At 44.2% G+C, this 144,179-nt stretch overlaps 2 protein-coding genes across 2 annotated transcripts; both read left to right on the plus strand.

Moving 5' to 3' along the window:
- The first annotated feature begins 1,188 nt into the window (after window positions 1-1,188).
- kif11 (kinesin family member 11) lies at window positions 1,189-49,611 on the plus strand. The gene is made up of 24 exons (XM_078412883.1): window positions 1,189-1,275; window positions 7,897-7,985; window positions 10,794-10,926; window positions 11,020-11,117; window positions 13,050-13,128; window positions 14,532-14,717; window positions 16,416-16,540; window positions 16,965-17,055; window positions 18,774-18,919; window positions 20,053-20,149; window positions 20,316-20,411; window positions 20,790-20,878; window positions 22,093-22,180; window positions 23,044-23,232; window positions 29,391-29,598; window positions 31,451-31,623; window positions 35,382-35,507; window positions 36,647-36,805; window positions 36,898-37,037; window positions 39,281-39,560; window positions 40,108-40,330; window positions 45,339-45,496; window positions 47,087-47,194; window positions 49,355-49,611. The coding sequence occupies exons 2-24, from the start codon at window positions 7,915-7,917 to the stop codon at window positions 49,481-49,483; spliced, it is 3,192 nt and encodes a 1,063-aa protein (XP_078269009.1). The 5' UTR covers window positions 1,189-1,275; window positions 7,897-7,914; the 3' UTR covers window positions 49,484-49,611.
- A 12,557-nt stretch (window positions 49,612-62,168) lies between these two features.
- Window positions 62,169-67,300, plus strand: hhex (hematopoietically expressed homeobox). The gene is made up of 4 exons (XM_078412884.1): window positions 62,169-62,595; window positions 64,631-64,809; window positions 65,334-65,384; window positions 66,549-67,300. Exons 1-4 carry the CDS (start codon window positions 62,244-62,246, stop codon window positions 66,789-66,791), a joined length of 825 nt encoding a protein of 274 aa, XP_078269010.1. The 5' UTR covers window positions 62,169-62,243; the 3' UTR covers window positions 66,792-67,300.
- Window positions 67,301-144,179: the final 76,879 nt, after the last annotated feature.

A 144,179-nucleotide genomic window follows, 5' to 3' on the forward strand; every position in this document is an offset into this window, starting at 1 on the left:
TGTGAATTTGCTGCGTCTACTTTCTAAGGAATGAGCATGGATGGATCAATGTGAAAGACATTGTGGCCTTCCATCACAGTGAGGAGAGGACTGGAGGAGACTCACTGTGATGGATGTTTTCTTGATGGATGTTTCTTTTGTGTGTTTTGGGGGTTGTGTAATTTTAATGCCTATTTTGATGCTTTTGTTGTTGGACTGTGGGTGACTGAATTTCGTCCAATTTGGATGACAATAAAGCTATCTTGAATCTTGAATCTGTAAATCGTACACACAGAGTTAATCTCCTGATTAATCTCACCTCAGGTTTACCATTTCTTTCTTCCCTTATCTGTGGGCGGTCACGGTGGCGCAGCAGTAGAGTTGTTGCCTTACAACGTCGGAGACCCGTGTTTTCGATCCCGACTACGGGGTGCGAAGTTTGTGACCTGCATGGGTTTTCTCCGAGAAGTGCAGGTTAATTGGCGTGGTATAATTGTCTCTCGTGGGTAATGTTAATGTGCGGCGAAGGGACTATTTTTGCGCTGTGTCTCTAAACAAAACTAAAATTAAGGCCTTCCTTTGCTACTACTTGTAACTGACCTTCATTGCCTCCTTTTATGTTGAATTTCTTAATGGAACATGACAGACAGCTTAATTTTGCAATTGTCATTTACTTTCTCTATTTAAAAAAATAATACACAAGATATTTGCTCTTTGCTAATACCACTCACGTGAGTTTATAAAACTTTAAATGTATTCCATCACATACCACTTGCCACTGAATTAAGTCAACTTAATTCCGATATAAATTTAATACTTTGGAAAGTGAATATAAGTAATACTTTACAAAATATTTCCGCAAAAGGAAATAAAGATTACATGAGTTAAATCATCATGGCAATTAAAGGGAATTCTCGCACCTTATGATCTACCATGAGGCACATTGGACTGGATGGGTTTTAAGTCCAAAAGGCTGTATAAATTGTGGAGGACGATTACAAGGTACTTCCGGGTAGAATACTCCTTTACCAAGATGGCGAACAGAAAGCTCCATTTTGGTTGGCACAGCTGGACGCGGCTTCCCGGCATGCTTCACGAGCACTGACCAATCGGAAAGGAGGGAGGCAGTGGCGACTGTGATTGGCCGCCTGCTCACGTAAGCGCGATTTTTGAATGTGCCGCTGAGGTTGGCCGCGTCATTGTCCGTGGGTCGGGATTACTTGGTGCTAACGTTGGTGGCGAGGAAAACATTTTCTTGCACAATTTCTTCAAGGGGATCTGACAATTTTTGTTTTGGTAAGTTTAATTTTGTTACATGTAGCCGACAGCGAGCCTCTCGGTGTGGTTGGAGATATGGAGTTTTTGACCGCCTTTTATCTGTATCGCTGGTAAATTTATACAAAGAGGTCTCGGGGCAATGGAGTGATTTTCACAAATTTTCAGGCTGTCTCCGACCAGGCTTCTTCGCCCTTTCAAGATAGCGTGATAGTATTTTAGCCACATTTCTTCAACCTTTTAAACGTGCCGTTTTCTTTTTCAAAACAAAAAGTCCCACCTTGTAGCGAGAGTGTAAAAGTTGATAACCAATTGTCAGGCCGCCCACCGTCCCTCCATCGTACATATTACTGAGCTATAATGCATCCATGGGTAACATTTGGGATAGTGCAAAAATCCGATCACAATAATTAAACTATCTGGAACTGGAATCTGAGGATTTTTAATTTGACAATGATAACTTTTTAATTTCCCAATGGCGGTAAACTTCCATTTTAGAAACGGGTTCCCTGTTTGGCGAGATGTTAAATGCCATTTTTTGGCAGTTTAAGATTTCTGTTCCTGTTCTGCTCTCTTCCGCCTGTAGAACTATCAGTGTCTACATTTAAATCACAATTTAAACAAAGATTTTTGTTTAAATCACCTAAAAAGAACCAGGTTCCCTTTTTTGAGGAAGACGTTATTCTTTTAAATTGAACATTTAGTTTTAACTTAGTGAAAGTATCAACTCAACTGCCAACAGCGTATTTTTTAATCCGACTGAATGTTGTCATTGTTCAAATTGTTTCTAGCAATCTCTTTGGGCATCTTTAAAAAAAATCTGTTGTGCAATGTACCTACGTAGTGTTCTGCAATCGGGTCCACTTTTAGCCTGCATGTTTAGGCGAGATGAAAGGACAGGTACTGTTGTGTAGAGAAAGCAGGGACTCTGTATAAGGACTTGGACAGGTTGGGAGAGTGGGCAGAGAAGTGGCAGATGGAATGTAGTGTAAGCAAAGTGTGGATTCATGCATTTTGGTAGTCGGAATGAAGGCGTAGACTATTTTCCAAATGGGGAGAGAATCCAGGAGAGGTGCAAAGGGACTTGGGAGTGCTGGTGCAGGATTTCGTCTAGAACTATCACACAAAAAAAGTTGGACAGGCAGCATCTCTCAAGAGAGAAGGAATGGGTGACATTTCTTCTGTCTTCAAGGGACCCACATTTGTCTTAACTATTTTTTTCCTCTTCACATACCTAAACTTTTACTATCCTCCTTTATATTCTTGGCTAGCTTACCTTCGTACCTCATCATTTCTCCCCTTATTGCCTTTTTAGTTATCTTCTGTTGCTCTTTAAAAGAGTCCCAATCCCCTGGCTTCCTGCTCATCTTTGCTACGTTGTACTTCTTTTATTTTATTTTTATACTGTCCTTGACTTCCCTTGTCAGCCACGATCGCCTCTTACTCCCCGTAGAACCTTTCTTCCTCTTTGGAATGAACTGATCCTGCACCTTCTGTATTATTCCCAGAAATACCTGCCATTGTTGTTCCACCGGCTTCCCTGCTAGGGTATCTTTCCCGTCAACTCTGACCAGCTCCTCTCATGCCTCCATAGTCCCCCTTGCTCAGCTGCAATAGACAATAGGTGCAGGAGTAGGCCATTCGGTCCTTCGAGCCAGCACCGCCATTCAATGTGATCATGGCTGATCATTCTCAATCAGCTTCATCCCCAGGGCCATAGCTGCTATGAACCGGTCTTGCTGAGCCGGATGGTCACAACGCATAGATCAACTTGCACTTTACCCTGTCTAAAACTGTTACAATTGTTTCGTTGGGTTGCTGTTATCTAAACTACTTAAATTATTGCATCGTATGGGAGGCGCATTCCCAATCTCGTTGTACCCCTGGGTACAATGACAATAAAGATATATTGTATTGTACCTCGTTCCTGCCTTCTCCCCATACCCCCTGACTCCGCTATCCTTAAGAGCTCTATCTAGCTCTCTCTTGAATGCATTCAGAGAATTGGCCTCCACTGCCTTCTGAGGCAGAGAATTCCACAGATTCACAACTCTCTGACTGAAAAAGTTTTTCCTCATCTCCGTTCTAAATGGCCTACCCCTTATTCTTAAACTGTGGCCCCTTGTTCTGGACTCCCCCAACATTGGGAACATTTTTCCTGCCTCTAACGTGTCCAACCCCTTAAGAATCTTATACGTTTCGATAAGATCGCCTCTCATCCTTCTAAATTCCAGTGTATACAAGCCTAGTCGCTCCAGTCTTTCAACATATGACAGTCCCGCCATTCCGGGAATTAACCTAGTAAGAATAGCAAGAATATCCTTCCTCAAATTTGGAGACCAAAACTGCACACAGTACTCCAGGTGCGGTCTCACTAGGGCCCTGTACAACTGCTCCTATACTCTTTGCTCTTTGAAGGACCTCTTTTCTCCTATACTCAACTCCTCTTGTTATGAAGCCCAACATTCCATTGGCTTTCTTCATTGCCTGCTGTACCTGCATGCTTCCTTTCAGTGACTGATGCACTAGGTCACCCAGATCTCATTGTATGTTCCCTTTCTTGACACCATTCAGATAATACTCTGCCTTCCTATTCTTACCACCAAAGTGGATAACCTCACACTTATCCACATTAAACTGCATCTGCCATGCATCCGCCCACTCACACAACCTGTCCAAGTCACCCTGCAACCTCATAGCATCTTCCACACAGTTCACACTACCACCCAGCTTTGTATCATCTGCAAATTTGCTAATGGTACTTTTAATCCCTTCATCCAAGTCATTAATGTATATTGTAAATAGCTGCGGTCCCAGCACCGAGCCTTGCGGTACCCCACTAGTTACTGCCTGCCATTCTGAAAGGGACCCATTTATCCCCACTCTTTGCTTTCTGTCTGTCAACCAATTTTCTATCCATGTCAGTACCCTACCTCCAATACCATGTGCTCTAATTTTGCCCACTAATCTCCTATGTGTTACCTTGTCAAAGGCTTTCTGAAAGTCAAGGTACACCACATCCACCGGCTCTCCCCTGTCAATTTTCCTGGTTACATCCTCAAAGAATTCCAGAGGATTAGTCAAGTAATTTCCCGTTTCCTCTCTCCCTCCTTTCTTAAAAAGTGGACCCAAAATTATATTATATTAGGATTATCAGAACATACTACAAATTTTTACAGTAAGTCAGGTACATTTTCTTGATTACAGTCTAATAACTGCGAAAAAATTAATACTTAAATTTTGGAAAAAACCAATAACCCCCACAATTAAAATGTGGACTATGGAAATGACAGAGACCCTGCATTTGGAAAAAATAATGTTTGCCTTAATCGACAAACCTGAGTTATTTTTAAAAATATGGTCTCCATTTATTGAATTTTTAGAAAAGTAAATGGGTTTGGCACAGGACTAAAATAAAAAAAATTAAATTAAAAGTTGAAACTTGAGTTAGGGGTTGGATGTACAACTGTGGTTATTGTCTCCCGGATCTACTCCCTTTAATTTTTATTGTTAGATCCTTTTTTTAATTTTTTTTTTATTAACCCTCTTATTCTCTCTCCCCAAGTTTATAGTTTTTTATTTTTATTTTTACTTTCTCTCTTCAAAAATTTAAAAATTGAAGCTATGTAAGAACTTTGTAACAAATGTGTTTTTTCTTATTTCTATTTGTACATATGCTTTTCAAAAATAAAAAAAATAAAAAAAAGTGGGACAACATTAGCTACCCTCCAATCCACAGGAACTGATCCTGAATCTATAGAACATTGGAAAATGATCACCAATGCGTTCACAATTTCTAGCGCCACCTCCTTAAGTACCCTGGGATGCAGACCATCAGGCCCTGGGGATTTATCAGCCTTCAGTCCCATCCGTCTACCCAACACCATTTCCTGCCTAATGTGGATTTCCTTCAGTTCCTCCGTCACCCTAGGATCTCTTGCCACTAGAACATCTGGGAGATTGCTTGTATCTGCATTGGTGATCATTTTCCAATGTTCTATAGATTCAGGATCAGTTCCTGTGGATTGGAGGGTAGCTAATGTTGTCCCACTTTTTAAGAAAGGAGGGAGAGAGAAAACGGGAAATTATAGAGCAGTTAGTCTGACATCAGGGGTGGGGAAGATGCTGGAGTCAATCATAAAAGACGAAATTGCGGAGCATTTGGATAGTAGTAACAGGATTGTTCCGAGTCAGCATGGATTTACGAAGGGGAAATCATGCTTGAGTAATCTTCTGGAATTCTTTGAGGATGTAACCAGGAAAATTGACAGGGGAGAGCCGGTGGATACCTTGACTTTCAGAAAGCCTTTGACAAGGTTCCACATAGGAGATTAGTGGGCAAAATTAGAGCACATGGTATTGGAGGTAGGGTACTGACATGGATAGAAAATTGGTTGACAGACAGAAAGCAAAGAGTGGGGATAAATGGGTCCCTTTCAGAATGGCAGGCAGTAACTAGTGGGGTACCGCAAGGCTCGGTGCTGGGACCGCAGCTATTTACAATATACATTAATGACTTGGATGAAGGGATTAAAAGTACGATTAGCAAATTTGCAGATGATACAAAGCTGGGTGGTAGTGTGAACTGTGAGGAAGATGCTATGGGGTTGCAGAGCGACTTGGACAGGTTGTGTGAGTGGGCGGATGCATGGCAGATGCAGTTTAATGTGGATAAGTGTGAGGTTATCCACTTTGGTGGTAAGAATAGGAAGGCAGAGTATTATCTGAATAGTGTCAAGTTAGGAACAGGGGACGTACAACGAGATCTGGGTGTCCTAGTGCATCAGTCACTGAAAGGAAGCATGCAGGTACAACAGGCAGTGAAGAAAGCCAATGGAATGTTGGCCTTCATAACAAGAGGAGTTGAGTATAGGAGCAAAGAGGTCCTTCTGCAGTTGTACAGGGCCCTAGTGAGACCGCACCTGTGTGCAGTTTTGGTCTCCAAATTTGAGGAAGGATATTCTTGCTATTGAAGGCGTGCAGCGTAGGTTTACTAGGTTAATTCCCGGAATGGCGTGACTATCATATGTTGAAAGACTGGAGCGACTAGGCTTGTATACACTGGAATTTAGAAGGATGAGAGGAGATCTTATCGAAACGTATAAGATTATTAAGGGGTTGGACACGTTAGAGGCAGGAAACATGTTCCCAATGTTGGGGGAGTCCAGAACAAGGGGCCACAGTTTAAGAATAAGGGGTAGGCCATTTAGAACTGAGATGAGGAAAAACTTCAGTCAGAGAGTTGTGAATCTGTGGAATTCTCTGCCTCAGAAGGCAGTGGAGGCCAATTCTCTGAATACATTCAAGAGAGAGCTGGATAGAGCTCTTGAGGATAGCGGAGTCAGGGGGTATGCGGAGAAGGCAGGAACGGGGTACTGATTGAGAATGATCAGCCATGATCACATTGAATGGCGGTGCTGGCTCGAAGGGCCGAATGGCCTCCTCCTGCACCTATTGTCTATCTTCCTTAGTGAAGACAGATCCAAAGTTCAACTCGTCTGCCATTTCTTTGTTCCCCATAATAAGTTCCCCTGCTTCTGTCTTCAAGGGACCCACATTTGCCTTGACTATTTTTTTCCTCTTTACATACCTAAAAAAGCTTTTACTGTCCTCCTTTATGTTATTGGCTAGTTTACCCTCGTACCTCATCTTTTCTCCCCGTATTGCCTTCTTAGTCATCTTCTGTTTCTCTTTAAAAGAGTCCCAATCCTCTGGCTTCCCACTCTTCTTTGTTTTGTTGTGCTTCTCATTTATTTTTATGCTGTCCTTGACTTCCCTTGTCATCCACGGGTGCCTCATACTCCCCTTAGAATCTTTCCTCCTCTTTGGGATAAATTGATCCTGCAACTTCTGCATTATTCCTAGGAATACCTGCCATTGGTGTTCCACCGTCTTCCCTACTGACATTTCCGATTTTCCCTTCTCCCTCGCAAATTGTAGATTAAAACGTATCATATTGTGATCACTACCCCCTAATGGCTCTTTTACATTGAGTTCCCTTTGTCAAATCCAGTTCATTACACAACACTAAATCCAGAATTGCCTTCTCCCTGGTAAGCTCCAGTACAAGCTGCTCTAAGAATCCATCTCGGAGGCACTCTGATGATTAGACTCTCTTCATATCTGTTATTACTAACTAACCTCCAACAAACATCAATGGTTACATTTGTATTGTGCTTTGTTCGCGCTGTGGTCCAGTATTGGGACGTTTTTCCTGTTTGAGAGCTCCATCAGATTTGATGCCTTGCCTTTTGCTCAAAATCTCACAATGACTTTGTCTAAAATAATCTCTCAATCTTGACGGGCCTGATATTTCTGGAATCAACTGTCCTCTGTGGAAATTATTTCTGTTGTCATTTATATGGAAAGGTCTAGCCCAAGCTTTTGCAACCTTTCATTATTTTAATTGCTCCCTATTAGCTGAAAAAATAATCTCCATTGAATTCTATCATTTTAAATACAAAGGGGATTGTATAAACAACATTTTCTTTAACCTGCTAAGAGATTTAAAAGATGACAAGCTTGCAGTAGTAAAAAATGTCTACATAGTTGGCCAACATTTGTAACGTCAACAAATTGTGTATATTTATGAAATATGAGAACTTTCAAATATATTCTTTAATGAGGATTTCTTTCTCCCAGGTTGTGTTGTAAACTAAAATGTCGTTCCAAAACTATACAAATAAAAAAGAGGAAAAGGCCAAGAATATACAGGTGGTTGTACGATGCCGGTAAGTCTGGTTATCTTCAGCAGATCACGAGATAAACAAATGCGTTCAGCCTTTGCTGCTGTTAATGCGCAATCTTAGGATGATGTCCAAATTGCCTGGTGTCATTGAGTTGTGTTCCAACGTGGCAGGCCCATTTTACAGAGTTCGGTTTGGAGGACAGAAATTGATGGCAGGTATCAGATCAACCATGAGTTTAGTGCTAGAGCAGTTTCTGAGTCATTTGAAAGACAAAATGCCCTAGTAACTCAGCGGATCAGGTAGCAACTCTGCAGATCATGGATGGGTGACGTTTTGGGTCGGTTGAGAACAATTCTGCCATGTGGAAAAGGGTGTTAGTGGAGGGACATTTTGTGTCTCTGTTTGAGGAAGAAATGGAGGACCTTGAGACCTTCCTGGTGGGGGGTGGAGTTGTATAAGGACTGGACTTCAATGGTAAAGATGAGTGAATTGGGGCCGAGAAATTGTGTCGTCAAAGGGTGCGTGAGATGTCTTGGATGTAGGTGGGACTGGATTGGGCATGAGGGATAGGAAGGAATCAAGGTAAGTGGAGACGAGTTCAGTGGGACAGGAGGCAGGTCAGTCCTGTTTGTGGATTTTGGGTAGGAGGTAGAAGAAGGCAGTGTGTGCGGGGTGGGGGGGGGGTGATAAGGTTGGAGGCTGTGGAGGAGAGATCACGTGAGGTGATGAGTTCAGAAACAGTTGGGGAGATGATGGCTTGGTGTCTGTGGGCCATGGTCAAGGGGTAGTTCGGAGGAGGTGTCCGAGAGCTGGCGCCGGGCCTCAGCATGGGAAGGGTGAACTAACCAGTCTACAACAGCACCTCCCTTGTCGGTGGGTTTAATAACCATGTTGGGATTGTTGCAAAGAGTCCAGAGATTGGGGGGAAAAGGGGAGTGGAGCAGGCAAGGCATTTGATGTTGCGCCGTCATTGGAAGTTTAAAAAATCCATAGAGGGTGGAAGGCCAAAGGGTGCGCAGCACGATGTGGTGGTGGAGCCTCTGGACTTTGGGCGGTTGGGAAAATAAATTGGCCTGTTCCTGTTGCTATTATTTTTAATCTGGGGAGAGTGGACAGGCCTGGGAAGCGGCAGGGGGAAGGGACACCATTTCTTTCACTTAGACCTTCCTAGAAACAAGGCATAAAGTGAATTTGAGTTATTTGGGGAAGCTATCAAGTTTGAAAAACGGTTTGTTCTGAATTTGTTATTCCTCGTGGGTCGAAGCTAATGTGATCAATGTGATCTACTTTGCACACCTTTCTGATGATGTAGTGCCCTTACTGTTAATAATCTGTAGTCTGTTTCTAACGAAGCCACTGCTGCAGACTAAAGTTGATGGAGTCACTTTGTAATACAAGTCTCTTGCACACATCACCTTGATCTGAAGCTGGTGGTAACATGTTTAAAATAAAGACCATTTGAAAATCGCAGGTCAGTGCCTTTTGGAAAAGGGGGAAGGGAAAGTTCCACTGGTACGGGAAAAGCAAAAGTTAATCGAGTTTTGTTTATACAGGCTGTGAGATGATTAATCCTTCCCATCTGTCGCAAACAATGTATTCTTTTGACTATGGCATTATGTAGAAATTGGTACAACGATGGGATATTGTCCTTTCTGGGCTGTCTGGGCATATTACCACATAGTTTCAAGAGGGTACATTTTTGTATTGTATCCACACATGTCGAATCATGCAGTTAGATGCATGACAAGATTTTATTTAACTTTACATGTACATGGGTAAAATGTATTTTTAATTTTGCTTTCCCATTTCTTCTGCTTTCCAAAGCTAAGTTTTAAAATCCTAACATTGGCAGGGGTATAAAATTAGAGTACATTTGCTTTCAAAAGTAGATAACTGGAGACGGACTGGATGTTCTATTATGTTTTGCTTCAACAGTCTTTGTGTGCTCTCTTTTATTGCAGTGTTGTGTGGTGATATAGCAGGGCTCCTGTCTTCCAGAGTCTGGACAGCAATTGACTTGAGCACAGCTAATCTTTTTAAAAAATAAGGTCACAATCATGATCATGCTTTATCAGCGAAGTATGTTTTGAAACATACGAGGAATTTGATTTGCCATACAGTCATACCAATGAAAAGCACTAGAACACACAAAATACATTTTAACATAAACATCCACCACAATGACTCCTCCACATTCCTCACTCTGATGGAAGGCGAAAAAAAATAAATTCAATCTTCCCTACTTTGTTCTCCCGCGGTCGGGGGCCTCGAGCCTTCCATTTCTGGGACAATCTTGGCTCCAGTAGCCGGCAGTCGGGCCCTCCTCGTCAGGGCGACCAAGCTCCCGCATCGGGGGGATCTCAGCTCCCCTGGGTCGGGGCTAGTCTTCCTCCTGCGACTTTGGAGCTTCCCGACATCAGCCTCTACCCGAGGCTGCGAGCTCCTCAATGGTGAAATCCACAGGCCGCAGTTGGAGCGTCGATCCCAGGCAAGGGATCGCAGGCTCTGATGGTAAGTGGCGGGGCTCAAAGTCAGTCTCGAGCAAGACCTCCAGCTCCATGATGTTAGATCGCAGAGTGACCGGAGATATGATCGGAAAACAATCGCATCTCTGGCAAGGTAAGAGATTGAAAAACGTTTCCCCTGACCCCCCCCCCACATAAAACAACCCAGAGAACATTAATACAAACTTTAAAACACTAAAAATAACAAAAAAGATATACAGACAGACCGTTGGCGAGACTGCCATCACTGACGGCGCCACCCGGTGGAACCGGGTGTGTATCTATTCTAATGAACTTGACCGGTGCAAATACTGAAATGTCATTGAACGTGTGATTTTCTCCCTAGGCCTCTCAGTTTATTGGAACGCAAGTCAAATGGCTCCATTGCGGTTGATTGTGATCCAATCAAAAAAGAAGTTGCAGTACGTAGCTCTGTGCTGGGGTGTGAAAAAGCTGCCAAAAAGTACACGTTTGACATGGTATGAACCTTGATGCTTGCTTCATACAGAAATGGAGGGAAAATGGAGATGTAAAAGTGAATACTGAATATGTTTTGTTTTTTATTAATTCAGGTCTTTGGACCAAACGCAAAGCAAATTGATGTCTACAAAAGTGTGGTGTATCCCATCCTAGATGAAGTGATCAATGGGTATAACTGTACTATTTTTGCGTAAGTTCAAACATTTTAAAGTGGGAATAGTTCAATTAATTTTTTCTACTTCAAATGTTGGTTTCTATGTCACATAAATTACAGGATTCTCTAGTATTAAATCCAACTTCCCATGATCGGTGTTCTGAATTTTTACATTGAAAAAAAATTACCCAGGTAATTCAAACTTTATATCGACCATTTCTACACATTCCAAAACCTTTATTGTGTTGCACCTGAAAAATGCACCATCTAGCAGGAGAATGTGATTAAAAAGAAGGGGTTTTGTCTGCTGCTTTGAGCCACTGAAAAGACCTCCATTGACGAAGCAGTTTCATTCAGTTTGTATCTTGTCAGTGGAAGGACGTGAGAAAATTGGGTAAGGGTGGTGCAGTTGGTACAAAGGTTGCCAGGCAGCTGGGATTGATCCTGTCCTCTGGTGCTGTCTGTGGAGTTTGTATATTCTCCCTGTGCCTGTATAGGTCGTCCGGTTTATTTCCACATCCCAAATACATGCGGATTTGTAGGTTGACTCAAAAAGCTGGAGTAACTCGGCAGGACAGGCAGCATCTCTGGAGAGAAGGAATGGGTGACGTTTTGGGTTGACCTTTAATTGGCCTGTGTAAATTGCTCTGGTGTATAGGAAATGGATGCAATAACTTTCAATCATTCAAAGTTCTCTTCTTTTTTTCCTTTCAAAAGCCATTCTCCAAAACAACTGAACTGACTTGCCTAATATCTGTTTTCATCTGTCAGTTTAAAAATTTTTGTCGAGATTATAACTGCTCGGCTTGACCCTGTTCTTGCCAAGCAACTGCTCCTCTTGAAGTAGTGTAGGAAAGAAAAACTGCAGACGCTGGTTTAAATCGAAGGTAGACACAAAATGCTGGAGTACCTCAGCGGGCCAGGCAGCATCTCTGGAGAGAAGGAATGGGTGACGTTTCGGGTCGAGACCCTTCTTCAGACTGATGTCAGGGGAGGGGGCGGGACAAAGATAGGATGTAGTCGGAGACGGGATGACTCGTGGGAGAATTGGGGAGGGGAAAGGGAGAGACTGAGGAACTATCTGAAGTTGGAGAAGTCAATGTCCATACCGCATAAACTGCCCAAGTGAAATATGAGGTGCTGTTCCTCCAATTTGCGTGTGAGATGCTGCTCCCCCAGCACAAATTAGAGGACCAGCACCCCATATTTCGCTTGGGCAGTTTACACCCCAGCAGTATGAACATTGACTTCTCTAACTTCAGATAGTTCCTTTGTCCCTCTCTTTCCCCTCCCCCTTCCCAGTTCTCCCACTAGTCTTCCTGTCTCCTATTACATCCTATCTTTGTCCCACCCCCTCCCCTGACATCAGTCTGAAGAAGGGTTTCGACCCGAAACGTCACCCATTCCTTCCCTCCGGAGATGCTGCCTGACCCACTGAGTTACACCAGCGTTTTGTGCCTGCCTTTTGAAGTAGTGATCACTCTGTTCAGAATGAGGGAGCTCCCCTAACCATTTTCTTGTTTTGACAGGAAGGTAATGGTTGAGCGGAGGAAGGGAATAGGGAGAATGGGGTTTGGCATTTGTTCTTTGAGTGCTGCTCCAACGGTGGTTAGCCAGCTTGACACAGACAGAAGATCTTGCGTAGGATCGCTTCAGGTTGTGTGGTCCAGCTGTTTATATTTGTGTCAAAGCTGTGAAGCTTAGAAATTAGAATTACAGATGTTGGTTTATTTTTTTTAAAAGAGTGCAGGAGTAATTCAGCAGGTCAGGCAGCATTTCTTGAGGACATGGATAGGTGACGTTTCGACTCGGGAAATGTCACATAAATTCTAGGATTCTCCGGTATTAAAGGGTTCCAACCCGAAACATCATCTATCCATGTTCTTCTGACCTGTTGAGTTACTCCTGCATTTTGTTTCTTTTTTGGCATGAAGGTTTCTAAATGTCTCCATTTTTTATTTGACTTAGCTATGGACAAACTGGTACTGGGAAGACCTTTACAATGGAAGGTGAAAGATCACAAAATGAACAATTCACTTGGGAAGAGGTAAGTGACAGACTTGCATTTATTTTTCTTCTCTTTCCCGTTGTAGAACACCTTAGAATAAAATTGTCAGACTTGCTGTGATTTTTGTAAACTTTCTTTTCTCCCGTGTCATGTTAATGTTGGCATTGTATCTACAAACTTAGAACTGACTCAATTTCAATGTGGTTAGTAGAATTCGGGGAGAAAAAAATAATGTATTTATTGGTGAATTCATCGACGTGAGAAACTCTTAAATGAAATAGCTGGACGCGACTATGCACAAAGGATGTAAGAAGTTGAGCATTTGTATTTTTCATGTATTTAGAGCCATTGAAATACTGTATTTGTTGTTTGGATGTAGATAGCCTGATGGACCGTTGCAGGAGTCAAAAGGACAAAGTGGGTCAAGTAGCATTTAAGCAATTTGAGTGCAGGGTAGAAATCGAGAGTTAAATGTGAAAACTGCATTTGTAGAAACGTTTGGACCAATTTCAAGTCAATGGAACAGGAGAACATCTTGTAACCTTTTCAAGCCGTTCACGATGTCTTGTAAAGTGGATTTGGACAGCCTTGGATACATTATAACTGACATGTCTTGTTATTAAGGATTTACTAATACTGTGTCAATTTATTATTGCCATGAGCAAAGTGACAAAATTTGTTCACTGGTTAATCTAAGCGTTCCATAAATTGAAATAATTTTTATTGCAACCTCCGAGAAAGTGAAGTCAATCAAAATGTTAAACTGAATGGGCAGAATAATAAGTGTTACTGGACCAAGTGGACCTGTTGGGCCCAAACCTCTCCTGCATTGGTGCAGCACCCTCTCCCCCCCCCCCCCCTCCCTCCACTCCCCCTTCCTCCCTCCACTCCCCCCTTCCTCCCTCCACTCCCCCTTCCTCCCTCCACTCCCCCCTTCCTCCCTCCACTCCCCCCTTCCTCCCTCCACTCCCCCCTTCCTCCCTCCCCTCCCCCATCCCCCTCAACCTCCCTCCCAAGGAGATAGATTTAAACTTTAAAATGTGAATAACTTAAAAAATATAACACCGATTTCAACGAAACTTCTTCCATTAGCACCAAAGGGACGACGGTGAGTAAGGTGGGCCTAAAATTGTTGCACTATCGTGTGCCGTTTTGGCTGTAGTTCAGGAACAAACAAACAAAGGAGAGTTTTAATATATAGATTCACTCTACTGGGTCTCAGACACTGGCTTCCTGTTTCCTAAATTCACTTGAGTGAAGAAAGCCTTGACTTGTTATGGTATGATTCCATGGGAATATTTTGGCTCTTTGGATGACTTCACTTCAATAATACTTAAATGTTCATCAGAGCACGCTGGTGCTTCTGAAGTTATGAAAAGTGCTATGTAAATGTAAGTCTTAAATAACCTTTTATCCCTCCTTGATTTTCTTACTCTCCGCAGGATCCTTTAGCGGGTGTTATTCCACGTACACTGCATCAGATTTTCGAGAGACTGGCTGCTCAAGGTGCTGAGTTCTCTGTGAAAGTTTCTTTGTTGGAAATCTATAACGAGGAGCTCTTTGACCTTCTGAATCCTTCGTGTGATGTTGGTGAGAGGCTGCAAATGTTTGACGATCCTCGTAATAAGGTAATGTTACTGTTTAAAAAAAATAAAATAAAGTACTGTAATCTTAAAAGGACACAAAGTGCTGGAGTGACTCAGCAGGCCAGGCAGAATCTTTGAGGAACTTGGATTGATGACATTTCCAGTTGGGACTCTTCTTCAGAAATGGGCGTTGAGTCTATGCTTGGTCTCGCCTATGTAAAGTCAAGTCAAGTCAATTTTATTTGTATAGCACATTTAAAAATAACCCACGTTGACCAAAGTGCTGTACATCTGATTAGGTACTAAGGAAAAAATGAAACATACAGTAGCACACAAACATAACAGCACATACAAAACAGTTCACAGCGCCTCCTCAATGGGCCTCAAACGCTAGGGAGTAGAAATAGGTTTTGAGCTTGGACTTAAAGGAGTCGATGGAGGGGGCAGTTCCGATGGGGAGAGGGATGCTGTTCCACAGTCTAGGAGCTGCAACCGCAAAAGCGTGGTCACCCCTGAGCTTAAGCCTAGACCGCGGGATAGTGAGTAGCCCCAAGTCGGCCGACCTGAGGGACCTGGAGTTAGAGAGGTGGGTTAGAAGATTTTTGATGGGGGGGGGGGGGGGAATGTCCATTTAGGGCTTTATATGTGAATAGGAGGAGCTTGAAGTTGATTCTGTACCGTACAGGGAGCCAGTGGAGAGAGGCCAGAATCGGCGTGATGTGGTCCCTTTTACGGGTACCCGTCAGGAGTCTCGCTGCGGCGTTTTGGACCAGTTGCAGGCGGGACAGGGATGATTGGCTGATCCCAGTGTATAGGGAGTTGCAGTAGTCTAGGCGGGAGGAAATGAAAGCGTGAAAGGAGGCTACATAGGGAACAAAGAACGCAGTAGATCTTGGGAGCAGATGCAGCACAGACAAAAATTGAGACCTAGAGATAGTGTCTTTGTGAGCAGCAGTGTGGGAAGAGGTATAGTCCAGATAACTCTGGGTTTGTGTAGACGCCAGCCGATGGTCTGTCCCATGCGCTGGAGACAAAGAGATCAAGAAAGGGAGGAGGCATCTCTCATACCTCCCTCCCCTTTCTTGATCTGGCTGTCTCCATCACAGGGGAGAGACTATCTTTATACAATATGTTTAAACTAGCTTTATCTGCCCCACCCCAAGGTACGCTCCTCAACCATAAAAGTTGCCACTCCTGTCCCTATAACCTCCACCCAGGGACCTCGGCAGTCCTTCCAGGGAGATAGGTTCATGTGTACCTCATCTTCTGCATCCGGTGTTTACGATTTGGCCTCCGGTGCATCGGCAAGACCAAGCGTAGACTCAACGACCATTTTGCCAAATAATTATGTTCGGTCTGTCTTGGCCTTTGGATCTCCCAATATTGGGAGATCCTGAATATTTTAGCTCTTCGCCCCATTCCCATACTTGCCATTCTGTCCCGGGCCGCCTCCATTGCCAGAGTGCCTATCAAAAAAAAACCCTGCCTGTATCCATCTATTACCTGCCAGGCATTGTCCTTCCCTGTCTTCCAGCTTTCTTCTCCCCCCCCCCCCCCCCACACACACTCCACCACCAGCACCATCTGTCTGAATAAGGGTCCCAACCCGAAAACTCGCCTATCCATGTTCCCCGGAGATGTCGCCTGACCAGATGAGTTACTCCAGGACTTTTCTTTTGTGTAAACCAATATCTGCAGTAATCTTATGCTGATTGAGAATGCTACATTTTTGCATTGTAGAGAGGAGTTTTAATTAAAGGACTTGAAGAAATTTCTGTCCATAATAAAGATGAAGTTTACCAGATTTTGGAGAGGGGAGCAGCAAAAAGAACGACCGCAGCAACTCTGATGAATGCATACTCGAGGTACGGCTTGCTGTGTCTTGTCTACAACTTATAAAACCTACTTCCAAAGTAACTGTACACAAGGGGTTGAGTTAATTATTCCTCAGCCTGAAAAGCTTGTCTTCTGGATATTCTTTAACAAAATGGAACCAAATGGTGTAACAGTTTTTGTTTTGGATGGCTTTACAGAATTTTGACTTTAGGGCATTCAGACAGTCATTTCAGCACTATTTTTACAACATGAATCTCCTGCACCTTGTTTGAAAATTGCCACTCCAAACAGATTCTTAGTTTCATTAACGACTGGATTGAATTAATAGAGATTGTCTTTAACTTTGCTGCCAAATTTCACAGCAACAGAAATTCTAAATATATTTGCTCTAAACTGAACAACTCTTAATAGAGATTTTTATTTACAATTAGTGTTTTGTGCTTATTTTCGTAGTCGTTCACATTCGGTCTTTTCCATCACAATACATATGAAGGAGATGACCCTTGATGGGGAAGAGCTAGTAAAAATTGGCAAACTGAATTTAGTAAGTATCATTTTATGCAACCTGTCTTTTAACATTTGAATTTTGTTAAAACCTCGATCTGGTGTTGGAGCTGGAAACCCTATCCCCATACATCAAATTCACATAAACTGCAATACGATCTGATAAAGAACTGATCGAACTGAGGAAAAACTTTTTCAGTCAGAGATTTGTAAATCTGTGGAATTCTCTGCCTCCGAAGGCAGTGGAGGCCAAGTCTCTGAATGCATTCAAGAGAGAGCTAGATAGAGCTCTTAAGGATAGCGGAGTCAGGGGGTATGGGGAGAAGGCAGGAACGGGGTACTGATTGAGAATGATCAGCCATGATCACATTGAATGGCGGTGCTGGCTCGAAGGGCCGAATGGCCTCCTCCTGCACCTATTGTCTATTGTCTAAACCCTAATGAGAGCGAAACCCCGGAAGGCAACCTGCTAGAGGAAGGCCGTTTACTTTTATTTCCATCTATAGAAGTAGTAACCTCTAATAATGTTGGGGAACTAAATGTTTAATTTGAGTTTAGTTTATTGTCACGTGTACCAAGGCACAGTGAAAAGCCGTTGTTGTGTGCCGCCCAGTCAGCAGAAAGACAACACATGATTACAATCAAGCCACTTATAGCGTACAGGTACATGATAAGGGAATAACGTTTAGTGCAAGGTAAAGCCAGGATAGTCTGAGGGTCACCAAAGAGGTAGATAGTAGTTCAGCATTGCTATGTCCTACAAGTCCCTTGTGTGTTTGTTTCCTTTAAAAGCATGTTTAATATCCTGAATGGAGAAACATGATTGTGGTTGATTATTCCTATAACATTGTGTTTCACTTGTTCACATTTGGCAGTATCGTGTCATAAATTGGAAACAGAGAACAATATCATGTTACAAAAAGCATGATTTATGCGATGCGTTCTTTTATAGTCTTGGCTCTCATTTTGATTGTTGTATTTAATAAAATGCAAGCTGTTTTCTTGCAGTCTGTCCACTTAATCTAATTGCTGCTTCTTTTTTCCAACTTGCACTCCAGCCGCCAATTATCATTGGTTTACTTGCAATTTAAACTGACTCTTTAGTAACTTGTGTTTACCTTGTAAACATCTATCCATTGTAAGTTTCATACTTGATTCTTGCTGTTTTTGATCTCCAATGGGCTAAAGTAGGGTGTGCAGTATCAGGCTCATAAAGTAGGGAGTAGGGGCTCTAATCAAAATTCAATTAAATCAGCATCTGGTGACTCCGAGGTTAGAATGTAGCAGTCATTGAGAATTGAATCAAGCATGGTCTTGATGACTTCTTAAATCAAATAACCAACAATACCTGTTGCGGCTTTCATTTCATTAAAAACTACTTGGATATATTGCTTAGGTTACTCGTGGAATTATTTTTAAAAAGCTATGAAAGTTGTGCATCAAAACACTTCTTGTGAAGTTGGATTATAGAATATTTAAACTATTGTAAAATCTTGACACATGTTTTGTTTTTAAGCCCTTTCACACAATGTAACTCTCAATCCAAAACCCATTCATTTGTAGTACTGGCACAATGGGTTACTTCATTTGATAGTATTTGGGAGGGATTGAGGCAGCTGAATACATTGTTCCTTCAAATACTGCCCATTATGCTCAACTTCATTTACAAGTAGTTAGCTGGTGTCTAGGAGCTTTCTACCCATGGGGTGAGAGTGGACATTGTTCCTGGTGCATCCAATTATGTTCTATCTCTGCAAGGTGGATCTCGCTGGGAGTGAAAATATCGGCCGTTCTGGAGCTGTGGATAAAAGAGCCCGTGAAGCGGGCAATATCAATCAGTCGCTACTTACTCTGGGAAGAGTAATCACAGCATTGGTGGAGAGAACCCCTCACATCCCCTACAGGTAAATCTGACGCTTCAATGTTTCAAGCTGAAGTAAGATGGCAAATTTGGCAAGCTGGACCAGTTGCACAGATTCCAGTAAGTCACTGCTTATTCGGAATGAGGGCATCTTTTTTTGTTTACTTTACAATAATTGGCCATGAAAAAAGGGGCGTGGCTGTGTTCTGCAGCTGCGGCTCACAGGCAGTCTCTCTGTCTTTTTTTTGTTTTTTGTCTATTGTCATCGTTTAATGTACGTTTTGTTCTATTTTTAACTCTGTGTATGTGGGGGGGTTGGGGGAAACCTTTTTTCTAATCTCTTCCTCAACGGAGATGCGACCTTTACCGTGTCGTATCTCCGTTCGCGCTACGGCCTAACATCGTGGAGTCGGCGGCCTCCAGCTGGGATCGACCTTGAAGACTCCGGTCGCAGGGCCTGGACTTACCATCTCGGAGGCTTCGGCCGTGGGCCCTGCAGACCGCAACATCGGGAGTTCGCAGGTCCCTGGCTGGCGACCGGTTTTTGGGAGCTCCAGCCGTAGCAGCTTCGACCGCCCCGAAGCGCGAGGTACGATCGACCCGCTCGCAGGCCCTTCATCACCCTGCGTGGCTCGGCCGCAGCACTTTCCATCGCCCGGTGGGGGCTCAGGACTTTCATCGGCCTGCTCGGCTCGGCCCTGGGACTTTTCATCGCCCAGTGGGGGCTCAGGACTTTCATCGGCCTGCTCGGCTCGGCCCTGGGACTTTCCATCGCCCGGTGGGGGCTTCAAAAAGTTGGGAGCCTCGATCACCTCGTGGCACCACGGGAGAAGAATGAGGAGGAGATAAGACTTTGCCTTCCATCACAGTGAGGGTGTGCCTAGAGCAATCACTGTGATGGCTGTTTGTGTAAAAATTGTATCTGTGTGTCTTGTGCTTTTTGTTGTCTACTGCCGGACCCTGACGTGAGAGGACGCTGGCGTTGTTTATTCGCCGCTTTTCCGTTAGGATAGTTTGTCTGTTTGGTTTTATGTTGATTGTTTTTGTAAAGCGCTTTGAGCACCCGATAAGGCGCTATATAAAATAAATGCTTATTATTATTATTATTATGAACAACTGAGCCTAAAGAACGATATCAAGTCAATGTCTGGCTTTCTTTGCTATTCATTTTTTTAGAGAATCGAAGCTTACCAGGATTCTTCAGGACTCTCTTGGAGGACGAACTAAAACTTCCATCATTGCCACCATTTCCCCAGCTTCCTTGAATCTTGAAGTTAGTATATTTTAACTTGTGGCTTTTCTATTGTTCCTTGGTATTGTTTACTGCTAAATTTGGTTCCAAAGCCTGTTTATGAAATAGTTGCTTAATTGCTCATTTAAGTACAACCACTTTGATTACTTGGAGCTGTTTAATAGCGCCCGTTATCTCCAAACAACAGGAAACCACGAGCACTCTGGAATATGCCTATCGTGCAAAGAACATTTTGAATAAACCAGAAGTTAATCAGAAACTTACCAAGAGGGCCTTGATTAAGGTATTTAATACGATGCTTCACAGTTTAAACTAATTTGTGAAACCAGTCAAAATGTTTTGAGCCATTATTTTGAAGTGAGTTTTTTGGAAGTCTGTTGCAAACTTTTCTGTGGTGCAACATAGAAAAGATGCTTGAGACAAAATATGTATAGTAATGAAACTTTTCTCCTGAGGTTTTTATTTTCGAATGCACCATGTGTAAAACTATAGCCATGATGTTCTGAAGGTTTATAATATCACAGTACAGCATGGCAGCTAGATGTCTTCAGGATGTGAACGGAATGTAACAAATCATTTTCTTTAATGTGTTCATTAGCTGTTCATAGTTTAAGTCCAAATTAGCTTGTTTGGTTCAAATGGATAACTAAATTGATTGCAGGAGTATACTGAAGAGATTGAGAGGCTGAAGCGGGATCTTGCTGCAGCACGTGATAAAAATGGAGTTTACATGTCCGTGGAAAACTACGAGTAAGTTCACATTTTATATACAAGTATTGTCAGTGTAAAGTGTTGAAACCATGCAGTGATATCCGCTTTAACTTTGAATTTATTACACACGTGGTGCATTGATGTTTTAGAGATTGTGGACAGTGAGGCTCCCAGTGCAGAGCTTTGTTTGGACTCCCTATTTAATGTGACCTGCACTTTTCTAGTTCCTCCTGCCAACGGTTTTGAATGTGGAACGAACTACTTAAATGCAAGCAATAATGGTTTAAAGATACAGCGCGGAAACAGGCCCTTTCGGCCCACTGACCAGCGATCCCCGTACATTAACACTATCCTACACCCACTAGGGACAATTTTTGCAATTACCAAGCCAATTAACATACCTGTACGTCTACATACCTGTACATACTACATACCTGTACGTCTTTGGAGTGTGGGAAGAAACCGAAGAACTCTGAGAAAACCCACACAGGTCACGGGGAGAACGTACAAATTCCGTACAGACAGCGCCCGCAATCAGGATCGAGCTCTGGTCTCCAGCGCTGCACTCGCTGTAGGGCAGCAGCTCGGCTGCTGCGCCACCATGACTGCCCATGGTTCTTGACCTGATATAGTATCCCTTTGAATAACACTTGCATTCCCTCTGTCTCCATCCCTCCCCTACCCGTCATACCAGCTTCAAAGTCATCCTGTTGAGTCTCATTGTTTGTACTCGTTGTTGCCTAGCACAAGCTAACAGTGGCTTGTTTCCTTTATCATTGCTTTTTTTGCATATCTTTCATTCATTGTTCTATATCTCTCTACATCACCATCTCTCGTTTCCCCTTTCCCCTGACTCTCAGTCTGAAGAAGGGTCTCGAACTGAAATGTCACCTACTCCTTTTCTCCAGGGATGTCGTCTGACCTGCTGAGTTACTCCAGCTTTTAGTGTCCATCTATGCTTTCTGACTAATTTGGTACGAATGGTGCCTACAGAATGGGCATTAATTTCATATCTGAGGTGCAGCAGATATAAATGTAGACATGTGGAACACCAGAAGCTGGACCCTTGAGCTAAACACAAAGTGCTGAAGTAACTCAGCGAGTCAGGCAGCATCAGTGGAGAGACAATTTGGGTTGGGACCCTTCTGCACACCGTAACAATGGAAATGCTGCATTGGTGCAAAATGGAGGTATGAGGAATTAGACTCTCCGGCAATCCAACTTTTTTTTTCTCTCTTTCCCCCCCCCTTTAGATTTCTACAGAGTAAAGGGACTGTTCAGGAAGATCAGATTGACGATTATGTTGAAAAGATTGCTGCTCTGGAAGAGGAGCTGAAACGGGTAGGAAGTTACCGTATGATATTCCCATAATGACACTGTGCATTTAATGTGTAACTCTAATATGGCAAAATGACACTTCGCAAGTATCATACATCAAAATGTAAAGTTCAATCACTAGGTGTTATCAGGCCAAGTGTTAATGTAAATAGGTTTTGAGGAGCACCTTTGGTTTTCGGGGTGGGGGGACAGAGATTTTAAAACCCAGAGCCAATGAGGCTGGAGATGTAGCTATCTGACATGGATTTGTAGAAGATGTCAGAATGGTGGAGAATGCCAAAGGTTTCTGGGAATGGAAAAGATGGCAGAAGCAGTGTGACGCGAGGTCATAGCAGGATTTACTGGTGTAAATGGTGCGACTGTTCAACATGGACCGAAGAGCCAGTTACTGCGCTCTGTGACTCTGTCTTCTACAATCTGCATTTTTTATGTTTAAAAGAGTAATGGTGGTATGCAAATAAATAAAACTATTGACAATCTGAATGCTCTGCACCACTAGTTAAATTAGAGGAGGAGCTGGCATTGTAAGTAGTCAAGGGGTCTGGGTCTGTCCAAAACGAGTGTCGCTAATGACGACAAGAGTAAAAATGAATCGCAGGTGTCCTGAACGGGGTTCTTTCCTAGGATTTTGAAGGAAATTTTAAATGCCCTAAGAAAATTATAGATGCCCTGACATTAATTTTCCTTGGAAAAGTAAAACCAAAATGCCAAGTGCCGACAGCAATCTGCAGATTACCTGTGGGCATAACATTAGCAACATAATCGTGAGCCCTTTACCTAAAATAATGTATGTTTGACCCTTTTACCTGATCCAAGTGGAATTCATCTGACAATTTCCTTATTATTGCTCCCCTGCACCTCTTCAGGTTAACAAGCTATTTGTGGATGGCACGAAGGAGCTTGAACATTGTGTGTCTGAACTGCAGCAACGAGAGCAGGTACTTCAGGAAACCTGCCAAGATTTGGAGTTGACCAAAGGAAAGCTGTCTGAAGAGGAATTTGTTTGTGATGCCCACGCTAGCACTGAGAAAAAGCTCTACGGCACAGCCAGTGAGGTAGGCACTTGCTTGGTTTCTGACTGTCTAGGTGCACTCTTCCCTCCGGATCATGTCCACACCTGCTACACTATTGCTGCCAACTTGCGTGACAGAAGAATTAAACGTCTTTCCAGTGGGTGGTAATGGAGTTTCTTGCTTCCAGTCTTCATTGGGCTTTCCACAAATTATCCTAATGCTATTTCGATTTTCAGTGCAGAGCTTGTTGAAATAACTGCGTTTGACGTGATTGTTTGTTTTTGTCTCTGAAGCTATCTGACACTTCCTTCCTTCACTGTTTATCTGTGCGTCTTTGAACCAACCCAGTGCACTGTAATTGCATTTTGAAAGCTGCAGAAGCCTCTCCTAGTTTTTTTTAGTTTGGAGATACAGCGCGGAAACAGGCCCTTCAGCCCACTGAGTCCACGCCGACCAGCGATCCCCACACTATCCTACACACAATTTACAATTAAACCAAGCCAATTAACGTACAAACCTGTACATCTTTGGAGTGCGGGAGAATCTGGAGCTCCCGGAGAAACCCTACGCAGGTCACGGGGAGTACAGATGGCACCTATAGTCGGGATCGAACCTGGGTCTCTGGCGCTGTAAGACAGCAACTCTACCGCTATGCCCTGGTTTAAAGTTTATTGGTTCCATATCAAGAGCATATGGTTTAATTAATTACCGTGTCTCTTGTGCATGATTGTTTTATTCAAATATAGGCAGAATGATTTAAAAAGTTTGCACATTACGTAAATGGTTTCTAAATGGCTGAAAATTACAAAAGCTATCGACTATAGGGAGATAACAATCAATTCCTCAGGTGTGTAGAAAGATGACCCGGAAGAAAAAGACCCAGTGCTGCAGTAAATCAGGGGTCGGGCAGCATCTCTGGAGAACAAGAATATGTGACGTTTCGTGTCAGGACTCTTCAAACATTCTTCTATCCATGTTCTCCAGTGATGCTGCTTGATCCGCTGAGTTACTCTGGCACTGTGCGTCTTTTTTGTAAACCAGCTCCTTGTGTCTCCAAAAATATAGTGGGGTTTGGTTTGAGATTAATATAGGTGGTTCTGCTGTATCACAAAATGCTGGAATAACTCAGCGGCTCAGGCAGCATCTCAGGAGGGAAGGAATGGGTGATGTTTCGGGTCGAGACCCTTCTTCAGACTGATGTCAGGGGAGGGGGCGGGCTCAAAGTTCTGCTGTAATGCTTGGTTCCATAATCTGCATTGGATATTGTAATAGCGCCACCTTTGGTTGGAGGATTGTAAATGATTGAATAAACCACAGTACAGCTGTGCTTTCATGTTTCGGTCAGCAGTGAGTTAACTTGTTATTCTGTGTCTGAGCTCAAGAGATCACAAATTGGCGACGAGGATGGGATTGTCGATTCCCCAGCTTTACTTGTTTGTGTAGATAAGGAATTCTACAGAGGCACGGAGAAGGTTGTATAACTTTTGGTGTCAAGGAAAGCTGGAAATCGGGTCACAAAGCTGAATTCTGTGAGACTGTTTAAAAAAAATCTAAAATGGCGGTGCCCAGTGGATATATCGGAAGATTGTGAGATTTCCAGCAAAGCCGGGATACGTTCGGTGTGTATATTGAACGTTTAGAGATGTTTTTTGCTGCAAATAACATCACTGAAGTAGAAGCTTCTGATGCAGAATCAAGACGGTTGAATGAAGCAACTCAAACTAGGAAAAGAGCAGTTTTTCTCACTGAAATGGGTCCCGATGTTTATGATACAGTAAATAATTTATTAGCTTCAGCCAAACCAAAGGACATGCCTTTGAAGGATATTCTGAAGAAGTTAACAACATTATGACCCTAAGCCCTTAGAAATAGCTGAAAGCTATCGTTTTAGAAAGAGATGCCAACTTCCAGAGGAGGATATTAGTAATTTTATCGTGACGCTCAAGAGGTTATCAATTCATTGTAATTTTGGACATTTCCAAGACCGGGCGTTAAGAGACCGTTTCGTGTGTGGACTGAGAAGTGAGCGGATCCAAAGTAAGCTGATGACGGTGTATGACCTGATCTTTGAAACAGCTTGTAAAACTGCTTTGTCAATGGGTATGGCAGAAAGGGGTTCTAGAGAAGTCAGGACAACTTCTAGACAGCCAGCGGAAGAGTTGAACAAGCTGCAGTCCAGCAAACGGATAAGTCGACAAAGACGTCAGAGAATCGTTATCCATGGAAAGGTAGCAAGACAACTGCAAAGTCATGCTATCGCTGTTTGGGCTCACATCTAGCACAGTCTTGTCTGTTCTTCAAGGCAGAGTGTTACTCGTGTCACAAGATGGGACACATAGAGAAGGCTTGTCGAAAGGCTAAGCAGAAAAAAGGTTCAACAACAAGTAAGCTGCATTCTGTGGATCAACTGCAGGCAGAGGAAGAGCTTCTCGATATATACACCATCTGCAGCAATGAGCTAGTAAACCGGAAGACAAAGAATGTGTCTGTGCAAGTCCAGTTGAATGGAGCTCATGTCAGCATGGAAGTCGACACAGGAGCATCTGTGAGCGTGATTCTAGAATTTGTGTATCGGGAGAAGCTGAATCAAATTCCTTTGGAAACGAAGCGAATCGAGCTACGTGGTTACTCTGGAGAGAAGATTCCAGTGTTAGGAGGCGTACATGTACCAGTTAGGTATAAGGAGCAACAGGCGGAGTTGCCCCTCGTAGTTGTAAAGGGAGATAAACCTGCGTTGTGAGGTCGGAATTGGCTGCAGATCTTGAAGCTCAACTGGAACGAGATATTCCTCGTTCGTGAAGAATTCAAGTGTCCGGAGGACGTAATCAAGCAACATCCGAAGGTGTTTAGCGACCAGGGAGAGCCAATCAAGGGGTACAAGGCAAAAGTACGCGTGAAGCAGGATGCGACACCAGTGCATTGCAAACCACGGGTTGTGCCGTATGCTCTTAAGGACAAGGTTGAGAAAGAACTGAAAAGACTTGAAGCTGAGAACATTATCAGTAAGGTAGAAAATAGTGAATGGGCAACACCCATTGTAGTTGTACCTAAACCTGATGGTTGTGTTAGACTTTGTCGGGATTATAAGGTGACCGTAAACCAGGTACTTGAAGATAGCAGACCAGATACCCTACCAACAGCAGAGGATTTGTTAAGCACCCTCACAGGCGGCCAAGTCTTCACAAAAATGGACTTTTTATGTCCCTTGAATGAGCTTTTGAGAAAAGGTGTACCATGGAAGTGGACACGTAAATGTGATCAAGCTTTCAAGTCATGTAAAGCTCAGTTGGCAGAGAGTGCAATGCTTGTTCACTACGATGTCAATAAGCCGATGAAGTTAGCATGTGATGCTTCACCATACGGTGTTGGTGCTGTGATCTCTCATGTGTTAGAAAATGGAGAGGAAAGGCCAATAGCATTTGCGTCTAGAACACTCAATGCCAGTGAGCGAAATTATGCGTAAATAGAGCGAGAGGCTCTTGCATTGATTTTTGTCGTTAGGTTTCACAAATACTTGTATGGTAGAAGGTTTGTAATCGAGACTGATCGCCAGGCATTGACGGTGATCCTAAATCCAAAAGCACACATACCAACTCTGGCAGCAGCCAGAATGTAAAGATGGGCATTGATATTGTCTGCGTACCAGTATGATATTCAGTATCGTAAGGCAGCAGAGCACAGCAATGCTGATGCCATGTCTAGATTACCTTTGGAATCTGAGGTTACCCCAAACAGAGAGGACTTGTTTTACTTCTCTCATGTAGATGAGTTACCCATCACATCAGGGGTCATTCGGAAGGCTCCTCGCACTGACAGATTTTTGTCAAGAGTGCAGGAATATATTACAAATGGATGCCCAAACAAATTGCCAAATTCAGAGGCAGAACTGAAACCATTCTTTGTACGTAGGAACAAACTCTCTGTAGACCAAGGTTATGTCATGTGGGGAGCAAGAGTTGTAATACCTGAAAAATATGGAGTAAAATTGCTAGAAGGTCTTCATGATCAGCATTTGGGAATGTGTCTAACAAAGCGTCTAGCTAGAAGCTATCTGCTTCATAGCAGGAGTGAAATGAGAGTGTGGCCAGGGTGATGTTGAGTCTTTGGGGTTGACTGCCTTTTTGTGGCAGTGTTTCCTAAACATCCCTAAACAAGTGTTGAAGTGCAGAGAGATCTGGGAGTGCAGGTACATGGTGCCACATGTAGATAGGGTGGTCTATAAGGCCTTCGGCACATTGGCCTTCATCAGTCAGGGTACTGAGTATAAAAGTTGGGTCCACAAGACAATGGCAAGGCCATTGGGAGTTTTCTTCAGTTTTGGTCACCCCGTGATGCACTTTTATTTCTGCAAGTAGCGTGAATAATTTAGAAAGCAATAATGCCAAGTTTTCTCTTTGATTACACTGAACCAGGAGACTGTGCAGAGTAATTGCAATGCAGTGCTCATTAAAGCTGCAATGGAAAGACCATTGATTCTTGATTAGTACGGGTGTCAGAGGTAATGGGGAGAAGGCAGGAGAATGGGGTGAAGAGGGGAAGATAGATCAGCCATGATTGAATGGCGGAGTAGACTTGATGGGCCAAATGGCCTAATTCTACAATCACTTATGACCTTATGACCAACCATGCAATAACTCTGCAATAAGGGAGTTTTGCAAGATCTACATGGTCAGAAAAGATCTTTAGCCCATCAATCAACATCTTTTCAATGGGGACACAGACCCCCGTCACCCCTTGCACAAATCACCAACGTGCCAAGAAACGCTTGAAGAGTCGGAACAGCTTCCTGGAACTAGAGCCAACCGTGCCAGGTACCAAAACCAAACCACAGACGGCACCAGGACACCACCTGCCTTATACTACCTGGAAAGCCCTAAACTGCCTCCGCACTGGAGTGGGACGTTGCGGACTCAGCCTGAAGAAGTGGGGCTTCTCGGACTCTGACAAATGCAACTGTGGAGAGGTACAGACAATGGCCCACCTACTGACTTGTAGCAAAGAGGCATGCACTGCGGAAGATCTCTGCAGAGGCACAGATGTGGCACTGGCTGTGGCAAAGCGATGGCAGAATGTCGTCTGACACACGAGCGAGAGAATCAACATCTTTTACATCGGTGAGGTTTCATTGGAATCTTTCTCCACTTTGCAAAAATAGAAATCATTTAACATTGACAAATCCATGTGGTGATTCCCAGACCGTGACGCTCTTGAATGGTGATGGGGAGAGTCAAACCACTTTTACTTACTGCGAAGAAATCCTAAATGAACATTTTCACGTTGAGCTGTCAGTTAATGACTAGTTTCCAGCTTTGCTTCCAGTGGGGTTTTATTTTTGGATCGTGCTGATGAGCAGAGATGCCTGCCCTGCCTGAAGCTGGAGTATTCTGCAGTGTCAGACAGTGTATGTCTGTTTCAAATTCCATGCAGGAAAAAAGTGAAACTTGTTCGTTCTCCTGTACGCTTTCGATGTACTATTGATTCACATTCAGAGCCTCGATCTGTTTGTGTGCGTTTAATCTGAATTTCAATGACAAGAGGAACAACTTGCTGGAGCGCTAAGGGTGCCGATGTTCAGGGTAGATGTTTTAGCTTCTGAAATCCCAGCAAGTAGGTCAATTAAAATAATTAATTTCAGATCCGAGGCGGGACTGTATCCCGAACTGAGCATGTCCAGAATGTTTTCTAATAAACAGTCGAAGTATGAGTCTGAAGAAGGGTCTCGACCCGAAACGTCACCCATTCCTTCTCTCCAGAGATTCTGCCTGTCCCGCTGAGTTACTCCAGCATTTTGTCTACCCAAGTATAGCAATAATGTCAGTGGTCATTTTTATTATAAATTTTAAAATGCACAGGTAGCTACTGTCTCATGATGTGCATACTATTGTTTGCTATGTTGAGGGGATTGAAATTTGACATGAAAATCTTCTTGATTCGTTAAAGCTTTATCCACTGGCCCCAGGTGCTAGATTTTGGTATTTAAACTTCATCTTTCTCTGAAGACTCGCTTTAAGCTATTGACCATCTTTTGATCATCACTGGCTTGTCAATTATTATTTTTGTCTGATTTGCTGGTCTGGATAACACTATGAAATAATTTAATGCAAAATCCTTCATTCTATCCAAATCATATTTTTTCCACCTGGTACATTTGCCTGGGGTTTCATTATTTTTATAATGTGTTCTTGAAATTTATATTTCAGTTGCTGCAGGTGGTTGAAGTGAGTACAGGAGACGTGGCCGGTCTTCACGCTAAGCTTGACCGTAAAGCAACTGTTGAATTTCACAACCACAAAGCTCAGGAGGATTTCTTAACGCAAATGAATAACTTGTTCGCTGAAATACAGACGAAAACTGATGAAACGCGTGTTCAGCAATGGGGAATGCTAGATTTCTATGCCAAGTCAATAGGTAAGTTCAGATCAAATTTATTGTACAGTAAATTTACAAATTCATTTTGCAACTAACAAGGTTTATTAAAAAATATGTTTGAATTTAAACTTTCTTTGCTTGGTTCTAAGATTTTGGTTTCAAACGATGAATCTGAATAGTTTGCTCAACTCCGTTATTTGATTTTCTAAATTAAAAAGTGTGTATCAAACTCCTAAAATCAGTGGAGTTATAAAAGATACTTTGTGCATCTGCAGTGGTAAATTTGGGTTTGAAGCCTATTTTAGCTGAGTTACTTTGGATGTGTGGGGGGGCTTATCTCGGTAACAATTAGTGGATAATCGGTTGTTTACAGGCATGAGTGATGCTGAGAAAAGATATATTGCAAATGGCAATGCAATCAATTTCAAGTCCCAGACTTGAAAATTGTACAGCTAAAATAACTTGCCAGGGTGTGATCAGATTGTTGTTTGTGCGATCTTTGTGTACAATGAATTGATAGCTCCATTTACTGTATTGCAACAATGATGAGACTTCACTGGCTGTGAGGTGCTTTGAGATGCTCAATGTTAGCCTGATGAATGTTAGCCTGTGTGGCTTTAATGCTAAAAGGTGCCATTGTGTTGCTTCTTTGACAATTACACGCTGGTTTGATTAGTATTTCCACTGTCCCGAATCGTGCCCAGAGAGGTTTAAAATGGCTGTTTGATGACAAGGATTGCTCCACAAGTCAAATGAGAGCGAGTTAATGAAATCTATAATATCTATTTTTTTTTAATTGGATGTTTGAGACAGGAATCTCGTAAAGTTTGTAGGAAAAAAAACTGCAGATGCTGGTTAAAATCGAAGGTAGAAACAAAATGCTGGAGTAGCTCAACGGGTCAGTCAGCATCTTGGGAGAGAAGGAATGGGTGACGTTTTGGGTCAAGACCCTTCTTCAGACTGATGTCAGGGGAGGGGGCGGGACAAAGATAGGATGTAGTCGGAGACAGGAAGACTAGTGGGAGAACTGGGAAGGGGAGGGGATAGAGAGGGAAAGCAGGGACTATCTGAAGTTAGAGAATTCAATGTACATACTGCTGAGGTGTAAACTGCCCAAGCGAAATATGAGGTGCTGTTCCTCCAATTTGCACTGGGCCTCACTCTGACAATGGAGGAGGCCCAAGACAGAAAGGTCAGATTGGGAATGGGAGGGGGAGTTGAAGTGCTGAGCCACCGGGGTAAAGTTTGCAGTCTAGTTTCAGAGTTTAAGAGCCCTGTGAGGGGGCTTGGATCCGTAAGTGTGGTGGCGTGTGGGTGGTGGGGAAAGAATGGTTTGTGATCAGGGTGGCAGCTATCTCAGGAGCGAGGTACTCCCACATGAGTGAGTCTGGGACAGCCATGCGTAATACAACAGCAGTTTCACAGCATCACTCGGGCCTGTGAACGACCGAGTGCTTATGTAATCCACTGTGGCTGCAGAATTGAGGAGAATGACAGTATTAAAAGGGAGGGAGTTTTGAGGTGGACTGAGAAAGGAACAGACTGAAAAGCCATAGGGCATTCTCGTTATCAGATTAGTCTTTTGTCAAGACCACCCAGTCGCTGGTGTGCAACAGCCTCCTTGTATCAAAGGAATCTTGTCGTGGAATGTCCATTCTTTGGAACTTTAATAGATGTAGGTTATTCTCAATCCCAAGTGATTGCCAAAGATGTAGCTGGAAAGGATGGAAAACCATTGATCACGGACATTCCAGTGGAAAATATTGTCCCCTCATGGTACTGAGGTAGTCATGGAAGTGTCTGCAGTTGAAGATTAATTTCTCCAATTCTAATAAAGGAGAAAATGTTCCTTCTGGTCTTTTGGCTTCTTAAATGATCCCGTGTTTTTCAGGTGACCTTGTGGGTACAAATGCCTCTGCATTAAGTTCTGCCATGTCATCAGTAGCTGCTGCATATTCATCAATGAAGGATGTGATTTCATCAGACGTATCACAAACTCTTCAGGAATTGCTAAAGCAAGAGAGTATGACAGAGCAGTCGCTAAATTGCGTGCAGAAAGCCCTGGTAAGTTCTTAAGAATTCGGAGGGAAGGAGGACGAAGTACTTAGTCACAATGTGGGTGGACACGACTTTGCATATTTCACAATCCTGATTTTTTTCCTGCCTGTTTAAAATCTCCACTCCACTTTTCCCCTTAGCAGTTTTATTGTCCCAGATCTGTCTGACATTCTTTGTTGCCTCACTTGAATGCTCACTGTACATGAGTCTGGACCATGTGTTGGCAGGCTGTTGAATTGACATCACATCTTGGTTGTATCAGGCTCCTGAATGAGGTTTTACGGTGACTGTCATTAGACAGTGATCACGGTTCTGAGCCACCGCTAACCAGATGCGAAAGAGGCCAGTTCACAACGGAATAATGTAAACATCACTTACAGGTGCTTCTCAACTTACGATGGGGTTATATTCCGAGAAACCCATCGGAAACCGAAAATATCGTAAGTCGAAAAGCATTTAATACACGCGATCACGTGGCCGGAAACGAGCTGCGGCTCGCTATGGGTCACTGCCGTTTGCACCATGGCAATGTCGAAATATTGTACGTCAAAACATCGTATGGCGCGGAGCATCTGTATTTTAATCTAATAAAAGTTGCGCCATGTTGCACATTACACTGGCACCCCTCCAAACCTTTCCGAATTTGGGGAAAAGTTTCCGCTTTCTTATTTTGATTTCCGCCATTCCAATTTCGCCTCACATTTTTCCGCAAAACAGTTGCAAGTTGACAATTGCAATTTGTCCATTCAGCCGCTAGAGGTCACTAGGGATTCCCCGAAAAATCCCCCCTCACCCTGGAAGTCTCCCCGAAAATGTGGCATCTAGGCTGGGCAAGGCAGACAATCTCGACCTCATCCGGACTTCCATGGCTGAGCAGTGGGTTGAATTTGCAACCTGCGGCCGGGGCTCTGGAACTCCAGCCCAGCTGGAGCCATCACATCTATCCCCATAGCCGACTTCCTTGGCCTGCTGGATAAACCAGCAAAGCTCTGGAGCCAAGAGTGCCAGAAAATCAGTGGTGGAACTGTAATGAGTGAATATTAAATTTGAGTGCAAGATTATATAACTATATTAATTAATTAAGACGGGGTTAAAATATAAAACACAGCAGAAAAGCCAATTACCAACTTTTTGGGCTGATTATCAATTAATGTGCGAATTTACTTCAACAAGTACTTCCGTATGCTTAATCGAGTCACATATATCAACTCTTTCTTTATAACTTAGTCATACATTTTATGACCACTGTTCTTTTATTCAATACCAAGAGAATTGGGATGTGAAAGGAAAAAGCAAAATAGAAAAAACAAAGCAATTTTTTCGTTGTTGCAAAAAGTATCTCTGTTCAATAACCTTTATATAAATAGCAGAATATACTCATGATAGGCCTGACATTGTACATGTAGTCCAAGAACTACAGACTGTTGCAAATAATAGTCATTTTTCTCACAGAATGTAGCGCATTTGGCATGCATACCTTTTTGCTGAAAAGTTGCATTACGTGCCATTTTACGAATTTTGATGTAAAATTCTGAATTTTGGACATCAAAATTATGAAGTTGTAAACTCAAATGTTGGGAGGTCTGCACCTATTTTAGTGTCATCTGCAAGCTTTCTGATTATCCTTGTACATTCTCATCCAAATAGTTGATCCAAATGGCCCAGCACTGATCTGTGAGGTACGACACTAGCCACAGTCCTTCAGTCCAAGAAACATCCTTCCAGTGGCATTCTCTGCTTCCTATAACAAAGCCGATTCTATATCTAGTTCGCTAGCTCTCCTTGCATCCCATGTGATCCCTTGTAACCTTCCATAGGTAGCCTACCATGCGGAAACGTACCAAAGGCCTTACTCCAGTCCGCATAGACTACATCTAAGCGCACCACTGTTCTTGTCAATTTTCTTGGGTATTTCAAGAAAACTAAAAAGTGACTGAGACACAATCTCCCACACACAAAACCATACTGATCATTCCGAATCATCCCCTGTTTTTTTTTTAAATGCACGTGCATTTTATCATTCAGTATCCTCTACAGAAATTTTACTACCACGGATATTAGGTTTACTGGTATCTGCCAGAGTTATCTTCTGTCCACTTTTTGCCCTCCTGATTCCCTTTTTAAATATGCTCCTCAATCCCTTTCACTCCTCCAGGGTAACACTTGCTGCCAGCTGTCTATACCTGATCCACTTTCTTTATCCTGACCAGCGCTTTGATTTTACTCTTCGTTCTGGATTACTTGCTTCTACCTGCCTTGCCGTCCACTCTAACAAGAACATGCATTTCTTGAACACTCGTTTTCGGCCTTGTTAAAGCATTCCACTTTCCGAAAAAAGACACAAAATGCTGGAGTAACTCAGTGGGTCAGGCAGCATCTCTGGAGAGAAGGAATGGGTGATGTTTCGGGTCGAGACCCTTCTTCAGACTGATGTCAGGGGAGGGGGCGGGACAAAGATAGGATGTAGTCAGAGACGGGAAGACTAGTGGGAGAACTGGGAAGGGGGAGAGGATAGAGAGGGAAAGCAGGGACTACCTGAAGTTAGAGAAGTCAATGTTCATACCGCTGGAGTGTAAACTACCCAAGCGAAATATATGGGGCTGTTCCTCCAATTTGTGCTGGGCCTCATTCTGACAATTGAGGAGGCCCAGGACAGAAAGGTCAGATTGGGAATGGGAGGGGGAGTTGAAGTGCTGAGCCACCGGGAGATCAGGTTGGTTAAGACAGACTGAGCGGAAGTGTTGAGCAAAACGATCGCCGAACCTGCGCTTGGTCTCACCGATGTAGAGAGGGTGACATCTGGGACAGTGGATACAATAGATGAGGTTGGAGGAGGTGCAGGTGAACCTCTGCCTCACCTGGAAAGACTGTTTGGGTCCTTCGATGGAGTCGTGGAGTAAAGGGACAGGTGTTGCATCTCCTGCGGTTGCAGGGGAAAGTACCTGGGGAGGGGTGGGAAGGGACAAATGGACCAGGGAGTTTTGGAGGGAACGGTCTCTGCGGATAGCAGAAAGAGGTGACGATGGGAAGATGTGGCCAGTAGTGGGATGTCACTTTGCCCACAAACAACCTCCTCCAATCAACTTTTGCCAGCTCTGGTCCAATACCATCAACATTGGCCTTGCTTCTACTAAGAGCTTGTGGACCAGCCCTGTCCTTATCCATAACTATTTTAAAGCTTATCGCTGATCTCAAAAGGCTGCCCACTGACACAACCATTTACTAAATAAGATAGTTTTAGGCACCATTAGCTTGAGCTCTCCATTTATTGAGTGTTAGATTGCCAAGGCTGTGGCTTGACTTATCCATTGAACGCACTGCTCTTGTTCCACGCCTCCTTTAGTTTGAGTTGCAGATTAATCGTGGACATGCATTAGTGGGAGAGGAAAATAGCCTATTCAACCATTTTCTTCCTCAGACTTATTTTCATCAGGTATATTCTGCATCTGAATTATTTTATATTTCAAAATTTTGTGAAGCTATCTCTGAACTGCAAACAGAGTCCACCTTTCGTGTTTGCTATAGTGGGTGAATTTGTGTTATTGTAGGGCAACTCGAGTAAAATGATATTTGAATATAGCTTGGTTGCCATGCTGATTTGTCTGAATTGTTTTACTTGGCTCAGTGCTGGAAGCAGTTTGTCTGAATAAGCATGTTTTGGGTCATTATTGATATTACTGCTGCTGCGTGTGGGATGGGTAGTTAATGGAGCGGTGAGTACTAGTCTTATTGTTCATGGAATTTCTCGCTTCTCTTAATTTCAGGCTGACCACAAGGGAGAAATGGAGAAGATGTTAAAGAAGAATTTACAGCCCATAGTTGTCAGCATAATGGAACTGAACCACTGCCTCAAACTGAACTTTGAAACCTATTCTGGCATGGCGGAGAAGGTGATCAATACTTTGTTCTGCCTCTGTTCAATGATATAATATTTCCCCAAAAGTTAGTCTGTAAATCGAATCGGTATCAAAGAAAGCAAACTCAATACTCGCATTTATTTAGAGAGGGCTTGAATACAAAAACAGGGATGTAATGCTGAGGCTCTATAAGGCACTGGTCAGGCCGCATTTGGAATATTGTGAGCAATTTTGGGCACCATATCTGAGGAAGGATGTGCTGGCTCTGGAGAGGGTCCAGAGGAGGTTTACAAGAATGATCCCAGGAATGAGTGGGTTGACATAAGATGAGCATTTGACGGCACTGGGCCTATATTCGCTGGAGTTTAGAAGAAAGAAAGGGGGGGGCCTCATTGAAACATACAGAACAGTGAAAGGCTTGGATAGAGTGGATGTGGAGAGGATGTTTCCACTAGTGGGAGAGTCTAGGACTAGAGGTCATAGCCTCAGAATTAAAGGATGTTTTTTTAGGAAGGACATGAGGAGGAATTTCTTTAGTCAGAGGGTGGTGAATCTGTGGAATTCTTTGCCATTTGAAGGCTGTGGAGGCAGTCAGTGGATATATTTAAGGCAGAGATAGATAGATTCTTGATTAGTACGTGTGTTAAGAGGCTTTGGGGAAAAAGGCAAGAGAATGGGGTTAGGAGGGAGAGATGGATCAGCCATGATTGAATGGCAGAGTAGACGTGATGGGCCAAATGGCCTAATTCTACTCCTATCACTTATGATCTTATGAAATTTCTCCACTTCTCCCTAAAAATATTTACAGATACTGTGAAACCATCATTTTGGAAGAATTTTGTCTGCTAATGCGCGTGGATATTAATGATTTGTTATAACTAGCCTTGTATGGGATGACATAATTTGAAAGATGGAAAAAGTTGCATAGCAATTATTATCTGAATAATAAGATTAATGCTCTGTTGCTTTGTATTTTTAATTTGGTGGAGTTGCAGGTTAATGCAAGCTAAAATAGTATTAAAGCCAGGCCTTGCTATAGTTTTTACACTGATGATGAGTGTCACTGTAGTATTACTTTTTCTATATTGACCGTTTTGATTTTAAATTGTCTCCTTTTTTGTACACTAGCATCTGCAGTTTCTTGCGCCTCTAATTGTTTTCATTTGATTCAGATGGAAGTTATGAAAAAGGATACAAATGCATTCTTTGGACAACACAGCAAAAGATTGAATAAATTACAAGAAAGCACTTGCAATGCTCTGGGTGTGATTCAAAATGAGAATGAGGCATTGAGGCAAGATCTACAGAAATCACAGCAAGAACAGATGGAGGTGCTGCCAACATTTAATGGTTCGGAACATTACATTGTGGTGTTTTATTGAATGATTTCAGTAACAATTCAACTCTGGCTTTTTGTAAATAGGGTATGTCAAACGTCATCTCAAATCTACAGAGTCAGCTTGGTCTGTTGGTTCATCAAACTCAGAAGAGTTACGATAGTCTTCTAACTCAGAATGGAAATGTACAGCACTCATTGAATATGCTTCAGGAAAATGTGCATTTGTAAGTATCTGGATTGTACTAAATGTTGTTAAAAGATCATTCTACTATAATATGTGTCTCCACCAAGCAAATTGGATATAATGGCATTCATGAAGTAGGGAACAATATTTGTACTACGCAGATATCATTGGTTATAAAGCCAATTTAAACCTTATCAAAGGCCTCATCAAGGTCTCTATAGACAACGTCCTTGGCCTTATCCAGATCAACATTCTTGGTCACTACTTTGGTTTCTGAGGGGAATATTTTCTCTCTAGTTACCCTCTTTCCCTTCATGTACATAAAATACCTTTGGATTCTCTTTATTCTTATCTTCCAGAACGATTTCTTGTCCCCTTTTTGCCCTCCTGTTTTTCCTTAAGTATGCTCCTCGGTTCCCTAATCTCCTTTGGGGATATGCTTGATTCTCATTGCCTATAAGCTTTTAGCTTAGAGATAGTGTCGAAGCAGGCCCTTCCCTGGCCAAAGTTCACTTGCACTTTGTTCCTATTGTGTAGGATAGAACTAAGAACAGAAGCTAATTAACTTACAATCCTGTGTGTCTTTGGCATGTGGGAGGAAACGGGCGGAACCCGGAAAAAAATCCATGTGGTCATAGGGAGAATGTGCAAACTGTACAGACAGCACCCGTAGTCAGGACGTACAAGCCACTGGAGATAAATGGGTCTACTGTGGATAGGGTGAGCAGTTTTAAATACTTGGGAGTCCGCATCACAGAGGATCTGACATGGGCAACGCACATTGCCGCACTGGTGGGTAAGGCAAAGCAGCGCCTTTACCACCTTAGACAACTGAGAAAATTCAGAGTGTCTCTGAGGATCCTTCATTGCTTCTACTCTGGGGCTGTAGAGAGCATCCTGTCCGGCAACATTACAGTCTGGTTTGGGAACAGCTCTGCCCAGGACAGGATGGCCCTGCAGAGAGTAGTGCGTTTGGCAGAACGCACCATGGGAACTACACTCGCCCCCCTGCAGGACCTATACATCAGGAGGTGCAGATCCAGAGCAAGCAAGATCATGAGGGACCCCTGCCACCCCCGTAACGGGCTGTTCCAGATGCTACGATCAGGCAAACGCCTCCGCTGTCACGCTGTGAAAACGGAGAGGATGAGACGGAGTTTCTTCCCATAGGCCATCAGGACTGTCAACTTTTATAACCCCAGAGACTAAATTTTTGTCTACACTATAGTAACTTATTAACTTTATTTATATGCTGTAACTGTAATTCTTTTTTGTGCACAATCCGCAGGCATTGCCACTTTCATTTCACTGCACATCGTATATGTGTATGTGACAAATAAACTTGACTTGACGATCAAACCTGGTCTCGGGAGCTGTAAGACATCAACCCTACTGCTGCATCACTGTGCATCCTAAACCGGACCGTGCCTACTTTTTCCTGACCAGAAACTCAATTTCTCTCGTCATCTAGACTTCCTTACTCCAATCTGCCTTGCCCTTCATTTTAGCAGAAAGATGTATGCTTTGAACTCTCACTATCACACCCCGAAAAATGTTCCCTTTACCCGCAAACAACCTACTCCAATCAACACTTGCAAGTTCCTGTCTTAATACCATCAAAATTGGCCTTGCCCCAGTTCAAAACTTTAACATGTGGACCAGCCCTGTCCTTCTCCATAACTATTTTATAGCTAATAAGTTGTGGTCGCTGGTCTGAAAAGGCTTGTCCACTGCCACTTCAGTCACTTGCGCTTCCCAGTTTCCTAAGAGTAAGTTCAGCTTTGCTCTCTCCCTCTAGGACCCTCTACATACTGGCTAAGGAAGCTTTCCAGAACACACTGCAATATGTGATGTGCAATATTACTCTCTTAAACAATGTAACATATAACCTTTAGTATTTTTAGCACAGTTACAAAAATAAACAATAGTTATTAAAAGCACCTTTATATTTGAAAATTGTGCGGGGGGAAATAACTTTGTGTATGATACTGTCTTGCCTCTAGCCCCCTTTTCCCCATTGACAATTATTTTTATAACTTGATTTTTTACTGCACAAGGTTTCTTAAGAATGTCTTAGCAGAACTAACTTATTTTATTACACGTAAACTTGTGAAAGTGTATGAATTCAATATATTTGGATATTGGCCATAGCTTTTATGCCCATTTTGGAAAATGTTTGAACTCCTTAGAATTTTGCTGTTTGACAATTTGAAGCACAACTATAATCACCATTTCGCTTAAAGCAAAGCTCTCGCATCATAAAATCATCTGTTTATATTCTAGTCAATCTGCAGAAGCTATGAAGGGCGCTACATCTCACCAAGGGAACCTTGCCACCTCTTTAGACAGTTTTTCAAATGAAATCAGGAATTCATCCAGTGAGGGGATCAAAACTGCAGACAAGTTAATTGATGAAGGCCAACAGCTCGGCTCCAGCATGCGGGTCCTTTGCCAGGAGAGCAGTCAGTGGTGTGAATCAACAGAGGGCACTGTTGAGGTGCTCAGTCGAGATCAATTATCATTTTATGACCTCAACAAGAGGCAGCTGAGGAACTTTGAGCAGGTATGTATTTATGCTGTTGCTGTGCGGGAAGGAACCAAAAGCTGGAGTAACTCAGTGGGTCAGACAGCATCACCGGAGAAAAGGAATCAGTGATGTTTCGGGTCGAGCCCCTTCTCGACCCGAAACATTTCTCCAGAGATGCTGTTTTACCCGCTGAGTTACTCCAGTCTTTTGGGCCTATTGTGTTACAGGGTGGCTTCCTGGCCTGTGTCTCTGTGGCTGGTCCGATATCTCAAATTATCCCAATTGTCTGCAATTGAGGGTAATATTTTGAAATGAAACATTTAAAAAAAAAAAAAAAAAGCATGTTTTCAAACAATCAGCAGTTGGAAATTGCTTTAATCATAAAAAAATATAGCTTCAAATTGTTCCGATTTTGAGTATCTCTTAAGATTGCAGCAACTGTTCAAGTACTAATCGCTGTTCGGTGTTTCATTTCTCATTCAACCCGTAAAGAATGGGGTGACATTTTTCTGGATTTGTGCACACGTTGACCTGTTGTTGAGTAATGAAAACATGTCCCAATGTATTGTTTCCTTTTGCAAAGATTGTGAACGAGAGTTGTGACCCCCTCGTCACAAAGATCACAGAGCAATTGAAAAGACAGTGCGATGCAGAGGACTTGTCACTCTCCGCCATACTTGAACAAGTTAAAGACGATAAAAGGGAAGTGGTGCAACACTTTAAAAACCTAAATGAACAAGCCCGGGCAGGACTAAATAACGTCTTTGACTTTTTAAACGAAGATCTGCGGCAGGACGTTCCCACAGGTGAGACCAAATCCTTTTAGTCGAAAGTAAATAAGCCCAAATATTTGAGGCTGTTAAAAAGGAGTAATGTAAAATGAATTCAATGAAGAAGCAGATATCCGACCAACGACGAACTTATGCAAATATTTCAGGTAAATTGGAGTTCTTACAATGACTTTGGCAGAGAAGATTTCTGTTTTATGGTTTTGCTTTTGTATTTTCTCATCCTTGTAATATTTGGCTTATTTCTTCATTTATGTATAGCAGATCAAGAAGAGGCAAGTTTTGACTTGGGTTTTATTGTACTATAGACAATAGACAATAGGTGCAGGAGTAGGCCATTTAGCCCTTCGAGCCAGCACCGCCATTCAATGCGATCATGGCTGATCACTCTCAATCAGTACCTCGTTCCTGCCTTCTCCCCATACCCCCTCACTCCGCTATCCTTAAGAGCTCTATTCAGCTCTCTCTTGAAAGCATCCAACGAACTGGCCTCCACTGCCATCTGAGGCAGAATTCCACACCTTCACCACTCTCTGACTGAAAAAGTTCTTCCTCATCTCTGTTCTAAATGGCCTACCCCTTATTCTTAAACTGGCCCCTTGTTCTGGACTCCCCCAACATTGGGAACATGTTTCCTGCCTCTAATGTGTCCAATCCCCTAATTATCTTATATGTTTCAATAAGATCCCCCCTCATCCTTTTAAATTCCAGTGTATACAAGCCTAATTGCTCCAGCCTTTCAACATACGACAGTCCCGCCATTCCGGGAATTAACTTAGTGAACCTACGCTGCACGCCCTCAATAGCAAGAATATCCTTCCTCAAATTTGGAGACCAAAACTGCACACAGTACTCCAGGTGCGGTCTCACCAGGGCCCGGTACAACTGTAGAAGGACCTCTTTGCTCCTATACTCAACTCCTCTTGTTATGAAGGCCAACATTCCATTGGCTTTCTTCACTGCCTGCTGTACCTGCATGCTTCCTTTCAGTGACTGATGCACTAGGACACCCAGATCTCGTTGAACATCCCCTCTTCCTAACTTGACACCATTCAGATAATAATCTGCCTTTCTATTCTTACTTCCAAAGTGAATAACCTCACACTTATCTACATTAAACTGCATCTGCCATGTATCCGCCCACTCACACAACCTGTCCAAGTCATCCTGCAGCCTTATTGCATCTTCCTCACAATTCACACTACCCCCCAGCTTAGTATCATCTGCAAATTTGCTAATGGTACTTTTAATCCCTTCATCTAAGTCATTAATGTATATCGTAAATAGCTGGGGTCCCAGCACCGAACCTTGCGGTACCCCACTGGTCACTGCCTGCCATTCCGAAAGGGACCCATTTATCCCCACTCTTTGCTTTCTGTCTGTCAACCAATTTTCTATCCATGTCAGTACCCTACCCCCAATACCATGTGCTCTAATTTTGCCCACTAATCTCCTATGTGGGACCTTGTCGAAGGCTTTCTGAAAGTCGAGGTACACCACATCCACTGACTCTCCCCTGTCAATTTTCCTAGTTACATCCTCAAAAAATTCCAGTAGATTTGTCAAGCATGATTTCCCCATCGATAATCCATGCTGACTCGGAATGATCCTGTTACTGCTATCCAAATGCTCAGCAATTTCGTCTTTTATAATTGACTCCAGCATCTTCCCCACCACTGATGTCAGACTAACTGGTCTATAATTACCCGTTTTCTCTCTCCCTCCTTTCTTAAAAAGTGGGATAACATTTGCTATCCTCCAATCCACAGGAACTGATCCTGAATCTATAGAACATTGAAAAATGATCTCAATGCTTCCACTATTTCTAGAGCCACCTCCTTAAGTACCCTGGGATGCAGACCATCAGGCCCTGGGGATTTATCAGCCTTCAGTCCCATCAGTCTACCCAAAACCATTTCCTGCCTAATGTGGATTTCCTTCAGTTCCTCCATCACCCTAGGTTCTCCGGCCCCTAGAACATTTGGGAGATTGTGTGTATCTTCCTCAGTGAAGACAGATCCAAAGTAACGGTTTAACTCGTCTGCCATTTCTTTGTTCCCCGTAATAAATTCCCCTGCTTCTGTCTTCAAGGGACCCACATTTGCCTTGACTATTTTTTTCCTCTTCACGTACCTAAAAAAACTTTTGCTATCCTCCTTTATATTATTGGCTAGTTTACCCTCGTACCTCATCTTTTCTCCCCGTATTGCCTTTTTAGTTAACTGTTGTTGCTCTTTAAAAGAGTCCCAATCCTCTGTCTTCCCACTCTTCTTTGCTATGTTATACTTCCTCTCCTTAATTTTTATGCTGTCCTTGACTTCCCTTGTCAGCCAAAGGTGTCTCTTACTCCCCTTAGAGTCTTTCCGCCTCTTTGGGATAAATTGATCCTGCAACCTCTGCATTATTCCCAGGAATACCTACCATTGCTGTTCTACCGTCTTCCCTGCTAGGGCCTCCTTCCAGTCAATTTTGGCCAGCTCATGCCTCTGTAATCCCCTTTGCTATACTGTAATACTGACACTTCCGATTTTCCCTTCTGCCTTTCCATTTGCAGAGTAAAACTTATCATGTTGTGATCACTGCCTCCTAATGGCTCTTTTACCTCTAGTCCCCTTATCAGATCAGGATCATTACACAACACTAAATCCAGAATTGCCTTCTCCCTAGTAGGCTCCAGTACAAGCTGTTCTAAGAATCCATCTCGAAGGCACTCTACAAACTCCCTTTCCTGGGGTCCATTTCCAACCTGATTTTCCCAGTCTACCTGCATGTTGAAATCTCCCATAACCACCGTAGCATTACATTTGTGACACGCCAATTTTATCTCCTGATTCAACTTGCACCCTATGTCGAGGCTACTGTTTGGGGGCCTATAGATAACTCCCATTAGGGTCTTTTTACCCTTACAATTCCTCATTTCTATCCATACTGATTCAACATCTCCTGATTCTATGTCACCCCCTGCAAGGGAATGAATATCATTCCTTACCAGCAGAGCAACCCCACCCCCTCTGCCCACCTGTCTGTCTTTTCTATACGTTGTGTACCCCTGAATATTCAGTTCCCAGCCCTGGTCCTCTTGTAGCCATGTCTCAGTGATCCCTACAACATCATACTTGCCCATGACTAACTGAGCCTCAAGCTCATCCACTTTATTTTTTATACTACGCGCATTTAAGTACAACACTTTAACTTCTGTATTTACCTCCCCTCTCACATCGGTCACAAATGGCCCTGCCCTTAATCTCTTTTCCCCTCTAGAACTTCTGTTCCCATTCTTTTCCCCTCTAGAACTTCTGTTCCCATTCTTCCGAGAGTCTTCTGCAATATCTCCTGTATTCCTTTTAACCTCATCTTCATATTCACAATTTGTTAACCCCTCCCCCCCACTACTTAGTTTAAAGCCACAGGTGTCGCACTAGCAAACCTGCCTGCCAGAATGTTTGTCCCCCTGCTGTTAAGATGTAACCCGTCCCTTTTGTACAAGTCACCCCTAGCCCAGAAGAGATCCCAGTGGTCCAGAAATCTAAATCCCTGTTCTCTGCACCAGCCCCTCAGCCATAAATTCATACCCTCTATCTCTCTGTTCCTGGCCTCACCAGCACGAGGTACCGGTAGCAGTCCAGAGATAACCACCTTCGACGTCCTACTTCTCAGTCTTTTTCCTAACTCTCTAAACTCCCGCTGTAGCACCTCCTTCCTCTTCCGCCCGATGTCATTCGTGCCCACGTGCACAACGACTTCAGGTTGATCGCCTTCCCTCACTAGGATTTTCTGAAGCCGGTCCGTGATGTGCTGAACCCTGGCACCAGGGAGGCAACAGACCATCCTCAAGTCCCTCCTGCTGCCACAGAATCTTCTGTCCGTCCCTCGGACGATGGAGTCACCCACCACTACGGCTCTTCCTGACTTCGTTCTCCCCTGTCGAGTATCCCTGCCAACAGGTCCGCCACTCGGACTGGAAACGTCTTCTGCCCCGACAGTTCCCAAGAGGGTATACCTATTTGCAATAGGCACAGCCACTGGAGTCTCCTGTAGTCCACGTCCACTCCCCCCTGAAACAGTCTCCCACCTTCGCTCGACCTGGACCCTTGGCGTGACAGCCTCACAATAGGTCCTGTCGAGGAAACTCTCGCATTCCCGGATGGCCCCGAGGTCATCCAACTGCCTCTCCAACTCCACCACACGTCCATTCAGGAGCTGCACCTGGACACAGTTCTTGCAGGTGTAGCTCCCAGAAGCTCCAGCGACGTCCCTATCTTCCCACATCCTGCAGGAAACACACTGCACCAACTTTTCCGCCATTATTTTGTGTCTATAAACAGTTCTAATGCTGTGCTGTAGGTTACTAGTGTCTTCTGGGCTTAATGAAGGAGTAACTGTCTGTGCTGCCATTTCTTCTGACCACATACAGTGCCCTCCATAATGTTTGGGACAAAGACCCATCATTTATTTATTTGCCTCTGTACTCCACAATTTGAGATTTGTAATAGAAAAAAATCACATGTGGTTAAAGTGCACATTGTCAGATTTTAATAAAGGTCATTTTTATACATTTTGGTTTCACCATGTAGAAATTACAGCTGTGTTTATACACAGTCCCCCCATTTCAGGGCACCATAATGTTTGGGACACATGCCTTCGCAGGTGTTTGTAATTGCTCAGGTGTGTTTAATTGCCTCCTTAATGCAGGTATAAGAGAGCTCTCAGCACCAGTCTTTCCATGTGCACTTTAACCACATGTGATTTTTCTCTTTTTAAATATAAATCTCAAATTGTAGAGTACAGAGGCAAATAAATAAATGATGGGTCTTTGTCCCAAACATTATGGAGGGCACTGTATCTAATACTAGAAGTGTGCATGGGGAGCAACTGTGAATTGAATTATGCTGCATTGAGTGGACCAACAGTGGTTACCTGCTGGTTTGAGGAATCATTTGGCCATTAAGAAATGTGTGGCAAAGGAGGCCTTTTTGGAGCTTGTATGATTCTGATAATTAGTAATAATTGCATTTTGTTTTTTTAGGTACCACTCCACTGCGGAAAAATTATCCATATCCAAGCACGCTCTCCAGAACAGAGCCACGTGAAGTCTTGGTTGTTCTGCACAATGAATTGCAGCAGGAGTCGCACAGTTCTCCGACTCCTGCCATGTATCTCCAAGAGGAAATCATTCCTGAGCAGGTAAATGTTATTGAGGGTCTCGACCCGAAACGTCACCCATTTCTTCTCTCCAGAGATGTTGCCTGTCCCGCTGAGTTACTCCAGCATTTTGTGTCTACCTTAGTGTTATTATAAAGTATTAATGACTTTTTGGCAGCACTTCCAGCATGTTCTAATTGGTGATGAATAGAGTTTTCAGAATAAATTATTCTTTTGTTTGCATATATTTATTCTCCGGTGTCATAAAAGCAACAACCTACTAAGAATAAGAAGGTGGAGTGTTTCTCACATGTGACTGTAGCCATAAGATCCCAATGAATTAGAACCTCTTGTTGCAATTTTTACATTTAACGATCTTTCCTCTGATGGCATAAAAGGGATTCTGACTAGATTTTGGCGATGTAATACTTTGCTGAAACTAATCACTGACCATCGCTAATGACGTGCACTTTTTCAAAAATTACTCTTGTCGGTCATTTGTCTATTCTTGAGGTGCTAATTCCTTGCTGGGGCCCATTTCCTTGGTTACTGGGTGCCTTGTAGAACCTTGCCCTTGTTAGCAGGATTTCTGACCAGGTGGATATTGTACAATTTTTATCTTAGGAATATATGATTATCTGGACTTGCCTGCAGGGGTAGAAACAGAGGCCATGGTTCCACAGTGCAAATCAGGATTCGGCCCATTTCAGACCAAGAGAAAATCAAGAATTTTAATAGGCAAAAAAAACTGCAGATGCTGGTTTAAATCGAAGGTGGGCACAAAATGCTGGAGTAACTCAGCAGATCAGGCAGCATCTCTGGAGAGAAGGAATGGGTGACGTTTCGGGTCGAGACCCTTCTTCAGACTAATAATGTGTCTACCAAGAATTTTAATACCTTGTTCAGTTTTAGAAAGATTTGAACTTTACAATTTTCTACTTCAAAACAGTAACTTTTATCCCAAGATTTCAGACCAATTTATTGTCACATGTACCAATTAAGGTACAGTGAAATTTGAGTTACCAACTTCCCAATAAACTTAGTTGCGTTACTTAACTTCCATTCTGTCGCACCTTTGAATAATGGTGATGGCAGCAGACCTGAAGGTTCACCTGAGTTGTTTGAAGAAAATGCTTTAAATTTTTTATTATTGCATTCTTGAACAAGTAGAGAGTGACATTCCAAAACATTTCTGCGTAGACGTAATTAATAATGCGGGGACGTTGGTTCACTGCATGTCCTGTGCCTAGCTAATGATAGCTGAGGATGTCACTAGATTTAAGAATTGACCTCCTGCATGTCAGGCTTAGTTTGGTGTAAGAAAATAACTGCAGATGCTGGTACAAATCGAAGGTATTTATTCACAAAATGCTGGAGTAACTCAGCAGGTCAGGCAGCATCTCAGGAGAGAAGGAATGGGTGATGTTTGAAGAAGGGTCTCGACCCGAAACGTCCCCCATTCCTTCTCTCCTGAGATGCTGCCTGACCTGCTGAGTTACTCCGGCATTCTGTGAATAAAAGGCTTAGTTTGGTAGTGTGCAAGTGTACAGTTGACTGATTATGTTAAAAAATTATCATATGAACCAAAATCCAAGCATTAACATTTGTTGGCCAAATTATGATTGATTTCAGAACACTGTGGAAGATGAACAAATGAGCACAAGTGATTGCAGCATTGCCAGTGAGAAGATGGGTTCTGAGGATTTCTGCCACAGTGGTGGTGGTGCACCATTCTTCCAGGTAATTCATTGAGCTTGTGTTGCTGCGTTCATTTTGCCTTCGCAAGAAGTAACAGGAATAGCCCATTTGGCCCTTTCAGCATACTCTATCATCCAGCCACGTTGTAGTTGTTCATCGTCCTGAACCAAGTCTTCTTCTGCTGTCCTCTGAGCCTTTCATATCCAAAGGTCTCTTTGCCTCTTCCTTGGCTGCCCCCTTACTGAACAGCAGCAACCTTCTGGTATCCCCAAGAATTCCAAATGTCATCACGCCTTTTGACTAAAGATATTTCTGATTCTATGTGTGGCTTATTCTGAGACTAACACCTTCGGGTCTGATCTCTCCAGCTGTGGGATTATTGCCCAGTAGCACCCTGATAAGCCCCATGAAAATTAAGTTTCTGCCTGTGGTCATCTTAATCCTCTAAATTTAAGGCAATATTGTCTTAGTCCACCAACTAAATCGCGAGACGTCCCTTTCCCTCCCCCCCTCCCCCATATTCTTTTGAGGGGATTTATCTAATGATCAATTAGGTAGACTTTAAGTTGGGGTCCATTTTAAGGCATGGTTATTCTTTAAGGAAAAATATATATATTGTCAGTTATTAACATCTACTTCCATTGCAGCCATTTTGCTTCCTCCTTCCAAGCTAGCTTTGTAAATAAATGTATGTATGTTCTGCTTATCTAAGTGATATGGATTTTAATATCAGGCTGAAGACTGCATTGATTAATGGATCCAGGTATTACTTCTGGCTATTGATTATCATAAATTGAGGATTTGCTAACATGTGATCACTTTTCTGCTTAGTGCCCCACCATACCCATCTAATTAACACTCGGGTGATAACTTAATTGAATGTAATTTGTAAATTCAAATCCACTGGTTCTCTCCTTAACTGTTTCAGAAAGCTGGCTAACTAATAACTTAGCAAATTTTTTGAACATGTTATTCAATAGATCCATGATGATGACGATCCAAAGCACACTGCCCCAAAATAAATACAGGGTATATTATTTCCCCAACTACAGGTATGAAATTAGCTGGTCATTGGATCCTTGTTTCCAGTAAATTCTGGAAAATTAAAAACCAACAAATTCACCTTTTTAAAATTCGAGGATTGACTCATCAGATCCGGGCAATCTGTTGCCCTTGGTCCTCTTCGATACGATGGAACATTATTTATCCCAGTAAGGAAATTGATTTGACAACAGTCATCAAAACATAAAATACATGAAACATGTGAAACATGAGATTAAAGTGACGAGTGGAAAGGATTAGGGATGTGCAAAGATTGGGGGGGGGGAGGAGGAGGAGGAGTCAGTCTCGGTCTACCCCACGACAGAAGGGGGAGGACTTGTACAGTTAGCCACAGGGAAGAAGGATCTCCTGTGGCGTTCTGTCCTGCTACTTCATTTCTGCAGTAAAATCTTTGTTAACTTTTCCACTGTTGATGCTTATGAGTTTATTGACATTAATTTGCCATTCTCATCAGAAGCTTGATTCCCAAAGATATTAGGGCGGCACGGTAGCGCAGCGGTAGAGTTGCTGCTTTACAGCGAATGCAGCGCCGGAGACTCAGGTTCGATCCTGACTACGGGTGCTGCACTGTAAGGAGTTTGTACGTTCTCCCCGTGACCTGCGTGGGTTTTCTCCGAGATCTTCGGTTTCCTCCCACACTCCAAAGACGTACAGGTATGTAGGTTAATTGGCTGGGTAAATGTAAAAATTGTCCCTAGTGGGTGTAGGATAGTGTTAATGTACGGGGATCACTGGGCGGCACGGACTTGGAGGGCCGAAAAAAAAGGCCTGTTTCCGGCTGTATGTATATGATATGATATCTGAATTGCTTCATCAACTGAAAGGACAACAGAGTATCTGCTGCATATCTTTGCCATTTCCTTTTTTCTTGATTACTGTTTATGCCGATCTTTTTATTTTCCCTGCCTACAGATCGCATCATAACAGGGATTGATTTATCGCCTGATATTTAATTATTCTCTGCCTTGTTATGTCTTAGTGCTGTACATTAATGAGATACTGAACTGAACTTCATTATCTGAATAAAATTGTATTAATTTTTGCAGAAAATCTGTTAAACAAATAACCAATTATTTTAAACTCAATACATTTTTGTTTGCGTACAACAAATTGATAATTGTTGTTTTATTTCATCTATAGCTCAAGAAAAGCCACAAAAATGACAAGGAAAATAAAAATGCTGCCAATTTTGACACGCCAAAGTTGATGGAAGACAATTATGTCCTACCAGTAGCAAAATCCAAATTACCATTACGGGTGCTTAATTAATATTGCTATTCAGCTATAATTTTAATTGCATCTTCAATATCTGCGTTTCTTCCGCTCCTACTGTTTTTGCTGCCTATTTAGTTTTTCGGTGCTTAAATTCTAACTTTCAAAGATAGTGTCATCCAATCATTGCCTCTTCCTTTTACATTTAATCATTTAAAACTTTATTTCAAATAATGTACTTTATTTTCCATTTATTGTTTAGACAGGTTTCCTGTTATCTGTCACAATACAACTACCACTGGGTTATCTAACTTGTATACACTTTTTGGTTAATTTTGTATCTTAATCCTGATCTACCTTATGTGTGTATATATATATATATACATGTTTCTCATTAGGAAAATAAATAAATGTTCCATTATTCTTTCAAACAATCTTCTGTGTAAATGTAAATCACGTGCAATGGACTTCATTTTGTTGAAAGTGCTTTTTAAAGAAACAGCAAATAAAGTAGTAGGTTTACGTTGTCTGTAACTCCCTGGTCCACTCGTCCCTTCCTACCCAAACCACCCTAACCCCGGGCACTTTCCCTTGCAACCGCACGAGATGCAACACCTGTCCCTTTACCTCCCCCCTCAACTCCATCAAAGGACCCAAACATTCTTTCCAGGTGAGACAGAGGTTCACCTGCACCTCCTCCAACCTCATCTATTGCATCCGCTGCTCTAGATGTCAACTTATCTATATCGGCGAAACCAAGAGCAGGCTCGGCGATCGCTTCGCTGAACACCTGCGCTCGGTCCGCATTAACGCAACTGATCTCCCGGTGGCCCAGCACTTTAACTCCCCCTCCCAATCCCAGTCTGACCTCTCTGTCATGGGCCTCCTCCAGTGCCATAGTGAGGCCCGCTGGAAATTGGAGGAGCAGCACCTCATATTTCGCCTGGGCAGTTTGTGGCCCGGTGGTATGAACGTCGACTTCTCCAACTTCAGATAGCTCCTCTGTCCCTCCCTTCCCCTCCTCCTTCCCAGATCTCCCTCTATCTTCCTGTCTCCACCTATATCCTTCCTTTGTCCCACCCCCGACATCAGTCTGAAGAAGGGTCTCGACCCGAAACGTCACCCATTCCTTCTCTCCCGAGATGCTGCCTGACCTGCTGAGTTACTCCAGCATTTTGTGAATAAATCGATTTGTACCAGCATCTGCAGTTATTTTCTTATACTTACGTTGTCTGTATCTCTACGGCCCACTTTGGCCAAACGAAGGTTCAGGCGAAGAGCATCTCAGAGGAATGGCATTCTTGTCCACCTCACTCATCCTGTCTCTGGAATTGGCAGCAATTGTTCCAGGTTGCAATTCCACAATTTAGAAATTACGTGAATAAATCACATGTATCAAGAGATTGGGGAGATTTTGTTTTTCCATCTGGAGTGATAGGTACCTGAAATGTACTGCCTGAAAGATTGTTGGAAGTCGAGTCGCTGATGGCATGTAAGGGGGGTGTAGGTGCACACCCAAATCCCCTAGGCATCAATGCATAATGAATGAATACGTTTATTGGCCAAGTATGCGCACATACAAAGAATGTGCCTTGGTGCTCCGCTCACTAATGACAACACAAACATACAGTTAACAATTAAGAATAAAGCATAACCACATCAAAACAATAAGGATACAACATTACCGTCTAAACATGTGGGTGAAAATAAACCAGAACAAAAAAGAGACTACAGACTTTGGTTATGGAGTAGAACTACTACTCGTGGAAGAAAGCTGTTTTTATGTCTGGCTGTGGCTGCTTTGACCGTCCTGTTGCCCACCAGAGGGTACTGTTGAAAGATGGGATTAACGTGGATAGGTGCCTACTGATTGGAATGTTTCCATGCTGTACGACCAGGTGAAAGGAAGGGTAAGATATTGATGTGGGTGGTTTTGCAGATAGTGAAGACGGCTGTGAAAAATTGTAGCAGGATCTTGATCGATTGGCCAGGTGGGCTGAGGAATGGTTGATGGAATTTAATGCAGATAAATGTGAGGTGTTGCATTTTGGGAAGTCTAACATCGGCAGGACCTACGCAGTGAATGGTCGGGCTCTGGGGAGTGTTGTGGAACATAGGTATCTAGGAGTGCAGGTAGATTGGATGGTCAAAAAGGCATTTGGCACATTGGTCTCTGTCAGTCAGAGTGTTGAGTGTAGAAGTTGGAAGGTCATGTTGCAGTTGTATAAGATGTTGGTTAAGTCTCATTTAGAGTACTGTGTTCAGTTTTGGGCACCATGTTATAGGAAAGATGTCGAGCTGGAAAGGGTACAGAAGATTTACGAGGATGTTGCCAGGACTAGAGGGTCCGTGTTACAGGGAAATTTGAATAGGCTGGGTCTCTATTTCTTGGAGCGCAGGAGGATGAGGGGTGATCTTATAGAGATGTATAAGATCATGAGAGGAATAGATCTTGCCCAGACTAGGTGAATCGAGGACATAGGTTTACGATGAAGAGAAAAGGTTTTACTAGGAATCTGAGGGGGTAACTTTTTCACACCAAGGGTGGTGGGTGTATGGAACAAGCTGCCAGAGGAGCAAGTTGAGGCCGGAACTATTCCAACATTTAAGAGACAGACAGGCACATGGATCGGACAGGTTTGGAGTGATATGAACCAAATGCGGGCAGGTGGGACGTGCAGCTGGGACATGTTGGCTGGTGTTGACAAGTTGGGCCAAAGTGCCTGTTTCCACACTCTATGGGAAAGGGGTTTGTTGTTAGTTTATTATAGAGGTATCAGGGAAGCTTGCAATGTTCTCCTTAAGTAGAGAAAACTAAAGGAAAATGTGTTTAAGACTGAGTGGTGCGGTGAACTGTTGAAAACAATAATTGTTGTAATTAGAAGACTTGGCAAATACTTGGCAAAAGAATCAGAGACGATGTTAGAACATTTATTTCAGTGTGTTTCATTTTATCTGAAGTGAACTACCTACACAATGGTGAAAACAAATTAATTAGTAATTTGCCAATGGGAATTGGAGGGATGCTTGAGCATTTTAAGGTGTAGGGGGAAAGGTGAGTAGGATTTGATGCAACTTTTTGAATAACTGGCACAAACATAAACAAAGTGTATTCAAGAGAGGAATTAAATAGTTTTATCGGTTCTAGATTTGTTGCTTTGCGTAGAAACAAGGAACTGTAGACGCTGGTTTACAAAATAAACTAGTAGCTCAGCGGGCAACATCTTGGGAGGGCACAGATAGGTGGCAAATCTGCAGAAGGGTCCCAACCCAAAAAGTCACCCATCCAAGTTCTCCAGAGATGCTGTCTGAGCTGTATTGCTTCAACTATTAGGCACCAATAGTTGAAGCAATACAGCTCAGACAGCATCTCTGGAGAACTTGGATGGGTGACTTTTTGGGTTGGGACCCTTCTGCAGATTTGCCAGATTTATATTATATATCCTATATATATATATATATAGAGATATATATATAGGATAGGATAATATAAATCTTGTCCTATATAAATAAGCATTTGGTCTCAAACTGTGAAGTGGGAATGTTCTCAATGGGACATGTGTTGCCTATTTTCTCCTACAAATAGGACATCTATGCAGGATAGGATAATTTAATGCTGTTGATTTTTTGCAGGTACTTGGGTAAGAATACTCTTTAATTTTCTAATCACTTCAGGTGTTGTATTTAATGAGTTTCCAGAGTTCTGTAACATTTCTTAACAGCGTGATCCCAGGAATGAGTGGGTTAACATATGATGAGCTTTTGATGGTGCTGGGCCTCTACTCACTGGAGTTCAGAAGGATTAGGCTGTGGGACCCTCATTGAAACTTGAAATAGTAAAAAGCCTGGATAGAGTGGAAGTGGAGAGGATGTTTCCACGAGTGGGAGAGTCTTGGACTAGAGGTTATAGTCTCCGAATAAATGGATGTTCCTTTAGGAAGGGGTTTAGGGGGAATTTCTTTAGTCAGAGTATGGTGAATTTGGGGAATTCATTGCCACAGAAGGCTGTGGAGGCTAAGTCAATGGATATTTGTATAGCAGAGATAGATTCTTGATTGGTAAGGGTGTCAAGTGTTATGGGGAGAAGGCAGGACAATGGAGCTAAGAGGGGAAGAAAGATCAACCATGATTGAATGTTGGAGTAGACTTGATAGGCTGAATGGCCTAATTCTGCTCCTGTCACATATGAGCATGTCCTGTCCTTTCAAAGTTTCAGGGCTTTCTTAGTTCGGGTGTGTTTCTGGTAGATTCCACTTCCAATTTCAGTAGTTTAGAAACATAGAAAGTAGGTGCAGGAGTAGGCTATTCGGCCCTTCGAGCCTGCACCGCCATTCAATATGATCATGGCTGATCATCCAACTCAGTATCCTGTACCTGCCTTCTCTCCATACCCCCTGATCCCTTTAGCCACAAGGGCCACATCGAACTCCCTCTTAAATATAGCCAATGAACTGGCCTCAACTACCTTCTGTGGCAGAGAATTCCACAGATTCACCACTCTAGAACAAGTGGACCCGTTGGGCCCAAACCTCTCCTGCATTGGTGCAGTACCCTCTCCTCCCCTCTTCAACCCCCCCTCCTCCACCCCTCCCCCTATCCACTCCCTCCCTAGGAGATAGATTTAAAATGTGAATAACTTTAACAATATAACAATTCAAAGAAACTTCTTCCATTAGCACCAAAGGGACGACGGTGAGTCGGGTGGGCCTCAAATTGTCACGCTATCGTATATTGCTTTGGTTGTAGTTCAGGAACAAACAAACAAACGAGAGTTTTAATATATAGATTTTCGGAGGCTCTGATAGTCCAGACTGTGTCTTCTGAACTTAGCCCCATCTGCTGGTGTGTCTGAGGCACAGCATTTCTTTGCCCTCTAGCCTGGTAAAGCTATCCATAAACAGTACAATATAAACAAATCCCAAGGACTGGGCTATCAGATTGTGGAGAATGTCGATAGCATGCGTTTGAACTCAATGCAGTGCAGGAAACTAGCACAACTTATTGGCTTAGTGGATTGTATTCATGACCTGAACCTCGCGGTTGAGTTTCAAAAGGTGAGATGATGCTGGGATTAAAATTTTCCATCTGTTATGTAATGCTTGGGACTTGATCTCTGGAAGGAATTCTGACTGCTAAAACAGGAGAGAAAAAATGAAATTGTGTTGGTTATTTAAAACAATTTTAACAATATAAGTTTGGGCAAGAACATGATGGTTTGAAAGTTGTTTGTGGGGAGGGAGCATAGTGTCTGAGGACTCAGTGAATGTTTACAGTGTGGAACCCTACTTTTTTATTCTTCACTAATACAATCTTTCACTGCTCTTTCCTCTTAGCTTATCAAATGTCCTAATTTGAGGAAGGACATCCTTGCTATTGAGGCAGTGCAGCGTAGGTTCACGAGGTTAATCCCCGGGATGGCCAGACTGTCATATGAGGAAAGATTGGAAGGACTGGGCTTGTATTCACTGGAATTTAGAAGGATGAGAGGGGATCTTATAGAGACGTATCAAATTATGAAAGGACTGGACAAGCTAGATGCAGGAAAAGTATTCCCAATGTTGGGAGAGTCCAGAACCAGGGACCACAGTCTAAGTATAAAGGGGATGCCATTTAAAACTGAGGTGAGGAAAAAACTTTTTCACCCAGAGTTGTGAATTTGTGGGATTCTCTGCCATGGAAGGCAGTGGAGGCCAATACACAGGATGAATTTAAAAGAGAGTTAGATAGAGCTCTTGGGGCTAGTGGAACCAAGGAATATGGGGAGAAGGCAGGCACATGTTACTGATTGTGGATGATCACAATGAATGACGGTGCTGGCTCGAAGGGCCGAATGGTCTCCAACTGCACCTATTTTCTATGTTTCTATGAAATGGAAGTATGAAGAAAATGAAGTTTTAAACCAGAACAGGAGAATGTTTTGTCCATTGCAAACTAATATGCCTCGTTTTCAAAACAACCAATCTGCAATATCACCACGAAATGAATCACAGGAAGTTTTCATTTTCATATTGGTTAAGACTTGGGGAATAACAAGCTGATTGCAATAAAATCATGTCGATTTGCCAACAGACTCAACTTTGTGAATTTGACGGAAGCTTATTCTTGCCAGATATTTTGGTCAGAATACACTATTGTAGAAGTGGTAGGGATTATAGATCCCAGTAACAAAAAAGCTGGGGCAAGTAGTAAAGAAAATTACAATTTCACACATTGTTGATTGAAGCTACACCTAGGTGAATGATATATTAAACTAAGTCCTTATGGAAGTTGTCGCAATGTAAATTGCTTTTTTTGAATGAGAATATAAAATAAAATGGTGAAAACCCTATGTATTAAAGTATAATGAATACCATAATTATTTATAGGAAACATAACTGCAGATGCTGGTTTAAATCGAAGGTAGTCGACACAAAGTGCTGGAGTAACTCAGCGGGTCAGGCAGCATCTCTGGAGAGAAGGAATCGGTGACGTTTCGGGTCGAGACCCTTCTTCAGACTGAAGAAGCGTCTCGACCCGAAACGTCACCCATTCCTTCTCTCCAGAGATGCTGCCTGACCCCCTGAGTTACTCCAGCGTTTTGTGTCTACCATAATTATTTAAATCCACGTGCAACATATAACCAACTTTAAATTTCATCCCTTAAACGTTTACTGTTGATCTTGGGATTATTCCTGACCAACCCCCTTACCCTCACATTCCACTATCTGAGACTTAACATAACACCAGAATATTTATATATTTGCTTGAAACTTGCCGCCAACGAGACAGACGCCACCCACACGATTTCCTTGCACGGATTCCCGATTAACTCATCGATCTGCTGTTTGTAAATATTAGCTATTTGACTTTTATCTCTCCAAATTAAACGTTTGCCTGCTCATCTCCCCACTTGACAGCCGTGTGCTATCCATCAAATAGCATGTTTTCGTTTCGTCAAATACAATGTTTATCAATGTATTTAAGTTGCAGGGGTGATGCGAGATAAAGGGGGGGGGGGCTAGCTTTAGATTCATTTCCAAATTCTCAAAATGTTCTGGAGTTCTACCAATATTGGCAGCAATGCCATAAATAAAGGCTGTTACATAAAATGTTTCAGTTGACATTAATGAATGTAAATCAAGTGGATTCCTGGTTTGAGGGTTTAATTCAGGACTTTAGGAAGTATTCAATTAAGTAGGATTTCATTTAAATTTCCTCTTCTGAATGGAATTTTAGTTTTCACTTTGGGGCCAAGAGTTTAAATTTTCGAGTATTCTCGATGGATCTGTTTATGAAAAACGTTGAAGCAATTCTTCAGTCATTCAGTCATTCAGTCAATTCATAAGTCATTCAGCTATATGATAAAAATGTCCAAATCAAAACTCCTTGCTTTGTTTTAGGTCGAAATGGCATTGAATTGTTGGTAAATCTCAATTGATCTTTTTTTTGTTTGCAAGCATGTTTTAATGCGAGATGTTTTAAGTCACTTAATACTCGAAGTGGTTCAATCTACTGCATTTAAAACATGCGTGTTTTACTATTCACCTCAATCCAAAATCGTTGAGTTTTGTCTTGAGGTGCACAGCGATATCCCAGGTGCAATAGATGAACAAATTATCTTAATTAATAAGGGCATCTTTCCAGCAATTAATTTAAACGCCAAATATATACATTCCAAGAGCAATTATTATTGATTACATGATAATACATGGAGGTGTTTCAGTTAAAACCAACAAACTGTACGACAGTAATTTTGGGGATTATTTCATAGAAAGTTGACTTCCTGAATCGTTAACACTTAATACTCCCGACCTTTAATATTTTTCCATTTTTCTTTTTCCGCCGTTCTGCTCCGTTTGCAACCATATTTAATGAAGAATATGTGGAACGGTCTCGTATGTCTGCCAGGGAAAGCTATCGAATTTATGGCTACAAAAAGAGCATTCGGTATAATTTCGCACCCAGTCCCAATTTACAATTCTACAATCAAGCATATTGTTCCTACCGCGAATATAGACACACAATGCTGGAGTAACTCGGCGGGACTGGCAGCATCTCTGGAGAGAAGGAATGGGTGACGTTTCGGGACGGGATCCTTCTTCAGACCTATCGAGTTCACTTAACAAGAACGACAATTCAAAGTTACACAATTCATCTGGGTTTTGACTTTTGAAAGACAAGTGTGTGTGCATTTTTGATGCAATGTCGGCGAAGTTATTGGCTTGACTCTGGTCATACAATCGTATAGCACTGAAACAGGCCCTTCGGCCCATCTAGTTCAGCCTATTCGTCAAAACCTATTTTCAATGACTAGTTCTATTTCATACTGCCCAGATCCCCATGACTGTGCCGCCCGAGTGCCCCCGTTCAATGTTACCTTCTCAAGTCAAAGAGCAGCACATGCACGCAAACCTCGGGAACTCAGCCTCGAAAGTCCACTCCCCAATCACTCCTAATTGTGCCAATACTATGTTTGTGCCACGGATACATTTAGTGTGCCTGTGGTTTGGAGAGATCTATCTTTACCGCTGTGGTTGGCGGTAAACATTAATCCGTGCATCTCGACTTTGCTCGGGCTTTGAGCACTTCCTGCAGAACAATTATATTGAAACCAAAGCCCCCCCATCCCCCGTAACAATAACTAGTGAATACGCGTGGATCTGTTAATATTTAAACAAATCATTTTAGATTAACGTTCATATTTATAGGTTTATGTAAACGGTTGTTTCAACAATCACTTGATGAAGTTCCCACTCCACGTTTTTGTAGATAACTGGAAACCTGATTAAGTGTTGACAGAATATAACCGTGGCCTCCCTACATTTTACAATGCTTCACGTTTATATGGCCCCCAGCACTCTTCCATTCAGAATAGATTACAGTTATCTTTAAGAGGCAGATACAACCTCATTTAAACACCGGCGTGTTTTACCAGTGGCGCCATCCTGATCATGCATCGTACTGCAGACTATAGAATCTTCATCACGAATATTCTCAGGTCTTTGATTTGGAAAGACCTCAGTATAATTTATTTTATCTGCCGAGAGTTGTTCTAGCGGCAGGTGCCCATTACGGCGCCAACGGGCGGAGTTATTGAACAGTAAGAGAGTTATAGAGTTTTTAAAGACCTTTTCTTCAAAGTGATTCCTGTATCCAAATCTGATGTTCAAAATAATAATGTATGTTATGAGCATCAATTGATGCGAAATTCCCAATGTTTAAAAGGTTTGGTGTTTACTATGGCCTCTCCTCGTATACAATCCTAATACTGCATTATATTAATCACTCGCATTGAACAGTCAGTCTGAAGAAGGGTCTCGACCCGAAACGTCACCCATTCCTTCTCTCCTGAGATGCTGCCTGACCCGCTGAGTTACTCCAGCATTTTGTGAATAAATACCTTCGCATTGAACAGAACTCGATATCCGTCTTCCTTTATTGTACACCAGTCGAGTCGCCTGATTGATTCCAGGTGACTAATACCTGACCAGTCGCTACTAATTTTCCAGCTAAAAAAAGTTGGCAACTCGAAATTCATATGCCTCGGTTGCCATGTAAACGTGGCTTACTTGATAAAGTATTGTGAACGAAGGAACTGCAGATGCAGGTTTACACCGAAGAGAGACATAAAACGCTGGAGTAACTCAGCGGGACAGGCTGCATCTCTGGAGAGAAGGAATGATGTGATGTTTCGGGTGGAGATTCTGAAGTCAAGTCAAGTCAATTTTATTTGTATAGCACATTTAAAAACAACCCACGTTGACCAAAGTGCTGCACATCTGATTAGGAAAAAAAGAAGAAACATACAGTGGCAGGAGGATGGTCTCGTCCATTCCTTCTCTCCAGAGATGCTGCCTGTTCTGCTGAGTTACCCCATCGTTTTGTTTCTATTTTTGATAAAGTATTCGATGGGTATTGGAAAGGTTCATTACTTGGCAATAGTCCAGCTGCCCTGATGTGAACCAATTTTTTGAGGTCTTCGTTATTTTCAATAACCTTCTGGGTGGTATGGCTTCTCGAATTACTGAATTGAAATCGATTGAACACGCAATTGAAATCAATGAACACGCTGCAATATAAAGTTGAAAATCAATGGAATGGGGGAAAGTCAGTGATATTACCACGAGCTAAAATAGTTAATATAATTTCACTTGTAGGAAATTATAATTTCACCGTCATTAAAATCTTGTTCTCTATGACAAAGAGTGATAATGTGTTTCAAATCAATCTTCCGATCCGTGATCGAGCGTGTACAGTGGTTGTGAACTTCTGAACTCCCCCCTGCTGTATTTCGCTCGAATAACACGTGCGAACGAGGAACAGCCACAACAATTTGATTTTGTTTCTGCCCCACTGAAATGAGTAATTAAAAAAAATCATCTCTGTCATCACAAGACGTGCAATGAGCTCACAAGCAAATGTGTTCCAAATTATTAGTTGAGTCATTTAACTAATGAGGTGATTTGATTGCACTTATCAATGTATTGTCTAATATAATTGAATCACTATTGAAAGCACCCAATGAGACTAACAGCCATCTGTGATAATCACTAGATTAGGCAGTTACTATTAATCGCATCAAACTAGAAACAATGGTTGAGTTAAAATAATTTCGTCGCTTTAAATGAGTCCGAACACGACGATGCAATGTTGAACAAGATTAGTTTTAGACTTTTCAAGTTGTTTATGATCCACAAGTTACAAGTGGATTACAATTGACAAGAGGGTTCATGATTATAAGACAATATAAAAGCCTGCATTATCAGTCAAAAAAATTTTTTTAACACAGTTTAATTAATCATTTTAAAGAGAAAAAAGATCAGTAACAGAACGATTGTTATGTCATTTTGTTTCCATTGATATCTGCTTCCTTTTTCTACTGCTCTGCTTTCAGCCTTATGCTGCAAAGCATATGCATGATATCTTGGAAGAGTAAAATTGAGTCATGTCCACTAAATAACCCAATTAATATCTCGTAGGAAGGAACGGCAGATGCTGGTTTAAACCGAAGATAGACACAAAATGCTGAAATAACTCAAGCGGGTCAGGCAGCATCTCGGGAGAGAAGGAATGGGTGACGTTTCGGGTCGAGACCCTTCTTCAGCATCAAGTCTGAGTCAGAATTCAGAGTCTGAAGATGGGGCTCGACCCGAAACGTCACCAATTCCTTCTATCCGGAGATGATGCCTGTCCCGCTTGAGTTACTCCAGCATTTTGTGTCTATTTTCCTATTAATATCTCCTTCGAGCAAGTATGCACTAAAGCTATTCGCTGGAAAGTTATTTTACATTTTAAACAAAGCCAACAGACTAATTATGTAGCCGTTTCATTTGCTCTTGCTCAAAATCATCACCAATTATAAAATGGGATGGCATCATGGAAAATCAGATTCAATTTGGGCAGAACCGAGGCAATATTTGAAATTGATTTGTTTGCGCGTTTGATCTATTTATTGTCGTGGTTCGGTCAATATATTGTAAAATAAATAATAAAAATATACCAAACAAATTTCAATCGGCAAACAACACGTCTGACATTTAATCGTTGTCCATTCTTACCAAGTAATATTCAACGCGATTCTTTTGAATAATGCGTTTTCAGATTCCTAGCTTGGAATAAGCAAATACGAAAAAAAACATCTATGTTTTGGTGTTAAAACTACTTAATTATACCCAAGGCAATTTCACAGCCATTCCTGTAATACACAATCTCCTTGATGTATTGCTATCCATTAATGGAGACGTGCGAACACTGATTTAAAATGTGGATTGGTCTGTGGATGTCTCGGTCCCTAAACCAATTTGTTACAAGGAGCCGCAAGAGCTGAATGTGAACGTGACAACAATCCTTGAAAAATCTACATGGTAAACAGCAAGCAAGGCTCTGACATTTGCCAATTCCTTTCCCATGTTAGATGAAACAATTCGCGCTTATAAATAACGAAATATAATTTGTATCACAACTTCGAGAATTTTAAAAGCAACGATTTCTTCAATTTTTATATTTTTTATTAAAAATGAAAGAAATCATTGCTTTTGAAAGGTAAATTGGAAATAAATAATTGCTTTTAATTTCTGGTTTTTAATGAAAGTTTTGAAATATTTTCCTCTTGGTCAGAGTTTGTACTTCGTTTATTTTAATAAACTTCCTGTGGTTTCAAAATAAATCTTAGCTGGATGTTGTCATGGTATTTTGGATTGAAAATTAATGTCCCCGCAGTTAAACCAATTCAGGTCTTGACCAAGGTTCCTGCTTCGGAAGACGCCGATTTATTTCCAACAGCCGCTTGTGTAAACACCGGGCGCCATTTGGAGCGGTAACGGATGCAAATCGGCGAGCTGGAAGGCCTCTATTACTCTCCTGTAAACGTGACCCGTTTGGAGATTAAACATTCGCCAGGGACTATTATTACACTACTGAAAGTTACAAATGCTTCCTGTTTAATAACATGGACACCGCTAAGAATGAATGAATAATCGCGGTGCACGTGGTGTGCATGCTGCATGGAGTTATGCATCCACTTTGTGGATGTGTGTGTGTGTGTGTGTGTGTGTGTGTGCTGGGCTCTGCCTTGTAGCTTTACCTGGAGCACTCACTCCGTTCACCTCTTGCTCTGCCGTCTCAAGCACCCTCCCAGAGCAAGGGGCGGTCAGAGTAAGTTGCCAATCACCATGTGGCTAATGAAGGCCTCGGGCCCGCCCCCTGCGCTCAGAAATCAGTGGCTCGCCCGACTTTTGATAAGTTTAAGGAAGTTGATAGTGGGAATATCCCGGCCGCTCCAGCAGTTGTTCCGACTTGCAGCAAGCGGAGCCGTGGCCACTTCCAGCCAGCGGCCGTCATGCAGTACCAGCACCCCGGCCCCTCCGCTATGAGTGTCAATCTGCCTCTTTACGCGCCCACCCCGATGCAAGCGGTTCACCCAACTCCCTTCTACATCGACGACATCTTGGGTCGCAACGGGACTTCTCACGCCGCCCCAGTCACCCTCGGACTGCCGTCCCCAAATTCGTCCTTCACCAGCATCGCTTCCCCGTACCGGACACCAATCTACGAACCGACTCCAATCCACCCCGCCTTTCACCACCCAGCTCTGGCACCGTACGGCAGCAGCGCCTTCTCCGGACCCTTGTACCCATTTGCCAGGACGGTGAACGACTACACTCATGCATTCCTCAGACAAGACCCCCTGGGTAAGAACCAGTTTAGTTCTGATCGCCTCTCGTCGCCGTGCTTACGATGTGAATTAGAGTGGATGCAGCTTCAGTTAAAACCCAACAAGATTCTGCAGAAGCAGTTGGTTATTTCCTATTTCGTTTTTACTGTGTCGAGTTACCACTGTCACAGGGCACGTTCATTTTACTGCTTTAGCTCATCCGAATTTTCAGGGATAAAATAAAAAAACAGAGAATCTGGACAATCGAACAATCTGAGAAGAAGATGTGAATGACTCTAATTGACAATTCCACTGGCGAGCTAATCCAAACGCGCGATACTTTCTGGAATTATAAGTTCAAGTACACAAACTGCCGTGTATATCTGATGTGCTGTACGCATCGTCCCGTGATGTGATTGCAGATTTGCATGCTTTCGTTGGCCTAAAACATATTGTTTCTGCCTCAATTAACAACCAATATCCGAATACTGTTTCTGGGCAAAGAATCGAAAATGAAAGAGCTATATTTGTATTTTATTATTTTACATAAACATTTTCTACCAACAAACTCCCGTGGGAGAAGTAGATTGTCAGAAATGTTCACTGAACCTAGACTGACTAAGACCAAGAACCAAGAACGGCTGAAAATATTTTACTTACTTTTTCAGTTACTGCCAAGTTTTATTTTTAAATAGCCTTTAAATAATAAAGTGCATTAGCCCGCCAAAGTGGAGGGGATTTGCTTTTAAAAAAATCATTTAACTGATGGTTCGCTCTGTTGAAATTGCACCTTGAACTAGCATGTGTTCAAAAGGCTGACCCCTTTCCCGTTCATACAGGAAATCTTGAGTTCTCGATAGGAGTAAATCTGGTTACAGAGCTGTTAAATGTTTTCCTCTCAGTCCGAAGCAGACTCTTCCCCGGGAGTCGTGCACATTGCTGATTATTTTATCGACATCCTCAATACAGACATATACAGGAAACACTCGAGTTCTGATAGCCGGGATACGTTTTTCTGATATTGTTCATTTCCTCTGTGCGGGGTATGAGTTTATGGCAGCTAAAATAACCAGTTGCTTCCTATTTTTTGTGGCTGTTTTGCAGCAATTGAAGTGGAGACTGACGCAAGCGAAAATCGCGGAAAATAACAGCTCCGTTGAATTTAGAATGATTTAGCTGTGTCTTGAATGTTGTCAAGAGTCAGCCTTGAAATGTGCATTAGTTTAACTCACTCTAGATGTAGGCATTATTGTGAACATAAATATATACTTTGGTAATTAAACGACTATTTGGTAATGAAACCACAATAACAAATAAATGCAAAATAATCTGATTCACAGATAGCATCACATTGTGAAGTTGCTTATATTGCAACACTTTCTAGTTTATATTCAATCGGACAATATTCGACAACACTAGGTAGGCAATAAATGGCCCTACTCGCCTTTGCACCGAACTTAAACCCTTTGAATGCACTTCATGTTTACAAAAATGAACTGCTACATAGAAACCGTAAGTGGCCTATCTCGGCTTCCTTAACTCATTTATGTCAAGAAGCAGAAGGAAATAACAGCCCTTTAACAAGATAGGCCAACAGGAAACAGATTGACGGAAATGTTGCCATGGTCCTGAATTGGTAGGTTTCACACAACCCTCTTGGTTTGTATGAAATCAATTTTGCATTGTGAGACAGAAAAAGAGACCCCGGTTCATTTTTCCGGGTGCTTGTCCTAAATTATTGACGGTTTTTTCTTGATACTCTAACCAATGACAACAAAAATAATTCAGAACAAATTTAACATTGTACTATTGGGAAATAGATCAAGTTGTTTTCGATTTAACCCTCTGGACATATAATTATATATATATATATACTTTTTAATCCAAGTTTTAAAAAAAATGTCGATCTTTTATTTGATATCATAGATACAATATATTAAGACGGCCTGATTGTATGACCATGAACTGCTGAAATAGGATTCAAACGTGATTTAAATTCATTTATATAATTATAACTAGGCGTTATGATCCAAGTTTATCATTCCCATTGTTTTGCTTGATTTTTCCAATAGGTAAGCCCTTGATATGGAGCCATTTTATTCAAAGGCCGCCGCACAAAAGAAAGGGAGGACAAGTTCGATTCTCAAACGATCAGACTATTGAACTGGAAAAGAAATTTGAGACCCAGAAGTATCTTTCACCCCCTGAACGCAAAAGACTTGCCAAAATGTTGCAACTCAGTGAGAGACAGGTAAAAGGAAACCATATAGTAAACAATTGAAAGAATAATGTTTAAATAGTCTCCATAACCATACCTGTAGATTTTTTGCTCTTATGCAAATCCAACTACAGCAGGAATACATATGCGTTGATTCCACCAGAATAAATATTCTGATAACGAACATATCTAAAGATTGTAGATGTAATATTTACAATTTTAAACTATGATTTTAACATTTCACGCAAAAACATAATATGATGATTTAGATTAATGTTTTAGAATGCTTCACTGATTTTTGTTGTTGTTGCTAACTATCTGACCCCATTGAATTTTCTTCACGTCTCAATTGATGGGTATTTATTTATCTCACATAGTTAATGTTCTTCCTTTCCCATTCTTGCCTTTCGATTAAAAAGACAGAACATTTAAAACACGTTCCACTTTTTGGGCCTTAAAACGGGTGATTGCATTTTTGTTTGCAAACAAGCCCAGCAGAAATCTTTGCGATACTTTTATTGTACTGAAGCTTGAAGAATGATTTTTTTCTTCCGCAGGTGAAGACTTGGTTTCAGAACCGGCGAGCCAAGTGGCGGCGATTGAAACAGGTAGGGAAATTCTGCTGCCATCTAAACTCCGTGGAGCTCGACGTTTCCCGTTGTTATGGAAATGAATGTACAAACGAGAGACGTTAAATGCCAGAGCCTATTATATTTTGTGTGCGAAAGTAATTTGAAAGGTTATTTAACCTCTTTACCTTGATTGAAAAAACAAATAGTCATCTTGGAATTCAGGATGAACCACTGGAGCTGCACAAATATTAAAAGCTTCTAATGTAGTTCCTATATCAATTAATTTGGGCGATTCGCGCCCTCCCCATTAGGAATCTCTTATTTTTTTCTGCTAGGCCCATATGTTGTTTGTGCAATTGATACTTATCGATCAAGGTAGAAAAGTTGCCAAATTATCCACACAATTCAAAGAATATTCATTGCTCCATCGCTGGCAATTACACGAGTAAACACATTTATGCAACTATTGGCAAGGAATACGTAATACACTGAGCAAATGATTCCTTAATCTTTTAAAATTATGCTTCCCCTAATGATCTAAACTGGGCCCTGTGAATAGCAGCCCAGGCAAGTACAGAATTAATCGGAACTGTGGGAAGTTTCATCATCGTGTGATCGTTGTAATTCGGTGGCTACAAAACCATTCAATTCGTTTTTTTCTTCATCAGCAAAGTTGTATTTTATTTTGCATCAGGAGGAAGTCGGGTCAATGTGGTTCCTCCTTTGAGAAGGAGATACAAGTAGTTTTGTCTAACAAAAACAATCTTGTCTTACAATTTATTTTCAGGATTTTTAATTATTCCAAATGACTTTTATTTTAAAATAAAGGCGGCGAAGCCTATACATTAATAGTCAAACTAAAACTAGGCAATCCTACCGGCTAGTCCGTGGACGCTTGATTCTCAGTCGGTTCCAGAGTTTGATTTAACTATTAAAACGAAAACTAACTTGGTAGCAATTAAGGTCAGCGGGTGGGGGTGCATATTGTTGTCTGCCAACGTACGACAAAGCAGATTGGAGTTCTAGCGAATTCTCCGTTTATAGAATAATAAAGTATAGCTCGGGACATTGAAAATGACAAACCGCGAGTTTGCAGCCACAGGCGGTTCCTGCCGCGGCGAGTTGGTGATCTTGCATATCTTTCTCCTCATACTTTTGCGGTAATAATAGGAAAGGCGTCTTTTTTTTTGTTACGCACAGGAAAACCCTCAAGAAACCAAAAGAGAAGAATCGGACAATTCGGATCAATCGGTCGAGAGTCAATGTGAGAAGGGCCGGGAGAGACGCCTGAGTCCCGAGCAGAATAAAGCTATTTTACTCAAAGGGCCACTTTGCTCGACGCCCCCAGCTTTTCGGCAAAATGAATCAGAAGTGTCGGAGGATAGCGACGAAGAGGTGAACATCGACGACGATAGAAGTACTTATCCTGTAAATGCACAATAAAACCTATAGGGACACAACTCGGTTGGAGAATGGAAGGGTAGTGGTTTATCCTTGCACTTTACTGGAAACCGGACTGGTAGGTGGGATCTCTATTTCCTAAAGCCACGAGAATGTACAACGTGCGACACCCCCAGAACCTTTAAAAAATATATGGAATATGGAATTGCTATCGACCTTTAAACGCAATTGAATGAAGGGTTGTGTTTAACTCAGAATAGCAAGCGGTTATTATATTTATGTACAGGAAGTAATTTTTGAAATTTGAATATTTTCATACGTGTTTAGAGCGTGCCTTTGTCGTAATATTCAATTTTATAAGAAATTTGTCGGAATAAGCAAAGAGTGGAGTAATTTATACAACCATACAAGGCTTTGGCAACCTTGTATTTGGCCGGTAGCTTTCAGTAAATCTTGGTCCCTCCGTATATACCTCATATCCCACAAGTATTCTGTAGATTTTAATTTGTAAATACATGTTTGGTTGAAACGCATTAATAAATGCAGACAGTAACACAAAATACTTATCAATTCTAATGTGTACTTTATTATCGCAAAATTACTAACTGTATCAATCACCAGATATACATTTGGTCCTATGTTTCTTATCTTATACTGTGCAGTACACTGATTATGTATATTATACAGTCTTCCCATTTTGTTCACACACTCTTGCACCATGCGGCATTTTTGTTGATAGATGTACAGATCCACATAGAGAGAGCCCACTGTATATTTAATAAAACAAGTGGGAAGGTATTATTGAATAGAAAGTTTATGAACCAACATTCACATTCAGAATTTCAGTAGGCCCACATTAGAATATTTACAGTGGTTAATAATGAAATATTAACGAGGTGCATCAGATTTTGATCCACCATACATTTCAGTAGATGAAAATCAGCTGTATTTCGCCATATATGTGCAATATGGTTTTGTTGTTGGATTTGAAGTCTTAGCAGGTGTTTGACCAGTCGTATCTTTTGAATGATGCAAAAAGGGGTTATTATGTGAGGAATGCATTGCATCAATTTAATGGTTCAAACGTAACAACTTTGCTTTTTTGTTGATTATTTGATTTACTTTAAGACTGGAGGTTCGACGAATACCAATTTATTTTCAGTGTACTGTCGTCAGTCTGCATAGACTGGCCACGCAAAGGATGCACAGGCAAATTGGATGAAATGTCTATTTTAATGGCTAATCCAATATGAATTCCTGAGATCATTTCATCATGGAGACACGGGAGATGCTGGAATCTCGATCAAAAAATTATAATTCTGGAGGATCTCAGTGGATCAGGCAACATCTGTTGAAGGAAATGAGCCGAGGAAGTTTTGGATTGGCATTGGTATGGTTTATTATTGTCACATGTACCAAGATACAGTAACAGCGTTTGCCTGTCTGGCAAAACATACAATACCTGAGTACAATCAAGCCATAAACAAGAATAACAGATAGCACAAAGAAAAAAATAACCAGAGCACAGAATGCAGCTACAAAAAAAGTGCAGATTAAAAAAAAATCAGGACTCTTGCCCCGACATTCCCTCCACAGATGCTACCTGACCTTGTAGGTTTTGCATTGTTTTAAAAATTGCCATTGTAACTTGTATCTCAAGCAAGCCTTTTATACCAACTAATCATAGTCCATATAGAAACCTAAAAGTCATATGATCCAGTTAGAGACTTATTAAAAGCTCTTTCTGTTTCTAAATTTAGCAGGTGTAGTACAAGTGTCCATCTGGTAAGGGAATGTAATATTTTGTTTATAATGCAATTGTTGTGTTCCTTTGAAACCTCATATTAAAAATCATGTAATAAAACAATTGTGTCAATGGAGAAAGGGGGTTAGACCTAAAGAGTTTCAGACTTGCAAAAACATTTTTTTCTGCAGGATTAAGTTTATGTTTATTTTTGTTACTGCAAGCTAAAAATACTAAAGACTGTGGAATAAAGTATCATTGATTAATAGAGCATCATCGTACAAGTGCTCATAGAAGTGATTGTCAATTCCAATGGCCCTGAAACTGACAGACCGCGTTCTTTAGAGACAATGGTGTCTGATTATTGCCGGCAGGTTACATGGAAATTGTTTTGTTCCATAGACTATTTTTTTTTTACAAAATTGCCTTTCCTCTGCTTCTCAATTTCCCAAATATCTTTCAAATAGTTCTGGAGACACAGGGGACCACTGATGCTGGAAAACTGAGCAGAAAACAAAACTATTGGTGGAACTTTGTGGGTAAGGCAGCATTTGTCATGGAAAATGAACAGACGATGTGTCACCTGTGGACAGAGAAACAATGTTAATGTTTCAGATCACGAACCTGTGCATAGTTCTAGTTATGTTGAAGTAGTAGTAGTTTGTGAGGCTAATTCTGCAAATAACTTATTTTTGAATCTAGAAAGACTACTTCACCTACTTGGAAGAAGGGCATGGAAAGGAATCAGGAAATTAGTTTTAGTTTGAGTTTAATTTATTGTCACGTGTACCAAGGTACAGCTTTTGTTGTATGTTAACCAGACAGCGGAAAGACAATACATGATTACAATGAAGCCATTGATAGTGTACAGATACATGATAAGCGAATAATGGGAATAACGAATAATGTAATGTTGCCCAAGGTATAAGATATGAAAGAACATAACCATGTGCTGTCCCTTCATTAAAGATACATTTGTACACTATACCTTCCAGGAATTAGTGTGATTCCATCTATGAGTACTAGTAGCCAAACACCAGGCTCTCCTCTGTAATCAACGTCTGAGCCTTTTTGTCTTTCATACATTAAAGGCTACTTATAAAACCAAATCTCCTTTGTAAAGATTTTCTGCAGATTTCCTGCAGATGACAGTTACATTCTCTGTAACAACAAACTCAGTAATATTTTCATGTATGTAGAAGTAGCATGAGACAGTTTTGTAAGACTCTTCAACGTCAAAGTCTTAGACTACCTGGACTCCTCCTTATGCTCTTTATTACAAGACTTAATAAATATTGAGATATTATTATTGATTAAAATTAAACCACTCCAAACCCCATCTCCGTAGAACTATGATGATCACTGCCTGCCTTCATGGCAGTTGCCAATGTCCCTTTCCTGTTTGATAGCCTTTCCTTCTCCCATTTTCTTAGCCTAGAAAATAAGTACAAATTTGGCTTCTTGGCGATCAAGGCTTACAATTCTTGGGGACCATGATACAATTATTTGTTAACAAATACATTAACCATGAAGGGAAACATTGGAATGCTTTGAGCATGGAGGTTATAAAAGAGTAAGTGATGAAATACATAGAGTAAAACTTACTGGTGGCCAGCTTACCTGACCAATTGCCAAGGGTGATGGAAGTTGTAGAATCCAGGGCAATCTAATAATATTAAAGGCAGGCACAAAATGTTAGAGTAACTCAGCGAGACAGGCAGCAACTCTGGAGAGAAGGAATGGGTGACGTTTTGGGCTGAGACTCTTCTCTGTCCCAGGCAGATCAGTTCCCTGTATCTGATGGCCTGCATCTGAGAGTCTTAAAGGAAGTGGCTGTGGAAATGGCCGTGGATGCATCGGTTGTAGTTTACCAAACCTTTCCAGTTTTGCCACGGTCCCAAGCATTGGAAAAGTGCGAATCTCCCACCACTATTGAACAAAAAATCAGAAAACAGGAAACAAAAGGAAAGTTAACCTGACTTCTGCTATTGGAAAATGTTGGAATCCACTATTAGAGAGGTAATAGAAGGACATTTTGAAAATCGTAAATTGCAAGAGTTCTTTAAGAATGTAACAGGGTGAACAAAGAGAGACAGGACAGACAGTGTATTTGGATTTCCAGAAGGCAATTGATAATCTGCTGTATAAAAGTTACTGCACAAGCTAATAGGGTTTTGGTTAACACCTTGACATGAATAAGGGAATGTCTAATAAACAGAGGGTTGAGATAAATGAGTTGTTTTTGGATTTGCAACTAATAATTAGTGGGATGCCACAGTTATCACTGTTGGACCCTCTATCATTTATAATATATGTTCAGTACTTTATTGAAGAGACCCAATGTACCGACGCCAATTTGCAAACAATGGAATAATAGGTGGATTAACGATTGTGGGGATACAGAGAGATTACAGAGGGATAGAGAGACACAGATGGAGTATGAGAACATCTGAGTTCATCCATTGTGGAAGGACGAATGAAAAGCAAATTATTATGTTTGGGAACTGTGACAACAAAACCTTGTGGTCTTAGAGACCTGGAAGCAAGAAACAACAAACGTCGCAGATCAGTCATGAGGAACTCTGATGTAATGGTTGTTCTTTAATTGATATGGATTTTGATTACTGGCAAACTGAGTGACACCCACTCTTCTTACTCATTGTATAAAATGCAAGTATTTTTTCCATATCTGTAGTCCTTTTGACAATTGAGCAGTGACTAATAGAGGTCGCCTACCTCTGACTATACAATCTCCTGGGAAAGGTGAAAGACACTGTGGCCACTGAAAGAAAAACAAGAACATTCTTCTGTAATACCATCCCCCACAACCTCCCCCCCCCCCCCCCCCCACACACACACAACAACACTTAATAGCAAACCTTGGGGGAACTACAGTAGCCTATTCCTCATCATAACCCTATGTGACTAAATATTCTTCTCCATAATTGAAAATTGTAATGCAATTGCACGTTGAAATTAGCCTGTTATTTTTTTTAAATTGCACACAATAGCATACATTTTTCATATATCATCTCACATTAAAATGGGAGTTGCTGGGTACAAAATCACTTTGAAAAATGATGGTTTTATATTACATATATATTGGATACAAATGCATTAATTTGGAAGCAATATTTGCAATGAAAGTGCAAACAAGAACTGCAAATGCTAGAAATCTGAAATTAAAAATGACAGTCAATGCTCCAATTACCCATCGACCTGAAGAGTTATCTCTGCCACTTCATGGATGTTGCCTGATCTGTTGAATATTCCCACCACTTTCTCTTTCCATTCATGTTTGTGTGTACTTTTTTCAACTGACGCCAGCAAATCCTAACGCTTCATGAATTACAAATGCAAAGAGATCAACTTATAATGGAGTTTGAAACGTAACTGTAGTTATCGGGCAGAGATTGTCATTATCTTTGTTTTCTTGAGTCACACCTTCTTCCAGCAAACTGTATTAAACAGACGGGACACTGCAGATGCTGGAATCTTGAGTAAAAAGCAAAGTTCTGGAGGAACTCAGCAGCTCAGGCATTTATGGAGGGAAATGACGAAGGGAATTTCGGCTTGGGGTCGTTCTTCGGAATAATGTATTAAACAGACCGCATTTAAAACGTAGGAAGGAGTAAATACATTTAATACTCAATGAAAATAATTAATAGTTAAACAATTAATAGTAAAATATTTGATTTCTAAGTTTTGTTTCGTTAACATCCCGGGTGGTATGTCTTTTGTCGTCGTAAATGTAAGTAAACATGCGATAGACACAAAAAGCTGGAGTAACTCGGCGGGTCAGGCATCATCTCTGGAGAGAAGGAATTGGCGAGGTGAAGTAATAAACATGCTGCTTGTTTTGCTTTGAAGTTCGAAGTTTGACGTTTTGCTTGAAGTTTGAAGTTTCGCTATCGCTGCAGGAGGACCAAGTTATGCCGGGTTGAGTAATTCACAAGACACCTTGCCGAATTAGTAAAGGTGCTTCAATTCCTCCCATTTTTGCTTTCACCAAATATGCCCGGCAGACTAACAATGTCACATTCCGTACAGCAAAAAAACGCATCGTGTTCTAAAATAGCAGCGTATTAATAATACCGAGGATAGCCTCAGAATTAATTTTAGAATTAATGTAGAAATGTAATGAGTCTGGCTCGCAGAAATGGTCGAAGATAGATACAAAATGCTGGAGTAACTCAGCGGGACAGGCAGCATCTCTGGAGAGAAGGAATGGGCGACGTTTCGATTCGAGACCCTTCTTCAGGCGTGGTTGTGGCTTACATGGGCCCATAGAGTTAAAAACAATTGTGCAGTTTAAGAAATATTCCATAGAATATTCATGTAGATATAGTGCAGTACGATAGACAAACTGCAGAAAAGAAAGGATATTCTGGACATCCTACTGCACATATTGCAGATGCCAACGGATGCTGCTGAATTTACTTTACAGTGCAACAGAAACAAAATGTGCTGGAGTAACTTAGTGGGTCAGGCAGCATCTGTGGAGAACATGGATAGGTGACGTTTCGGCCCATCTCCAGACTGACTCGGAGGTGCAGTACAGAACGTTACATTTACAGGATAATCGACAGATACGAATGGATATTTTACCCAGTATATTTCGCAGTGCTAAAAAAAAATCCCCATAGAGCGAGTTACATTAGATGATTGTCAGATGGTGTGTGAAACATTGTACCGCAAAAGAGTAACAGCATTGAACAGGATCAAAATTCACCGGCGATCACAAACTATAGGGCTTGTTTACATTCATTTGATGTTTCATAATATCGACGGGATGCCAATTTCTGAAATGGCATTAAAGAAATTGGAAAAAAAAAAAGTAACACGTTTTTTAAAATGGCAGATAAAGCTTGTCAGTGTGCGGATTGATTCCTCCTGTTCTCCAGCCCTTCCTTACATCTAGTCTCCCTCACCCCTTGACTCAGTCCGGAGAAGGGCCTCGACTAGAAACGTCACCCATCCCTGTCTCTCCAGAGATTCTGCCTATCCCGCTGAGTTACTCCATGTTGCGCCTATCCCGGGTGTAAACCAGCGCCTGCAGTCCTTTCCTGCACAGTGTCAGGGTTTGGGTGGCTCCATCCATTGGATGTTTCCTGGCCCTTGTCGTTATTAACTGGGAACATTTGAAATAAAGATAATTTGACGGAAGATATATCCGTGCAATGGGCCTACTGAGCACGGAATTGAAATATACATAGCTTCGTGTATACAGTAGACTGCCAAGAGTTCTAGTTAATTCAGATTATTTTCCAGTAAAGTAGCCGAAGCATCATAATATCTTATTTTGTTCAGTGCGAATTGAAATCAAGTCGTACAGTGATACAGCGTGGAAACAGGCCCTTCGGCACAACTCCGGCCAACAATGTCCCAGCTACACTTGTCCCACCTGCCTGCGCTTGGTCCATATCCCTTCAAACCTGTCCTATCCATGTACCTGTCTAACAGTTTCTTAAATGTTGGGGCAGTCCCTGCCTCAACTACCTCCTCTGGCAGCTTGTTCCACACACCCACCACCCTTTGTGTGAAAAAGTTACCCCTCAGATTCCTATGAAATCTTTTCCCTTTCACCTTAAACCTATGTCCTCGATTCACTTCGATTCAAGTTATCTACTAGGATACCCACACTGTATTCTGCTATTTCGTAAAATGTTAAAAAAACACTTTTTAATATGCACGAGCTGACAATGGAACAAAAATACATGATGCTGGACATCTGACAGAAACATATTAACCTTGAAACCTTCAACAGGTCAGGCCATACCTATCGAAAAAGACCAGGAAACAATGTGTCTGGCGAGGTTTATTTGTTGTTGTCGCCGTGACGGTAATTTGAGCAAATGAATATGGAGTCAATTGAATCATTTTCACTGCAACGGAAACATGTTTACCTGCTGGTAATCCTAAATGATCTCTTTTCTTTCGCTCAGGTAAATTGAAATAACATTGACTTCGGGGGATGGTTATCTCAGAATGCAAAAATCCAGAAATCATTCGAATAAGTATGCAGGATGGGAAAGTAGAGGAGAATGAAAATGTTAATGTGATTATTTTATCCTTTAATTTCTCACAACATGTTAGCTGGCTGCAGGGTCCATTGCAAGTACACAAATGTGTTGAATTGGCTTAGAGTGCTATTATCGACCTGTGTCTTTACTCTCGCTGTTATCGAACTTGAACAATTGCACTTCTCTTGACCATTCAGTCGATCTGATTACATTCCCAGAAAAAAAGAATGATCTAACCTGAGAGATATGTTAGTTCATCCTGTACAAAACAGATTGTTCCATGTATTAAGGTTTTCAATTGCTGTTGGACTGTGATGTTGCGGAAAGATTAGAGTAAATACAAGCAAGTACACAGTTGTTGGTTAAAAATTAATGGTTAAAAATTAATATGTTATCTCACAGAAAATGTTAGATTACCGATTGATTAGCAGCGAGCTTAATGCCCGTTATTAACGTTGCAGAAACGGAGAGCGTTTTGTTTAAATGCTATTCTCAGAAAACGCGTGCTCAATGACAAAGAAAACCAAACGGAATAATTATACAATCCAAAATCAACGCATTACAATTCCAAGATTTATGATTTTGAGCTGGGAATTTCAGATTTCTTTACGAATGCACAAAAGTGAGCAGACTGACAAATGCACACAAAGTATATTGGAGAAACAGAAATTAAAAGATTTTTTCAGTGGATTTCAAATAAAATTAAATTCTGTAAATGAAATGTAATATGAACTTCATCTGATTTACATACAGCATTGGGATACCCCGTTCTTCTCATTCATCCATCGTTGCTGAACGGCCAATAAATCGGATTGTTTATTTTCTGCTTCAGAATTAAAAAATATTTCTTTATAAAATCATGAGAAGAATAGATTGGGTAGATGCACAGAGTCATTTACCCAGAGTAGGGGAATCGAGGACCAGAGGACATAGGTTCAAGGCGAAGGGGAAAAGATTTAATAGAAATCCGAGAGGTAACTTTTTCACATAGAGGGTGGTGGGTGTATGGAACAAGCTGCCAGAGGAGGTAGTTGAGGCTGGGACTATCCCATAATTTAAGAAACAGACAAGTACATGGATAGGACAAGTTTGGAGAGATATTGACCAAGCGCAGGCAAGCAGGACTAGTGTAGCTGGGACATTGTTGGCCGGTGTGGGCAAGTTGGGCTGAAGGGCTTGTTTCCACACTGTATGACTCTATGACTCAAACTGGGTGAAAACACTGGCAGTGGAGACAGGAGAGAATGCATCCTAGTGCTGGAATCTTGAGCAAATAAATAAAGTGCTGGAGGAACTTGGTAGGTCAAGCATCAACTATGGAGACTGTTTTGAGAACCTTCAGTCTGATTCCTTGCCTAAATCTCCACTTTATTTTATGTCAACCTTCCTTTCCCACCCCTCTTTCAACCCAGTGATGAATTACTAGTTTTCTAAGAGCAAACAATTTTAATTATGTTCATTTTTTTGTTCCAAAGACTTAAGAATAAGGGGTAGGCCATGTAGAACGGAGATGAGGAAAAACTTTTTCAGTCAGAGAGTTGTGAATCTGTGGAATTCTCTGCCTCAGAAGGCAGTGGAGGTCAATTCTCTGAATGCATTCAAGAGAGAGCGAGATAGAGCTCTTAAGGATAGCGGAGTCAGGGGGTATGGGGAGAAGGCAGGAACGGGGTACTGATTGCGAACAATCAGCCATGATCACATTGAATGGCGGTGCTGGCCTGAAGGGCCAAATAGCCTCCTCCTGCACCTATTGTCTATTGTTTATTGCCTAATTATTAAGGTTAAAAAGAAACCCCTCTCAAATGGTCAGCTGTTTTTAAATATTATTATCTAAAAGTATGGAAGGTTCAATTAACTGACACCATATACATGCTTGACTTTACCCAATGCCACTAGAATGTTTTTTTTTATAGCAGCAAACTTGCCTGTATTGTACATGTTTGGAACTCAGCACGAGGTTTCCAGTACATTATCTGTCACATTTCATTTGATGGTGGAGAATTAAGAAAATATTTATATTCATATTCATTTGGCCTTTCATCAGTTATATTGATGCCCAGTCGGAAGATCCACTCCAATTGCAGTTTGCAGCTCATCCTGCCAATTCAGCTGTTTGTCATTCCTTCTCAATATTTACAGTTTCAGATTGCATGGCCTTAATTTAATCCCTCTGGTAGTCATATGAGTGATTGCTAAATGACAATGTGCTGCACACTTTTATTCATGGAGTGAGAAACTGTTTCTTTCAGTAATCTAGAGATGATTTGAGGCATCTCTTTTTGATCGGGCTCATATATTTGATGGCTCTGTCATCATTTATTGGTTTTCTTGAACTCATTATCTCCTCTGACCTCAAATGGAGCTCCCACATATCTCCAATTGCCTAACTTTTGTCCGTAAGCCTAAATTTCTTCTTTTTGTGCCAAAACCCTTACTTTCAACTGTCTGTTCAATTTCTATTTGTCAAAAAGCAATCTAAGCTTTCTTTAACTCTGTTAATGAATCGTGGCTCACTCCCTTTTCTCTCTATTGCTAACATTCTTGACGATAGTTTTATAAATATCAATATGGTCAGTGCTTAACACAACCTTTGTCTCTTTCTAAGCTAAAATATAACTTCCTGTAAACCCTTCCCCTTTTCTACATCCTCATTATGTTGAAATCAAGGCATGTTAAACAGTTTTTCCCTTGAAAATGGCTTTCTCTTAAAATAGTGGTTCCTTTCACCTCCCTCAGTCTTTCCTTCTGCTTGCAGTCTTCAGATTTGTGAAACTAAATTACAGCTTCAACAAATGTAGACTTCCTGATTTGTTTCATCCCCTTTACTGTTTCCTTTTTGCCACTGAGACATTGTCTAATGCAACTTCATTGTTTTTGGCTACCTTGCCCCTCAAGTTGCATGAAAAAATGATTTGAGTATAACAGAGATATTGGAATAAAATGAATACAGTAAAAAAAAGATTATTTACTTACCACAAGTCCCAATCAGTCATGATTTTCAAATGCATTTTACACTTGAGGCATTGTAATGGGTGGATTAAAAAAAATCTGAACGCAGAAACCTAAAGCACCATGTGTTTTCTCTACTGCTTTGGATTAAAGAAATTTATGCAAACTTTCCTTCATCTCATTTCTCCCAGAAAAAGGCATAATATGAAAGGTATTATAGACAATAGACAATAGGTGCAGGAGTAGGCCATTCAGCCCTTCGAGCCAGTACCACCATTCAATGTGATTATGGCTGATCATCCACAATCAGTACCCCGTTCCTGCCCTCTCCCCATACCCGCTGACTCTGCTATCATTAAGAGCTCTATCTGACTCTCTCTTGAAAGCATCCAGAGAATTGGCCTCCACTGCCTTCTGAGGCAGATAATTCCACAGAGAACTGAACTAGATTACACGGATAACAAAAGCAGCTCAAAGCTATCAGAAGATAGACACAAAATGTTGGAGTAACTCAGCGGGTCAGGCAGCATCTCTGGAGAGAAGGAACGGCTGACGTTTCGGGTCAAGACCGTTCTTACTCAAAGCTATCAGAACTTAACTTCTGAGCCAAATATAAATTAATGATACCAATTGGTTGTTACATTTTTTGCTCCAGCATGGACATAGATTCTCAAAGGACGTAAAATTATCCATGTAAACTTGAAAAGTATTGAGTGAGTCCACATTCTCCAAAAGTGTAAAAGTGTTTTTTTTTCTCAATAGCTTCGTTCAGTTTAGAGATATAGCGCAGAAACAGGCCTTTCAACCCATCGAGTCTGCACCGGCCAGCAATCACTCCAATATACTAGCACTATCCTGCACACTAGTGACAATTTACAATCTTTACCGAGGCCAATTAACCTACAAACCTGTGCGTGTTTGGAGTGTGGGAGGAAACCGGAGCACCCGGAAAATAATTGATGTTAAATGATAAAAGATTAAAAATGCGTTACCCTCTCGGCAAAGAAATTGCTCCTCATCTCAATTTAAAATGAGCAACCTTTCCAACGTGTGACCCCTCCATCTCTCCACCACACCCACGTCCACCATGAAACCATCTTCTCCCGTTGTAGAAGAAAATCGAAACAAAAACTGCAGATGCTATAAAATCAAATAAAAACAAAAAATGCTGGAACCAATTATTAGATCAGGCAACATCTATGGAACAGATGCAGCACTTTGAGTTGAGACCCTATTTCAGAACTGTTGAACGGAGTAAACGTGCTAATTTTAACTAGTTCTAGATTCTCCTTGAGGGGAAACTGCCTCATAGCACCACCGACATCGTTCCTTTTACAATCTTCTACGTTTCAATAAGATCACATCGTCCTAACTACACATTCAATTCAAAAGTCAGCTTTGATTTGATCCTCTTAAATGCCTTAAAATTGTAATTGCGAACATAAATAGTCCATCTGCCCTTGTGAATGCTTCAAATCTCCTGTATTATTTCCACAAAAAAAATATTTTTTAACTTTTTAGGCAGAGGTACTGTGAATTAAGAACCAAGAGTGGGAGCAAGTGTGGTCCTTAAATCTGCTCCACCATTCTGTAAGATCATGGCTGATTTGTTCTTGGCCTCAGCATCATATTCTTACCTGTTATCCAGAAACCTGTTCTGCAGATTTCCACCTCCTTCGTCCAAAAATATGACCAATTCAGCCTTGGGTTCTGTCAGCTTTTCTGTTAGTGCCTGCGGCAGCAACAACTGTTGGTGAGCTGCCCAGCATATTCAGATCGCGGTGACCTTCTCAACATTTTTTCGCTATCCCCAACTCTTTGGACTTGGTTAAAAATCAGAAAGGAGAGCTGGGACGATGGGACAGGTGCAGTGGAAGCTAGATCACTATTTAGAGTCCTATTAATTGCTTCACCTCCACATATGCTCCACAATTAGTCTTGTGTTAAAGGCACCCAAAGCAACTCTGCCAGCAGGCATTCAATTTGCCCTTCAGATTTGCAAGCCTCTCAGTACTTCAGATGTCATTTCCTTATTGAATATTTGCGTGATTCAATTGCTAATGTACTGCTCTCAAATGCAATGAAAACCATTGCAAATGACTATTACATTTCCCACATCAAAGATTGGCGAAAAATACTTTGGTAACCTCCAATTAATTATTATTTTGTGAAATCATGGAAATTATAATGGGTATTTATTCACAAAATGCTGGAGTAACTCAGCAGGTCAGGAAGCATCTCAGGAGAAAAGGAATGGGTGACGTTTCGGGTCGAGACCTTTCTTCAGACACGTCCCATTCCTTCTCTCCTGAGATGCTGCCTGACCTGCTTTGTTACTCCAGCATTTTGTGAATAAATATCTTCGATTTGTACCAGCATCTGCAGTTATTTTCTTACGAAATCATAATGGGTATATATATATATATATATATATATATATCAAATGGAAGTATAGACTGGGAAAGTTAGTGTTGATTTTGCAAATGCATCCTGTTATGGCCTGGAAACATGCGAACAAATCTCTCTTAAATAGTGAGGAATTACATCAATAGATTGCTCTTGGCAAATTCTTGGGCTGGCAGATTATAGGGGATTATATAAAGATACTTCCAATTGCATTGTCCTTGACCTCTCTGTAAGGCTAAACCTTTCTGGTCCATATACTGGGACACTTTGACAACGAGCTGTACTTGGAATCTTTAAAGCCTGGCATGAAATGACATTGTTGTGGCAACCAGATTCAACCAGTAAGTCCAATAGGGATATCGATTTCGTCCCAGGAATTGCTTCAAATTCAGTAGCCTTGGCAATAAGACTCACTTCTTCAAAGAAGCTATACGTTCTTTGTTGAAGAACACATCAGTAGCCTTTAAAATATATTTGTTATAAACTCAGGTTTTAAGATTTATATAGTGAATGGTTATGGTAAAATACACAGAACATTACAGCACAGGAATGGGGCCTTCAGCCCATAATGTTTGTGCTAAACACGATGCCTAGCTAAACGAAACATCTGCCTATAGATGATGCATATCCCTCTATACCCTGCACTTCTGTGTGCTTATCTAAAACCCTCTTAAATACCACTATGGTATCTGCCTCCACCACCACCCAGAGCAATGCGTTCCAGGCCCCCACCTGTCTCTGTGTAAAAAACTTGCCCCGTACATCTCCATTAAACTTTCTCCCTCTCCCCTTATAGCTATGCCCTCCAGTGTTGGACATTTCATCTCTGGGAAAAAGGTTCTGACTGTCTACCCGATCAATACCTCTCGCAATTTTATACACTTCTATCAGATTTCCCTTCATGTTCCAGAGAAAACAATCCAAGTCTATCTAACTTCCCCTTGTAGCTGAAGCCCTCTGCAGCATTCTGGTAAACCTCCTCTGCATCCTCTCCCAATCCTCCACATCTTTCCTGTAAAAGTGTAATGAATTGCATGCAATACTCCAAATGCAGCCTAACCAAAGTCCGTTGGACCTCCTGCCTCTAATATTCAACTAGACGACCCGTGGACCCGTCCGGTTCCCGTTGTGACAGCGGTTGATGAAAAAAAAGTCACACAATTTTTATATTATTGAGTGGTCAAACTTTAACTTGAAGAAAATTTGAGCATTTACCTCAGGAATCATCTATTGTGTATTGTTTTGGTTGTATTTCGGGAACATACATACATACTTATATATTCACAAAATGCTGGAGTAACTCAGCAGGTCAGGCAGCATCTCGGGAGAGAAGGAATGGGTGACATTTCGGGTCGAGACCCTTCTTCAGACTGAAGAAGGGTCTCGACCCGAAACATCACCCATTCCTTCTCTCCCGAGATGCTGCCTAACCTGCTGAGTTACTCCAGCATTTTGTGAATAAATACCTTCGATTTGTACCAGCATCTGCAGTTATTTTCTTATACATACATATATATATATATATAAGAGGCTTGCGTGCCCCCATGATTCCGAGAGCGATGCCGTCGGAAGCACTAGCTTCTGGTTGGGCCACCCATGGCGGTAAGGTCGAGGATGAGGGTCCAGACTAAGAACGATCCAACGTACAAGACCTCAACGGCGGACCAGGCGGACAAAGTTATCTTGAACTCAACGGCTGTGAAGGCGGATGAAGGCTGCAACAGATCTATCATCTCCAATCATCTTGGTTCCCTTGCCATTGGAATTAGTTGATTGATTTGTGAAAGACCGTGTACTTCTTGGAGTGCAACATCAAGTACACGTTAAACAAACACGCACAGGCGTCTTCGTTCTTCGGAAAGTAGACCATCATCCTCGACCTCGAGGGATCGTCACGACAACGATATATATATATATATATATAAGATGAGATTTTTGGTAATATCTAGATGCCCCTAACAATAAGGCCAAGCATACCATATGTCTTCTTTACCACCCTATCTACTTGTGCTGCCACCTTTAGTAAGCTGTGGACTTGGACTCCAGGATCCCTCTGTACGTGAATATGTTAAGAGTCTCGCCATTAACTGTATACCCTCTCCTTGCATTCAACCTCTGAAAATGTACACCTCACACTTGTTCAGGTTAAACTCCATCTGCCACTTTTCCGCCCATTTCTGCAGCTGATCTACTGCATATCCCATTGCCTGCAACTCCTCCAATGTTGGTGTCATCAGCATACTCACTCACCAATCCATCTACCTTTATGTCAAGGTGATTTATATATAATCACAAACAACATAGGTCCCAGCATAGACCCCCCCCCCCACCCTGTCCTCTTTGAATAAGCCAGTTCTGAATCGATACTACCAAGTCATCGTAAATCCCGTACATCTTAACCTTCTGGACCAGCCTACCACGCGGAACCTTATCAAAAGCCTTACTAAAATTCATGTATACAACATCCACTACCCTACCTTCAATCTCCTTTGTCACTTCCTCAAAAAACTCAATCAAGTTACAAAGCCGTGCTGGATATCCCGCTAAGTAGCCTATTCTCTTCCAAATGAGAGTAAATCCTATCTCAAAGAATTCTCTCCAATAGTTTCCCGACCACTGATATGAGGCTCACCGGCCTATAGCTCCATGGATTCTCTCTATTTCCTTTATTAACGAAAGGAATAACATTGGCCAGTACTCCAGGACCTCACCTAGTTAGAGAGGAAGTAAAGATCCTCGTCAAGGCCTCCGCAATCTCCTCTCTTGCCTCCTTCAATAACCTAGGATACATCCCATCAGACCCTGGGGACTTATCCACCTAAATGTTCTTCAAGAGTCTCAGCAATACCTCCTTCTTGATCCCAAACTGCCCTAACATGTTTGTATACTCCACACTGATGTTACTGTCCTCCAAGTCTTTCTCTTGGTGTATTCAGATGCAAAGTACTCGTTTAGTACCTCCATCCCCTGCTCCAAGCAAAAATTCCTTCCTTTATCTTTGAGCGATCCTACCTTCTCCCTGGTCACCCTCTTATTTTTAACATACGTATAAAAAGCCTTGGGATTTCTCTTAATTCGTCTTGATATGATATTTTGGGGCCCTTTTGGCCCTTCTAATTGAGGACATTATTTAATTTTCAGGGAATTCCTTTGAAGGGTAAAAGAGCATTTGCAACACATACATACATGTAGCTTACACACTAAATCCAATATGTTCAGGGGAAAAACTGCAGATGCTGGTTTAAATCGAACGTAGACACAAGATCCTGGAGTAACTCAGTGGGTCAGGCAGCATTTCGGGAGCGAAGGAATGGGTGACGTTCGCGTCTGAAGAAGGGCCTCGACCCGAAACATCACCCATTCCTTCTCTCCCGAGATGCTGTCTGACCCGCTGAGTTACTCCAGCATTTTGCGTCCACCTTAGATCCAATATGTTCATGGGTTAGCCCTGGTATTAAACAGCAGAATAGATTCGAGGAATGACAGGGCTTCCCTCTGTTGTTGGGTTCTTCACCTTCCTCAACATCGACTGCAATTGAAATTATGTGATTGCCATAACCTCAGTAAGTTCCATTATTTGTCCAGAACAGAACCAAGAACAACATTTGCAAAGTGGAGAGAACTCCATATCTCAAAACATAGACTTGAATTTATAAGTTCAGCATTTTCCTGTTGTATTGGAGAGAAAATAGTGCCTAACCTGTGCAAGGAAAGCTCTCGTAAACAGAAATTATTTTGACCAAGTACCATCATTTTTTGTATTATATGAATGAGAAATGGGGTCAAGGGCTGAACATGCATCATGATTCCACTAGATCCAGGTTGGTTTGAGATTGACCTCAGCTCCCCATATCCCTCGGCTCCACTACAAACCCAATAATCTATCGCTCTTATTCTTGAATATATTCAATGGCTCTGCCTTCACAGCCAGTAGGTAGAGAACTCAATAAATTCACAATGATCTCAGCGAATTACTTTAACCACTGCAGTTCATTATGGAATAAATGCTGACTTGCTTACCAGAGTTATTTCCTTATTCCTTAAAATTTCAAGGAAATCCACTTTCAAGGAAATATACACCGATGAGCCAAAACATTATGACCACTGACAGGTGAAGTGAATAACATTGCTTATCTTGTTACAATGGCACCTGTCAAGGGATGGGATATATTAGGCAGCAAGTGAACAGTCAGGTCTTGAAGTTGATGTGTTGAACGCAGGGAAAATGGGCAGGAGTAAAGACCTGAGCGACTTTGACAAGGGCCAAATTGTAATGGCCAGACGACTGGGTCAGAGCATCTCTGAAACGGCAAGGCTTGTGGGGTGCTCCCAGTCAGCAGTGGTGAGTACCTACCGACAGTGGTCCGAGGAGGGACAAACCACAAACCGGCGACAGGGTGTTGGGCGCCCAAGGCTCATCGATGCGCGAGGGCAACGAAGGCTATCCCGTCTGGTCCGAACCAACAGAAGGTCGACTGTGGCACAAGTCACAGAAAATGTTAATGGTGGTCACGGGAGGAATGTGTCACAATACACAGTGCATACCCTGCTGCGTATGGGGCTGTGTAGCCGCAGAGTGCCCATGATGACAATGTTTTGGCTCATCAGTGTATACCTGCACTCTTAGATCCCTTTGCTCTACTACACTCACCAGAGCCCTGCCATTCACTGTGAAGATCCTGCCCTAGTTTGACTTCCCAAAATGCAACACGTCACACTTGTAAATCTTCATTAACCAGCCCACTTGCCCATCAGGTCAAGATCCTGCTGCAACTTTTGATAACTACAATGCCACCCACTTTCAGGTCATCTGCAAAAACCTACTAATCATGCCTTGTACATTCTCAACCAAATCATTGATATAAACCACAAACAGCAAAGGGCCCAGCACTGATCCCTGAGGCACAGTGTTGCAGAATCTTTTAAGTATCATCTATATGTTGGACAGCACAGCACTGCACTAGATAAAACTTGATGTTTGGCTCAAGTCTCCGACATAGAACTTCAACTTGAACTTGAGCCCTTTTGCAAAGACCTGAGCATAGGTAGCATTATGAGAATAATGTATAATGTATGTCATGGATGGAAAGTCTGAAAGCTCTTGAGATTGGCTCAAATAAATATGATAATCAATCTTGAAGGAAATCGGCATGATTAGTTATTGTACCTAGCTTGTCATAAGTTCATCAGTCATAGGAGCATAATTAGGCCATTCAGTCCATCAAATCTACTTCATCATTCAATCATGGCTGATCTATCTTTCCCTCTTAACCCCATTCTCCTGCCTTCTCCCCATAACCCCTGACACCCGTACTAATCAAGAATCTATCTATCTCTGCCATACGATTATCCATTGACTTGGCCTCCACAGCCTTCTGTGGCAAATAATTCCACCGATTCACCACCCTCTGACTAAATAAATTCCTCCCCATCTCCATCCTAAAGGAACATCCTTTAATTCTGAGGCTATGACCTCTAGTCCTAGACTCTCCCACCAGTGGAAACATCCTCTCCACATCCACTCTTTCCAAGCCTTTCACGATTTGGTATGTTTCAATGAGGTCCCCCCTCATCCTCTTAAACTCCAGCAAGTACAGGCCCAGTGCTGTCAAACACTCATCATATGTTAACCCACTCATTCCTGGGATCATTCTCGTAAACCTCGTCTGAACCCACTCCACCCACGCACATCCTTCCTCAGATATGGGTCGCAAATTGTCATTCTATTTATAATAGGACAATAAAAATCTAAATGTTTTCTGAAAATTGAATATAACTATCCAGAACTAATTTCTCTCTGTAGTAGGTGTCTGTCCATCCATTCTCCAGGGCTCGAGTTTTGCTCCACTAACAGAGTTGGTAGCCTTCAGCTCCGTTTTTGCTTCTGATGTTTTTAATACCCACAAAATTAACCAGAATGTTAACTGGGCTCATGGGTCTAAGTTTTCAGGAGTGGTTGGAAAGGCTGGGCCTATTTTCGGTGGAGCATGCAAGGCTGAAAGGTGACAGTATTGAGGTGTAAAAGATCATAAGGGGCAGGGATAAGCTGAAAGCTCACAGGTTAGAGGATTTTAAAAGTAGAGGGCAGAGTGTAAGCTGGGAGGGGAGAGATTTAAGAAGGACCTTAAGAGCAACCTTTTCACAAGATGATAGTCTGTTTCTTTAATGAGATGCCAGCGGAAGCTGTAGAAGCAAATATAATTATGACTTTTAAAAGACATTTGGATAGATCTACGGCTAAGAAGTTAGAGAGGGCCGAGGGTCAAATGCAGGCACATAGGACTAGCCCAGAATGCCAGCTTGGACAAGGTGGGCTAAGGGCAAGTTTCTGTTCGGTGTGGTTCGATGAGTCTAAATAATGATGCTGCTTTCCGTCCACTCTGCTGTTTTAGACAGTCCATGAGATGTTAGCACATGTTATGACTGCATTTATGACTCATTCCTGGCCCTTCCCATTCTTAAATTCAGATTCCTGGCACTGCTTAAAATTTCAAGTAGTTTCCATATAGTGATATTACTGAAATAATAAATGTGAGTAAATAATGGCAATAATGTTGGCAATAAACACCAAAGGAACATTGATCAAGTTATCTATAAGAAAATAACGCAGATGCAAATCGAAGGTATTTATTCACAAAATGCTGGAGTAACTCAGCAGGTCAGGCAGCATCTCGGGAGAGAAGGAATGGGCGACGTTTCAGGTCGAGACCCTTCTTCAGTCTGAAGAAGGGTCTCGACCTGAAATGTCGCCCATTCCTTCTCTCCCGAGATGCTGCCTGACCTGCTGAGTTACTCCAGCATTTTGTTGATCAAGTTATCTGAATGCTTCTGTCTCTTACAAATGGCAAGTAAAATTCAGCGTGTTAAAATCTATTGACAAAAGTCTCTTGTAGTGAGCAAATGAATAATGTACTTTATCCAAGGCCACATTCTGAATGGACAGACATATATCAAAGTATCAACTCAATAATAAGGAAGTGAAAGTGGAGATTCTTTTGCTTGAGTGCTGGAGGGATTTTTGAATCTTATGTAACACAGAAGGAAGTTGTTCTATCTATTTCACTTATATTGGCAAGAGTTATTCATTTAGTTCTAGTGAAAAATTAGTGACCTGAAATTTTGCTCCTGTTTCTGTCTTTAGAGATGTTGGTTGACCTACTGAGTACTTCCAGCATTTTCTCTTTTTATTTCATTTTAATTCAATCCCATTATCATCTTAAATGTAAAAAAAAAAAAATTAAAATCCAATTCCCTATTAATGATTCAACTTCCACTCTTGAAAAGATTGCCCAACTAGCTGCTTCATAAATAACCCTCCACATCAGATCAGAAGTAGGGATGTCTGCTAATGATTGCACAAGACCATGCCTGCTTGCAGCAATGTCTAACAATCAAGATCGGCACAAAAAGCTGGAGTATCTCAGCGGGTCAGGCAGCATCTCTGGAAAAAAGGAATAGGTGATGTTTTGGGTCAAGACTCTTCTTCAGACTGAGAATCAGGAGAAAGGGAAACGAGGGATATAGATGGTGATATCGAGAGAACAAATGAATGAAAAATATGCAGAGAAGTAACGATGATAAAGGAAACAGGCCATTGACATTCAACACATTACCATCACCAACATTCCCACAATCAACCTCCTTATGGTCACCATTGAAAATGGGCTTAACTGGCCTTGTCACATTCTGACTGCATTTGCAAAAACAGTTCAGGGCCTGGGTGTTCACTGGAAAGTGATTCACCTCCTGACACCCCAAAACCTTTCCATCATCTACAAGTCAGAAAGGTAATGGCAGAAAACATTTGGGGTGTAAGGAGGTGACTGCAGTCCATTCTCAGCTCTGACAAGAGAAATGTTGAACCTAAATTATGGAAGAAGATTCAAGCAGGTTCTCGATGCCTAGTGAGGGAAGGCGATCAACCTGAAGTCGTTGTGCACGTGGGCACGAATGACGTCGGGCGGAAGAGGAAGGAGGTGCTACAGCGGGAGTTTAGAGAGTTGGGAAAAACACTGAGAAGTAGGACGTCGAAGGTGGTTATCTCTGGACTGCTACCGGTACCTCGTGCTGGTGAGGCCAGGAACAGAGAGATAGAGGGTATGAATTTATGGCTGAGGGACTGGTGCAGAGAGCAGGGATTTAGATTTCTGGACCACTGGGATCTCTTCTGGGCTAGGGGTGACTTGTACAAAAGGGACGGGTTGCATCTTAACAGCAGGGGGACAAACATTCTGGCAGGCAGGTTTGCTAGTGTGACACCTGTGGCTTTAAACTAAGTAGTGGGGGGGAGGGGTTAACAAATTGTGAATATGAAGATGAGGTAAAAGGGAATACAGGAGATATTGCAAAAGACTCTCGGAAGAATGGGAACAGAAGTTCTAGAGGGGAAAAGAAATTAAGGGCAGGGCCAATTGTGAACGATGTGAGAGGGGAGGTAAATACAGAAGTTAAAGTGTTGTACTTAAATGCGCGTAGTATAAAAAATAAAGTGGATGAGCTTGAGGCTCAGTTAGTCATGGGCAAGTATGATGTTGTAGGGATCACTGAGACATGGCTACAAGAGGACCAGGGCTGGGAACTGAATATTCAGGGGTACACAACGTATAGAAAAGACAGACAGGTGGGCAGAGGGGGTGGGGTTGCTCTGATGGTAAGGAATGATATTCATTCCCTTGCAAGGGGTGACATAGAATCAGGAGATGTTGAATCAGTATGGATAGAAATGAGAAATTGTAAGGGTAAAAAGACCCTAATGGGAGTTATCTATAGGCCCCCAAACAGTAGCCTTGACATAGGGTGCAAGTTGAATCAGGAGATAAAATTGGCGTGTCAAAAATGTAATGCTACGGTGGTTATGGGAGATTTCAACATGCAGGTAGACTGGGAAAATCAGGTTGGAAATGGACCCCAGGAAAGAGAGTTTGTAGAGTGCCTTCGAGATGGATTCTTAGAACAGCTTGTACTGGAGCCTACCAGGGAGAAGGCAATTCTGGATTTAGTGTTGTGTAATGATCCTGATCTGATAAGGGGACTAGAGGTAAAAGAGCCATTAGGAGGCAGTGATCACAACATGATAAGTTTTACTCTGCAATTGGAAAGGCAGAAGGGAAAATCGGAAGTGTCGGTATTACAGTATAGCAAAGGGGATTACAGAGGCATGAGGCAGGAGCTGGCCAAAATTGATTGGAAGGAGGCCCTAGCAGGGAAGACGGTAGAACAGCAATGGCAGGTATTCCTGGGAATAATGCAGAGGTTGCAGGATCAATTTATTCCAAAGAGGTGGAAAGACTCTAAGGGGAGTAAGAGACACCTGTGGCTGACGAGGGAAGTCAGGGACAGCATAAAAATTAAGGAGAGGAAGTATAACATAGCAAAGAAGAGTGGGAAGACAGAGGATTGGGACTCTTTTAAAGAGCAACAAAAGTTAACTAAAAAGGCAATAAGGGGAGAAAAGATGAGGTACGAGGGTAAACTAGCCAACAATATAAAGGAGGATAGCAAAAGTTTTTTTAGGTACGTGAAGAGGAAAAAAATAGTCAAGGCAAATGTGGGTCCCTTGAAGACAGAAGCAGGGGAATTTATTATGGGGAACAAAGAAATGGCAGACGAGTTAAACCGTTACTTTGGATCAGTCTTCACTGAGGAAGATACACACAATCTCCCAAATGTTCTAGGGGCCGGAGAACCTAGGGTGATGGAGGAACTGAAGGAAATCCACATTAGGCAGGAAGTGGTTTTGGGTAGACTGATGGGACTGAAGGCTGATAAATCCCCAGGGCCTGATGGTCTGCATCCCAGAGTACTTAAGGAGGTGGCTCTAGAAATAGTGGAAGCATTGGAGATCATTATAGACCAGTTAGTCTGACATCAGTGGTGGGGAAGATGCTGGAGTCAATTATAAAAGACGAAATTGCTGAGCATTTGGATAGCAGTAACGGGATCATTCCGAGTCAGCATGGATTTACGAAGGGGAAATCATGCTTGACAAATCTACTGGAATTTTTTGAGGATGTAACTAGGAAAATTGACAAGGGAGAGTCAGTGGATGTGGTGTACCTCGACTTTCAGAAAGCCTTCGACAAGGTCCCACATAGGAGATTAGTGGGCAAAATTAGGGCACATGGTATTGGGGGTAGGGTACTGACATGGATAGAAAATTGGTTGACAGACAGAAAGCAAAGAGTGGGGATAAATGGGTCCCTTTCGGAATGGCAGGCAGTGACCAGTGGGGTACCGCAAGGTTCGGTGCTGGGACCCCAGCTATTTACGATATACATTAATGACTTAGACGAAGGGATTAAAAGTACCATTAGCAAATTTGCAGATGATACTAAGTTGGGGGGTAGTGTGAATTGTGAGGAAGATGCAATAAGGCTGAAGGGTGACTTGGACAGGTTGTGTGAGTGGGCGGATACATGGCAGATGCAGTTTAATGTAGATAAGTGTGAGGTTATTCACTTTGGAAGTAAGAATAGAAAGGCAGATTATTATCTGAATGGTGTCAAGTTAGGAGGAGGGGGAGTTCAACGAGATCTGGGTGTCCTAGTGCATCAGTCAATGAAAGGAAGCATGCAGGTACAGCAGGCAGTGAAGAAAGCCAATGGAATGTTGGCCTTCGTAACAAGAGGAGTTGAGTATAGGAGCAAAGAGGTCCTTCTACAGTTGTACCGGGCCCTGGTGAGACCGCACCTCGAGTACTGTGTGCAGTTTTGGTCTCCAAATTTGAGGAAGGATATTCTTGCTATGGAGGAGGGCGTGCAGCGTAGGTTCACTAGGTTAATTCCCGGAATGGCGGGACTGTCGTATGTTGAAAGGCTGGAGCGATTGTGCTTGTATACACTGGAATTTAGAAGGATGAGGGGGGATCTTATTGAAACATATAAGATAATTAGGGGATTGGACACATTAGAGGCAGATAACATGTTCCCAATGTTGGGGGAGTCCAGAACAAGGGGCCACAGTTTAAGAATAAGGGGTAGGCCATTTAGAACGGAGATGAGGAAGAACCTTTTCAGTCAGAGGGTGGTGAAGTTGTGGAATTCTCTGCCTCAGAAGGCAGTGGAGGCCAGTTCGTTGGATGCTTTCAAGAGAGAGCTGGATAGAGCCCTTAAGGATAGCGGAGTGAGGGGATATGGGGAGAAGGCAGGAACGGGGTACTGATTGAGAGTGATCAGCCATGATCGCATTGAATGGCGGTGCTGGCTCGAAGGGCTGAATGGCCTACTCCTGCACCTATTGTCTATTGTCTATTGTCTATTGCCTGGTCAGACACCCTGGCCGATGGCAGGACATATGGGTTGGCATTGAGAATCTAGAGTCATTGCATTGGCAGTACACAGAAGCCCTGCACATTTAGCAGAAGGAGTGCACCACCTCACAACTATTACCCCTCTGCCCTGTCAGTAGGGTTGCCATCTTCTCACTCCCAAATATGGGACAAGATGACGTTACCGCCCTGCGCCCCACGTGACCTCACCCAGCCAGTGACCACGTGGTCCCGCTCCACCAATGGCGGCCACCCGGGCCGGGAGGCGGGTTGCTAAGCAACCTCCGTCAGGCGGCGCCCGGGCCTCTGAAACTACGCTGTCCGGAGCTAAAATGTCGGAAACCTAGAGTGTCGGGACCTAAACTGTCGGGACCTACAGCGTCGGGGCCTGCAGTATTGAGGCCTACAGCGTCCGGGCCTATAGCGCCGCCCGGACCTAATACCGTAGCAACCCACCTCCTGGCCTGGGCTGCCGCCATTGGCATGGAGCGGGTGCACATGTCTGCTGGCTGGGTGAGGTCACTTGGGGCGCGGGGTGGTGACGTCATCCTTTAACCCTTATTTGGGAGTGAGGAAGTTGGCCACCCTACTAAAATGGGACAAGGGTGGTCCCATACGGGACAAACCAATTTAGCCCAAAATATGGGACGTCCCGACTAATACGGGACAGTTGGTAACCCTACCTGTCAGAGGCAGGGCCCATCCACAGAGAGGTCTATGGTGCACACTCTGGCTTCATCAGTGACCTCAGAAGCTACAAACCAGGGTGGAAGTAAATCATTCTCAATCTCATGGAATAAGAGGAAAAGAGAGCACTCTCCTCGGGCCTGGATGAGTACAGTTTCAACAGCCCTGAAGAAACTCATCACCATTCCAGACAAAGCAGCCTGTTTACTGGGACCCAGTTCAGCACCCCAACTATTCAATGGTCAATGGTTTCTTTATTATCACGTGTACCAAGTTACTGTTTTTTTTTGCATACAGCTCAGTGAAACTATCACCATACATAAGAAAGACACAAAATGCTAGAGTAAGTCAGCGGAACAGGAGCATCTCTGGATAGAAAGAATGGGTGGCATTTCGGGTTGAGACCCTTTTTCAGACGGAAGACCCTTCTCCAGTACAGAATGCGCTCTTGCAGATAGACTAAGTGCCAGATATGCTCAGTATATATGAGCATATCTACTGAGTCTATCTGTATGAGGTGCTATTTCGGCACCATTTTACAATCCCAGTAGCAGCTGGTCACAAAGGCCTGTTACAACTGTTGCCTCCATTCTGGTCGCCTGCGATCCATCGTCTTTCTCCTTCCACGGCCCTCTTCAGCCTTTCTTCCCCGAGGGGCACCTCCAGCGTCCGCTGATGTTTCGCTCCATCCTGCTCTCTGCGGCTTTCCTCTCCGGGTGAGCCAGGCCTGTCATTGGAATGGAATACAGCCGCGGCTCGCTGGGCTTCCCTCTCCGGTCGGGTTCCGGTTCCACAGCGGGCCAGCCAGGCCTGCGTTGAGACGCGACCACAGCTCGCTGGGCTGCCCCCTACAGGCAGGTTGCCGGTTCCACAGCGGGCGAGCCAGGCCTGCGTTGAGACGCGACCACAGCTCGCTGGGCTGCCCCCTACAGGCAGGTTGCCGGTTCCACAGCGGGCCAGCCAGGCCTGCGTTGAGACGTGACCACAGCTCGCTGGGCTGCCCCCTACAGGCAGGTTGCCGGTTCCACAGCAGGTGAGCCAGGCCTGCGTTGAGACATGGCCACAGCTCGCTGGGCTGCCACCTACAGGCAGGTTGCCGGTTCCACAGCGGGTGAGCCAGGCCTGCGTTGAGACATGGCCACAGCTCGCTGGGCTGCCACCTACAGGCAGGTTGCCGGTTCCACAGCGGGTGAGCCAGGCCTGCGTTGAGACGTGGCCACAGCTCGCTGGGCTGCCACCTACAGGCAGGTTGGCGGTTCCATGGCAGGCCAGCCAGGCCAGCGTTGGGATGAGCCCACAGCCGCCAGACCTTCCTGCTTCCTTTATCTGGAAGGATGACGAGCTTCTTCAGAGCTGTGAGAACTTTACTCATCCAGGCTAGAGGACAACTACTCTATTTATTCCCCTGCTCCATCAAAAAACTAACCATCACAAAGTAAAAAGGTTGTTGGGGCTAGGAATACCACCACCTGCGGGTTTCCCTACAGGGTATCTTGCCTTGGAAATATAACCTTTTTTTGTCACTAAGCCTGAATTTAGGGGTCTTTTAGAAAACATAGAAAATAGGTGCAGGAGGAGGCCATTTGGCCCTTCGAGCCATCACCGCCATTCATTGTGATCATGGCTGATCATCCACAATCAGTAACCCGTGCCTGCCTTCTCCCCACATCCCTTGATTCCGCTAGCCCCGAGAGCTCTATCTAACTCTCTTTTAAATTCAGCCAGTGAATTGGCCTCCACTGCCCTCTGTGGCAGAGAATTCCACAAATTCACAACTCTCTGGGTGAAAACGTTTATTCTCATCTCTGTTTGAAATGGCCTTCCCTTTATTCTTAGACTGTGCCCCCTGGTTCTGGACTCCCCCAACATTGGCAATATCTTTCCTGCATCTAGCTTGTCCAGTCCTTTTATAATTTTATACGTTTCTATAAGATCCCCTCTCATCCTTCTAAACTCCAGTGAAAACAAGCCCAGTCTTTCCAACCTTATATGACAGTCCCGCCATCCCGGGGATTAACCTCGTGAACCTATGCTGCACTGCCTCAATAGCAAATATGTCCTTCTTCAAATTTGGAGACCAAAACTGCACACAGTACTCCAGATGTGGTCTCACCAGGGCCCTGTACAACTGCAGAAGGACCTCTTTACTGCTATATTCAAATGACTCCTATTTTCAACAGGAGGGTAGCTCACCTTCATCTTCCTGAGTGGAGCTAAGGATTGAAAATAAACACTGGCCTTGCCAGCGATGTACACCTGCTGAAAAATTATTAAATAAAATGAAACATCTGTCGCACCCCAAGTTGTCACACTTTTATTGAACTTAGGGGCCCTGCATTCGCCCCTCGCTGACACCATGACGATCACCCCTAGCTGTTAATGGGCCCTGATTGCATTGATAGTGAATCTACAGTTTCCACAAGCTCCAGCTCACACAACACCATGGGGACCTGATTGAAACTTCCAGAATAATGAAAGGCATAGATAGGGTGGATGTGGAAAGGATGTTTCCACTAGTGGGAGAGTCTAGGATCAGAGGTCAGAGCCTTAGAATTAAAGGGCACTCTTTTAGAAAGGAGGTGAGGAGGAACTTCATGGGGAGAAGGCAGGAAAATGGGATTAGGAGGCAGAGATCAGCCATGATTGAATGGCGGAGTGGACTCAATGGGCCGAATGGCCTAATCCTACTGCTATAACTTGTGAATGGTTCTAACTTCTCCATTGGTGCACTGTTAATGTGGACACATATGAGTCCTTGCTCAACCCCTTGATCTGCACTGAAGCCATTGAGTGGGCCACCTGTTGCTGTTTGCCTTCACAGGCCAGCCCACGTTCCCATTCTGCAATACGATTACCACCTCATTAATAGTAGGACCCAGAGTTTTTTTCTCGATCTACACTGAGGCAGAAGCACGTTCAGGTTTTCACATCACTGACTCTAGTGTCATCACCTCCTGCCTTTTCACATCTTCATTAGCGCCTTCATTATCTATTTATATGACCCCCTGACTGTTCATCAACCAGCCTTCAACATTTTTACAACTGTAAATGTGTCCAAAAATAAAGGAAAAAGCAGATATTTCTTATCATCGTTCTATGATTTTTCCCTTCCTTTTTTTTATACAGAAAACTATTCTGGGTCTGGATATGAATCTTCAATTCCTGGAGAATCCAGGTCTGGGCTATGGATGACAATAACTTAAAATACATAGCGACGGTGTGTTTATTTTAATTTTAGAAGACAGCCAAAGAAGGCCCCGCACCAGTAAAGTGCTGTAAGGAATATGAATCAGTAATACGTGGGCCTGAACAGATTTAATAATGGATTACGAGTTTCCTGCTTTAGTGAACTTCTCCTGAAAAAACAAGACAACTCCCTGCAGTAGGCACGGGGTTCAAAGCTGAGCTTGGATAACATTTACAATGCTTGACCATAAATGCAAACTCAAATCCAAACAAAAAAACACATTTTTAAATCCAGGTAGAAACTCACTTCTGATTCCTCAATTGGGCTGGCTTACTTTTGGTTCAAATCAGAAATGAGTGGTAAGGTTTCTTAGTTGGATGAGGGACTGCATTAACTACGCCTTCTGCCTCATGTGATACTGCTGCAAGATAACATTCATGAGATAATTTAAGAATTTAGTATAAAAACGTACAAGAGTACAATAATATGAAAAAGCGATGCTGACGTGGCAATGGAACTGTAGCACTAACCTTACTGTAAACTACACGGCAAGAAATTGGCTTGACTCCAGGATGGTAATTAGCCAAAGCACCTGTCTGATTAGCAGGTCATAGATTTTTTCATTTTGAGCCATATGTTGATGTTTACCAATTATTTAACACATATGAAAGGTAAACAGTGTTTTAAGTACATGGTAACAACATAATCACATTAACTACCTTCTATAGGCTTTTGCATTTCACCTTATCAAAACTTTAACTCATTAACCACTGGTTCTTGTTGATGTTGCGAAATCAAGTTTGCAATAATTTTGATTCAGAATCTTGGTACCTGGGAATGAAATAATCTTGGATTAATGCATGTGTTGTCAACGTTACAAAGTGACATTGTTTGCTAGTATCATGCATCGAGAACACTGATGGAGGTAACTCTTAGCAAAAACAGTTTCCTTTGCAAAGGAAGGTTCACTGGAAAGCAGATTTTCTCTCAGACATTTCTCAACACATTGCACTTGGGCTAATGGAGACACACGAGTCTGCAGATGTTGGAATCTGAAGCACCAAACCAACTGTTGGAGGAACTAGCTGGTAGAGTCTGAAGAAGGGTCTCTACCCAAAACGTCACCCATTCCTTCCATCCTTCCTGATGCTGCCTGTCCCGCTGAGTTACTCCAGCATTTTGTGTCTATCTTTGGTGGAAGAACTCAGCAGGTCTGAGCTGCCGAGCACTCCAGAAGCTTGTTTTATGTTTGTGTAGGCTAAAGACAGGACTCGATTGGTATGTGTGCCCTGGCCAGTGAATAGACGATACTGTAGGTGCAAGGATATTTCAAATTGGAACTTAGAACATACATAATCCAAAATTGCATAAGAAGCAAATATCATCTGACTTAGATTCTATGCATAAATTTAGCAATGATCCCCATTTACTTGAAATCAGGTTGATACCTTCTTTGCATACTATATAGACTTATATAGGTCATGGTGGCGCAGCGGTAGAGTTGCTGCCTTACAACAAATGCAGCGCCGGAGACCCGGGTTCGATCCCGACTACGGGTGCTGTCTGTACGGAGTTTGTACGTTCTCCCCGTGACCTGTGTGGGTTTTCTCCGAGATCTTCCTTTCCTTTCCTTTTCATGTACCTGTCCAAGGTACTTAACCTCAACTGCAGGTAATCCTCAGCTTCCGATAGGGTTCCGTTCTCAGAAACCCTTCGGAAACCAAAAGTATTGTAAGCGGAAATGCATTTAAAACGTGCGATCACGTGCCCGGAAGCGAGCGGCGGCTCGCTAAGGGTCGCTGCCTTTTGCACCATCGCAAAGTCGAACTGTCGCAAGTTGAAACTTCGTAAGCTGAGGAGTACCTGTATCTCCTCTGGCAGCTCTTTCCATAAACCCACTACCCTCTGAGTGAAAATGTCGCCTCTTCGGCTCCTATTCAATCTTGTGCCTCTCTCCTTATACTTGTGTCCTTTGGTTCTTGATTCCCCTACCCTGGTTAAAAGACTGTGCCCCTATCTATTCCTCTCATGATGTTGTACACCTCCGTAAGATCGCTCCACGCATTCACATTGGTGCGGATGCTTAGGCATAATTTTACTGAATGGTGCAGCATCCACAAGGAGCAATATAACCTCCTCCTTCTGATCTTCAAATGTTTTTATACATCAAAGAATCAGGACATTTAACCCTGCTGCTTGCAGTTGCACGAGCTCTTTTAGTACTCACGTTTCTCTTTGCACCCTATCACTGTAATCTTCTTTTCTCAAGCATGCATCAAACCTTACATTAAATTCATATATTAATTTGATTATGGGGCGAAGGCAGGAGAATGGGGTTAGGAGGGAGAAATAAATCAGCCATGATTGAATGGCAGAGTTGACTTGATGGGCCGAATGGCCTAGTTCTACTCATATCACTTTTGACGCTATTAATTTAACATTCAGATTTTTTTTTTGATTTAGAGATACAGCGCAGAAACAGGCCCTTTGGCCCACTGGGTCCGCGCCGCCCAGTGATCCCCGCACACTAACACTATCCGACACCCACTAGGGATAATTTTTACATTTGCCCAGCCGATTAACCTACATACCTGTATGTCTTTGGAGTGTGGGAGGAAACCGAAGATCTCGGAGAAAACCCACGCAGGTCACGGGGAGAACTTACAAACTCCGTACAGACGGCGCCCGTAGTCAGGATCGAACCTGAGTCTGTGGCGCTGCATTCGCTGTAAGGCAGCGACTCTACCGCTGCGCCACCGTGCAACATTTTAACATGTTGCACTGAGTTCTGCATTCTCATCATTGCCCAAACCCTTGAGGGAAAAAATCTTCTCACCCCAGTATTACACGGCAGACTGCTTATCTGGAAATCATTACAGATATAGACACATGCTGTGGGAAACAGCTGTTGGCATCTATCTCATTAAATTATTCATCATTTTAGAGGTGATAATCCTGATAAGAAATCACACAGTTTTTGTCACAACATCAGTTTGTTGTCATTAGTCGCAACTTTCTTGTGGCCCTTCACACTCTACTCTTTATGAGGTGAGCAGTTAGAACATAGAACAAACAACAGTAAAGGACAAGAACAGGCCCTTTGGCCCACATGTCTGTGCCGAACATGATGCCAAGACCAACTCGTATCTGCCTGCACATAATCCACATCCCCCCATTCCTGCATATCCATGCGCCTGCTTAAACGTTTCTTAAATGCCACCATTGTGGCTTCCTCAACCACCATCCCTTCCAAGCACTCACCACTCTCCACTGTGTAAAACTTGCCTCACACATCTCCCTTAAACGTTGTCCCTCTCACCTTTAGTTTAGTTTAGTTGAGGGATGCAGCGCGGAAACAGGCCCTTCGGCCCACCGGGTCTGCACAGTGATCCACAGTGATCCCCGCACATTAACACTATCCCACACCCACTAGGGACAATTTACACATTCACCAAGCCAATTAACCTACAAACCTGTACATCTTTGGAGTGCGGGAGGAAACCGAAGATCTCGGAGAAAACCCACGCAGGTCACGGGGAGAACGTACAAACTCTGTACAGACAAGCACCCGTAGTCGGGATCGAACCCGGGTCTCTGGCGTTGTAAGCGCTGTAAGGCAGCAACTCTGCCACTGCGCCACCGTGCCGCACACCTTAAAGCTACGCACTCTGATCTTTGATGTTTCCATCGTGGGAAAAGAGGTTCTGACTGTCTACCTTATCTATGCCTCTCAGAGTTTCATCTACTTATACCAGGTCTCCCCGCAACCTCTGGCTTTCCAGAGAAAACATTCCAAGTTTGTCCCACTTCCCCCTGTAGCTAATAATGTCCAATCCAAGCATCGTTCTGGTAAACCTCCACTGCACCTTTTCCAAAGCCTCCACATGTTTCCTGTAAGGGGGTGACCATAACAGCATACAATACTCCAAATGTGGCCGAACCAAAGACCTATGGGCAGCGCTAGAGTTGCTGCCTTACACTCCAAAGACGTACAGGTATGTAGGTTAATTGGCTCGGTAAATGTAAAAATGGTCCCTAGTGTGTGTAGGATAGTGTTAATGTGCGGGGATCGCTGGTCGGCGCGGACCCGGTGGGCCGAAAGGGCCTGTTTCTGCGCTGTATCTCTAAACTAAACTAAACTAAAAAAAAAACTCATATCTTCCTAACTCTTATACTCAATGCCCCAACCTATGAAAGCAATCATGCCACATGCATTCTTTACCACACTGTCTACATGTGTTGCCACTTTCAGGGAGGTGTGGACTTAGACCGCAAGATCCCTCTGTACATTAATGCTGTTAAAAGTAATGGCATTAATTGTATATTTTCCCCTTACATTTGACCAGTCAAAGTACAACACCTCATAATTGCTCAGATTAAACTTCGTCTGTCATGTTTTCCATTCATTTCTGTAGCTGATCTATATAGAAACATAGAAACAGGTGCAGGAGGAGGCCCTTTGGCCCTTTGAGCCAGCACCGCCATTCATTGTGATCATGGCTGATCATCTACAATCAGTAACCTGTGCCTGCCTTCTCCCCATATCCCTTGATTCCACTAGCCCCTAGAGCTCTTTACATTGACAGCCTTCCTCACAGTCAGCATCCCGAGCAATGTTGGTGTCATCTGCCAACTTACTGACCAATTTAGTACGGTGGCGTAGCGGTAGAGTTGCTGCCTTACAGCGCCAGAGACCCAGGTTCGATCCTGACTAAGGGTGCTGTCTGCACGGAGTTTGTACGTTCTCCCTGTGACCGCGTGGGTTTCCTTCAGGAGCTCAAGTTTCCTCCTACATTCTTAATTAAAGAAGGTAAATTGGCTTTGGTAAAAATCGAAAATTATTCTTAGTGTGTTGGGAAGCACTAGTGTACAGGGATCGCTGATCGACATGCACTCGGTGGGCCGAAGGGCTGTTTCTGCACTGTATCTCTAAATTAAAAAAATTAAAACTCATTGTCATCCATTTTGATTGTCATTTTCCAATATCCTACAGATTATCAAGTCAAGTCAAGTCAAGTTTATTTGTCACATACACATACACGATGTGCAGTGAAATGAAAGTGGCAATGCCTGCGGATTGTGCAAAAAAAAGAATTACAGTTACAGCATATAAATAAAGTTAATAAAGTTAATATAGTGTAGACAAAATGTAGTCTCTGGAGTTATAAAAGTTAACTGTCTTGATGGCCTGCGGGAAGAAACTCCGTCTCATCCTCTCCGTTTTCACAGCGTGACAGCGGAGGCACTTGCCTGACCGTAGCATCTGGAACAGTCCGTTACTGTGGTGGCAGGGGTCCCTCATGATCTTGCTTGCTCTGGATCTGCACCTCCTGATGTATAGGTCCTGCAGGGGGACGAGTGTAGTTCCCATGGTGCGTTCTGCCGAACGCACTACTCTCTGCAGGGCCATCCTGTCCTGGGCAGAGCTGTTCCCAAACCAGACTGTAATGTTGCCGGACAGGATGCTCTCTACAGCCCCAGAGTAGAAGCAATGAAGGATCCTCAGAGACACTCTGAATTTCCTCAGCTGTCTAAGGTGGTAAAGGCGCTGCTTTGCCTTACCCACCAGTGCGTCAATGTGCGTTGCCCATGTCAGATCCTCTGTGATGTGGACTCCCAAGTATTTAAAACTGCTCACCCTATCCACAGTAGACCCATTTATCTCCAGTGGCGTGTACGTCCTTGGATGTTTAGCCCTTCTGAAGTCCACAATCAGCTCCTTTGTTTTAGTGACATTCAAGAGGAGGCTATTGTCCTGACACCAGAGTGCCAGATCAGCCACCTCCTCCCGGTAGGCCTTCTCATCGTTGTTGGAGATCCGGCCCACCACCACAGTGTCATCAGCAAACTTGATGATGGAGTTTGAGCTGAACCTGGCCCCACAGTCATGTGTGTACAGGGAGTACAGTAGGGGGCTAAGGACGCAACCCTGGGGGGATCCTATGTTCAGGGTGAGGGATCTAGATGTGTGTTCCCCCATCCTGACCACTTGGGGCCTGGCGGTGAGAAAGTCCAGGACCCAGGCACACAGAGGGGTGCTAAGCCCCAGTTCCAGCAGCTTCTCAACCAGTCTGCTGGGGACTATTGTGTTGAAAGCTGAACTAAAGTCAATGAACAGCATCCTCACATAGCCCCCTGGCTGTCCAGATGAGAGAGAGCGGTGTGTAGAACCTGGGAGACCGCATCATCCGTGGACCTGTTCGGACGGTATGCGAACTGTAGTGGGTCCATGTTGCGAGGAAGGAGGGCACAGATGTGCTTCTTGATTAGCCTCTCGAAGCATTTCATGACAACCGAGGTGAGGGCCACCGGTCGGTAGTCATTCAACAAGCTGGAGAGGTATTCTTTGGCACCGGTACAATGATGGAACAATTGCCGCAAATTGGAGGATGGTAAATGTAACCCACTATTTATAAATAGTAGGGAGTGGGAAAACAGAGAACCACAGACCTGTCAGCCTAACATCAGTAATAGGGAAATGTTAGAGTCTATTATAAATGATGTGACTACAGGACACCTAGAAGACGTCACTGGAATTATATCAAGTCAACAGGGATAATGAAGGGGAAATCGTGTTTGACAAACTAGCTGACGTTTGTTGAGGTTCTAATAAGCTCATAAGTTCATAAGTTATAGGAGCAGAATTGGGCCATTCAGCCCATCGTCTACTCCGCCATTCACTCTTGGCTGATCTATCTTTCTTCTCAACCCCATTCTCCTGCCTTCTTCCCACAATCCCTGACACCCATGCTAATCAAGAATCTGTCAATCTCCGCCTTAAAAATATCCATTGACTTGGCCTCCACAGCCTTCTGTGGCAATGAATTCCACAGATTAACTACTCTCTGACTAAAGAAATTCCTCCTCATCTTTCCAAAGGTATGTCCTATTATTCTGACGCTAAGGCTTCTGGTCCTGGATTCTCTCACTAGTGGAAACATCCTCTCCACATCCATTCTGTCCAGACCTTTCACTATTCTGTAAGCTTCAATGAGGTCTCTCCTCATTATTCTAAACTCCAGCGAGTACAGGCCCAGTGTCGTCAAACGCCCATCATATGTGCTCATCATACGCTTATCATAACCTTCCTCAGATATGGGGCCCCAAAACTGCTCACAATACTACATATGACCAGTGCCTTATAAAGCCTTAGCATTACATCCCTGCTTTTCTATTCAAGTCCTCTCAAAATAAATGCTAGCATTGCATTTGCTTTCCTTACTACCGATTATACTTGAAAATGAACTTTTTAGGAATCCTTCACCACGACGCTCAAGTCCCTCCGATTTCGGAATTTTTGGCCCATTTAGAAAAGTGTCTACGCCTTTATTCCTACTACTAAAATGCTGACTCCACACTTTGCTACGCTGTATTCCATCTGCCACTTCTTTGCCCACTCTCCCAACCTTATTCAAGTCCTTCTGCAGAGTCTCTGGTTTCCCTGCCCCTCCACCTATCCTCGTAACATCTGCAAACCTGGCCACAAAGCCTTAAATTCCCTCGTCCAAATCATTGATGAACAGCATGAAGAGTCACGGCTCCAGCACGACAGCTGCAGAACACCGCTAGTTACTGGCAGACACTGGGAGTCACTGCTATCCATGCTAGTATCTTTCCTCTGAAACCAAGGGCTCTCATCTTCTTCAGGACCCTCATTGTGGCACCTTATTAAAGACTTTCTGATAATCCATGTAAACAACATCTACCGACTCTCTTTTGTCTGTCCTGCTATTTACTTCCTCAAAGAATTCTGAAAGGTTCACCAGTAACATAGACAATAGACAATAGACAATAGACAATAGGCAATAGGTGCAGGAGGAGGCCATTCGGCCCTTCGAGCCAGCACCGCCATTCAATGTGATCATGGCTGATCATTCTCAATCAGTACCCCGTTCCTGCCTTCTCCCCATACCCCCTGACTCCGCTCTCCTTAAGAGCTCTATCTAGCTCTCTCTTGAATGCATTCAGAGAATTGGCCTCCACTGCCTTTTGAGGCAGAGAATTCCACAGATTCACAACTCTCTGACTGAAAAAGTTTTTCCTCATCTCCGTTCTAAATGGTCTACCCCTTATTCTTTAACTGTGGCCCCTGGTTCTGGACTCCCCCAACATTGGGAACATGTTTCCTGCCTCTAACGTGTCCAACCCCTTAATAATCTTATATGTTTCGATAAGATCCCCTCTCATCCTTCTAAATTCCAGTGTATACAAGCCTAGTCGCTCCAGGCTTTCAACATACGACAGTCCCGCCATTCCGGGAATTAACCTAGTAAACCTATGCTGCACGCCCTCAATAGCAAGGATATCCTTCCTCAAATTTGGAGACCAAAACTGCACACAGTACTGCAGGTGTGGTCTCACTATCGCCCTGTACAACTGCAGAAGGACCTCTTTGCTCCTAAACTCAACTCCTCTTGTTATGAAGGCCAACATTCCATCGGCTTTCTTCACTGCCTGCTGTACCTGCATGCTTCCTTTCAGTGACTGATGCACCCAGATCTCGTTGTACGTCCCCTTTTCTTAACTTGACACCATTCAGATAATAATCTGCCTTCCTATTCTTACCACCAAAGTGGATAACCTCACACTTATCCACATTAAACTGCATCTGCCATGCATCCGCCCACTCACACAACCTGTCTAAGTCACCCTGCAACCTCATAGCATCTTCCTCACAGTTTACACTACCACCCAGCTTTGTATCATCTGCAAATTTGCTAATGATACTTTTAATCCCTTCATCCAAGTCATTAATGTATATTGTAAATAGCTGTGGTCCCAGCACCGAGCCTTGCGGTACCCCACTAGTCACCGCCTGCCATTCTGAAAGGGACCCATTTATCCCCACTCTTTGCTTTCTGTCTGTCAACCAATTTTCTATCCATGTCAGTACCCTACCCCCAATACCATGTGCTCTAATTTTGCCCACTAATCTCTTATGTGGGACCTTGTCGAAGGCTTTCTGAAAGTCAAGGTACACCACATCCACTGGCTCTCCCCAGTCAATTTTCCCAGTGAAATCCTCAAAAAATTCCAGAAGATTAGTCAAGCATGATTTCCCCTTCGTAAATCCATGCTGACTCGGAACGATCCTGTTACTGCTATCCAAATGCTCTGCAATTTCGTCTTTTATAATTGACTCCAGCATCTTCCCCACCACTGATAGCTGGTCTATAATTTCCCGTTTTCTCTCTCCCTCCTTTCTTAAAAAGTGGGATAACATTAGCTACCCTCCAATCCACAGGAACTGATCCTGAATTTATAGAACATTGGAAAATGATCACCAATGCGTCCACAATTTCTAGAGCCACCTCCTTAAGTACCCTGGGATGCAGACCATCAGGCCCTGGGGATTTATCAGCCTTCAGTCCCATCAGTCTACCCAACACCATTTCCTGCCTAATGTAAATTTCCTTCAGTTCCTCCGTCACACTAGGATCTCCGGCCATTAGAACATCTGGGAGATTGTTTGTATCTTCCTTAGTGAAGACAGATCCAAAGTACCGGTTCAACTCGTCTGCCATTTCCTTGTTCCCCATAATAAATTCCCCTGCTTCTGTTTTCAAGGGACCCACATATGCCTTGACTATTTTTTTCCTCTTCACATACTTAAAAAAGCTTTTACTATCCTCCTTATATTATTGGCTAGCTTACCCTCGTATCTCATCTTTTCTCCCCGTATTGACAACTAAGGAGTGGCTTTGTGACAAGTCTGTGAATGTCCTTGAGTGGCCCAGCCAGAGTCCGGACTTGAACCTGATTGAACATCTCTGGAGGGACCTGAAAATAGCTGTGCATCGACGCTCCCCATCCAACCCGGACAGAGCTTGAGAGGATCTGCAGAGAAGAATGGGAGAAATTACCCAAATACAGGTGTGCCAAGCTTGTAGCGTCATACCCAAGAAGACCTGAGGCTGTAATCGCTGCCAAAGGTGCCTCAACAAAGTACTAAGGGTCTGAATACTTAGGTAAATGTGTTATTTCAGTTATTTCTTTTTAACTACTTTGCAAAAATTTCTAAACACCTGTTCTCGCTTTTTTATTATGGAGTATTGTGTGTAGATTGATGATAAAAAAAATAAATTAATCCATTTTAAAATAAGGCTGTAACGTACCAAAATGTGGAAAAAGTGAAGGGGTTTGAATACTTTCTGAATGCACTGTATGTTCTACCAAGCATAATATTCTGATGTGATGATATAAATTGGAAATATATTGGGCCAGATCTTGCTGAATAAGATGCCATTCTTTGATGTAAAACATCACAAAATGCGAATCAACCAACGCACTCTGTAGAATAAGAGATCCGTTGAGTGTCTCAGGTATAAAGAACGTGATGTTCAGTTTATGCCACTCCATTGTTTTTTTTCCCCCAAACAGCATCTTACCCCATTTCCCCTAATCTCCCATGTTATACTTGTAATTAACAGTGCAAGTACTGGTGTCCAAACTGTTAATACAATGCCAACCAACCACACTTGTTGAGGATTGCTATAAAGTTGTTTCCACTTAATTTCTGAGTACAATAAAATCTTTCCTGACCTGAAATGTCAACTGTCCATTTCCCTCCACAGATGCTGCCTGACCCAGCAGTCTGTTTTTTCCCCCCCTCACAATTCCAGCACCTGCAGTCTCTTGTGCCTTCTTAGTTTTTGAAATAATAGTTGTTCGTCACCTCTTCCTGGAACTTCCCGACACAGATTTTGTTTGTGTAACGATTGGCAGAACAAATGAGTTTGCTTTGGGATTTCAAATGAAAAAGCACTTTAACATTTCTCTGTAAAACAGTTCTTTCCCTTTATTTGCTTGTTGGTTATTTACTGTTGAATCAGCATCTCTATGACCTTTACAACACAACTTTGCTCTTGCCTTCAGCTCTTTTATCAGAAATTTAACTTGAAAAAGGTTATCATTTAGCAGAAAAGTAAACACAGAAGAGCTTTTTCTAAATCAAAACGTTAATGATTGGAAGACCCACACTGAAGCCAGTTTGAGATGGTGTAAGTAATCCATTATTTTATGCAGCACTATTTAGAGTCATTCCATTTATGACCTTTGATAATAAGGACAACCTGCGAATTACAATCAAGTGATTTCATTTTTGATTATGCATTAACTTTTATTTATTAAGTTATCTTGAAACATAGCTCCTGGAATTATCCAAAGCAAACGAGATACCTGGATAATAGATCATGTTCTATCCTGGAAAAAAGCCTTTATCCGAATAGCTGCATACATTGTAGCCTGAAAGTTATACTTTGCAATATTCCTACAATACATAATCATCTGTCTGAAAATTTAACAGCTTATTCATAGTCAGCTAGAAGTTCTTCTGAATTCTGCTAAACAGGAAATCTGCACCTGCTTCCATTCAGCGCCACTATTACATGCTTTGTATTTGCAGTACTTCCGTTAAAATTGCCGGTGCTTATTTTGAAGCATAACACATTGCAATCTTGATGAATGCATAGTAAGCCTTCATTCATAAAACAATACCTTAAGCTGGAAGACCAGGTTACCCGTGCAGATCAAAGTGCAGCATTCACCTTTGAGTCTTTCAACAACAGTTGATGTTTGTCTCAGTTTGTCCTCTCAAAATAGCTCATGGAACACAAAACCCAAAATTGCTCAGAAGAATCTTAACAACATCTATTTCTAGCCCTTTTGGGCAAACAACCTTTGGGTGGCACGGTGGCGCAGCGGTAGAGTTGCTGCCTTACAGTGTTTGCAGCGCCGGAGACCCGGGTTCCATCCCGACTACGGGTGCTGTCTGCGCGGAGTTCGTACGTTCTCCCCGTGACCGCGTGGGTTTTCTCTGAGACTTTCGGTTTTCTCCCACACTCCAAAGACGTACAGGTTTGTAGGTTAATTGGCATGGTATGAGTGTAAATTGCCCCCAGTGGGTGTAGGGTAGTGTTAATGTGTGGGGATCGCTGCTCGGTGTGGACTCGGTGGGCCAAGGAGCCTGTTTCCGCGCTGTAGCTCTAAAATTAAAAACTAAAACTAAAACACACCAGAAGGTACACAAGAGTAAAATACTGGAAATCTGAAATAAAAGCAGAACATCCTGTAAGTAACGAGAAGGTCAGGCAGCATCTGCAGAGAAAGAAACTGCAACAGGGTTTCATGTTTCAGGCTGATGATCTTTCAGCAGAACTTGGAAAAGTTAGAAGTGAAAAGTTTAAACCTGCAGAGAAAGGAAACAAGCTCTTCGGCCCACTGAGTCCATGCTAACCATCGGTAGGGTTGCCAACTTTCTCACTCCCAAATAAGGGACAAAAGGTGACATCACCGCCCCACGTCCCACTTGACCTCACCCAGCCAGCGGCCGCGTGCTCCTGCTCCACCAATGGCGGCCGCCCGGGCTGGGAGGCGGGTTGCTATGCAACCTCCGTTAGGCCGTGCCCGGGCCTCCGGGCCTACACTGTCTGGGCCTACAGCGGCCCCTGCAGAGAAACCTGCGTGGGTACAACAAAAGTGAAGGCCGCCATTAGGAGAAAGGATAGACACGAGGAGGAATTCAATTACATATTTGTGGTGCTGGCTGCAAGAAAGTGGTAGAGGCCAGTGAATAACAAAAGCCATGCCTGGAGTAGGTGTAAATAATTGGAGATTGATGGAATCTGAAAGATCAAACGACAAGAGACCAATTAAGTTAATAGGTGACGTTTCGGGTCGAGACCCCTCTTCAGACTGAGATGTCACCGATTCCTTTTCTCCAGAGATGCTACCTGACCCGCTGAGTTACTCCAGCTTTTTGTGTCTATCTTCGGTATAAGCCAGCATCTGCAGTTCCTTCCTACACCAATAAAGTTAATGTTGGAAATGCGATGTCCAAGACAGGAATTTTTTGAAATTGTTGAATTCAATGTTGAGTTTTGAGGCTCCATTATGCTGTCAGAAGACCAATGTTGTTACTTGAGATCCATTGAGCTTCAGTGGAAGCCAGGGCAGAGAGGTCAGAATGGGAATGAAATAGGAAACTAAAGTGACAGGTAATTGGAAGCGAAGAGTCGCCTCTGCTGACTGAATGGAGGTGCTCTGCAAAGTGATCACCCAACCTGCATTTGATTTCTCCAGTGAAGAGGAGACCACATCAGGAGCACCAAGTGCAGTGTACTGCACTGGAAGAAAAGGGCGGCACGGTGGCGCAGCGGTAGAGTTGCTGCCTTACAGTGCTTGCAGCGCCGGAGACCCGGGTTTGATCTCGACTACGGGTGCTGTCTGTACGGAGTTTGTTCGTTCTCCCCATGACCGTGTGGGTTTACTCTGAGATTTTCGGTTTCCTCCCACACTCCAAAGATGTACAGGTATGTAGGTTAATTGGCTTTGCGTAAGTGTAAGTTGTCCCTAGAGTGTGCAGAGTAGTGGTAATGTAAGGGGATCGGTGGTCGGTGCGGACTCAGTGGGCCGAAGGGCCTGTTTCCACTCTGTATCTTTAAACTAAACTAAATACAAGTAAATTGTAGTTTCACCTGGGTGGAGTATTTTGGTCCCTGGATGATGGGAAGGTAGGATGTAATGAGGTAGATGTTTCATCACCTGTGGTTGTCTGGGAAGATGTCATGAGAGAAGGAGGGTTGAGTGTTGATGGAGATAGAAACATAGAAACATAGAAAATAGGTGCAGGAGTAGGCCATTCGGCCCTTCGAGCCTGCACCGCCATTCAATATGATCATGGCTGATCATCCAGCTCAGTAACCTGTACCTGCCTTCTCTCCATACCCCCTGATCCCTTTAGCCACAAGGGCCACATCTAACTCCCTCTTAAATATAGCCAATGAACTGGCCTCAACTACCTTCTGTGGCAGAGAATTCCACAGACTCAAAACTCTCTGTGTGAAGAAATGTTTTCTCATCTCGTTCCTAAAAGACTTCCCTCTTATCCTTAAGCTGTGACCCCTGGTTCTGGACTTCCCCAACATCGGGAACAAACTTCCCGCATCTAGCCTCTCCAACCCCTTAAGAATTTTATATGTTTCAATAAGATCCCCCCTCAGTCTTCTAAATTCCAGCGAGTATAAGCCTAGTCTATCCAATCTTTCTTCATATGAAAGTCCTGCCATCCCAGGGATCAATCTGGTGAACCTTCTCTGTACTGCCTCTAAGGCTAGAATGTCTTTCCTCAGATTAGGCGACCAAAACTGTACACAATACTCCAGGTGCGGTCTCACCAAGGCCCTGTACAACTGCAGCAGAACCTCCCTGCTCCTATACTCAAATCCTCTTGCTATGAATGAATGAACCAGGATGGGTTCTAAAAGATGGGAAGGGTAAGGCCTGCCAGGTGATGGCATTATGTTGGAATCATCTCCTTCTATGTGATGTCTTCTGGGAGGTGGCCCTAGAAATCGTGGATAAATTGGTGATCATTTCCCAATGTTCTATAGACTATGGATCAGTTCCTGTGGACTGGAGGGCAGCCAATGTAACTCCACTTTTTAAGAAAGGAGGGAGAGAGAAAACAGGGAATTATAGACCAGTTAGCCTGACATCTATAGTGCGGAAGATGCTGGAGTCGATTATTAAAGATGTTATAGCGGCACATTTGGAAAGCAGTGACAGGATCGGTCAAAGTCATCATGGATTTATGAAGGGGAAATCATGCTTGACTAATCTTCTGGAATTTTTTGAGGATGTTACAAGTAGAATGGATATGGGAGTGCCAGCGGATATGGTGTATCTGGACTTTCAAAAAGCCTTTGACAAGGTCCCACGCAAGAGATTAGTGTGCAAAATTAGAGCACATGATATTGGGGGTAGGGTAATGACATGGATAGAGAACTGGTTGGCAGACAGGAAGCAAAGAGTAAGAATTTATGGGACCTTTTCAGAATAGCAGGCAGTGACCAGTTATTTACAACATACTGTTTATTGACAATTTAGACGAAGGAATTAAGTGTAACATCTCCAATAGTGGCTAACTGAATCAAGGGATATGGGGAGAAGGCAGGCACGGGTTACTCATTGTGGATGATCAGCTATGATCACAATGGCGGTGCTGACTCGAAGGGCCGAATGGCCTCCTCCTGCACCTATTTTCTATGTTTCTATGTACATGGATAGGAAAGATCTGGAGGGATATGGGGCAAACGGTGGTTCTTGGGACTAGTGTGGATAGGTCAAGTTGGTCGGTTGGGGGAGGTTGGGCGGAGGGTTCTGTTTTCACACAGTATGACTCTATAACTCTATCTGCGAGCATGTACACTTGCGGCTGTGGTTCGTTCTTGGCCCTCTGGTCCTAACACATGTCTGCCCCATCCAGGAGCCCCCTCTAGCTCTGCTTTTGCAACAGGAATAATCCACGGCAGAGGTAATATGTCACGAAATGACTAATGCAAAGAAATTTTAGCAGCTTGGACTCAAATGTGTGGACACTTGCAGTCTGCAAGTTCCTGTATAACACAGTACCCATTTAAATGAAAAAGTTACATTGAGTAACCTTGTAAATAGTGCGGCTGCTGTGACTGAAGGTACGATGAAAAACTCTCTTGAGTGAGTGTGCCCACATATTTTCAATCAGGAAATGTGACTCAATTTTAGTGAAGCAGTATTCAAAACAACCACTGTCTGAAGACTGTTGTCCAGTATGTGCAATATACTCACTGTAATGGCAACTTTCCAACTTTTCCAATAAAGTCTTTTCTAATTGCCATTACTATACAGGGAGTCGGAGTGCTTTAAGGCAGACCCACATCAGAACAGATCTTCCAGTCATTTTTTCCATTTTAATTTGTTGTTTATTGAAGTAGTTGTACAAACAAAGAGATGAACATACCAGGCTGTACTTATTTTGCATACAAGCCGCAGCTGGCTGCTCTGACCCTGGTCTGGTCCCTTGTCTCCAGGTCTTTTCCCCCGTCTGCTCACAGGTCTGGTAAGAACTGTATAATCTCCCTCCCTCTATATTCCCTCCCTCTATATAACTCCTCCCAGTCTCTGTATCCATATATATATCACTCAGTTCTGGCTCCTCCCAGTCTGTTATGCCCATATATATATTCATCCAGCGACTGCCCCCAAGTGTCCAAAACAATACGGCAAGATATATCTAGACAAAATAATATAATATGCAAAAAATAGCTAGTCTAAACATAAATGGCTCCTACATTCATTATCCTGTGGAGTATACACCATATCATTCAAATTTGCTCATTACAAAAATATTGATATTCACAAAAGAATATCTAGGTGCATAAATACGTAACCTGTACTAAACGAGTGCACAAAGGGACTTGTTAAAAATGGTTTGGATACAGTTTTCATACCATGTCAGACAGTGGAAACTCTAGGTTAAACTGATATGGAAATACTCAATTACATTTCTCAGTACTCGTTTGAAGAGTGGTCAGGGACACTGACATCTCTGGGTAAATACACTCGTCATGACACCATAAATGGGAGCTACAATTCAAAAGTCAAAGTGAATTCAAAGAAGCATTACATTAAAGCATCAGTGAAGGAGAAGTCCTGCTGACCTTGTAGGAAGTTGCCTGCTAATGCGAGCATCTGGTGTGACATGGGCTTCCTGTCTTCTGATCCGGCTGGCTGATAATCTTCAGTTCAAGGCAATCACTGGAAAAATGCCATTAAGATAGCTGTGTATTGAAGAATCTTCACTGATTCATTTAGTTTAGCAAAGAGATACTGTACAGCGCGGAAACAGGCCCTTCGGCCCTCCGAATCACCACTGACCAGCGATCCCTGCATATTAACACTATCCTACACACTAGGGACTATTTACATTCATATCAAGCCAATCAACCTACAAATCAACCCACGCCTTTGGAGTGTGGGAGGAAACTGAGGGTCTCGGAGAAAATCCACATGGTCATAGGGAGAACGTAAAACTCTGTACAGGCAGCGCCAGTATTCGGGATGGAACCCGGGTCTCTGGCGCTGAAAGCGCTGTAAGGCAGCAACTCTACCGCTGTGCCACCATGCAGATGTAGAATTGTTTCCAGTAAACCAGCACGGCAGATGTAGAATTGTTTCAATAATCAGAGCATGAAATTAAGAAACAGCATCACATATGATTCAGGTGGATGTTGAAGTATCAGAAACTTAAATAAAATAAAATGCTTTCTTAAAGTCAATGTATTTTGAAAGGTTTATCTGAATGTACTGCAATTCATTCATTCAATGTGATCATGGCTGATCATTCTCAATCGGTACCCCGTTCCTGCCTTCTCCCTATACCCCCTGACTCCGCTCTCCTTAGGAGCTCTATCTAGTTCTCTCTTGAATGCATTTGGAGAGTTGGCCTCCACTGCCTTCTGAGGCACACAGATTCACGGCTCTCTGACTGAAAAGGTTTTTCCTCATCTCAGTTCTAAATGGCCTACCCCTTACTCTTAAACTGTGGCCCCTTGTTCTGGACCCCCAACATTGGGAACATGTTTCCTGCCTCTAACGTGTCCAACCCCTTAATAATCTTATACGTTTTGATAAGATCTCCTCTCATCCTTCTGGATTCCAGTGTATACAAGCCTAGTCGCTCCAGTCTTTCAACATGTGATAGTCCCGCCATTCCGGGAATTAACCTAGTAAACCTACGCTGTTCCTGGTGAATACCTCAACCAACTGTTCAGCACAGTCCCTAAGTACCCTTCCTTGAACTCCATCCGGGCCTGCAGCCTTGCGTGGGTTGACCCTTCGCAGAGCGCGTTGTACTTCCTGTGTGCTCAGTGTTAAGACCAGTCCCTCCGCCTTGGCTGGGGTTCTTCCACTGCCAGTTTTGAAGCGGGCAAAGAAGGTGTGAAGCTCGTTGGTTAGTGAGGCATCGCTGTAGGGGCAGGCAGGGCTGCTCTTGTAGCCAGCGATGTCCCTGACACCCTGCCACATGCTTCTGGTGTCCGTGGTATTGAAGTGGTCTTCCACCCGTTGCCTGTGGGTGTCTTTGGCCCTTTTAATACCTTTGTTCAGGTTTGGCCTGGCAACACTGTATGCTGAAGTGTCACCAGATTTAAAGGCAATGTTGTTGCGTGCGCTCAACAGTTTTAAGTGTAGGGTGTGGAAGGACAAAGGGAGACAATCTGATGGGGCCGACATATCTGTATTGTCGGGGCAACACGGGCCTCAACCTATCAGGGAGATCACCTTTGCCCGATCCTTCCCTCCTGTATCATAGAAGCATAGAAAATAGGTGCAGGAGACGTTGCCCTTCGAGCCAGCACCGCCATTCAGTGTGATCATGGCTGATCATCCAAAATCAGTACCCCATTCCTGCTTTCCGTTAGCCCCGAGAGCTATATCCAACTCTCTTGAAAGCATCCGGTGAATTGGCCTCCATTGCCTTCCTTGGCAGAGAATTCCACAGATTCACAACTCTCTGGGTGAAGGTCATCTCTGCACATAGCACTGACTTGTTTTCTCACTTTCCCAGTTCTCACTTTCCCAGGGTCTATGCGCTGAGACATCAGCTCCGTTTTTCATTCCGCAAATGTTGTCTGGTCGTGGAATCACTTCATAAGGTCATAAGTGATAGGGGAAGAATTAGGCCATTCGGCCCATCAAGCCCACTCCGCCATTCAGTCGCGGCTGATCTATCTTTCCCTCCTAACCCCATTCTCCTGCCTTCTCCCCATAACCTCTGACACCCGTAATGATCAAGAACCTATCTATCTCCGCCTTAAAAATACATCCACTGACTTGGCCTCCACGGCCTTCTGTGGCAAAGAATTCCACAGATTCACCACCCTCTGGCTGAAGAAACTCCTCCACATCCAGGACTTCCTTTAATTCTGAGGCTACGACCTCTCGTCCTCGACTCTCCCTCTAGCTACTTGCTAGATTTTCTATTTTTATTTCAACATTCAGCTCAAGCAGGTCCGGACAACAGATATTCTTCCCACAGATAATGGGAAGAGAAAAATCCGGAGGGTATTAGAGAGCATTAGAGAGCACAGAGAGAGAGTGAAGTGGGACATGGGGAGAGTCTCAGTGTCGTGGGGAATGGACGAACAGGCAGGATGTAAGGAGGAAGCGGCAGGGAGAGAAGTGAGACGTCAATAGGAGAAGGCGGGTAATGGGTGGGGGTATTGAGGTGTTAAGAGGGATTAATTACATAATCGAGCAGGAACAGAATTCAGGGCAACAGTCGTCATGATTTGGACGAGGGAATTGAATGCAACATCTCCAAGTTTGCGGATGACACGAAGCTGCGGGACAGTGTTAGCTGCGAGGAGGATGCTAGGAGGCTGCAAGGTGACTTGGATAGGTTAAGTGAGTGGGCAAATGCATGGCAGATGCAGTATAATGTGGATAAATGTGAGGTTATCCACTTTGGTGGCAAGAACAGGAAAGCAGACTATTACCTGAATGGTGGCCAATTAGGAGAAGGGGAGATGCAACGAGACCTGGGTGTCGTGGTGCACCAGTTATTGAAAGTAGGCATGCAGGTGCAGCAGGCAGTGAAGAAAGCGAATGGTATGTTGGCATTCATCGCGAGGGGATTTGAGTATAGGAGCAGGGAGGTTCTGCTGCAGTTGTACAGGGCATTGGTGAAACCACACCTGGAGTATTGTGTACAGTTTTGGTCTCCTAATCTGAGGAAAGACATTCTTGCAATAGAGGGAGTACAGAGAAGGTTCACCAGATTGATTCCTGGGATGGCAGGACTTTCATATGAAGAAAGACTGGATAGACTCGGCTTGTACTCGCTGGAATTTAGAAGATTGAGGGGGGATCTTATAGAAACTTACAAAATTCTTAAGGGGTTGGACAGGCTAGATGCAGGAAGATTGTTCCCGATGTTGGGGAATTCCAGAACAAGGGGTCACAGTTTAAGGATAAGGGGGAAGTCTTTTAGGACCGAGATGAGAACATTTTTTTTCACACAGAGAGTGGTGAATCTGTGGAATTCTCTGCCACAGAAGGTAGTTGAGGCCAGTTCATTGGCTATATTTAAGATGGAGTTAGATGTGGCCCTTGTGGCTAAAGGGATCAGGGGGTATGGAGAGAAGGCAGGTACGGGATACTGAGTTGAATGATCAGCCATGATCATATTGAATGGCGGTGCAGGCTCGAAGGGCCGAATGGCCTACTCCTGCACCTATTTTCTATGTTTCTATGTTTCTATGTTAATCCATATACATATTTTTAACGTTTTAGTGATACAGCATGGAGACAGGCTCTTTGGCCCAGTGCGTCCACATTGACCATCGATCACATATTCCACTTTCACCTCCAGTTCCTCACATTGGGGTCAACTTTACAGAGACTAATTAACTGGCAAACCTGCATGACTTTGGGATGTGGAAGGAAACCGAAGGACCCAGAGGAAACTCATGTGGTTACAGGAAGAACGTGCAAACTCCACGCCAACAGCACCCGAGTTCAAGATTGAATCCAGGTCTCTGTAGGTAGACACAAAATGCTGGAGTAACTCAGCGGGTCGGGCAGCATCACTGGAGAGAAGGAATGGGTGACGTTTCGGGTCGAGACCCTTCTTCAGACTGAAGAAGGGTCTCGACCCAAAACGTCACCCATTCCTTCTCTCCTGAGATGCTGCCTGACCTGCTGAGTTACTCCTGCATTTTGTGAAATAAATACCTTTTCTGCTGCAGCCTTCATCCACCTTCCCAGTCGTTGTGATGCTCCACTAAAGTCAGCCACCATCCTCCGCCTGTTTCACCGTGAGGTCTTTGTTGGATTGCTCTTTGTCAGGGACCTCCCCCTCGACCGTACCGCCATGGGTGACCCTACCAGGAGCGTAGCTCCAGACGGCATCGCGCTCAGGTTCTCAGGACCACACAAGCTTCTCCACCACGACAAGGTGACAACCCACAGAGAAGTCTCACATAGTTATTGCTGCTGGTAAAGAAAGACTGATGCTGAGAATCGCAAAGCCTCAATCGACAGTGCCGAAGTAAGGAAACACTTTCCAATTCTTGGATTTTTCATCTAACATTCTTATCTAACTGCTCATTCAAATATTTTAAAATGTGATTAGGGCTCAACCAAACTTTCACGCAATTAATTCCCTAACAGTCTTCAGATGAACAAATATTTCCACAACTTTCCTTCAATTACTTTACCTGTTGGCTTAAATCTGTGCTAGCCACTAACTTCTTTGCTACGACTTTATTCCTTGGAGCACAGGAGGACGAGGGATAATCTTATGGAGGTGTATAAGATTACGGGAGGAATAGATAGGGTAAATACACATAGTCTTTTACCCAGACTAGGAGAAACAAGAACCAGAAGACATAGGTTTAAGCTGAGCGAGGAAAGATTTAATAGGAATCTGAGAGCCAATTTTTGTTACACAAAGCCGTGGTACATGTGTGGATTGAGCTGCCAGAGGAGGTAGTTGAGGCAGGTCCTATCACAGAAAAGGATCGAGGCTCTATAACTCAATCTAGGTTTATCATAATTTTATGCAGCTTGATTAAATCTCTCCTCAGCCTTGCTTGTTCCAAAGAATTCTACTTCTTCATAACTGTCCTCTGAAATGTTTTCGGAGTCCTCACTAGCATTATCACATCCTTTCTTAAATGTGGTGACCTGAACTCAATTAAGTACCTCAGAAGTTCTCATAGAAGTAGACCATTCAACCCATCGGTTCTGTGCTGGACATCAGAGCAGTCCCATCAATCTCATTGCTCCATTTTATTTTCCTGTTTTTTTTTTTTCAAATCTTTTATTTAAATTTCAAAAAATGATAAGCATAACAGTGATATTGATACATAGGGATCAGGATTACATTAACAACAAATGTAACCTAAATATAAATCCAGTTTCAAAAGACATATAGAGTATAGACCTCCCAGTCTCTATGTAATTATAAATAAAAGGTTAAAAGAGAACTTATATATATATATTAAAAAAAAGAGAAAAAGAGAAAAAAAACAAAGTTATTCTCTTGACATGCTCATCAATTTCACCCTGATTCTTCTTGCACCATTCTACACCAGGGGTAGTTTTGAGAAACTAACCAACATAACAACCACCAATTCTAGGTGACTTCTTTGCTCTTATATTCTTGCCTTAGCCAATAATGTAAAGTACTCCAATTTCCTTCTTGATCTTCATATTGAACTACCCGAAGAGATAATGGACATCCACACCAAAGTCCTTCTGTTCCACTGTTGGCTTCTCCACACTGCCATTAATTGCACACTCACATCGTGTTGGCATTCTCTTAAATGATTACGCAAATTCCTCCCGTCTGGATTCTGTTTTTCCCTTTTCAGTTTGCCTCAGCATATTCCTTTGGCTTTCTTCTTAACGTGAGATCTTGAATGTGACCTCACACAAGACCTCTATCTTTTCTGTTTGGCGTGAAGAAGGGACATGGCGAGAAATTAAAAAATACATTAAAAGCTTAATGATGTCGTTAAGCTGGAAGATTTACGAGGATATTGCCAGGACTTGAGGGCCTGAGCTATTTTCAGGAGACGCTGAGCAAGCTGGGAATCTATTCCTTGGAGGTATTTATTCACAAAATGCTGGAGTAACTCAGCAGGTCAGGCAGCATCTCGGGAGAGAAGGAATGGGTGACGTTTCGGGTCTGATCAGTCTGAAGAAGGGTCTCGACCCGAAATGTCACCCATTCCTTCTCTCCCGAGATGCTGCCTGACCTGCTGAGTTACTCCAGCATTTTGTGAATAAATACCTTCGATTTGTACCAGCATCTGCAGTTATTTTCTTATTCTATTCCTTGGAGCACAGGAGGATGAGGGGTGATCTTATAGAGGTTTAGTTTAGTTTGGAGATACAGCGTGGAAACAGGCCCTTCGGCCCACCAAGTCCGCACCGACCAGCGATCCCCGCACATTAACACTATCCTACACACACTAGGAACAATTTACACATACACCAAGCCAATTAACCTACAAACCTGCACGTCTTTGGAGTGTGGGAGGAAACCGAAGATCTCGGAGAAAACCCATGCAGGTCACAGGGAGAACGTACAAACTCTTTACAGACAGCACCCGTAGTCGGGATGGAACCCGGGTCTCCGGTGCTGCATTCGCTGTAAGGCAGCAACTCTACTGCTGTGCCAGTGCGCACTAGTGCATAGCGCAATGTGATTGCAGATGTTTGGGTTGCTGTACATCTGGATGTGATACTCATCCTGCACAGCCCACCATGGGCCTCTTGTTATCCACAACGTTCAAGCAAAGATTTATTCTGGCTGATTCCGAAGGGCTCGGAACCTGTAATAAAGTAGAAAAGAGCAACAGGTTGGGAAAATAAATAGATTTTCAGGTTAGTACTCTTCCACCAGAATGAGGAAGAGAAGGAAATAAGCATGTGATGGAGAGAAAACATGTGCCTCTACATATACAGTGCATTCAGAACGTATTCAGACCCCTTCATCTTTTCCACATTTTGCAACATTCCAGCCTTATTTTAAAATGGATTAAATTCATTTTTTTATCGTCAATCTACACACAATACCTCAAAATAAAGAAGCATAAACAGGTGATTAGAATTTTTTTGCAAAGTAATTAAAAATAAATAACTGAAATATGACATTTACATAAGCATTCAGACCCTTTGCTATGACACTCAAAATTGAGCTTATGTTCATCCTGTTTCCATTGATTATCCTTGAGATGTTTCTACAACTTGATTGGAGTCCACCAGTGGTAAATTAAATTGATTGGACATGATTTGGAAAGGCACACACCTGTCTATATAAGGTCCCACAGTTGACAGTGCACGTCAGAGCAAAAACCAAGCCATGAAGACGAAGGAATTGTCCGTAGACCTCCGAGACAGGATTGCGTCGAGACACAGATCTGGGGAAGGGTATAAAACAATTTCTGCAGCATTGCAGGTCCCGAAGAGCTCAGTGGCCTCCGTCATTCTTAAATGGAAGAACCTTGGAACCACTAGGACTCTTCAAAGAGCTGGCCGCCCGGCCAAACTGAGCAATCGGGGGAGAAGGGCCTTGGCCACTCTGACAGAGCTCCAGAGTTCCTCAGTGAAGATGGGAGAACCTTCCAGAAGGTCAACTATATCTGCAGTGCTCTACCAATCAGGCCTTTATGGTAGAGTGGCCAGACGGAAGCCACTCCTCAGTAAAAGGCACATGACAACCTGCTTGGAGTTTGCCAAAAGGCACCTAAAGGACTCTCAGACCATGAGAAACAAGATTCTCTGGTCTGATGGAACCAAGATTGAACTCTTTAGCCTGAATGCACCACTCATCACCTGGCCAATACCATACCTACGTTGAAGCCTGGTGGTGGCAGCATCATGCTGAGGGGATGTTTTTCAGCAGCAGGAACTGGGAGACTAGTCAGGATCAAGGGAAAGATGAACGGAGCAAAGTACAGAGAGATCCTTGATGAAAACCTGCTCCAGAGTGTTCTGGACCTCAGACTGGGGCGGAGGTTCAACTTCCAACAGGATAACAACCCTAAGCACACAGCCAAGACAACGCAGGAGTGGCTTCCTGACAAGTCTGTGAATGTCCTTGAGTGGCCCTGCCAGAGCCCAGACTTGAACCCGATCGAACATCTCTGGAGGAACCTGAAAATAGCTGCGCATCGACACTCCCCATCCAACCTGACAGAGCTTGAGAGGATCTGCAGAGAGGAATGGGAGAATTTACCCAAATACAGGTGTGCCAAGCTTGTAGCGTCATACCCAAGAAGACTTGAGGCTGTAATCGCTGCCAAAGATGCCTCAATAAAGTACTGAGTAAAGGGTCTGAATACTTATGTAAATGTGATATTTCAGTTATTTCTTTTTAATTACTTTGCAAAAAATTCTAAACACCTGTTTTCACTTTTTATTATAGGGTGTTGATGATTTAAAAAAAAAAGAATTTAATCCATTTTAAAATAAGGCTGTAACGTAGCAAAATGTGGAAAAGTGAAGGGGTCTGAATGCTTTCTGATTGCACTGTAGAGAGGGATAGGTAGGTGGGCGGCTTACAATAGGTGTAGAACATTTAATGTAATGAAATCTATTACATGCACCCACCTACCTAATTCCCAAATGCTACATAAACATATTTTCCTATTAGTTTTAGTTTAGTTTTTAGTTTAGATACACAGTGCGGAAACAGGCTCTTCGGCCCACCGAGTCTGCACCAACCTGCGATCCCCGCACATTAACATTATCCTACACACACTAGGGACAATTTTTACATTTATACCAAGCCAATTAACCTGCAAACCTGTACGTCTTTGGAGTGTGTGAGGAAACCGAAGATCTCAGAGAAAACTCTGTACAGACAGCACTTGTTGTCTGGATCAAACCCAGGTCTCCGGCGCTGCATGGCAGCAACTCCACCGCTGTGCCACCGTGCCGCGTTAATTTTCACTAGTCATGCTGAATATTGCTGTTAAATTTTGGAGCAAAATCTCCAAAAATAAACAAAATGCCAAACGGTATACAAACAGAATCATTTGGCTTTCGCCATCCCTGGTACTCATTTGTATAAAATGCAAATAAATTATTAACAACCACACATGGAATTCTGCCCTAAAAATGCCTGACAACTTTTATTGGGTGATCCGAAAGAACAGTATGTTTCCCACGAGTACATTGGGAAATTGTTCCTGGAATGACTCCAAATTGTTTGCCCTATTCATATTTGGCTCTCATCTACTTTTTGTTAATTGCACTATTGATCTTTCTGAAGTAAAATGAGCAACTAGTGCAGATCCAGTGGAACTGGTTCCCTCCCAATTTCCTGGCACCTATTTGCTACATGCCTCCAACAAAGATTCCTCTCAGCATGTGTCATTTCTATGTGGCACTTTCCCACTTCCCCCATGTCTCTTTCAGCATCAGTCAGCTCGGTGAAGTTTTCCCAACAACTGGGGAATTGGTTAGAGAACTGGGGCAAATGTGCATGTATTCCATATTTATAGCTCATAACAGATTTGAAAATAACTTCACACAGGAAGTTAGCAGATGCTTGAGTTTGTGCCATCATTTACATTTTCAAACGGGTCTTGCACCAGCTTCAACGGTTTCCTTGATTGCTGGGGAATATCCGAATGTGCGACCAATTCTGAGATTTGTTGTCCGTGATTAGTTGGGAAAACTTCATCCATTCAGGCGCTGGGCAGCTGAATTTCTCTGGCACTAGTTTTTCAGCGCCACTTCTTTGCACATGGCACGGTGGCACAGCGGTAGAGTTGCAGCCTTATAGTGCTTGCAGCGCCGGAGACCTGGGTTCCATCCTGACTAACTCCCGTATTCTTATACAGAGTTTGTACGTTCTCACCGTGACCCGCATGGGTTTTCTCCGAGATCTTCGGTTTCCTCCCACACTCTAAAAACGTGCAGGTTTGTAGGTTAAATGGATTGGTGTTTGTGTAAATTGTCCCTAGTGTGTGTTAATGTGTGGGGATCACTGGTCGATCACTGGGTCTCGGTGGGCTGAAGGGCCTGTTTCCGTACTGTATCTCTAAACTGAGCTAAACTAATGCAGAAAAGCAGACACTGTGCTACCACTCTGTAGCCTGAGAGTTGACACAGTGAAACAGGCCTCTTTTGTTTTTCCAAATAAGTTACTGTATTTTAAAATTAAAATCAGATTTTTCACAGGGTTAAATGGTAGAGGATCTTAATGTAAAAGAACTCTAACTCTTCGATGACAATTTTAATTCAGCGTGTAAAGTATTACTTGAAGTATTACTGGCATACTTGAAGATTTGTAGCTTTCTAATAAAAAAGAATGCAATGAGCGTGCTTGGATACTTCCAAGTAATTTGTTATCTTTATGCACTTGTTTGTATTAAATAAAGATTCAGATAAAAGCACCATCGTATAATGGTTAACAGCAGCGCCTGTGTGTTACATTTCCCAGAAGACATGCATTGAACAGGTGCGAAGTAGCTAAATTTGTTGATCCAGCCCATAAATGTTCAAAATGAATGTCACTGTAACACAACGACTTATATTTATAGGAAGGTATTGCAGATGCTGGTTTAACCTGAAGATAGACACAAAATGCTAGAGTAAGTCAGCAGGACAAGCAGCATCTCGAGACAGAAGGAATGGGTGATGTTTCAGGTCGAGACCCTTCTTCAGACGAGTCTGGGGAAAGGGAAATAAGAGATATAATAATAATAATAATAATAATATTCATTTATTGTCATTGCAACGAGTACAACGAAATTAAAAAATAGCCAATCCTGACGGTGCGTACAAACATATATGCAATAAATGCAAAAACAAATAAATACATAAATACAATTAAATACAATTATATTAAGTACAAGATTTTTTAACGGTGTTGCCTAGTGCAAAGGTAGTTGCCTAGTGCAAAGGTAGTGTTCAGTTCTCGTATGGCCCTGGGGTAAAAACTGTTCTTAAGTCTGTTTGTTCGGGATTTGATCGACCTGAAACGTCGACCAGAGGGCAGATGAACAAACAGACGGTGGCCGGGGTGGGATGGATCTTTTATTATTTTGCCTGCTCTACTGAGGCAGCGTAGGCTGAACAGGTGCTCCAGGGAGGGCAGTGAGCAGCCGATGATCTTCTGGGCCGTCGTGATGACCCTCTGAAGGGCCTTCCTGTCCTTTTCTGAGCAGCTGGCATACCATGTGGTTATACAGTATGCCAGCACACTCTCGATGGAGCAGCGATAGAAGGACAACATGAGCTTCTCCTGCAGGTTGGTTTTCCTGAGGATCCTCAGGAAGTGGAGTCTCTGCTGTGCCTTCTTTACTGTGGTGATGGTGTTGGTAGACCAGGTAAGATCCTCTGCGATGTGCGTACCCAGGAACCTGAAAGCTGGTACCCTTTCCACACAGACCCCATTGATGTAGAGTGGGTCGTAATCTCCACTGGTTTTTCTAAAGTCAATTATAAGTTCCTTTGTTTTGGAGGAGTTCAGGACCAGATTGTTCACTGAACACCATGCTGCCAGCCTTTGGATTTCATCCCTATAGGCTGTCTCATCTCCTTCTGAGATGAGTCCAACCACAGTCGTGTCATCCGCGAACTTGATGATGGTGTTGGTGGGATGGGTGGGGGCGCAGTCGTGAGTGTAGAGGGAGTAAAGGATGGGGCTCAACACACAGCCCTGTGGTGAGCCGGTGCTCAGTGTAATGGTGGAGGAGAGGTGAGGGCCTATTTTGACGGTCTGGGGGCGGTTGGTCAGGAAGTCCTTGATCCATTGGCAGATGGTTTGGGAAAATCCAAGGTCGGAAAGTTTGGTGACCAGTCTGCTCGGGATGACCGTGTTAAAGGCAGAGCTGAAGTTGAGGAAGAGCATCCTCACATAGCTCCCCTGGTGTTCAAGGTGGGTCAGTGCAGTGTGAAGAGCAGTGTCGATGGCATCCCCTGTAGACCTATTTGCTCTGTAGGCAAACTGGTGTGGGTCGAAGGTGGGTGGGAGGCTGGCTTTGATGTGCTGCAGGACCAGTCTCTCGAAGCACTTTGTGATGACCGGTGTGAGTGCTATCGGACGGTAGTCGTTAAGACCGCTGATGACAGACTTTTTCGGCAGTGGGATGATTGTGGCGGACTTCAGGCAGGGAGGGATGGTGGATTTTAAAAGGGACAGGTTGAAGATTTTTGTGAAGACCTCAGATAATTGGTCTGCACATTCCCTCAGCACTCTGCCCGTCACACCATCGGGGCCTGCAGCTTTCCTGGGATTCACTGCTCTGAGCACGCGCTTAACATCATACTCCTGCACAGTGAAGGTGTTGCTGTCAGGTGCTGGAGAGGGTGTTATGTCTGCCACTGTAGCTTTCACCTCGAAACGAGCAAAGAAACAGTTAAGTTCCTCTGCCAGCGAGGCGTCGCCGTCGGCAGTCGTGCGGTTGCTGGTCTTGTAGTTGGTGATGTGCTGGATGCCTTGCCATACCCGCCGTGGGTCATTGTTGGAAAAGTGGTCCTCAATCTTCCTCTTGTAGGACGCTTTGGCATCCTTGATGCCTCTCTTCAGGTTGGTTCTAGCAGCACTGTATAGAGCTCTATCACTAGACCTGAAGGCGGTGTTACGGTCCTTGAGGAGAGACCTGACATCCTTTGTCATCCAGGGTTTTTGATTGGGATACAACCGGATGCGTTTGTCGACGGTGACATTGTCAACACAGTTTTTGATGTAGCAAAGTACAGTTGATGTGTACTCCTCCAAGTCATGATCCTCAAAAATGTCCCAGTTGGTCCTTTCGAAGCAATCCTGCAGCTGCGAGGAAGCTCCTTCAGGCCATGTCTTAACAGTCTTTATGGTGACTGGAGCTTTCCTCCTGAGTGGGGTGTATGCTGGAGTTAGGAATATGGACAGGTGATCTGACTGCCCCAGGTGTGGTAGTGGTGCTGACCTGAAACCCTTCTTAATATTTGAGTAAACCTTGTCTAGTGTGTTTTTCCCCCTGGTAGCACATCTTATGTGTTGTTCAAGTTTCGGGAGAACTGACTTTAGGTCTGCATGGTTGAAGTCCCCGGCTATGATGTGGGCTGCTTCTGGATATGTGCTCTGTTGTGAGTTTATTGCACCGAGCAGGTAGCCTAAAGCTGTGCTAGCGTTAGCATTCGGTGTGATGTAGACTGCTGTTACTATAACCCCTGTAAATTCGCGAGGAAGGTAAAAAGGCCTGCATTTAACTGTTAGGGACTCCAGATCAGGAGAACAGTGGCTATCTATGATTTGGATGTTAGTGCACCAGCTGTTGTGCACGTAAATGCATAACCCCCCCCCCTTGCTCTTACCGGAGTCGATGTTTCTGTCCCAACGAAACGCTGTACGCCCGGCTAGCTCAATGGCTCCGTCTGGGATAAGTGGATGAAGCCATGTCTCTGTTACTAAGAGAATGCAACAGTCCTCCACGAGTTTGTTTGCTGATATCTGTAGTTTTAGTTCGTCCATTTTGTTGATGATGGATCTGGCGTTGGTGAGAAACATGCTGGGTAGCGGTGGTTTGTGTGGCTGTCTCTTTAGCTTGGCAAGTATACCGGACCGGCATCCTCGCTTTTGCTTCCTGTTTCTCCTCCGTCTGCGACGCCTGTTCGTGCCGACAACTATCCACGGAGCGCCCGGTGTCCTGGCTATCTCTTCCGGTATATTTCGCGGGTGTGGAAATTTGCGCACAAGGTCCCGATTGCACTGGAATCCTATGAACAGAAGATCCTTTCGGTTGTAGGTAGGATTTGCCTGATTTTCCTGATTTTCCTGACTAAATTTGAGTAACAGACATAACACAGATAACACACATAAAACGCACCGAAAGGGAGAGCTGTGAGCCGCTGCGTCCGTGCGCGCCGCCATCTTGCCGATTAGACAGTAATGTAGAAAGATATAGAACAAATGAGTGAAAGATATGCAAAAAAAGTAATAATGATTAAGGAAGCAGGCCATTGCTAGCTGATTGCTGGGTGAGAACGGAAAACCTGGTGCGACATGGGTGGGGGAGGGATGGAGAGAGAGGGAGTTACTCTCAGGGGTTACTTGAAGTTAGAGGAATCAATATTCATACCACTGGGTTGTAAGCTGCCAAGCTGTATCCATTGTTCCAGGTGTGGACTCTTATACATCGGCGAGACCAAACGTAGACTGGGCGATCGTTGCGCTGAACACCTTCGTACAGTCAGCCTGGACCCACCTGATCTCCCGGTTGCCAAACACTTTCATTCCTCTTCCCATTCCCCCACGGACCTTTCTGTCCTGGGCCTCCTCCATTGTCAGGGTCAAGAGTCAAGAGTGTTTTATTGTCAAGTGTCCCAGATACAACATTCTTACTTGGTGCAGCACAGCAGAATATGCAAACATAGTACATTGTAAACAATATGATAAACGAAAGAGAAAAGAAGAAAAAAAAGTTCAGTATGTATATATACACACAGAACTTTTTTCAATTTTTTCATTTATCATATTGTTTGCAGTGCTATGTTTACATATTCTGTATATATGCACACACTCAAAAGTACACACACACACACATATTCTCATATATACTCATATTTTTTCAGTATGTGTATGTGTATATATATATATATATATATATATATATACTAGACCAAGTGGGCCCGTTGGGCCCGTCCTCGTAGGGTTTCCATTGTAACCGGGAGGGGAGTGGGGGGGGAGGGATGGGGAGGGAGGGAGGAGGGAGGAGGGAGGTTTTAGTGGGGAGGGGAGGGGGAGGGGGTGGGGAGGGGGAGGGGAGGGGGAGGGGGGGAGGGGGAGGGGGGGAGGGGAGTGGGGGAGGAGGGGGAGGGAGAGGGGAGGGAGGGGGGTAGGGGGGAGGGGGAGGGGTGAGGGGAGGGGGATGGGAAGGGGGGAGGGAGAGGGGAGGGAGGGGGTAGGGGGGGAGGGTGAGGGAGGGAGGGGGGAAGTGGGGAGGGCGGGGGACCTCCCCTTTTCCCAGTACCCCTCTTTCCCCGTTGGGCCCGTCCTCGTAGGGTTTCCATTGTAACCGGGAGGAGGGGAGGGAGGGAAGGGGGAGGGAGGGAGGAGGGAGGTGTGGAGGGAGGGAGGATGGAGGTGTGGAGGGAGGAGGAGGGGGGGAGGGGAGGGGGGAAGGGGGGGAGGGAGAGGGGAGGGAGGGGGGTAGGGTGGGGAGGGGGAGGGAGGGGGAGGGGACGGGGGAAGGGGGAGGGAGGAAGGGGGAGGGAGGGGGACCTCCTCTTTTCCCAGTCCCCCTCTTTTCCCGTTGGGCCCGTCCTCGTAGGGTTTCCATTGTAACCGGGAGGGGAGTGGGGGGGGAGGGAAGGGGGAGGGAGGTGTGGAGGGGGAGGGGAGGGGGAGGGAGGGGGGAGGGGAGGGGGGATGGGAGGGGAAAGGGGGAGGAGGGAGGGGGTAGGGGGGGAGGGGGAGGGAGGGGGAGGGAGGGGAGGGGGAAGGGGGGGAGGGGGAGGGGGAGGGAGGGGAGGGGGAAGGGGGGAGGGGGAGGGAGGGGGTAGGGGGGGAGGGGGAGGGAGGGGGAGGGAGGGGGAGGGAGGGGAGGGGGAAGGGGGGGAGGGGGAGGGGGAGGGAGGGGAGGGGGAAGGGGGGAGGGGGAGGGAGGGGGGTAGGGGGGGGAGGGAGGGTGACCTCCCCTTTTCCCAGTACCCCTCTTTCCCCGTTGGGCCCGTCCTCGTAGGGTTTCCATTGTAACCGGGAGGGGAGTGGGGGGAGGGGAGGGGAGGGAGGGAAGAGGGGAGGGGGAGGGAGGGGGGAGGGGGGAGGGGGGAAGGGGGGGAAAAGGGGAGGGAGGGGGGTGGGGGAGGGAGGGGGAAGGGAGGGGGGAAGGGGGGAGTGAGGGGGACCTCCCCTTTTCCCAGTACCCCTCTTTCCCCGTTGGGCCCATCCTCGTAGGGTTTCCATTGTAACCGGGAGGAGGGGAGGGAGGAGGGAGGTGTGGAGGGAGGAGGGGAAGGGGGTAGGGGAGGGGGGTGGAGGGGCGTGGGGGGGGAGGGAGAGGGGAGGGAGGGTGGTAGGGGGGAGGGGGAGGGAGGGGGGAGGGAGGGGGGAGGGGGGAAGGGAGGGGGACCTCCCCTTTTCCCAGTACCCCTCTTTCCCCGTTGGTCCCGTCCTCGTAGGGTTTCCATTGTAACCGGGAGGGGGGAGGGAGGGGGGAGGGGGAGAGGGATGGAAGGGTGGAGGGAGGGGGGGATGGAGTGGGGGAGGGAGGGAAGGAGGGAGGGGGGGGGGGTTAGGGGGGGAGGGGTGAAGGAGGTGGGGAGGGAGGGGGGAGGGAGTTGGGGAGAGGGGGAGGAGGGGGTGAGGGAGTGGGGATGGAGGTGGGAAGGAGGGGGGGAGGAAGGGGTTGAGGGGGGAAGGGGGACCTCCCCTTTTCCCAGTACCCCTCTTTCCCCCACCACCAAGCCCCCTCCGCAACGACCCCTGTTGTCCCCCTCTCCAGTCCCCATTCTCAGACCCTCCCCATTCTCTCTCCCCCAGACACACTCTCAGTGTCTTTTCGCAACATTTCCGGTCACTAAGCTTCCAGTCTTAAGCTCAGGGATGACCGCGCTTTTGCGGTGGCAGCTCCTAGACTGTGGAACAGCATCCCTCTCCCCATCAGAACTGCCCCCTCCATCGACTCCTTTAAGTCCAGGCTCAAAACCTATTTCTACTCCCTAGCGTTTGAGGCTCATTGAGGAGGCGCTGTGAACTGTTTGCGTGTACTGTATGTTTCATTTTTTCCTTAGTACCTAATCAGATGTACAGCACTTTGGTCAACGTGGGTTTTTTTATAATGTGCTATACAAATAAAATTGACTTGACTTGACAGCTCTTCGCAACAATGTAGCACAGGGGCATTGCAACCGGGAGGGGAGTGGTGGGGAGGGAAGGGGGAGGGAGGGAGGAGGGAGGTGTGGAGGGGGGGAGGGGGGGGAAAGGGGGGGTAGGGGGAGGGGGGAAGGGGGGGAGGGGGGAGGGAGAGGGGAGGGAGGGGGGGAGGGAGGGGGAGGGGGGAGCGAGGGGGGTAGGGGGGAGGGAGGAGGATCTCCCCTTTTCCCAGTACCCCTCTTTCCCCGTTGGGCCCGTCCTCGTAGGGTTTCCATTGTAACCGGGAGGAGGGGAGGGAGGGAAGGGGAGGGAGGAGTGGAGGGAGGAGGGGAGGGGGAGGGGGAGGGGAGGGGGAGGGGAGGGGGAGAGAGGGGGACCTCCCCTTTTCCCAGTACCCCTCTTTCCCCGTTGGGCCCGTCCTCGTAGCATTTCCATTGTAACCGGGAGGGGAGTGGGGGGGGAGGGAAGGGAGGAGGGAGGTGTGGAGGGGGAGGTAGGGGGAGGGAGGGGGTAGGGGGGAAGGGGGGGAAGGAGGGGGTAGGGGGGAGGGGGAGGGAGGGGGAAGGGGGGAGGGAGGGGGAAGGGGGGAGGGAGGGGGACCACCCGTTTTCCCAGTACCCCTCTTTCCCCGTTGGGCCCGTCCTCGTAGGGTTTCCATTGTAACCGGGAGGCGGGGAGGGAGGGAGGAGGGAGGTGTGGAGGGAGGAGGGGAGGGAAGGGGGGGGGAGATAAGGGGGGAGGGGAGAAGGGGGGGAGGGGAGAAGGGGGGGAGGTGGTGGGAGGGGGGAGGGAAGGGGGGAGGGGGACCTCCCCTTTTCCCAGTACCCCTCTTTCCCCGTTGGGCCCGTCCTCGTAGGGTTTCTATTGTAACCGGGAGGGGAGTGGGGGGGAGGGAGGGAGGTGTGGAGGGGGGAGGGGAGGGGTAGGGAGGAAGGGGGGGACCTTCCCTTTTCCCAGTACCCCTCTTTCCCCGTTGGGCCCGTCCTTGTAGGGTTTCCATTGTAACCGGGAGGAGGGGAGGGAGGGAAGGGGGAGGGAGGGAGGAGGGAGGTGTGGAGGGAGGAGGGGAGGGGGAGGGGAGGGGTGGGGGAGTGGGGAAGTGGGGAGGGAGAGGGGATGGAGGGGGGTATGGGGGGGGAGGGGGAGGGATGGGGGAGGGGAGGGGGAAGGGGGGAGGGGAGGGGGAAGGGGGGAGGGAGGGGGACCTCCCCTTTTCCCAGTACCCCTCTTTCCCCGTTGGGCCCGTCCTCGTATGGTTTCCATTGTAACCGGGAGGCGGGGAGGGAGGGGGGAGGGAGGGAGGAGGGGAGGGGAGGGGAGGGGGGAAGGGGTGGGAGGGGAGGGGGGAAGGGGGGAAGGGGGGAGGTGGAGGGAGGGGGGAAGGAGGGAGGGGGACCTCCCCTTTTCCCAGTACCCCTCTTTCCCCGATGGGCCCGTCCCCGAGGGGTGAGGGAGGTGGGGAGGGATGGTGAGGGAGTTGGGGAGGAGGGGGGGAGGGAGTGGGGATGGAGGTGGGAAGGAGTGGGGAGGAAGGGGTTGAGGGGGGAAGGGGGACCTCCCCTTTCTTTTTTCGAAACACTTGCCCCGGTGGCCCACGAGCATAGGGGCCCCATGCTGATCTGTGTATGTTAAGTGACTTGCAATAAAAAACACAACTTTAAAAAACAATCAGCTGCTTTTCGCAACAATGTTGAACCCATCTCACACAAGCATTGTGACGTCACCAGCTGAAGACCTTGGAAAAAAAAGGTTAAAAATAAAAAGATGTAAATTTGTAAAGAGTAGACACCCAATAGCAGCTGCTTGTCCATTATGACATCACACGCTGAAGGGGGGGGGGAGGGGGGTCAGCTCGAGTTCATCTCACAGGGGCATTGTGACATCACAAGCTGAAGACCTTCAATAAATCCGCACCACAGCGCCCCCTATAAATTAGGGGGGGGGGGAGCGCTTTAAAACCTCTGTAACTTAAAAAACATGTGACCGAATTAAATAAAAAACAATTTTGCAGCAGATAACCGCGTGGTGATTAAGGTGGTGTAAAAATCGTGGCGCTACGGTTCACCGTTTTGACGAAATCAGAGAAACCGTTGTTACGCGCATACCAGGTCAAACCCCAAAAAAAAATATACACAAGAAGTGAGTTTTAATAGTATACTAGCACAAGTGTGCCCGTTGGGCCCGTCCTCGTAGGGATCCATTGTAACCGGGAGGGGAGTGGGGGGTAGGGAAGGGGGAGGGAGGGAGGAGGGGAGGGATGGGGGGGAGGGAAGGGGGGAAGGGGGGAAGGGGGGGAGGGGAGGGGGGGAGGGGGAAGGGGGGGAGGGAGGGGGGTGGGGGGAGGGAGGGCTAGGGGAGGGGAGGGGGGAGGGAGAGGGGAGGGGGGGAAGGGGGGAGGGGAGGGGGAAGGGGGAGGGGAGGGGGGAAGAGGGGAGGGGGGGGACTTCCCCTTTTCCCAGTACCCCTCTTTCCCCATTGGGCCCGTCCTCGTAGGGTTTCCATTGTAACCGGGAGGAGGGGAGGGGAGGGAGGGGAGGGAGGGGAGGGAGGGAAGGGGGAGGGAGGGAGGAGGGAAGGGGGAGGGAGGGAGGAGGGAAGGGGGAGGGAGGGAGGAGGGAGGTGTGGAGGGAGGAGGGGAGGGGGAGGGAGGGGGGAAGGGGGGGGGGAGGGGGGTAGGGAGAGGGGAGGGGAGGGGGAAGGGTGAGGGAGGGGGACCTCCCCTTTTCCCAGTACCCTCTTTCCCCGTTGGGCCCGTCCTCGTAGGGTTTCCATTTTAACCGGGAGGAGGGGAGGGAGGGAAGGGGGAGGGAGGGAGGAGGGTGGTGTGGAGGGAGGAGGGGAGGGGGAGGGGGGGAGGGAGGGGGGGAGGGGAGGGGGGAGTGAAGGGGGGGAGGGGGGAGGGAGAGGGGAGGGAGGAGGGTAGGGAGGAGGGTAGGGGGGGAGGGGGAGGGAGGGAGGGTGGAAGGGGGAGGGAGGGAGGGTGGAAGGGGGAGGGAGGAGGACCTCCCCTTTTCCCAGTACCCCTCTTTCCCCGTTGGGCCCGTCCCCGTAGGGTTTCCATTGTAACCGGGAGGGGGGAGGGAGGGTGGAAGGAGTGGGGAGGGGGAGGGGGAGAGGGATGGAAGGGTGGAGGGAGGGGGGAGGGATTGGGGGAGGGAGGGATGGAGGGAAGGAGGGAGGGGGGGGAGGGAGGGTGGAAGGAGGGGGGAGGGGGAGAGGGATGGAAGTGTGGAGGGAGGGGGGTGGGATTGGGGGAGGGAGGGAGGAATGGAGGGAAGGAGGGAGGGGGGAGTTAGGTGGGAAGGGTTGAGGGAGGTGGGGAGGGAGGGGGAGGAGGGGGGGAGGGAGTGGGGATGGAGGTGGGAAGGAGGGGGGAGGAAGGGGTTGAGGGGTGAAGGGGGACCTACCCTTTTCCCAGTACCCCTCTTTCCCCCACCACCAAGCCACCTCCGCAACGACCCCTGTTGTCCCCCTCCCCAGTCCCCATTCTCAGACCCCCCCCATTCTCTCTCTCCCCCAGACACACTCCAAGTGCTGTTTCGCAACACTTGCTCCGGTGGCCCACGAGCATAGAGGCCCCATGCTGATCTGGAGGGAGGAGGGGAGGGGGAGGGGGAGGGGAAGGGGGGGAGGGGGAGGGGAAGGGGGGGAGGGGGAGGGGAAGGGGGGAGAGGGGAGGGAGCAGGGTAGGGGGGGAGGGAGGGGAAGGGGGAGAGGGGAAGGGGGAGGGTGGGGGACCTCCCCTTTTCCCAGTACCGCTCTTTCCCCGTTGGGCCCGTCCTCGTAGGGTTTCCATTGTAACCGGGAGGGGAGTGGGGGGGAGGGAAGGGAGGAGGGAGGTGTGGAGGTGTGGAGGGGGGAGGGGAGGGGAGGGGGAGAGAGGGGGAGGGGAGGGAGGGGGTATGGGGGAGGGAGGGGGAAGGGGGGAGGGGGGAGGGAGGGGGACCTCCCCTTTTCCCAATACCCCTCTTTCCCCGTTGGGCCCGTCCCCGAGGGGTGAGGGAGGTGGGGAGGGATGGGCTTGTCCATTGTGACATCACACGCTGAAGGGGGGGGGGGGGGGTCAGCTCGAGCTCATCTCACAGGGGCATTGTGACATCACAAGCTGAAGACCTTCAATAAATCCGCACCACAGCGCCCCCTATAAATTAGGGGGGGGGGAGCGCTTTAAAACCTCTGTAACTTAAAAAACATGCGACCGAATTAAATAAAAAATAATTTTCCAGCAGATAACCGCGTGGTGATTAAGGTGGTGCAAAAATCGTGGCGCTACGGTTCACCGTTTTGACGAAATCAGAGAAACCGTTGTTACGCGCATACCAGGTCAAACCCCCAAAAAAAATATACACAAGAAGTGAGTTTTAATAGTATATAGATAGATAGATATACACACACACACACATACTCAAAAAACAAACAATATTAGTGCAATAATAATAATAACAATAATAATAATAATAATGTCTATTGTTATTCAGAGTTTATTTGTGGTTGTAGTCTGATGGCTGTAGGCAAGAAGCTGTTCCTGTACCTGGACAATACAGTTTTCAGGCTCCTGTACCGTCAACCCAATGGCAGGGGTGAAATGAGTGTGTGGCCAGGATGGTGTGGGTCTCTGATGATGCTGGCTGCCTTTTTGAGGCAGCGACTCCGATAAATCCCTTCGATTTCTGAGCGGGTGATGGACTGGGCAGTGTTCACAACCTTTTAGAGTCTTCGCTCCTGGACGTTCAAGTTGCTGAACCAGGCCGTGATGCAACCAGTCAACATGCTCTCTACTGTACACCTGTGGACGTTCAAGAGAATCCTCTCTGACAGACCGAATCTCCTTAATCTTCTCAGAAAGTAGAGGCGTTGATATAAGATTATTAAGATATAAGATTATTAAGGGGTTGGACACGTTAGAGGCAGGAAACATGTTCCCAATGTTGGGGGAGTCCAGAACCAGGGGCCACAGTTTAAGAATAAGGGGTAGGCCATTTAGAACAGAGATGAGGAAAAACTTTTTCAGTCAGAGAGTTGTAAATCTGTGGAATTCTCTGCCTCAGAAGGCAGTGGAGGCCAGTTCTCCGAATGCATTCAAAAGAGAGCTGGATAGAGCTCTTAAGGATAGCAGAGTCAGGGGGTATGGGGAGAAGGCAGGAACGGGGTACTGATTGAGGATGATCAGCCATGATCACATTGAATGGCGGTGCTGGCTCGAAGGGCCGAATGGCCTCCTCCTGCACCTATTGTCTATTGTCTATTGTCTATTGTCTATTGATGTACTTTATTTTTAATTGCATCAGTGTGCTGGGTCCAGGAAAGATCTTTGGAAATTTGCACGCCCAGGAATTAGAAGTTTTGACTCTCTCCACATTTGTCGTGCACCTCCATGCAGTCCTGGTATTTCTTACCACTGTAAATAAACTCTATACACGAGTTCACCCGACTGCGAGTGTCAATGTGTCACTACCGAACCTGGTGTCATCCCCCACATCACAGTACACCATCCTTTACAAGTTCAACAAACTCTGCTTTCTACTTCTGCCCATACTTTAGACTTTTCATTTCCAGTTTGCTTTTGCCCATTGGTAGCACATTTAGATATTTGGGTATCGTTAACACTTGATTTGTCTCATCAATCTTCCTTAACTAACTTCTTGACTGGCTTCTCTTCCTCATACTTGCAGAGCACCAGAGATATGTGTTGTATTCTTGGCCTCCTCTACTCTGTTCACTGGTTTCGTTTCCTCCCTGCCTCAGTTCAAAATCATGACACCCCCCCCAACCATGTGATTCACTCCCTGCTACGGCTCACAGGAACTGTAGACAGTTTGTCAAACTTTGTGAGAGTAGGAACTACAGATGCTGGTTTAAACTGAAGATAGACACAAAATGCTGGAGTAACTCAACGGGACAGGCAGCATTTCTGGAGGGACTGAAGAAGGGTCTCGACCCAAATGTCACCCGTTCCTTCTCTCCAGAGATGCTGCCTGTCCTGCTGAGTTACTCCAGCATTTGGTGTCTATCCTCTGTCCAAAATTGTGAATTGGCTTTGTGTCTTTGTTGCTTTTGGCATCCTGCTCTCTGCAGTGTCCCTCGAGCTGCCTCAGCATGAAGATTGACTGATTCTATTACACATGACACTCTCTTTCATTTCTCCTTTGTCCACTTATGCGCTTTACCACAATATTTGCATGCTCGACATGCTTGCTGTTCCGTGCTTCTGTTTGGCGGGATGCATAGAATTGTATTGTCATCAACTCTAAGATCGCTCTGAGTGTCACAGGGCTTAACATGCATTGCAAGGTTTAAGACTGCGTTCCTTACCAGATCCTCTTTCAGATCATTAGCCACTTAAATCGGCAATAACAGGGCGGCATGGTGGCGCAGAGATAGAGTTGCTGCCTTAAAGCGCTTACAGCGCCAGAGAGCTGGGTTCGACCCCGACTACGGGTGCTGTCTGTGCGGAGTTTGTACGTTCTCCCCGTGACCTGCGTGGGTCACTCCGAGATCTTCGGTTTCCTCCCACACCCCAAAGACGTACATGTCCGTAAGTTAATTGGCTTGGTATATATGTAAAGATTGTCCCTATTGTGGGTAGGAGTGTGTTAATGTGCGGGGCTTAATGGTCAGTGCGGACTCAATGGGCCAAAGGGCCTGTTTCCCTGCTGTATCTCTAAACTAAGGGTGGCACGGTGGCGCAGCGGTAGAGTTGCTGCCTTACAGTGAATGCAGCGCCGGAGACCCGGGTTCGATCCCAACTATGGGTGCTGTCCATACGGAGTTTGTACGTTTTCTCCATGACCTGCTTGGGTTTTCTCCGAGATCATATCATATCATATCATATATATACAGCCGGAAACAGGCCTTTTCGGCCCACCAAGTCCATGCCGCCCAGCGATCCCCGTACATTAACACTATCCTACACCCACTAGGGACAATTTTTACATTTACCCAGCCAATTAACCTACATACCTGTACGTCTTTGGAGTGTGGGAGGAAACCGAAGATCTCGGAGAAAACCCACGCAGGTCACGGGGAGAACGTACAAACTCCGTACAGACGGCGCCCGTAGTCAGGATCGAACCTGAGTCTCCGGCTCCTGAGGAGATCTTCGGTTTCCTCCCACACTCCAAAGACGTACAGGTCTGTAGGTTAATTGGCTTGGTAAATGTAAAAATTGTCCCTAGTGGGTATAGGATAGTGTTAATGTGCGGGGATCGCTGGTCGGCGAGGACCCAGTTGGCCAAAAGGGCCTGTTTCCGCGCTGTATCTCTAAACTAAACTATACAGGTTTTGCAATATTTTGCAAGCTGTCAAGTCCCATCCTCAGGTGCCAAGGGGGTTATCAGGGAGCTGTCAATCCTATAAATAAATAATGGTAAATGTTAAGTAGTGGACGGGAAAATATCAGTCACCTAATGTGTCCAAACGTCCTCAGAAGCCAGTGATATGTTATTCTGATCTCTGCTTTTGTAATTCGGCCTTGTTTGCAGTTTTCATAAGAGGGAATTCAAGCATAAAATCCTGTAATTTTTTTAAGTGACAGAGGAGCACGGTTGGTTCATCACATCCCCGGGTGGAAGTCGTCTAATTGCAAGATAAATAACAATGTTAAGTGCATTGTGAAAGGAAGACTCACTTTTCCTTAGCTGTTTGTGGAATCTACTTTAGTGAAGGAGTTCCATTATTTGCAAATTACACCAGACTAATTGAATTAATGAGATAGAAAGTAGGGCCTGATTGCTCATTCAGGAGTGTGCAGGAAGTGGTTTCCCAGACAACAGTTAATCAAATATTGACTTGGTAGCTGGAATAGAAGCATGCGAGGATGTCTGTGCTTAACGCTTGACTGTATTGATTGCTTAATTGAAGGTAAAACTTTGGTGCTTCACTGGTCAATTACCTGATCTAATTTCACCATTACATTGTTGAATTTAATGATCACCAATCACAATCTCGGAGTGGGGGGGGGGGGGGGGGGCACGGTTTTACTGCAATATTAATTGCAGAAACTTTTTCATGAAGACATCAGTCAATTTGTGCACAAGTGCTAATATCTGGGGACAACTCATGTCAACCCTGTCTCACCCCTGGGTCTATTTCACTGTGGGATCTTCCATAACTCGTGTACTCGGGCATTGTACTAACATTCTAGTTTAGTTTAGTTTAGAGATACAGCGCGGAAACTTTGGCGGCCAATGATCCCCGCACATTAACACTATCCTACACACACTGGGGACAATTTACATTTATATAAAGCCAATTAACCTAAAAACCTGTTTGTCTTTGGAGTGTGGGAGGAAATAAAAGAGAATTATTTTTGCAATGGAGTTAAATTCTTGATTTGTACGGGTGTCTGGGGTTATGGAGGGAAGGCAGGAGAATGGGGTTAGGAGGGAGAGATAGATCAGCCATGAATGAATGGCAGAGTAGACTTGATGGGCCGAATGGCCTAATTCTGGTCCTATCACTTATGACGTCCACATTAGGCAGGAAATGGTTTTGGGTAGACTGATGGGACTGAAGGCTGATAAATCCCCAGGGCCTGATGGTCTGCATCCCAGGGTACTTAAGGAGGTGGCTCTAGAAATAGTGGAAGCATTGGAGATCATTTTTCAATGTTCTATAGATTCAGGATCAGTTCCTGTGGATTGGAGGATAGCAAATGTTATCCCACTTTTTAAGAAAGGAGGGAGAGAGAAAACGGGTAACTATAGACCAGTTAGTCTGACATCAGTGGTGGGGAAGATGCTGGAGTCAATTATAAAAGACGAAATTGCTGAGCATTTGGATAGCAGTAACGGGATCATTCCGAGTCAGCATGGATTTACGAAGGGGAAATCATGCTTGACAAATCTACTGGAATTTTTTGAGGATGTAACTAGGAAAATTGACAGGGGAGAGTCAGTGGATGTGGTGTACCTCGACTTTCAGAAAGCCTTCGACAAGGTCCCACATAGGAGATTAGTGGGCAAAATTAGGGCACATGGTATTGGGGGTAGGGTACTGACATGGATAGAAAATTGGTTGACAGACAGAAAGCAAAGAGTGGGGATAAATGGGTCCCTTTCGGAATGGCAGGCAGTGACCAGTGGGGTACCGCAAGGTTCGGTGCTGGGACCCCAGCTATTTACGATATACATTAATGACTTAGACGAAGGGATTAAAAGTACCATTAGCAAATTTGCAGATGATACTAAGCTGGGGGGTAGTGTGAATTGTGAGGAAGATGCAATAAGGCTGCAGGGTGACTTGGACAGGTTGTGTGAGTGGGCGGATACATGGCAGATGCAGTTTAATGTAGATAAGTGTGAGGTTATTCACTTTGGAAGTAAGAATAGAAAGGCAGATTATTATCTGAATGGTGTCAAGTTAGGAGGAGGGGGAGTTCAACGAGATCTGGGTGTCCTAGTGCATCAGTCAATGAAAGGAAGCATGCAGGTACAGCAGGCAGTGAAGAAAGCCAATGGAATGTTGGCCCTTGTAACAAGAGGAGTTGAGTATAGGAGCAAAGAGGTCCTTCTACAGTTGTACCGGGCCCTGGTGAGACCGCACCTGGAGTACTGTGTGCAGTTTTGGTCTCCAAATTTGAGGAAGGATATTCTTGCTATGGAGGGCGTGCAGCGTAGGTTCACTAGGTTAATTCCCGGAATGGCGGGACTGTCGTATGTTGAAAGGCTGGAGCGATTGGGCTTATATACACTGGAATTTAGAAGGATGAGGGGGGATCTTATTGAAACATATAAGATAATTAGGGGATTGGACACATTAGAGGCAGGAAACATGTTCCCAATGTTGGGGGAGTCTAGAACAAGGGGCCACAGTTTAAGAATAAGGGGTAGGCCATTTAGAACGGAGATGAGGAAGAACTTTTTCAGTCAGAGAGTGGTGAAGGTGTGGAATTCTCTGCCTCAGAAGGCAGTGGAGGCCAGTTCGTTGGATGCTTTCAAGAGAGAGCTGGATAGAGCTCTTAAGGATAGCAGAGTGAGGGGATATGGGGAGAAGGCAGGAACGGGGTACTGATTGAGAGTGATCAGCCAGGATCGCATTGAATGGCGGTGCTGGCTCGAAGGGCTGAATGGCCTACTCCTGCACCTATTGTCTATTGTCTATTGTCTATTGACGTATGACCTTTTGAGATGTTGTTGAGGGTGAGGCCAAGTTTCGCCAAGCGGAGGAGAGTGATAGTAGAGGGAAGTTGATTAGGTCTCTGAAACCTTCCTAGTGGGGGGTAGAGGTGCAAAGGGACTGGACATCCATGGTAAGGGTGAAGCAATCGAGGCTCAGAAATTGAAAGTTATTGAAATGTTGAAGGGCGTGTGAGGTGTCTTGGATGTGGGTCGGTAGGGAGATGGACAAAGGTGGATAGGATGGAATCAAGGTATGTGGAGATGTGTTATGTGTGGTGGGAGCAGGCAGAGACAATGGGTCTGCCAGGGCAGTTCTGTTTGTGGATTTTGGTAAAGAGATAGTAGCAGGCAGTACAGGGTTGGGATTCGATTCGAGGCTGTGGTGGGGAGATGGTGATGAGATCGGAAACAGTTGGGAAGATGATGGCCTGGTGTTTGTTTGTGGGGTCATGATCAAGGGGGGGGGGGTATGAGGAGGAATCTGAGAGCTGGCGCCTGACCTCAGCACGGTAGATGCCAGTCCGCCAGACTACAATGGCACCTCTCTTGTGGACATGTTTAATAACAATAATTTCCCAGTAGCTCAGCACTTCAACTCCCCCTCCCATTCCAAACCCAGCGCAAAGTGGAGGAACAGCACCTCATATTTCGCTTGGGGAGTTTACACCCCAGCGGTATGAACATTGACTTCTCTAACTTCAGATAGCCCTTGCTTTCCCTCTCTATCCCCTCCCCCTTCCCAGTTCTCCCACTAGTCTTCCTGTCTCCGACTACATCCTATCTTTGTCCCGCCCCCTCCCCTGACATCAGTCTGAAGAAGGGTCTCGACCCATTGTCTCTGCCTGCTCCCACCACACATAACACATCTCCACATACCTTGATTCCATCCTATCCACCTTTCATTTCAGTCCAACATTTTAATTCTCTAAAAGATTATTCTGACTGCCGCACTAATTCTGTTGCGTGACTGTGTGTACTTGTCAGCTTTATCTTGCTGTTCACAGCCAGAAAGGAGATCAAGAATTCCCCTTCATAGACTGTGAGCTATTTCTCAATTGCCAAGTCTGCCAAACAAGTTGTATTCAAGAAGCAGCCACTAACACAAACTCTATATTCATTAGCTACTTTAGTACAGTTTTTGTCCTGAGTTTATTGCACTATATTTTTTTAAACCCCATTATTAAAGGTAAGATATATTTTTAATTACAGAATGCTGGAGTAACTCAACAGGTCAGGCAGCATCTCGGGAGAGAAGGAATGGGTGAAGAAGGGTCTCGACCCGAAACGTCACCCATTCCTTCTCTCCTGAGATGCTGCCTGACCTGCTGAGTTACTCCAGCATTTGGTGAATAAAGTCCAACAGGGGGAGTCCTTGAGGAGAAGGAATGGGAGAAGGGGTTGTCACTGGGTGGCGAGGACTCCTTATCAGAAAAAAAACCTGGATACAGAGGCAACGGAAGAAAAGCTCAATGTCATGATGGGCTTGTAACTCGTTGAGGTGTGGGTGTAGAGGTACAAAGGGGTATCTTTGAGGACTGTGTGCAGAATATACAGGGAAGTGGAGCACTGCAAACGATGCAAGAAGCCTAAATACTCTTTAATGTCTCCTGCAAAGTATGTAATGGGAGATCAGGACGCGTGATCTTGTGCTGTTTGATTTGTTCCAATAATATTGCATTTCATTTGCTGCTTGTGAAATCTAATAGGAACCTCCTGCTGAACAGCCCAGGCTGCATTTCAAACACATTGGGATAAACAAACCAACATTAAGAACATCGTGAAATTTGTTGCAAATGAGGTGTAAATTTGTGAAACCAATGTGTGTGTATGTGTGTGTGTGTGCAGCTATAGTGTAAATGAGATGGCAGACTGTGGGATAAAATACAACTTCTGAAGGCTGTAAATGCAACACGTGTTGTTGAACCAAACTTACAGCACAGTTCAGTTTGTGTACAGAGTCTGTAGTGGGTCTGATTTCAGATTAACTGTTGTCACCGACAAAAGAGTCAAAAGAGACCTCTGTAATCGTGAAAATCTGTGAAAGATGTGCTGGCCCACCTGAAACGTATCACAAACTGGACTCCCTGCAGTTTGCATACCAGGCCAATAGATCCATGGATGCAGCAGTCAACCTAGGCCTGCACTTCATCCTCCAGCACCCAGGAGACCCAGGGGACCTATGCCAGGATTCTGTTTGTGGACTTTAGCTCTGCATTTAACACCATTGTGCCATAGCTACTACACTCCAAACTCTCCCAGCTGACTGTGCCTGAACCCCTCTGTCAGTGGATCACCAACTTCCTGACAGACAGGAAGCAGCATGTGAGGCTGGGAAAGCACATCTCGGACCCGCAGACCCTCAGCATAGGAGCACCGCAAGGCTGCGTACTCTCCCCTCTCCTTTACTCTCTCTACACCAACGACTGCACCTCCACAGACTCCTCTATCAAGCTCCTCAAGTTTACGGATGACACAACCCTGATTGGACTGATCCAGGATGGGGAGGAATCTGCCTACAGAGGGGAAGTGACACAGCTGGCGTCCTGGTGCCATCACAACAACCTGGAGCTCAATGCTCTTAAGACAGTGGAACTGATTGTAGACTTTAGGAGAGCTCCCCCTCCCCTCCCCTCCACCATCAACAACACCACAGTCACATCTGTGGAGTCATTTAAGTTCCTTGGAACCATCATCTCCAGGGACCTTAAATGGGGGGCCACCATCGACTCCACAGTCAAAAAGGCCCAACAGAGGATGTACTTTCTGCGGCAGCTGAGAAAACACAATCTGCCACAGGCAATGATGGTCCAGTTTTACACTGCCATCATAGAGTCTGTCCTCACCTTCTCCATCATGGTCTGGTTTGGCTCAGCCACCAAGCCCGACATCCAGAGGCTGCAACGCATCGTTCGATCAGCCGATAAGGTTGTTGGCTGCAACCTTCCCCCCATTGACGAACTGTACACTGCAAGGGCCAGGAAGCGAGCGGGCAAGATCATCTCTGACCCCTCTCACCCTGGCCACAAACTCTTTGAAGCACTTCCCTCTGGAAGGCGACTCCGGACTGTCAAAGCAGCCACAGCCAGACATAAAAACAGCTATTTTTCCCACGAGCAGTAGCTCTGCTCAATAACTACAAGTCTGCAGCCTCCTTCTGCTCTGGTATTTTATTTTATTCGTCACATGTTTAAATTATAATGTTTTATTTTTAATTGTCTATTGTGTATCGTGTTGTTACTTTCGAGCAAAGCACCAAGGCAAAATCCTTGAATGTATACGTACTTGGCTAATAAAATTTATTCAACTCAATTCAATTAAGAGGAAATTTTAGATGACTCACTCACGATTAAAATGGAGAATACTAAGTATATTAACTAACATGTGGTCCTCTACATTCCAATATATCAGAATTTCTAGGAGCAAAGTCAAGAACATAAAATGTGTACCAAAAAAAGTAATTTGCAGCAGAAATCCCACTATTTTAGCAGATAAGCCCAGTACTAGCATCATCAGGTCTCAAGGGACATTTTTGCTATCCTGATTATCTTTCTTTTTTTGAAGAAATTAATCTCTAAACCACTCTTTGTGTAAAGACTCGCACCAGTTTAAGAGAATCAAAAAACAATGTAATATTCTCAATTAATATGTGTTTGTGCATATAATTACTTCTATATCAATGATACTGTAAACAATAAAGTACTTGGTTTTGGTTTGTTATTACTGTTCAAGATATTTGGCAGCTTTCAGTTAGTGATCTCAAAAGCAATCATAAACAATCTGGAATTGTTAAACTGAGGAAAGCAAACACAACTCATATTTCATAATTCCTAAGCCATAATTCATGAACGTGAGCAGCAATAGCCATTGGACAGGATTATCATTTATAATGTAAAACAAAAGTATCTGGTATGAATATGCTGATTAGAGATGGGAATTGGCATCCATCTGATCATGATACCAATAACTGTTTTTAAGTGAAAGATTCACTGCAATCCTTTAATTATTGGCATTCTCTGCATCCTTGTGATAGTTCATCCTGAACAGCTCTGTAACAGAGGACCTTCTGCTTTACGTACTGTTCCCAAGGACACTTTTGGCGACTGGGATCAAGTGCTGCTGTAAGATCATCAACTCAGTGGAATAAGCTTTTTGGTCTGCCTGAAACTTGTTGGCCTCCCAGCACAGTGAGATGAACATCAGGGAATGTTGTCAACTGGCCCATTCCAGACTGTAGGAGTACGTGCTGATGGAGTCACTGAAGCTCGGTGAAACCAACAACCAGGCTCTGTGGGGGAGGACCACAGCCTAGGGTCCTCCCGCTGCTGGATACTGTGGGGCACATTCTGGTGGAGGCACCCCTTGAACAAGGGAATAGATATCACCCTGAGGGTGGCAACAGTGCTTTAATTAATTTAGTTTAGAGATACAGCTGGAAACAGGCACCGGCCCACCGGGTCCGCACTGATCAGCGATCCCCGCACATTAACACTATCCTACACACACTTGGGACAATTTGTACATTTACCAAGCCAATTAACCTACAAACCCGTACGTCTTTGGAGTGTGGGAGGAAACCGAAGATCTCAGGGAAAACCCACGCAGGTCACAGGGAGAACGTACAAACTCCGTACAGACAGCACCCGTAGTCGGGATCGAACCCGGGTCTCCGGCGCTGCATTCGCTGTAAGGCAGCAAATTTACCACTGCACCACCAGGATAAGGATAGTTTGCAAACACTACTGGAAATGACACCAATGAATGATTAGACGCTGAGAGTATCAGTAGAGTTTTTGTACGGTCCTTGGTTTGGTGTATGTTTTGTATACATTTATCATTCTGAATTAAGTTTATTTTTGGGAAAAAAATCAGAAACTACTGGGACAATTAGCGTAAGCCCAACCCCTGTGTCTGATGCTTAGAAAGGCTCCACAAACAAGAAAAATAAATTGTTTCAAACACCCAGGAAGCCAACAGGACTTGAAGCAAAGATGTTGCTGCTGAATAGACCCTATTTATCGTGTGGAATATGGAGTAAAGAGATTCTTGAAAACAGAGGAAAGAAAATCATACATAATCAGATTGCTGCTTTCAGGTTTATCTCGCCTCTTGAAGAGAACTTGCACAGAGATTCACATCTTCCCGTCAGAAATAGAAATGATTGCTTTCCTCCCTTTGGTGGACAGGACACAACTGGATAGTTTTTCCACTTTGTGGTGTTGAGATCAGTCTTGAAGAAAATCACTGGAGCAGACGGAGAGTTTGTCATTCCCTCAACGGTTACGTTGCACCATAACTACAACAAACTTACAAAGTCTGAAGAAGGGTCTCGACCCGAAACGTCACCCATTCCTTCTCTCCTGAGATGCTGCCTGACCCGCTGAGTTACTCCAGCATTTTGTGAACAAACTTACATTCGGTTTTAATGCGGGGAAAATGGACCGAGGTGCTTTACCGATGGAGTGATAAGGTCATAAGTGAGAGGAGCAGAATTAGGCCATTCGGCCCATCAAGTCTACTCCACCATTCAATTATGGCTGATCTATCTTTCCCTCCTAACCCCATTCTCCTGTCTTCTCCCCATAACCCCTTGACACCCGTACTAATCAAGATTCTGTCTACCTCTGCCTTAAAAATATCCATTGGCTTGGCCTCCACAGCCTTCTTTGGCAATGAATTCCACAGATTCACCACCCTCTGACTAAAGAAATTCCTTCTCATCTCCTTCCTAAAAGAACGTCCTTTAATTCTGAGGCTATGACCTGTAGCCCTAGACTCTCCCACTAGTAGAAACATCCTCTCCTCACCCACTCTCTGCCCGGCGGGGGATTCAATGTCGGGAGCCACGACCGCCCCGACGTGCAGCGGCAGCGGCAGCGTCTTCGCCCGCCCCGGATCGTGGGGCTTGGGTCGG

Source organism: Rhinoraja longicauda, chromosome 16, assembly GCF_053455715.1.
Source record: "Rhinoraja longicauda isolate Sanriku21f chromosome 16, sRhiLon1.1, whole genome shotgun sequence".
Lineage (NCBI taxonomy): Eukaryota > Metazoa > Chordata > Chondrichthyes > Rajiformes > Arhynchobatidae > Rhinoraja > Rhinoraja longicauda.

Coding starts and splice junctions, on each gene's coding strand:
- kif11 (XM_078412883.1), top strand. CDS start 7,915: ATGTCGTTCCAAAACTATACAAATAAAAAAGAGGAAAAGGCCAAGAAT. Junction 20,150..20,315: donor CAGCTTCCTTGAATCTTGAA/GTTAGTATATTT, acceptor TCCAAACAACAG/GAAACCACGAGCACTCTGGA. Junction 40,331..45,338: donor GCGGCAGGACGTTCCCACAG/GTGAGACCAAAT, acceptor TTGTTTTTTTAG/GTACCACTCCACTGCGGAAA.
- hhex (XM_078412884.1), top strand. CDS start 62,244: ATGCAGTACCAGCACCCCGGCCCCTCCGCTATGAGTGTCAATCTGCCT. Junction 62,596..64,630: donor CCTCAGACAAGACCCCCTGG/GTAAGAACCAGT, acceptor TTTTTCCAATAG/GTAAGCCCTTGATATGGAGC. Junction 64,810..65,333: donor TGCAACTCAGTGAGAGACAG/GTAAAAGGAAAC, acceptor TTTCTTCCGCAG/GTGAAGACTTGGTTTCAGAA.